This window comes from Podarcis tiliguerta, assembly GCF_965153285.1.
Source record: "Podarcis tiliguerta genome assembly, chromosome: 9".
NCBI lineage: Eukaryota > Metazoa > Chordata > Lepidosauria > Squamata > Lacertidae > Podarcis > Podarcis tiliguerta.
Window position 1 is genome coordinate 63,398,149 of NC_139542.1, and position 144,179 is coordinate 63,542,327.

At 43.9% G+C, this 144,179-nt stretch overlaps 1 long non-coding RNA gene across 1 annotated transcript; it reads right to left on the reverse strand.

The window, feature by feature from the left end:
* Window positions 1-10,656: 10,656 nt before the first annotated feature.
* On the reverse strand, window positions 10,657-94,153 carry LOC310657413. Its single transcript, XR_014501760.1, has 3 exons — window positions 94,062-94,153; window positions 61,049-61,522; window positions 10,657-10,678 (listed from the first exon to the last, which is right to left on the reverse strand). It is a non-coding gene; the product is annotated as an uncharacterized lncRNA (long non-coding RNA).
* Window positions 94,154-144,179: the final 50,026 nt, after the last annotated feature.

Here is a 144,179-nt window from a genome sequence, read left to right on the forward strand (position 1 = left end):
AGAAAGCAATGAACCTAAACAGTTTTCTTCTTCTTCTTTTTCTTCTTCTTCTTCTTCTTCTTCTTCTTCTTCTTCTTCTTCTTCTTCTTCTTCTCCGGTAATCACTCGTAGCTGAGTAAGATTGTCTTCCATAAACACGGTTTAAACAGTGTGTTTGTAAGTGACTGTGGAGGCCAATTCTGGATCCACACATCCTTCCACAGTGGGACATAGGTTTCTGGGTGCGAGTTGATCATGGTAAGGGTGTGCCAAGCATGCCTTATCTTGCTTCTCTATTTCATCCTGAGTTCAGGCATCTTCAAGCCCATGACACCTTTGGTAATGGCTGTTCTCCAACTGGAGCGCTCGCAGGCCAGTGTTTCCCAGTTGTTGGTGTTTATACTACATTTTTGAAGATTTGCCTTGAGAGAGTCTTTAAACCTCTTTTGTTGACCACCAGCATTACGCTTTCCATTTTTAAGTTCGGAATGGAGTAGTTGCTTTGGAAGATGATAATCAGGCATCTGCACAACATGACCAGTCCAACAAAGTTCATGTTGAAGAATCATTGCTTCGATACTGATGGTCTTTGCTTCTTCCAGTATACTGGCATTAGTTTGCCTGTCTTCCCAAGTGATGTGTAAAAATTGACACATCCAAAACAGGAAGGTGGAGCCAGGACCAATGCCAGGCAAAGCAACCCTTTCTGGTTTTGTGCCCATCTGCTGTATTTTACAAGGGCATTCTACAGGGGCAACAATGAGACCAAGGAAAAGGATGGTGGTAGGTAGTGCCATCACACCCTGAACAGGTTGAAAGAAGGAAGGGAGACAGGTGGGGGCTGGATGAGGGGCAGAGCAAGGTCTGTGGGGCAGTGACCCACTTGACCTAATGGAATAGCCTCCAGTGATCCTAGGAACACTTACTGACTTCTGTGCATGCAAAGAATTAATGCATAAAATAGCCCTGAATATTTTAGGAATGGGTTATAAACTTATATTTATGGATCTTTCTCTGTTTTGTTTCTTGGTTTGAGTAACACTGATGACATTCATATCACCTATGATTCTCCTTTATACAAAATCAGAGTAATTCTGATTCTAGGGCCTCTTCAATGCCCTGGAAGATGACATTCCAACCTACCTTTTCTGATATTCCAGTTCCACAGAGCTGCCAGATTACACACGGAAAGTTTGTGCTCTTGAGACAAAGTTATGGCTTCAGAGGGTAGAAATTTCTGATATTTTCAGGAAAGAGCATATATTCTCTAATTGATTAACCTTAAATAAAGCATAAAAATAACATTTTGATTTGCAAAAAGTTAAACATTTCAATATTTCTAACACTCATTTAGGGTTTTTTGAAAATGTCCTTGACCTTCAATGTAATGAAAAGCTTTTTCTGCCCCTTTATTTTTGGATTGCTTTGTTTGATTACCAAATTCTGTGAATTGACTTATGCTAAATATGATTTTGACTTTTTAAAAATTAAAAAGTATGTTGCAAGGTGAGCTCCTTTTTTAAAAAAAGTTTTATTTAAATTTGAAAGACCTTTAAAAATGTAATAACAGAAATGTTTTCATTAACTTTTCCCTGAAATACGTTGCCAGTTCACTGTTGCATTCCTCATAAATCAAATTATGTGTTTCTTTCCTTCTGTCCATTAACACCACTGGATGTGCCACGAGATCAACTCTTCCACCATTTTTTTAAATGCAAAATTAAAGTCAAGTCTACACTTCTCAGACGGGTTAAAAATCAACCCCTCTTCCCAAGGGGCTCTGGGAATTGTAGCTTTTTGAGGGGACTAGGGGGTCTCCTAATAACTCTCAGCACCTTTAAAAAACTATGCTTCCCAGAATTCTTGGGGGGCAGCCATTACTGCTTAAAGTGCTACAGTACTGCATGAAATGTATGGTACGGACAGGGCCTCAGAGAAGTATAGATTAGGGAAACACGTTGTTATTTTCCATTGTTATTGTCTTTATGAAGAAGTGCCTAAAGAGTATTTTCTGTAGATCATTATGACCTCAGACTTTTCACTGGAGAATTAGCACCAAATCCAAACAAATTAATATATTTCAGTCAGTCATGCACTGTGTTGATATCTAAGGAGCCATTGCTATTTCTGTTAATAACAGAATGTGATAAATGCAATTTTTATTACTGCACTGTCCATGCAACTGGCACTAAAGTCGAAACTTTTTAATTAAAACTCTCTCAAAAAATGCCATATCTGATTAGACAGAATGAACACTAAGGAATAACCACCTTCAATCAAGAATCTACAGAATTTATCCTGCTTTCACCTGAACCTAAAATAGTGGCTGTCCCATACTCAAGAAATAAGAAAGCAATTGTTTTGCAGAAAGAAAATTCAAAGGACGTGTTCAGGCTTAAAAGAAATATTCAAATTAACAATCATTCATTCATAGATAGATAGATAGATTAGATAATTTAAATTCCAAAGGAATCTCACTCAAAGTGAGATAGTTTCCAGATACAAACTATCTGGAAAACCTATAGACAACCAGCACTAAAGTGAAACAACTAAAAATGCCATCCCAGATCAAAATATATTCACCTGGTGAAAAAATAGTCTGAGGTATGGCTTTAGATGGGAAATTCTACAAGGTGGGTTCCATTACTGAAAAAATCCACCTCCCTCAGTAGATTGAACAATAGAGAAAGACAGAATATGGAACAAAGAGGCATCAGAAGACCCAGTTGTCATGGGCTGGCCAATTAATATAAGTTTCACAGTTCTCAGTCCATGCAGAATCCTTCTTTTGGGGAGTCAGCTAAAGTAGGAAATCTATTTCAGTTCTCTCTTCAAAGTTCTGTCTTTCTCCTGGGCAGCTGGCTGTTTTGCTTTCTCCAAATTTTCTAAGAATACCAGTGATACAAAGCAGCCTGTATTTTAGTATGGAATAGAAAAGCCAGATTTAAAGACGGATAGAAGTGAGAAATAAATAATAGAAATGTCCTCCACATTCTTATCAGAGTTTTATTGAAAGCACTGGAGGAAACGACCAACAGGATAAGGAAACTTTTCAGTCACCTATTTGTTTTATGCAGAAAGATTTACTCTATAAAGATTAGTTATAGCTCTGAAAACAAAATGCTTGTGCACAGCTGCTGATTATCAGCATACTGCCTGGGAACATTGGTTTTCCTCAGATACTTATCCTAAGTAGGACGTAGAACCTCACAAAAACTTGTCAGCAACTTGAAAGTGTGCCCCCACTGATTTCAAGACTCATTAAATTATTTATACCTATCGTGAAATTTATATCTAGCATAACATGCGGACAGGCTCAGGCTGGTGGGGCAAGTGCCCCATTTATCCTAATGGACCAGCCTCTACAAAGTTTCCGTAGAGTTATTTATAAAGATCTACTCTAAGGACCTGCCCCATAGATTTTTACATCATACCAGATTTGACATCTTTCACTTTGGTGCAGACAAACCCAGAGAAAAATTATCAAAGGAGCCAAGTGATTGTTAAAAGAATAATTTTGACTCTCAGGTTGTTAAAGAGTGTTGGGGGCCATTACCTCTCAATTTACAAAGCAACCAAGTTGTCTTAGCTGTAAGCGGGGGAATTACTTTTCTTAGATGAATTTTCTCTACTAAGCAGGACACGGCATCCTAGAACACAGATAAATTCTAAAAGGGTTCCACCTCTCTCATAGTTCTGCTGCAGACTGCAACACAGTTAGGTGACTGGTTAGATAATTCCACCCATATCAGCTTATACCGGTGTAAAGGAAATAGAAATACTGGACAAAGCAGGCATCTCAAACAATTCCTTTTATGCAGATTAACTGTGCCAGTCAAACTGAGTGTATTGCGTGTTGAGTCCCAAAGCCACCCACCAAAAAGTCACACATCACACGTCAATTTTTGTTTAGGTTTTTGGCATGATTTTGGCCACAACTTTATTCAAAATACAAAAAATGTGAGTGGTTGCGTAGGCATTGGTTATGACTATCTGTCCTTGCCCAGGGACAGAACTGACTACCGTACTCCAACGGAAGCCAGCGTTGGAGACAAGTATTGGGTGAGGAAATGAAGCTGGGCCACAGTCCCTCACTCCTCACCCTCATGTTCCTGTGGGGCTTGCACGGCCCAACATCCGCTGCCAGGGACAGGACGAAAAGAATGGCAAGCCCCTGGATTCCTTTAACGGAATTCCCATTCCGCACCACCATTGGAGGGGTAGGCACTTACCCCTCCACCACCAATTTAACCAATGCCTAACCGCCAACCTTACAAGTTGTGACGATTTGCTACGCGGTAGGCAAAAACCAAATGGCACCAGCCAATCAGCCAGATGGCAAAATTCCTACCGAGCCCCTGCTCCAAGGCAGACGACCCCATGACAGGCAATAGCAAGGTCAAGTGATCAGAACCCCCCCCCCCCTATTAAAGGGAGGGTGGGTGGGTGATCCGGTGCAAAACAGCCAAGAGGACGCCCAGTGCTGGGCCACCTGTATTTAAAAACTCTGGCTCCTCCTTCAAAATTGGCAACAAGCAAAAATCCCCAGCAACACCATTAACCACTTAATGGCTTGGGTTTATCCAAAATCTGCCCAGCAAAAACAGGGTGGCTTGTTTTCCCCAACAGCAACACGTGCTCTCTGTTAGGGAGAACACGCTTTATGAGCATTACAGAAACCACCACCTAAAAAAATAATAATTTGGGGTGGGGCTGGCACCGCAGTGCCAGGATTCATGAGGTCTGGAACTCTCCCTCTCCATAGCCCCTGATGACAAGGAGCTGCCATTCTGTGCAGCTATGATTATCTCTGCAAATCCACAAGTTACGTGCTTTGATGCATCTCAGTGACAGGCTCAGTGAATGTCTTGCAGGGGCTATTTAGTAGATGTGTGCTTTTTCCCCATGCATAGCTATGAACTGTGAACCTAAATTTGGGAACTAAGCATACCGGCCTCAGGCGTGTGCCTGAAACGTGTCACACAGGATCAATGTGTCCCTTCCTATAAGTAGTGCCAATTCTCCTCTCTTCCTGAAGCAATTACAGATTACATGAGCCAATTCATTCATTAGGAGTCTGCTTGTGTGGAGAGAGGACTGGAGATTTATATTGTAAATTGATTTGGAGTAGCATGTTGCTGGGACGCAGGTGGCGCTGTGGTCTAAACCACAGAGCCTAGGGCTTGCCAATCAGAAGGTCGGCAGTTCGAATCCCCACGATGGGGTGAGCTCCCGTTGCTCGGTCCCTGCTCCTGCCAACCTAGCAGTTTGAAAGCAAGTTAAATAGGTACCACTCTGGTGGGAAGGTAAGCAGCGTTTCCGTGTACTGCTCTGGTTCGCCAGAAGCAGCTTAGTCATGCTGGCCACATGACCCGGAAGCTGTCTGAGGACAAATGCCAGCACCCTCAGCCACTAAAGTGATATGAGCACCGCAACCCCAGAGTAGTCCACAACTGGACTTAATGGTCAGGGGTCCCTTTACCTTTACCTTAGCATGTTGCTTATAAAAAATACAGATTTAGCAAAGGGAAACAGATGAGTTCTAGAGAGTTTTGGATTCCCCCAGAGTTGCAGCATCTCCTTGTAGCTTCCCCCAAATCTGCTTCATGCCAGCAAGCAGGAAAATTCAGCCTTCTCTTTCTGTCCAAATTCAAACTGGAAAAACGGTTCCTTGTTCGTTTCTGTGGCAACCAGTCACCTTTACTCTTTAGTCATGCAAAGAGAGACTAAACAGACATGGCTAGAGTCATCAGCTTAAAAAAATAAAGAAAGTCTAGTTTGACCACTTACCCATCTCTTTCTCCAGAATATCATCTTACAGATATCACACCACAGGCTTGGAGCTCAAAGATGACATCCTCAACCCCATCACAGTACCTTTAAATGCAACCCACCAGCCATTTATAATGACACTCCAAGGGCTCTGTAAATCTTCCGGGTTTTTGTTGCTGTTGTTGCTTGCCTGGGATTGCTAAAGGGGGAAGGACTGTCAAGCACTTGACAGACCATAATAGATGGCTGGTGGGCTGCACTCAACTCCACAGGTCACAAGTTGTGGAGGTCTGATTAAATAAAACGAATCACAAAGTTTTACCCTGTCAGTCCATAAAATCACTTACTGAAGTTTTTTAAAAAAATAACAAAAACACATATTCAAAGGGAATAAATATATTTGACCCTCTGCCTGCCTGCCTGCCTTAGAAGGAAACTATAAAAGACAGATTTATTTCCAAAGTTGTAGTCTTTTATAATGCAGTTCAGACTCTTTAAAAATATTTTAAAATAAGCATAAGCTGTTTAGAGAGCCTCAAAGAGACATATGCCTCTAAAGACTGAAGCGAAGTTCTTGCAAACAGTGGGAAATTCTTGAGACATTCTCCTTGCATACACTAAATGTGTGGATAAGGGAGGATTGGGACAAATGGGACCATCTTAAAAGATGGTCCTGGTTGTGGGAAGGCCCTCAAACCACCCCCCCACCTGGCGTGGGTGGAGTAATACCTTCACACCAGGGTGGCACCATGTTCACCCAGGCCTTTTGGCCAATCACTTTTGTGTGGGGTGACCGTGGGGGTATAAAAGCAGCAGCACGGCACGTCAGGCACCTGCTTCGCACTGCCAAACACCCGCCCTTTAATTTAGGTGTCCTCTGGCCTGGCTTTGGACTTTGGTTGGTTGCCTGTCTTGGGACGGGGGACAGGTAGGAATTTTTCCATTTGTCGGGATCTCCGCTCGGCCAAGCTGATAAAGCTCATTTTCCTCCGGCCGAGTCCTTCAGAATCGCCTCCCGATGTGATTAATGACTTGAGCCTTTGATCAGGCCTCAGGCACATTCCCATCCGGCAGAGTTTCCAGCACAGGGAAGTGATGAGATTTATGGCTACATCGCTATGCTTTATTTCTTACTACGCAGACAGCAAAGAAATATACATCCTCTCTCTATGAAAGCAGAGAGCAACTGAACAACAAAGGAACAGGAAACCAGTACGTCACATCCGTCTCCCGTCTCCCGTGAGACTTCCAACAGTATCGAATGTGTGGAATGTAAACAGAGTCTTGTGACTCCAAAGCACTGCACAGTGGCAAACAGAAACTAACAGATTGGCACTGGCCACTTGGTTTTCGCCTACCTCTTAGCACAACTTTGTAAGGTTTGGCAGTTAGGCATGGCTTATTGATGAGTGGGGGAGGGGAGGTCGGCCATCGCCTGCCCCTCCATGGACCAAGGGGCCAAGTCCGCTTGAGGGGCTAGGGCCATGCCATGCCTCTGGGGACACCGAGGAGAGCTACAGGTGGGTTCTCCCAATGTGGCTTCCACTGTGGGTGGTTTACCCTTACCAACTTCCTGCAAAGGGGGCAGGAGTCCAGTATAGTCTTTTGCCAATGCCTAAGCCAATACCGCTCACATTTGCTGTAATCAAGAAAGTTGTGGCCTAAATTTTTGCCCATTAACCTTAAACCAAAATTCTGTGTCAGTGTCAATTTTTATGCTAACGGGGTGGCTTGGGGGCCTTGACACGCAACGCTGTGTTCAGCCTTGATGTGCATACATTTGTTCAGTGCAATGGCACCTATGCATGATGTACAGCTATATGCGTGAAGGTACTCCATAGAATCTGAGCGCCATCACCCAATGTACCACTTCAAATTGTGGGTGAGAGAGAGGAGGTCACATCAGCAAATGCATCTGCATACCAAACAAACAAATAAAATAAATCCACATAGAAAATGGGTAGCTAAAGCACCCGGGGACACGGGTGGTGCTGTGGGTTAAACCACAGAGCTAGGACTTGCTGATCAGAAGGTCGGTGGTTTGAATCCCCGCGATGGGGTGAGCTCCCGTTGCTCGGTCCCTACTCCTGCCAACCTAGCAATTCGAAAACATGTAAAAGTGCAAGTAGATAAATAGGTACCGATGGCAGCAGGAGGCCCCATTAGCTAAAGTGGTGCTTCAGGTTAAGAACAGTTTCAGGTTAAGAATGGACCTCCGGAACGAATTATGTACCACTGTATATCCAAAATGGGGATCAAACCTGTGACCTGGGTGTTATCAGTACCATGCACTAAACAATTATAAAATGATAGATTTGGGTGCCCACAAACAGAGCAAAATAAAGGTGGCAATGCCCCAAATAGGCTGCCACACTGTGCATATTTGCCAGGGAGTAAGTCCGACCGAGTTGACTTCTGCGTCGACATGTCTAGGATTCCACTGTAATTCCCTAATCTCACATTAGTTTTTACGTAATTTAAGTCAAACATTTTCCCTGCTCATCCTTTCCCCCCTCCTAAATCTCCAAACGAGGCTCCCCCCCCAAAAAAAAATGCTTTGTATCTGAGGAATATTTTTATAATGAGGAAAAGAACAAAGGAGATTATTATTTTTTCTGCTGTCTCCACTGCAATGGCAAAACAAACAAACAACAAAGCCCTCCCCCACACACACACCCAAAAAAGCAAGGCTCGAGCAAAATCTGCTAAAAACAACAGAATCATAAATGAATTCAAGCTCTCTAAATTATTGTATAACACAGCAGTGTGCTTCTGAAGCCGTGTTCACAGAAAGTCTGTGTCAGCATTCCCACAGCAAACCTATGCTTTGCTTTGGGCTGCATTCTGGCATTCACACAGCCTCATTCCTGGTGTGAGGGATGGGTAGGAGAGCAACACAAATCCCTTTGACCTTTTCTTGAGTCACACACACACAGAAATATAGACCATTTGTTGAGTCACAAGTTACACATGCATTTACACATTGCTTTTCTTCTTCACTGGCATAATTTAGAAAGGAAAGTCATTCCTCTTTCTTTCATTTTTCTTTCATTTTTTTAAAAAAGGAGATTTAGAATGAGATTTAGCATCAATCCATGCTTGGATGTGTCCTAATTATTTTTTATGAAAAGGAAGTCAAGGAGATCAACAGAAATGTGGTTCAGCTATAGATAGATAGATAGATAGATAGATAGATAGATAGATGATAGATAGATAGATAGATAGATGATAGATAGATAGATAGATAGATAGATAGATAGATAGATAGATAGACCTACACTGTGGAATTAGCAGTCTGTGAAACCACAACTGGACTTCATGTCCTTGCTCGGACAGAAAACCTCTCATGTGCAGTGCCACCTAGTGGTTATTCTATTAGATGATTTTAGCACAGGGGTCTGCAAACTTTTTGAGCGGGGGGCCAGTCCACTGTCCCTCAGACCTTGTGGGGGGCCAGACTGTATTTTGAAAAAAAAAAATAATGAACGAATTCCTATGCCCCACAAATAACCCAGAGATGCATTTTAAATAAAAGGACACATTCTACTCATGTAAAAACACACTGATTCCTGGACCGTCCACGGCCCGGATTTTGAAGGCGATTGGGCCGGATTCGGCCCCCATGCCTTAGTTTGCATATCCATGTTTTATCACTTTCAGAGAGACAGGAAAATAAGATTTTTAGAAGCGCCATGGCTGGTAGGCTGAGTTCAGCTGTGTGGGGCCATTCTTTTGCAGAACTAATTAAACACAATCAAATCCACACAATTCTCTTATTATGCTATACTTTCTAAGCTATGAACCAAGGACTCCTGTTTTAATTCTCACCTGCCATAAATTCCTAACATTAGTATCTTAGGGCTCATGCAGGCTTCCTGTTGTGCCATGTTTCTAGGAACAGGGCTGTGCTTTAAAGTTCCATGTACTGTACGAGTGTTCTTGTTGTTGTTGTTGCTGCTGCTGCTATTGTTTTGCCCCCAGTGGTGTAGCATGGGTTGTCAGTGCCCGGGGCCATGCGGAGGGGTGGGTGGGAAGTGGACAGAGTGCCCATGCAATTGCCTAACAGCATCTCCATCACCCAAAAGATCCCGCAGACATAAAAAAAGAATGGTTGTTCTGTTGTCTGAGAAGTCACTTCCTGGTTCACATGGAGAAGCCGTTTTCAACAGAGCCCAGAGACAGAAATGCACAACAGTATTGAGGCAGCACCAAGTGTTGAAATTTTGCATCCCTAACAATTTTGTGCCCCGGGGCAACCGTCCACACTATGCCACTCCCCCCCCCCCCCCGCTCATTCCCTATGAAAGCCAGCTCTTTACCGCTGAATCAGAGAAGTTGGAAACCACAAGAAACCTGAATTGCCATTTGTTCTGATTCAACATGTTTCTGAGCACAATTCAAAAGGTTGGTGCTGACCTTTAAAGCCCTAAATGGCTTCGGCCCAGGATATCTGAAGCAGCATCTCCACCCCCCCATTGTCTAGCCCAGACAGTGAGATCCAGCTCCGAGGGCCTTCTGGTGGTTCCCTCATTGTGAAAATTGAGTTTACAGGGAACCAGGCAGAGGGCCTTTTCAGTAGTTGCGCCTGCCTTGTGGAATGCCTTCCCAGCAGATGTCAAAAAAAGATAAAACAGCTGTGTGGTTTTTAAAAGACATCTGAAGGCAGCCCAGTTCAGGGAAGTTTTGAGTGTGTGATGTTATATTGTGCTTTTATTATTTTTGGCCGGGAGCCACCCAGAGTGGCTGGGGAACCCAGTCAGATGGGCAGAATATAAATAATAAATGATTATTATATTATTAGAAGGGTGGCTTTTCCTGGGGAAAGCAGCAGAGCAACAACAACAACAACAAAACCTGCTCAGAAACGAAATTTTAAAGCCCAGTATTGTGCCGAGAAAGCAAGGGGCAAAAGTTAAGTGTGGATAATCTAGGCAACCATTTTTCCAGCACCAAAACTGGTTATACAGTTCCCTGTGGAACTGTTTTAAGCATTAAAGAAATAATATACGAGAGGCACTTTTGAACCCTTGATATGATCCTATATCAATACAAGTTTAGACTCTCTAAAATTTAATGGATACATTATGGTGTCATACAGTACAGTGGTGCCCCGCAAGACGAATGCCTCGGAAGACGAAAAACTTGCAAGACGAAAGAGTTTTTCATTTTCTGAGTTGCTTCGCAAGACGGATTTCCCTATGGGCTTGCTTCGCAAGACGAAACGTCTTGCACCTTTTTTAAAAAAACCGCCAATGCATTCCTATGGGAAACCGTCAATACACATTGGTGCTTCGCAAGATGAAAAAACTCGTAGAACGAAAAAACTCGCAGAACGAATTAATTTCGTCTTGCGAGGCACCACTGTACATTATTACCTGTTGCTGTTCTCTTTGCCTGCTATGCATCATCTTAACAACTACATAGAGCTGTAGGATCTGACTTACAGAAGGCATAGGAAGTAGCTTCTGTATCCCCGGTGACGATGATGGTCTTTCTCCTTCCTCACCCACGGGCCATAGCCTAAGCTTTTCATAGGTGCTGCAGAAGCCCATGTTGAGCAAATGAACCAAAGGTGCTTGGGAACATAAGGTGTGTTGAGAATGACAGTGCAAAAAGAAGGCTTCAAGCAGCTTCACCAAGGGCAAAGATTTTAATGGAAATAAGTCTTCCCGTTCAAAAATGTTGCACCTTCAAGTAGGCAGGATTTTCCATCAAATGAGCTGCCTACTTTTCTGGAAATTCCAGGGTGAAATTCAGATGGAAAAAATGCATAAGCACGCCTTACGAATAGGAATTATGCCATATGTCTGCTGTAACCAAACATCAGCATGTGATCTGGGAAGGAACATGGGTCAGTGTCAGCCATGAATCTTAGTTTTATCTTCGCAGAGGATCTGCTGAATGTAAAAGACTTTCAGTCTGGCGCAAGGCTACTGATCTTACTTCAGCTTTTCATAATGCATACTTGTGATTTGTTTTTAAAAAATCTATTGTTGGAAAGTGTTGCTCCTCTCCAATTTGTGTCCCATAAAGCTTTCTATCCTCTCCTAACTGCATTTGAATGATAGGACTCATGTTTCCATAATCTGCCTCTTGATTTTGAGACTGTGGATTCTCCCTCTACAGCACTCCTCGAAAAAGTAAAGAATGGCAGCAATGCAAATTGGCAAGAAGGTGGGATTTTTCTTCCAAGAAATAGAAACCGCACGGAGCGGGAGAACATAATTAAATGTCACCCTCAGGGCAGAATGTTCAAAAACTTCATTTGGTACCATTACTGGCGCATTCATTTTCTAATTTGGGACTCCAAAACATAAGATGGAGAGGGTTATGTGATTGCTAGCATATGATGGGAATGAAGTATGAAACTTCTGCTTCCCCCCACCCACCCCAAATCAAGACAACAGCTCCGCCAAAACCTAAGACTATAAAACAGTTACTTCCCTTGGCTGCTACAGCTGCAGACTGATTAAAACTCAGCAGGAACAGCTATAATAAACAAATACCACCTGCTGCAAGAACAGGTGTCTGCATCTTCATTTAGAAACCAAATGAAATGAGAAGATGCAAAGGGACAGGCACAGATCACTGCCTAGGCTGACATAATTTGTCACCACTCGTCCTTGAACTCAACGGCGTGTTTGTTATTACCTTGCCAAGACGGCCCCGCCAAAACATCAGACATGTGCTTAACCAACGAAGCTGCAAGAGTGGCGTGTGCAAAAGTTCTTCAGCACCAAAGAGAGGCAAGGCAGATAGAAACACAGAATTGTAGACTTGGAAGGGACCCCGAGGGTCATCTAGTCCAACCCCACACAATGCAGGAATCTCAGCTAAAGCCGTCCAACCTCTACTTAGAAACCTCCAGAGGGAGACTGTTCCACTGTTGACCATTTCTTATACTGTCAGAAAGTTCTTCCTGATGTTTTGTTGGGATCCACCTTAAGGAACAGGCATGAGATTCTTGTGTGTCACATGTCTGTTTACATTCCAGCACAGTATACTGGGAACTTCCATTTGTGTATAGCTTTTGCTGTTGTCTCTGAGACGACATGAGAGAGAGAGAGAAGACATGTTTCTTTGTCCTGATTTATGTTTAATAAATCTGTAGCATGACTTCACAAGCCTCATGCCTATTCTGTGTGCTCGGTAAACTCTGCTAACAGTGTGCCCTGGCTTTTGAAGCTTGGGTCGCTGATGTACATCGGAGCATGGGCCGATGGAAGGAGATGGCACAGCTGGGGCTTATCAGCTGGCCTCCCAGCCCTCTGCATGTCAACACTTTCTTGTGACTTTGTTTGAGTCCTATGCCCCAGAACATGATATTAGGACACCCATTTGGGAAAACGTTAGGGGTGATTACAGATTTTATTTTTAACTGATCCCCCCCCCCCGAGTTTCCCTCACAGACGGTGCTTCCCGCCCACCCATACTCTGATATGTTCCTTAAACTCTCTTGAATTGTGAAGGAGCATGAATGCTATTGCTGCATATTCTCTGTATTCCCCAACCAGAAGCCCTGAAGCAAAATCAGCACTCGTTTCATGCAGCCTCTGAGGCCTCTAAGCTGACCAATTCATTGACCTCCTACCTGTTCATGTCCTCCTTATTTTCCCTGGTTTTTAAAAGCATCTCTTCCTCCTTAGCTTCAGAACAATTGGAAGAGGCAGTATCGTATTTGATAAAAACAATATTTTTAAAAACTCGTTTTTCAACATTGAATGGCTTGGAGGCAATATTTCCACCCCAGCCACCCACCATCTGTTTGAGAACAAATTGACTGGCTTGAGCCATATATGCGCAGTGGTACATTTTGAAGTGCAGGAACTCGTCATGACAGTTCAAAAATATAGGCAATTGTGTTGATCTGGAAAGCTCCCAGATACATTGCATAATAGCCAGTTTAGCCAGGTCCTATGACAGTCATAGAATAGTGAGCTGGCAAATACCGTATTTTTCACTCTATAAGACGCACCAGACCACAAGTTTTTGGAGGAGGAAAACAAGAAAAAAAAATATTCTGAATCTCAGAAGCCAGAACAGCAAGAGGGATCGCGGCGCAGTGAAAGCAGCAATCCTTCTTGCTGTTCTGGCTTCTGGGATAGCTGCACAGCCTGCATTCGCTCCATAAGAGATACACACATTTCCCCTTACTTTTTAGAAGGGAAAAAGTGAGTCTTATAGAGCAAAAAATACGGTAGTTGTATGGTGCAAAGTATGCTGGACTTGGGCTGGGGAGTTTCATATCCCTGAAAAACAGAGGGGTTTTTTAGGATGGCACAACTGCTGCAGCCTTACTGGGCTCTGTGCAACAGAGAGTGCTACAACAATGCTATAGAAAGGAGCGAGAGAGGCAGGGGGCACCAAATATTAGTGTCTCACAAAGCGCCATGGAAATTAGAGAGCCCAAAGTTTGCCACTGCTGTGAAGTTCCCTGGGCAGTGCCATATTTATGTATAGGCTAAGTAAGCTGAGGTTGGGACGCGGGTGGCGCCGTGGGTTAAACCACAGAGCCTAGGGCTTGCCGATCGGAAGGTCAGCGGTTCGAATCCCCACAACAGGGTGAACTCCTGTTGCTCGGTCCCTGCTCCTGCCAACCTAGCAGTTCGAAAGCACGTCAAAGTGCAAGTAGATAAATAGGTACCGCTCCAGCGGGAAGGTAAACAGCGTTTCCGTGCACTGCTCTGGTTCGCCAGAAGTGGCTTAGTCATGCTGGCCACATGACCCGGAAGCTGTACGCCGGCTCCCTTGGCCAATAAAGCGAGATGAGTGCTGCAACCCCAGAGTCAGCCAAGACTGGACCTAATGGTCAGGGGTCCCTTTACCTTTACCTTTAAGTAGGCGGAAGCCTAGGGCCTCTAAGTCAGGGGTCCTCACCAGCCTGCCTTCTCCCTAGTGCCGCAGTCTCCCCTCTCCCCAAACTGTAAACCCAAGACTTCATGCAAGGGCAGGGCAACTAAGGCCCAGCAACTATTAGACTCAGGGCTAGCCAGTGGGGCCCAATTTGAAGCAGTGGGGTGCAACTTGATTTTTTTTTTTTTTTTTTGTAGGACCCCAGATCTCAGCCAAAGTCTGCAAAATCTTATAGATATAAATAAAATCCATCTAGATTGCCCTGGTGCAGGGCCCCCCTTAGGAGTGGCCCGTGGGGCCCAATTTGGCCCAGTTGCTCCAATTGTCTTAAGGTCAACCCTGATGAGACTGTGCAGGGGTTGGGTTGGACAGACAAGCCCTGCTCCTTCTAGGTCCCTGGTGTCACCATTCAGAGTACAGACTCAAGGACTTGCTTTCCAGAACAGTAGTTTTAACAGCAGACCAAAACCAACCATACAATAAAAAAAAGCTGTACATGTGAGAGTAACCCCGTCAAACCCAGTGGGGCTTACTTCTGAGTAAACCTGCAGAGGATTGAGATTTTAATGCTGAAATAGCAACTCATGTTTCCTGGCAAGTGGGATCCAAAGGTATGCTGCCTCTGCTATGGGAAGTATAATCTTTATGATGAGTGTAGTCTTTGACCACCTAAACATCCATTACTTTGTTTAAGGTAAGCACATTCCAGAGTTTGCTGATTTGGATTAGTAGCAAACTATGGTTTGTCTTGGTGACAGCATCCATGAAATTAAAAGACGCCTGCTTCTTGGGAGAAAAGCAATGACAAACCTAGACAGCATCTTAAAAAGTAGAGACATCACCTTGCCAACAAAGGTCCGTATAGTAAAAGCTATGGTTTTCCCAGTAGTGATGTATGGAAGTGAGAGCTGGTCCATAAAGAAGGCTGATCGCTGAATAACTGATGCTTTTGAATTATGGTGCTGGAGGAGACTCTTGAGAGTCCCATGGACTGCAAGAAGATCAAACCTCTCCATTCTTAAGGAAATCAGCCCTGAGTGCTCACTGGAAGGACAGATCGTGAAGCTGAGGCTCCAATACTCTGGCCACCTCATGAGAAGAGAAGACTCCCTGGAAAAGACCCTGATGTTGGGAAAGATGGAGGGCACAAGGAGAAGGGGACAACAGAGGACGAGATGGTTGGATAGTGTTCTCGAAGCTACCAGCATGAGTTTGACCAAACTGCGGGAGGCAGTGGAAGACAGAAGTGCCTGGCGTGCTCTGGTCCATGGGGTCACGAAGAGTCAGACACGACTAAACGACCAAACAACAACAAATGGTTTGTCTTGTTGCAAATCTGGGAGGGGAAATGTTAAGTGGAATATGCAAGGGGAAAGAGAATATGAGGATTTTTCCTGTGATGAGAAACCTTGGTTTGCCTGTGGATCTGTACTGACTCTAAGAATGCACATCTAACTCTTGGGGTCTGCCTTCCAAGTAATTCTGGGGCTTCCGAACCAAACCTAAAAGCAGGCTGGAAAAGGGTACCCTGTGGAGCATTGTGAAAATACCTGGCTATTGCTGCCTTGGAAAGCATCGGTTTCTCAGTTCTGTAGAAGATGCAGAGGCTGATTAAATATTAAAATAATATTCTTATGGTACAACTTATCATCATGGAATATCAGCCCCATTGGGCTTCAGCTAGATTGCTGTATATAGCTGCACAGACATCATTAGTGTGACTATGTAGAACAGTGGCTCATTTGCAGCTCAGAGTTTTTCTCCTCTAGGCTGCAAATCAATGCAGGATGTGTATCTAAAATTGTTCCGAGCAGCTATTAACTTAAGGCATTCTGGGCACCTTGCTTTGCAGAGATGTCCTTTCATAAAGGCTACACCTGTATATTATCTGTATTAAATGAAGGAAGGAAACTCTATGACCACTATCAATATTCAAGGTGAAATCATGGATTATACTATTTTTAAAAACTCATATTGCTTTTGGATGTTACGAAGCTTTCCGGGCTGGCTTAACCTCTGATTTCCCCAGAGAATAGTGTCACCTCTAGACTTGAAGGATTCTAACAGGTATCTTAAATCTCAGTAAGAGGTTCAGGGGCATCTTAACATACAAATGTTAAATGGTTCGTTCTACCCTTGTGTTACAATTTTGAGCGCTAGCCGGACAGGGAGCCATGGTCAATTTGCGGATTATGTATAATTACTTTTCTTACTGGTTTTTGAACATTTTAGTAAATGTGGTTTTGTTCTGCTAGTCTTTTAATTGCTAATTTGTAAATTATTTATCGAGTCTTTTGAACTTGTTCTTAACATGTAGGCTGCCAGAACAATTTCCTAGGGCTGTTTCACACATGACCTCCACCTTATTAAATACAGTAATCGTAGCTAAAGCTTGATTCCTATGCACTCCTACCTGAAAGTAGGCTTCACTGAAGGCACAGTAAACATGCATAAGGGGTGTGTGATAAGGACACAACAACCATGCACTGTGCTATCTGCCTGCCTGTGCAGGAGGGAGCCCACACCAGCGCTCCACCTTGGCCTGTTGTTGCTCTCCATGAGCCTTGGTTCCTCTGAAGCTGAGACAGGAGTGCCAGGCTGGGCTGGGGATGCCTGCATGGGGGGCCTGCTTCACGCCCCTTAAAAAATCCACACCCAGTGACATGGCCCCTTCGGCACCCCCCAAGCTACATCTTCAAATATCTAAAGGGCTGTCCCATGGAAGGTGGAGCAAACTTGTTTTCTTGACATCATCATCAAACCTTTTATTGGCACCACATACAAACATCCAAAACAAATCAATACTGAATTACCACTTCACCAGTGGCACAAAACATTTGCTAAAAGGAAGGAGGCAGAGCAGTCTGTCGTCACATCTCTAGGTCTCCAGGGAGATCAGACGTCGGCAGTGTATTTCGACGACAAAAAACCAAATAGAGATATTTAGCCACTAACTTGGTGAGTTCCTGATTATTCCCCAGTAAGAGAAAATGAATGACCTCCATCTCTGGTTTCCATTTGGGGATACAGAGTTGATCTAGAAATTGCTGATGGAGATCAGCATATGTTGTTTAGTTGTTTAGTCGTGTCCGACTCTTTGTGACCCCATGGACCAGAGCACTCCAGGCACTCCTATCTTCCACTGCCTCCTGCAGTTTGGACAAACTCATGCTGGTAGCTTCAAGAACACTGTCCAACCATCTCGTCCTCTGCTGTCCCCTTCTCCATGTGCCCTCAATCTTTCCCAGCATCAGGGTCTTATAGCCTTGGCAGATGTAGGAACTTTGACCGCAAACGTTCCACTGACAGCCTGAGTTGCTGTTTTCTCATGCTCCGGAAGGTAGGACTGGAACCCATGGCTTTAAGTTAGAAGAAAGGAGATTCCCATTAAACATCAGGAAGAACTTTCTGATGGTAAGAGGTGTCTGAGAGCAGAACAATCTCTGTCAGGAGGTTGTGGACTCTCCTTCCTTGGAGGTTTCTAAGCAGAAGTTGGGTGGCCATCTGTCATGGATGCTTTAGCTGAGTTTCCTGCATTAGAGGGGTGTTGGACCCTTACAGCTCTCACGGTCCCTTACAACTCCGATTCTATCCCTGCCCAAGCCAAGTTTTTGTTTTTTGTTTTGTGTGTAAAGTTTCTGTTTTAGTTCTAGGTTTTGTTTGTAAAGTTTTAGTTTAACAACAAATGAACCATTGTTGTACTATATATATTTTTCTTTTTTCTCACGAAAAGTTAATTGTATTTGTATATGTAACATATGAGTATTTCTATTTCTATTTTTATCCTCTCTCCCCTCTTCTTTCTCTTTTTGGCTATCTCTTTTCTGATATGTTTTCACTATGACTTTTTTAGTTTTTTTCTAATCTTTATAAGTCTGTAAGTTTTTATTTGTATGTATCTGCAATATAATTCAATTAAAAATAAATAAATAAATAAATCTCACCCAGCCCAATAATTATCATTTCCACCATTTTTCAGTGTGGAGATTTTCTTCTTCTTTGATTCTTATCCTTAAATACAGTAACAGAAGCATCTTTTCCCTCCTGACTGACTCCTACTACAACAACTGAAGCTGGTGAACAGTCTTTTGAGCTGGGATATTGTTTAGGGGGTTGTTTGGGGTGGGAAGTTGCTTTTATTGACATTAATCTTTGTATATTAATTTTAGATCTTATTATGATTTATGTGAAAATTGTCCAATTTGGTTCAATTGGACATTTCATTGGTTTATGAACTTTCGTTATGTTCGTAAATGTGTGGGTTGTTGTTTTTTTCATGTTGTAAGCCGCCTTCAGCATGGTTTTAACTATGGAAAGGCAGTGCAGAAATAAAATGGTGTGTGGGAAATGGCCCCAGTTTCAATTCCTGTCCAAATTATCAGTGTTAAAATATCTGGTGGAATGTCCCTCCAACTGCCGTCTGACCCAATGAGCTTACCATAACTGCTTGTTGTTTTTAGGCACTCTGTAAGGTAAAGGTAAAGGGACCCCTGAGCATTAGGTCCAGTCGTGACCGACTCTGGGGTTGCGGCGCTCATCTCGCTTTATTGGCCGAGGGAGCTGGCGTACAGCTTCCGGGTCATGTGGCCAGCATGACTAAGCCGCTTCTGGTGAACCAGAGCAGCACACGGAAACACCATTTACCTTCCCTCCGGAGCGGTACCTATTTATGTGCTTGCACTTTGACGTGCTTTCGAACTGCTAGGTTGGCAGTAGCTGGGATCGAGCAATGGGAGCTCACCCCATCACGGGGATTCGAACCGCCGACCTTCTGATCGGCAAGCCCTAGGCTCTGTGGTTTAACCCACAGCGTGTCTCTGTACAGATAAATAAATAACCCAACAAAACCCCAAAGTTTAGTGCTGCTCATGAAAACGGCCTCGGGCATCCTGTACTGGCAGGAGAAAATGGATCTTTCCCCACTTAGATGTGGCAAGATGTCGATAAATTTAAGAACTGCTCAGCGTTCTTTACATCGGAGACTCGGTGAATCACATTTAGTTTATTCGCTTAACAACTGCACATTGCTAATGAAATCTAACAACTCTGGAAGACCGGTATTCTTTTCCCTCAGATATGTAGAAGATGTACAGTTTGGTATTATATTTTCGTTATCTGACTCCCCCCTCCTTCATTTTTTTAAAAACAGTTAACTACAGACTCTTACTGAAGAGTCTCTGCAAAAAAATAATAATTGGGGGTCCTACAGAGCTATGGTAATGACCGAAGGAGCAAGGAAGATCAAAGGATGGGTAAATATCTTGCATAGATGCATATTCTCACACTCTGTGTTTCACAGCAACAGACATAGTAATGAGATGATAAATAATTGAATGTTGCTGCCGGATGGGGGGAGTGAAAGAAATCCCTGCATAGAAAAGAATTTTTTAAAAAATAATGGTCTTAGCTGAGATTTCCAAGAAGATGAGGTGATAAATACAGCAATGATCGTCAAAGGGCGTTCAGGGAAGTTCTGTGGCACAACGGTAGAAGTGGGTAGATTTCATTATGAGTCTTGCATGTGCCTAGTACGAATAAATTGCAAGTGGGAGAGGGAACAAGGGGGAACAGAGGTGTAAAAGTAATATTTTTGAAAGCTGATGTGATGGGTTTGTGTTGTGCACTGCGATACACTTAAGTATTCTTGCGCCGAGCAACAAAAACCACACACACACACATCAGATATTGTGATCTGTCTCCAAATAGCTGCTGAGCTCTCTGGTGTGTGCACTGAGGAGACAAAAAGATGACAGTGAGAGATGCCACCTCCCTCAAGAGCAGAAAATAACTACCTTAATTTGCATGAGGCCAATGTGCCTTTATTTATTCAGTTTTAAAGCAGAGGCTTCTGAGGACGCAGGAAGCCATTACACTGCTAACAGCCAGATCTTCTGCCTTTGGAACCTCCATATTTTGTCGCACCCTATCTGAGGCAATTCAGAAATTCCAAAGCTGGTCCAGAATGTGGCATTAAGCTGTTGGTTAGGGTAAGTCCCAGGAAAACTATTTATCCAATATTAAGAAGCTTCACTGATTAACATTTGGTTTCTGGGCTGAATTGAATGGTCATGTTCTAATTTTAAAATATTTGGGGTTCATGGTGTTCTTCCAAGCATTCCCCTTGAGCAGAAAATTTCAAATACAATCCAATGAGCATCATTTTGAATTACCTTTTCCTGGTCCAGACTTTTGCTCTTTAGTTTTGTTTTTGTTTGCTTTAATTGCTTTGCAGCATGCTTATCTGATCTAATATAAGGCTTTAATGTATTTTTAAAAAAATCCCCATTAGAAGTTTCCCTTTTCAGTCTTGAAAAACTCCAAGAAATGGAAGAGGTTCATGACTGCCAATGACCGCTCCCCACATTAACTGGGGGGTGGGTGGCTTTTGTGTGGTCGTGCACAGCCCCCCGGACAACAAGACTCCCAGCAAGTTAGCTGGCTTCGCTGCCACCCCCCCTCCCCCAGAGCCAGATACCTGGAGGTTCACACCTAGCCTCGCCAATTAGCCAATCCTGGCTGGGGGGAGGGCGTTGCCAAGGGAGTCGGCCAGGTAGAGTTAGGACCACCCCACACTCACAAGAGAAGGTGTAACTTACCTGTTAGTCCTCAGTTGGCTCCAGAACTTTTCCCACCCTGCTTTCCCTCAGTTTATGCCTTCTTTTGCAGTTTAAACTTCCTCTTTACAGCTATGGGGACGCTGCTGTGGCCTTAGATGGTTGCCGTTGAGGGACTGGGAAGGAATTTCCCTGCATTGGCAGGTTTTGCCTTCCCCGTGGCAAAACGTCACAACTTTGGCAATTTTTAGGCCTTGGGCGGAATCCTTTAGTCTATCTTCCCTCAATGGGGGGGGGGGCGTGAAGCGGAGACTCACACACACCCCACAGCAGCCATCCCAGAGTTCCCTGTTAAAGGGGTATTTTGAGGGGAGGCATTGGCCATACACCAATGGGTTGTCAATACTCTCCCCTACGACACGATGAAATGGGGGGCAGGCTCTCTGCTTGAACCGATGTTCTCCAGAGTCAGCCCAGTCCCCACACATTTTGGATAACCCTGATTTTCCCCAGATCCCCGGCCAGGGACTGGGAGGGTTAAATGCCCAATGCCTAAGCCAAGGTCTTCCTACATCTGAAAGCTTAATAAAGTTGTGGCCAATTTTAATCCCATAACACGTTGTCCAGTGTCATTTTTCTACCTGGGGGTCGACTGGGGTTGGGGGGGGGTCTCCACCTGTCTGTGCAAAAGGACAATCAGTCCTGTGCAAAAAAAAGGGGGAGATTTAATTGTATCCATATAATTAACATCCACACAGGTCACTTCTCTTATGCACTGGAAAGTCTTGGCGATTCAAATGGAGTTACATGCATTTAGAATTTGGTACCGTATCCTATAGTCATATACAGGGTTGACCACCCATGAGGCAAGGTGAAGCGACCATCTCAGGTGACAGAATCCACAGGGACAGCAGATTCCATTGAAGATATTTATTTCCCCCTTGTTCCTGATGCAAATCTTCACTCACCTTCCATTGTGGGAAGAGGGAGCCATTTTGTGGTTTGCTTCATGTGCCAAAATATCTTGGGCCAGCCCTGGTTATAAGTGAAGTGCTTGCAGAAACAGAAGTGTTTCTTGGTCCTACCAACAAAATGTCTTAACTAGTTTCCTAAGAATCTGGCTGTGCTGGTCCCATGGGTTACCCAAGAGGCAAGGTCCATGGTCAAAGGTGCAACGTGGAGGCAGTCCGTAATAGCTGAAGCTGGGTGCAGGGAAGGGAGTTGGGTGAAGTCAGGAACAGGCATGCAAGCAGGGAGCCAGGGCGCATCAGGAGCTCAGGCAGGAAAGCAGGACAGGGTTCAGGCAGGAACAAGCAACCAACAATGTTGCTCCCACAACTTGGGACTGGGGCTGGCTGGCTTTTATCTGCCCCGAGGCGTAGGGCAGCCCTGATCGTCAGGTGACTCACCTCTCCTAGCCTGGAGGCGAGCACTCTTCCTGTGGGAACTTAGTTCCCTCCGCCTCTCTGCCCTGAGCCTCTGCAGCTCAGGAGAGGGTGGAGGGTTACCGGATCCAGAAGCAACCTCAGCTTCCTCTGACAGGGCTGAGAGTGGAGCATCTGAAGGCAATGGGTCCTCCATCACCTCAGGAGCCAGAGCAGCTGATGCCTGCACCTGAGGACCCAGCACAAGTGAGGACCATTCAGGCTCATGCCCCAGCCCCAGCTCAGCTGGTTCTGGAGGCAGGGAATCCTGTGCAGGCTGGGATCCCTCAGGTTCAGCATCCAAGTCTGAATCCCAGGCCATCACACTGGCCATAGTTTTTGAATATTCTTTCAATCAGTTTGTTGCTGGTTAGGGTTAGAGTTTTGTGGCCCTGTGTTAGTCTCTTGTTTTGGATTAGGTTGGCCTGATATTTGACACATAGCATCTGCGCAAAGAAGAAAGCCCTTTTCTTTCTAAAATGTTGCACTCACCATGAGTATAAAAAGTCCATTAAGATCAAATATCAACTCTCACCAAAGCGAAGTTATATATAAAAAGGTATTCTAGTGAGAAAAAGAGTGGATATAAAGGGAATGGATGAAAGGAAGCAAGAAGAAACGACCTAAATTTGCTGACTAACAGCAGTTCCAGGACTAAAAGGCCAGAAAATACATTTCAAAATAAACAAAGGGAAATGACAGCAATGCCTTTCAAAGAAATAGACAAAGCTCTGAAGAATTCTCTTCTGTCTTCTAGCTAAAGATGACATTGTAAGTTGTTGGACATGGGTTGATTAAGCTCCTGTCAATGTTTATGGCTCTAGAAATTCATTACCATGGAGGTGGAGAAAATATTGTAAAGCCAGGCAGAAACTCATGAAAAAAAGTATGCAGTAAATTTTATTAGCATATTTTCTACAAAGGGAAGAGAGAGGGGGAAAATTCAGGTGGAATAAATCTAAGGACACTATTAGTATAAGTAACCTTTCTGCTACAATCCCCCAAGAGAAACTGAGGAAAGACTGGTGGAAACTTTAGTTCTCCTAGATCCATAACCTTGTTGTTTTTGTTGTTTAGTCGTTTAGTCATGTCCGACTCTTCATGACCCCATGGACTAGAGCACGCCAGGCACTTCTGTCTTCCACTGCCTCCTGCAGTTTGGTCAAACTCACGCTGGTAGCTTCGAGAACACTGTCCAACCATCTCATCCTCTGCCGTCCCCTTCTCCTTGTGCTCTCCATCTTTCCCAACATCAGGGTCTTTTCCAGGGAGTCTTCTCTTCTCTTCTCATGAGGTGGCCAAAGTATTGGAGCCTCAGCTTCAGGATCTGTCCTTCCAGTGAGCACTCAGGGTTGATTTCCTTAACAATGGAGACGTTTGATCTTCTTGCAGTCCCTGGGACTCTCAAGAATCTCATCCAGCACCATAATTCAAAAGCATCAATTCTTCGGCGATCAGCCTTCTTTATGGTCCAGCTCTCACTTCCATACATCACTACTGGGAAAACCATAGCTTTTACTATACGGACCTTTGTTGGCAAAGTGATGGCTCTACTTTTTAAGATGCTGTCTAGGTTTGTCATTCCTTAACCTTAAGCTAGAATATTTTGCAAGCCTTATTAAAAACTGAGGGCTCTTTTTATAAGATCAATGAGTTGCTGAAAGAAAACCCACTAGGCAAATATTTTGAGTACAAGTACAAGTCATAGTTGTTGCTGTTGCTTAAAAAAGCTAACCTTCCCACTTAGAAACAAATATTGAAACCAGGCCTTCAGCTCATGTTCCACGACTGAGCAGTGCAAATAACACATCACAAGAACCACTTTCCATAGAGAAGTAAGTTGTGTTTGGCCTAGACCGGTTTGTGTCTGGCCTAGACCGGTTCAAACTGGTTCAAACCAGCCTGGACCGGTTCAAACTGGCTTAGACCAGTATAAACCGGCCTAGACCGGTTCAAACCGGGTTGGACCTGCACAAACTGGCCTAGGCCGGTTCAAACAGATTCAAACCGGCCTGGACCGGTTCAGACTGGCTTACACCAGCACAAACCGGCCTAGACTGGTTCAAACCAGATTGGACTGGTTCACACCAACCTAGACCGGTACAAACCGGTTCAAACTGGCTTAGACCTGCACAAACCAGCCTACACTGGTTCAAACCGGCTTGGACTGGGTAAAACCAGGCTAAACACGTTCAAACCGACTTGGAATGGTTTAAACCGGCCTAGACCGGTTCACACCGGCATGGACCGGTTCAAACTGGCTTGGACCAGTACAAACTGGCCTAGACCGGTTCAAACCGGTTTGGGCCCTCACACACTGGCCTAGACCAGTTCAAACTGGCTTAGACCAGCAGAAACCGGCCTAGACCAGTTCAAACCAGTTTGGACGGGTTCAAACCGGCCTAGACCAGTTCAATCTGGTTCAAACCGGCCTAGAACGGTTCAATGTGGTTCAAACAGGCCTAGACCGGTTCAAACCAGTTCAAACTGGCTTGGACCGCTTCAAACTGGCTTGGACTGGTTCAAACTGGCCAAGACCGGTTCAAACCGGTTCAAAACGGCCTAGACTGGTTCAAACCGTTTCCAACTGGCTTGGACCACTTCAAACAGGTTTGGACCCACACAAACTGGCCTAGGCCGGTTTAAACTGGTTCAAACTGGCCTGGACCGGTTCAAACTGGCTTAGTCCAGCAGAAACCGGCCTAGACCAGTTCAAACCAGTTTGGACTGGTTTAAACCGGCCTAGACAGTTTCAAACCGGTTTCAACCGGCTTGGACCGGTTCAAACTGGCGTAGACCGGTTCAAACCGGTTCAAACTGGCCTAGACCAGTTCAATCTGGTTCAAACCGGCCTACACCGATTCAAACCGGTTCAAACAGGCTTGGACCACTTCAAACCGGTTTGGACTGCTTCAAAATGGCCTAGAACGGTTCTATCCGGTTCAAATTGGCCTGGACCGGTTCAAACTGGCTTAGACCACCAAAACCTGGCCTAGACTAGTTCAAACCAGTTTGGACAGGTTCAAACCGCCCTAGACCAGTTCAATCTGGTTCAAACCGGCCTAGACCTGTTCAAACCGGTTCAAACTGGATTGGACCGGTTCAAACCGGTTTCGACTGGTTCAAACTGGAATAGACCGGCACAAACCGGTTCAAACTGGCCTGGACCGGTTCAAACTGGCTTAGACCAGCAGAAACCGGCCTAGACCAGTTCAATCCGGATCAAACCGGCTTGGACCGGTTCAAACTGGCCTAGACCGGTTCAATCTGGTTCAAACCGGCCTAGAACGGTTCAAACCGGTTCAAACTGGCTTGGACCTGTTCAAACCGGTTTGGAATGGTTCAAACCGGCCTAGACTGGTTCAAACCAGTTCAAACTGGCCTGTACCGGTTCAAACTGGCGTAGACCAGGAGAAACCGACCTAGACCGGTTCAAACCGGACTAGACTGGTTCAAACTGGCCTAGACCAGTTCAAAGCAGTTTGGACAGGTTCAAACCGCCCTCGACCAGTTCAATCTGGTTCAAACCAGCCTAGACCGGCCTCAAACCGGTTCAAAGCGGCTTGGACCACTTCAAACTTGCCTAGACCTGTTTGAACCGGTTCAAACAGGCCTAGACCAGTTCAATCTGGTTCAAACCAGCCTAGACCGGTACAAACCGGTTCAAACAGGCTTGGACCGGTTCAAACCGGTTTGGACTGGTTCAAACTGGCCTAGACCGGTTCAAACCAGTTCAAACTGGCCTGGACCGGTTCAAACTGGCTTAGACCAGCAGGAACCGGTCTAGACCAGTTCAAACCACTTTGGACTGGTTCAAACCGGCCTAGACTGGTTCAATCCAGTTCAAACCAGCTTGGACCAGTTCAAACTGGCCTAGACCCGTTCAAACCGGTTCGAACCAGTTCAAACCGGCCTAGACCGCTTCAATCTGGTTCAAACCGGTTCAAACTGACTTGGACCGCTTCAAACCGGTTTGGACTGGTTCAAACCGGCCAAGACCAGTTCAAACCGGTTCAAACTGGCTTAGACCAGCAGAAACCGGTCTACACCAGTTCAAACCAGTTTAGACTGGTTCAAACTGGCCTAGACCGGTTCAATCTGGTTGAAACTGGCTTGGACTGGTTCAAACTGGCCTAGACCGGTTCAAACCGGCCTAGACCGGTTCAAACTGGCCTGGACCAGTTCCTATTGGCTTAGACCAGCAGAAACCAGCCTAGACCAATTCAAACCAATTTGGACTGGTTCAAAATGGCCTAGACCGGTTCAATCTGGTTCAAACCGGCCTAGACCGGTTCAAACTGGCTTGGACCGGTTTAAACCGGTTTGGAGTGGTGCAAACTGAAATAGACCGGTTCAAACCGGTTCAAATTGGCCTGGACCGCTTCAAACTGGCTTAGACCAGCAGAAACTGGCCTAGACCAGTTCAAACTGGCTTGGACCGGTTCAAACCGGTTTCAAATGGTTCAAACTGGAAAAGATCGGTTCAAACCAGTTCAAACTGGCCTGGACCGGTTCATACTGGCGTAGACCAGCAGAAAACGGCCTAGACGAGTTCAAACCAGTTTGGACTGGTTCAAACTGGCCTAGACCGGTTCCAACCGGTTCCAACCGGCCTAGTCCGGTTCATACTGGCGTAGACCAGCAGAATCCGACCTAGACTACTTCAAACCGGCTTGGACCGATTCAAACTGGCCTAGACCGGTTCAAACCGGTTCAAACTGGCCTGGACCCTTTCAAACTGGCTTAGACCAGCAGAAAACGGCCTAGACCAGTTCAAACCAGTTTGGACTGGTTCAAACCGGCCTAGACCGGTTCAAACCGGTTCCAACCGGCCTGGATGGGTTCAAACCGGTTTGGACCCACACAAACTGGCCTAGACCGGTTCAAACCGGTTCAAACTGGCCTGGACCAGTTCAAACTGGCTTAGACCAGCAGAAACCGGCCTAGACCAGTTCAAACCAGTTTGGAGTGGTTCAAACTGGCCTAGAAAGGTTCAATCCGCTTCAAACCCCGGTTCAAATTGGCCTGGACCTGTTCAAACTGGCTTAGACCAGCAGGAACCGGCCTAGACCAGTTCAAACCAGTTTGGACTGGTTCAAACCGGCCTAGACCAGTTCAATCCAGTTCAAACCGGCTTGGACCGGTTCAAACTGGCCTAGACTGGTTCAAACCGGTTCAAACCGGCCTAGACCGGTTCAATCTGGTTCAAACCGGCCTAGACCGGTTCAAACCGGTTCAAACTGGCTTGGACCGGTTCAAACCAGTTCAAACTGGCCTGGACCGGTTCAAACTGGCATAGACCAGCAGAAACTGGTCTACATCAGTTCAAACCAGTTTGGACTGGTTCAAACTGGCCTAGACCGGTTCAATCTGGTTCAAACCGGCTTGGACTGGTTCAAACTGGCCTAGACCGCTTCAAACCGGCCTAGACCGGTTCAAACTGGCCTGGACCGGTTCATAGTGGCTTAGACCAGCAGAAACCGGCCTAGACCTTTTCAAACCAATTTGGACTGGTTCAAAATGGCCTAGACTGGTTCAATCCTGTTCAAACCGGCCTAGACCGGTTCAAACCGGTTCAAACTGGCTTGGACCGGTTTAAACCGGTTTGGACTGGTGCAAACTGGAATAGACCGGTTCAAACCAGTTCAATTTGGCCTGGTCCACTTGAAACTGGCTGAGACCTGCAGAAACTGGCCTAGACCAGTTTGAACCAGTTTGGACAGATTCAAACCGCCCTAGACCAGTTCAATCTGGTTCAAACCGGCCTAGACCTGTTCAAACCGGTTCAAACTGGCTTGAACCGGTTCAAACCGGTTTCGACTGGTTCAAACTGGAATAGATTGGTTCAAACCAGTTCAAACTGGCCTGGACCAGTTCAAACTGGCTTAGACCAGCAGAAACCGGCATAGACCAGTTAAAACCAGTTTGGACTGGTTCAAACCGGCCTAGACCGGTTCAAACCGGTTCCAACCGGCCTAGACCTGTTCAAACCGGTTCCAACCGGCCTGGATGGGTTCAAACCGGTTTGGACCCACACAAACTGGCCTAGACCGGTTCAAACCGGTTCAAACTGGCCTGGACCGGTTCAAACTGGCTTAGACCAGCAGAAACCGGCCTAGACCAGTTCAAACCAGTTTGGAGTGGTTCAAACCGGCCTAGAAAGGTTCAATCCGGTTCAAACCCCGGTTCAAATTGACCTGGACCTGTTCAAACTGGCTTAGACCAGCAGGAACCGGCCTAGACCAGTTCAAACCAGTTTGGACTGGTTCAAACCGGCCTAGACTAGTTCAATCCAGTTCAAACCGGCTTGGACCGGTTCAAACTGGCCTAGACTGGTTCAAACCGGTTCAAACCGGCCTAGACCGGTTCAATCTGGTTCAAACCGGCCTAGACCGGTTCAAACCGGTTCAAACTGGCTTGGACCGGTTCAAACCAGTTCAAACTGGCCTGGACCGGTTCAAACTGGCATAGACCAGCAGAAACTGGTCTACATCAGTTCAAACCAGTTTGGACTGGTTCAAACTGGCCTAGACCGGTTCAATCTGGTTCAAACCAGCTTGGACTGGTTCAAACTGGCCTAGACCGCTTCAAACCGGCCTAGACCGGTTCAAACTGGCCTGGACCGGTTCATAGTGGTTTAGACCAGCAGAAACCAGCCTAGACCTTTTCAAACCAATTTGGACTGGTTCAAAATGGCCTAGACTGGTTCAATCCTGTTCAAACCGGCCTAGACCGGTTCAAACCGGTTCAAACTGGCTTGGACCGGTTTAAACCGGTTTGGACTGGTGCAAACTGGAATAGACCGGTTCAAACCAGTTCAAATTGGCCTGGACCGCTTGAAACTGGCTGAGACCAGCAGAAACTGGCCTAGACCAGTTCGAACCAGTTTGGACAGGTTCAAACCGCCCTAGACCAGTTCAATCTGGTTCAAACCGGCCTAGACCTGTTCAAACCGGTTCAAACTGGCTTGAACCGGTTCAAACCGGTTTCGACTGGTTCAAACTGGAATAGATTGGTTCAAACCAGTTCAAACTGGCCTGGACCAGTTCAAACTGGCTTAGACCAGCAGAAACCAGCATAGACCAGTTAAAACCAGTTTGGACTGGTTCAAACCGGCCTAGACCGGTTCAAACTGGCCTAGACCGGTTCAAACCGGTTCAAACCGGTCTAGACCAGTTCAATCTGGTTCAAACCGGCCTAGACCGGTTCAAACCGGTTCAAACTGGCTTGGACCCATTCAAACCGGCCTAGACCGGTTCAAACTGGCGTAGACCAGCAGAAACTGACCTAGACCAGTTCAAACCAGCTTGGACTGATTCAAACTGGCCAAGACCGGTTCAAACCGGTTCAAACTGGCCTGGACCGGTTCAAACTGGCTTGGACCGGTTGAAACTGGCCTAGACCAGTTCAAACCGGCCTAGACCGGTTCAAACCGGTTCAAACTGGCTTGGAACGCTTCAAACCGGCTTGGACTGGTTCAAACTGGCTTAGACCAGCAGAAACTGGCCTACACCAGTTGAAACCAGTTTGGACTGGTTCAAAATGGCCTAGTCCGGTTCAATCCACTTCAAACCGGCCTAGACCAGTTCAAACCGTTTCTAACCGGCCTAGACCGGTTCAAACCAGTTCAAACCGGTTTGGACCCACACAAACTGGCCTAGACCGGTTCAAACCAGTTCAAACCGGCCTGGACCGGTACAAACTGGTTTAGACCAGCAGAAACCGGCCTAGACCAGTTCAAACTAGTTTGGACTGGTTCAAACCGGCCTAGACCGGTTCAAACCGGCTTGGACCGGTTCAAACTGGCCTAGATCGGTTCAAACCGGATCAAACCGGCCTAGACAGGTGTAAACCGGTTCAAACTGTCTTGGACCGGTTCAAACCAGTTTGGACTGGTTCAAACTTGAATAGACCGGTTCAAACTGGTTCAAACTGGCCTGGACCGGTTCAAACTGGCTTAGACCAGCAGAAACCGGCCTAGACTGGTTCAAACCGGCTTGGACCAGCACAAACCGGCCTAGACTGGTTCAAATCAGCCTAGACTGGTTCAAAACGGCCTAGACCTATTCAAACCCACCTGGACCGGCACAAACCTGCCTAGACCGGTTCAAACTGGATTGGACTTGTTCAAACCAGCCCAGACCAGTTGGGAAATTCCAGGCAGGTTTCACTTGACCAGACCAGTTTGAACTGGCCCAAACTGGTTGAAACTGGCTCAAACTGGTTGGAATAGGTCTAGGCTGGTGTGAATGGGTCCAAGCCGGTTGGAACCGGTCCAAGCCGTTTGGAAATGTTTCAGACCAGTTGGAACCGTTCTAGGCTAGTTTGTGCCGATCCAATCCAATTTAAACAGGTCTAGGCTGGTTTGAACCGGTCTAGGCCGGTTTGTGCCGATCTAGGTGGGTTTGAAGCAGTATAGGCTGGTTTGTGATAGTCCAATCCGGTTTGAACAAGTCTAGACCGGTTTGTGCCAGTCCAGGCCAGTTTGAACCGGTCTGGGCTGGTTTGTGCTGATCCAACTGGTTTGAACCAGTCCAGGCTGGTTTGTGCCGGTCCGAGCCAGTTTCCACAGGTCTATGTCGCTTGGAATCAGCCCAGACCAGTTGGAAAAATTCCCGGTGGGTTTCAACTTGCCCAGACCGGTTTGAACTAGCCCAGCCTGGTTGGAACTCCCTCAAACTGGTTGGAACAGGTCTAGGCTGGTGTGAATGGGTCCAAGCCAGTTGGAACCGGTCCAAGCCGGTTGGAACAATTCTAGGCCAGTTTGTGCCAGTCCAATCTGGTGTAAACAGGTCTAGGCTGGTTTGAACCGGTCTAGGTCGGCTTGTGCCAGCTGCATTTTTCAGCAACAACCGTGCTGCAGGATAAATGCTTGAACTAGACCTAACAGATTTTCATATTTGCTATTACTTTCTTTGCAAATCTATGTTCTTTCCAGATTTGTGCCAAATATTGTTTCCAATTGGATTTCTGAGGAAATATCATAATTTTAGAAGATGGGGCTAGAAATATTACCTGGAAAATTCCTGACAATTGATAGTGAGACTCTTTACTGCCATTGTTTGTTTTATCTACTGAAACGTCAACTCTACCCTGCCACTATACACTTAGTTATTTCTTTCTTCTTCTTTAATTAGTCACACTAGTGATTTCAGACAAAGAAGACTCATGCACCTTGGAATGACATCACTACACTGCATTATTTGTCAGATGTGGATGTAATAAAATCATTAAAGACCAAAAAAAACTCAGAGAGAGAACGAGAGAGAGAGAGAGCATGAGGGCAATGCAAATCAGTATAACATTTCCACAGGCATTGCCAAAAAAAGTAATAATAATTGGATGGGTGGAGGCTTTTTCAAACACCGCTGGAACTGTTCCCAATAAACAGTGGGCATATTCAGCCTACTTATTCATCTTTAAAAATGGGATTTATAAAGAGCGAGTAAAGATGATGATAGCACTTCAGTTATTGACTTGAATTGCATTATTATAAGGAAGGTGTAAACCAGTTAGAAGTGAACAAATCGGCACTTTGTACCCATTACATTTATTTAACGTTTTCACTTGAATCAACGTGCTTCTTTTGTTCCGAGCCAAAGCTGAAGACATGAAAAAGGTAGAACTTGGGGGAAGGAACTAGTTAGAATTCAGCGTGCAGGGTAAATGAATTTGCAACTTGCAAATATTATTGAAGCGTTTCAGTCATATCCAGTCTTCCACTATTATCGCACTGTGTAGCCCATCTGGGCCAGCTCCAGGGATGGAATAAGACTCGGGATGCCAATATTTGGGCTGAAATGGGCCACCACTTTAAGAAGAAGAAGAGTTTATGTTGGGTTGAAATAAACGACAGACGAGTGACAAGTGTCATACGGGAGGCATCTCTCGAGCATGTCTCAGAGAGTCCCTTTTATTGAATATTACAGCATTGCCACGTATGTGCTTGTTGCTGATTGGTTAACACAAAGACAATGCAAGGGTTGCATATAAGCATTAATTAAAGGTTGGGAAAGGAACACAGAGTTGGACAGATCCCTATTAAACTGTTACTAATGATTGATATAGCAAGACTTAACATAACTATCACATTCCATAGATGTGGTCAACCATGCATTAAGAACATGAACTGAATTGATATCTCGCTTTATCACTACCTGAAGGAGTCTCAAAGCGGCTAACATTCTCCGTTCCCTTCCTCCCCCACAACAAACACGTGGTAGTTTACAGTTGCACACATGCATCACTGTGCGCTGGTTCATACTGTTTTATAACAGGTGATAGCACAGATGTGAATGGGCCTCACAGCTCTAACATGCTGGACAAAACTTTCATTATCATCCAGTGCCTTTTCAGGTGGAATCAAACCACGCAATAATACTACAATTGCACATTCACAGCACCATCCTATGAATGGCTACTCCCACCAAGTTCTAAGGTGAAATTGCTTAGGGTAAAAAAGTAAATAAGGATAGAATTTCAGCTCTAGTCATTCTAAGATCAGTTTCTTTCCACGATTTGTAAATGGCCATGTGCGCATCACTAACACGGATGGCAGAATAGATGCAAATGAACAGACTCAACTGAAAGCGGTAGTAAACTGCACATGCTTCGAATTTGGAATGAATGTTATGAATTCTTCCAGAAGGAAGCGCAGAGCAAGCCTGAGCAGAACAGCTTCTCTGAAATAGGAAACTGTAAATGAACTACTCAACAGAAAGGATATTCAAATCTATAAATTTCAGTTTCTCTTAAATTGCTCTTTTTTGCCATCTTTACTTCATTTCCACTTCAGTTTTGTGTTGTTGTTGTTTTTTTTAAAAAAGGTTTGTTTGTTTTTACTAAAATTCAGAAGAATTTTAGTGCAAATTTCTCCTAACATACACATTTTATGTGCAATTTGGTCAATCCAGCCAGATGGGTGGGGTATAAATAAAGCTGCTGCTGCTGCTGCTGCTGCTTCTTCTTCTTCTTCTTCTTCTTCTTCTCCTTCTTCTTCTTCTTCTTCTTCTTCTCCTCCTCCTCCTCCTCCTCCTCCTCCTCCTTCTTATTGTTTGTTGTTGTTGTTTATTTTTATTATTATACGAACATTTTTGCAAAGCAGTTTCCCCGAATATAATGCATTTTTATGATACTTTCACAGTATATACATTTGTATCACACTTCACACTAGTAAATATATTTATGCACAAATCATTTGGTTGGAGAACTGCACTGCAGAATAGCAAATATCAACACTAGGGATCAGACCCTAGAATAAAGGCAGATGCTGACTCTGACACTGGATCTACTCACTATGACATGACCTGATAATGTCAAGGGTTCAGTCATCTGCTTGTCTCCCTATGTGGCATAGGCTGTCATCTGCCAGCAATGCCTTTCTGCATTCAACAGAGGAAGGGACCCTGTAATGATTTTGCATACATTTAAGATGTCACCTCATTATCATTGCCTGTGTGACAGAGTGGGTTCTTTGTGATGTCCCAAGGAAGACAGACACAGCTGCAAGGTTTAATCTGGTTCCTTTACGTAAGATGATAAGCCTCTGCATGTTACAAACCACAGCAAGCAAGGAACGGAAATCTGAATTCATAACTCTCAAGCCACTCAACTCTTCGCTACCAGGCATATTTGCCTTTTTCTTCTTCTTGGATTGGCCCAAGATATTTTGGCACCTGAGGCAGACCCCAGAATGGCATTTCCCCTTCCCTGTCATGGAGGAAGGTGGTCAAGGAAGATCTACACCAAGAACAAGAGTAGAGGGGAGAGAAAAAGATCAACATTGGGATCTGCTGCCCTGGCTAGACTCTATCCTGCCACCTGAGGTGGTTGCCTCACCTTGCCTCATGGGTGTGCCGGCCCTGGCAGAATTAAATAAAGGTTGTTGCCTATTCCAACAGTTTGTACATCTGGCATTTCATTTCTCACTAGCCTCACTGCTCATGGCTTTCCAACCCTGTGTACATTTGTGTGTTCAGACCCAGAGACCTCCCCAAATAAATACACACATGACTCAAATTTTAGTTTTGGTTTCTGGCGGAATTTAGGCCACAACTTTATTGATTACAGAAAAGTGAGTGGTTGCATAGGCTCTGGTTTGACTAGCTCTCTACACCATTGCAAGTAGCGCTGACCCAGAGCTCTATCATAGGTTAGTCAAGGGTGAACACCTAAGGTAGGGGGAAAGCCTGGGAACAGACTATGTCCGCTCCCCAGATGCTCCCCTGGACTCAGGCACAGGAACAACCCCCTCTCAGGGCTTGACCAAACCAAGCTGAGTTCCTGGAATACCGTTCACATAGGGATGGCGAGAGCATTCTCCCATCCCTATCACCTGAACCAGTGCCTATCTACAACCTTACAAGTTGTGATGATTTGCTACATGGCAGGTGAAACCCAAATGGCAACAGCCAATCAGCCAACTGGGGAAAATTCCTGCCGTGCCCCTGTCCCAACAACAGATGACACACAACGGCATAGCAAGGTCAATACCCTAAATATAGGGAGAGGTGGGCAGTGTCCCGTTTGCACGAGTCGAAAGAGAATCTCTGGGCCTCATGCAAGGGATTAAATAGGTCCCTTGGTCCGTAAAGACTGCACCCCATTGACCAGCTTACACCCAGCAATGAGGGACCCACCAATCGGGCATTGTGGCTATCCAATAGACCAACCCACAACCAGGAGGTCAGTATCCAGGTCTCACCACAACACATGCCCTCTTTGAGGGAGGACACGATTTACCTGACAACTTTGGATAGCATGCATTTGATGAAGTATGTTCTGGTCAATGAAAGCTTGTGCCCTGCTAAATAGTGTGTAAGCATTTGTTTTCCTGCAAGAGTCTCGGGCTACAATTCTATAAATACTTATCAGGCGTGCTTTGGACTGCAATATAACACAGCTACACTGCTGGAAGATTATAAGTATTATTTTTGCTGTGGCATTAAGTAGCAGCAGCACCAAACCTATGGCAAGCTGGTCTCATATATCCTGAGAGCCATTGAGCTAGTTAAGGAAAAAAGTGGAAAGGCTGCTTATTCGAATAAGGATTTTAATAGTATAGAACTGCGTCTTCTGTTTCAAATCAGTATTTTATGGTGACTGTAGATGCTATTGGAATTCCAACTCTCTGATTTTTTTATTGGGTTTTTATGGTTTTTACTTTTTATGTTTTAGGTCAATTGTAAGTCATTTTGAGCAAACTGGATGGAGGCAGGGTATACATTTATTAAAACTGTATAAAGTATTACGACAGTAGAATGCTAGGCTGCATGTGTAGGTGAAGACTTAAGAACAAAATATAAGCAGGACTTCAAAGAGTGGAGATCAAGTAGAATGGGCAAAGATTTAGGATCTACACAGGAGCTCTACATAGCAAACGTGTGGGTTGGGTGGATGAGAACAGAAAAAAGCTCCATCATCAGAATGTTGGGGACTACCAGGGTAGACAGGGACAAGGGTGGCGCTGTGGTCTAAACCACTGAGCCTCTTGGGCTTGCCAATCAGAAGGTCGCCAGTTCGAATCCCCGCAACAGGGTGAGTTCCCTTTGCTTGGTCCCAGCACCTGCCAACCTAGCAGTTTGAAAGCACACCAGTGCAAATAGATAAATAGGTACTGCTTAGGCGGGAAGGTAAACGGTGTTTCCATGCGCTGCTCTGGTTTCGGTGTTCCATTGCGTCAGATGCAGCTTAGTCATGCTGCCAACCTGCTAACCTAGCAGTTTGAAAGCACACCAGTGCAAGTAGATAAATAGGTACTGCTTAGGCGGGAAGGTAAACGGTGTTTCCGTGCGCTGCTCTGGTTTCGGTGTTCCATTGAGTCAGATGCAGCTTAGTCATGCTGGCCACATGACCTGGAAAACCTGTCTGTGGACAAACGCTGGCTCCCTCGGCCTGTACAGTGAGATGAGCGCCACAACCCCAGTGTCATCTGCGAGGGGATTTAACTGTCAGGGGTCCTTTACCTTTCTTTACCTTTTAGCAGGGTAGACACATCCCATAGACTCCAGGGAAAGCCCCATGAGTTTCTCTTGCATGGCTTCCAGCATAATACACACTTGTTGAGCAGGAGTATTTGTGAGGAGAGGGTGCAGTCAGCTTGGTGAGCCCCTCACCTGCCTCTTCGTCTTCACCATTTGCCCGATGTCGCAGAACTTGACCGTATTAGATCTGACAAAGATCATATGAGATCAGATGAAGTAAATATATGTCTGTATCGTAACAAAATTAAATGGGTTGCTCTTATTTATTATTTTATTTACTGAATTTATATACCCGCGGGGGGGGGGGGGTCTCAGGGAGGTTCACAGAATAAAATCAAGCTATAAAACCACAAAATACATAATAAAAATGAAAACAACAACCCAATAACACCCCCCCCAAAAAACCCCACATTTTAAAAGGGCATAGGATGTCAATCAGGTCAACCAAAGGCCTGGTTAAAAAGGAACGTTTTTGCCTGGCTCCTAAAGGTGTATAATGAAGGTGCCAGGTGAACTTCCCTGGGGTGAGAATTTCACAGACAGGGAGCCACTGCAGAGAAGGCCCAGTCTCGTGTTGCCACCCTCCTGAACTCTCGAGGAGGAGGCACACGAAGGAGGGCCTCAGAAGATGATCTTGGGGTCCAGATAGGTTCATATGGAAAGAGGCAGTCCTTGAGGTATTGTGGTCCTGAGCTCTTAAGCTCTGTACTATGCAAAAACAATTACAATGCTCGTCCTACTCAAAGTAGATCCATTGAAACAGATGGGCACAGTTAACTCAGGCACCTCAGTTACACTTCTGTAATGTGCTGTACACTAATGTACATGGAGACTTCAGCTTGTTAAACTTCTGCCAATCTGGTTGAGGGCACAAGTCCCACTGCTGGTGGATAGCTTCTGAATGGCTGAAGACCCAGATACCTAAGAACCACCTACCTCACATGACTATGCCAATATCTTGGATTCACCAAAGGTCCTCCTTTGGTTTCCATCAGTATGATACAGTATTAGGCAGTAGAGGGCTTTTTCAGCAACAGTATCCCATATGTGTAATGTTATCCCCAGGGAAATTCACCTGGCACTGAATCCCATGTCTTTTATTTGCCCACACCTACCAGCATGTTAGCATAGTTGGTTTTAAATAATTGTTGTACTGATTGTATCTACCCTGCTGTGCATTGCTAGTTCATATGCTTTCATTATATCTGTTGCTCTTTTTCTACCATTCTATGTGAGCTGCTCCAGAATTTATTTATTTTCTCCGTAAACCAAAGGATGGCATATAATTGTTTTAAATAAATAAACAAGTACATCCAGGCAGCAGATACAGTTTAGTGTGTGGTGTTTAAAAAGTTCTTTCTTCTTATAGATAAGTAAATTGATGGCATTGGAAAGATAACACAAAACAGCCATCAAAAGCATAATACCTCGGAGAAGCTGAAAAAGCAACATAAATGCAATGCACTCTGTGACATTTACACCCAATTTTCTCTCTGTGAACTGAATCTAGTCAATAGAGGATACTAATATAGGCAAATAATTGCACATTTCAAGTGAAAAGAGAAAAATCGGGTTGAAAATAAACACCTTTGCCATTGAAGATTTATGACACTGAAAAAGATTTTTTTTAAATGTGCCTTTTTACTTGCAGGGCATATCAATAATTATCTACCAGGGCCAAGAAAATAGACCTGCTGTTGAGTCAATTATTATTACTAAATTAAAATAATGCATGGATATAATGTTCAACCATTTCTTTTAATAAATGCAAACATATCTGTTACAGCTTACATTCTCTCTTTAAGTTAGGTCTAGCAATTTTCAGCATAGAAAGGACGCGGGTGGCGCTGTGGGTTAAAACACAGAGCCTAGGACTTGCTGATCAGAAGGTCGGCGGTTCGAATCCCCATGACGGGGTGAGCTCCCATTGCTCGGTCCCTGCTCCTGCCAACCTAGCAGTTCAAAAGCATGTCAAAGTGCAAGTAGATAAATAGGTACCGCTCCAGCGGGAAGGTAAATGGCGTTTCCGTGTGCTGCTTCTGGTTCTTCAGAAGCGGCTTAGTCATGCTGGCCACCTGACCCGGAAGCTGTACGCCGCCTCCCTTGGCCAATAAAGTGAGATGAGCACCGCAACCCCAGAGTTGGCCATGACTGGACCTAATGGTCAGGGGTCCCCTTACCTTTTAGCAACTTTCAGCAGCCTAGGTTTCTCAGGATCCTGGGCATAAGATTGCTCAACAAGAGTTCTTCAACCATGGTCCCTGAGACCTGTTACTGGGGCTGAGGTTTTTGATCTAGATATCTAGGCACTGTTGACCAGGCAAGGGCAGAAGACCAAATACCGTAGTAGCCCATCCAGTCCTGGGCCTTCATGCTGCTAGACAATTCCAGGAAATGATGCTAGAAGGCTCAGAAGTATGGGAAAACTAGCTCACCAGGTTTGTTATTCATGAGCTGTTTGGTTTAAGTCTAACAGTCCATAGTAGCTTCTCTTTAAAGAGCTTATTGATGCCCAATAAACCCATGAACCTGAAATATATGTATCCATATAAAATTAAGCAAAGACATGCAATTATTATTTATTATTATTATTTATACCCCGCCCATCTGGCTGGGTTTCCCCAGCCACTCTGGGTGGCTCCCAACAGAATATTAAAAACACAATAAAACATCAAACATTAAAAACTTCCCTAAACAGGGCTGCCTTCAGATGTCTTCTAAAAGTCAGATAGTTCTTTATTTCCTTGACATCTGATGGGAGGGCGTTCCACGGGGTGGGCACCACTACCAAGAAGGCCCTCTGCCTGGTTCCCTGTAACCTCACTTCTCACAGTGAGGGAACTTCCAGAAGGCCCTCGGAGCTGGATCTCAGTGTCTGGGCAGAACGATTTGAGTGAAGACACTCCTTCAGGTATACTGGGCCGAGGCCGTTTAGGGCTTTAAAGGTCAACACCAACCCTTTGAATTGTGCTCGGAAACGTACTGGGAGCCAATGTAGGTCTTTCAGGACTAGTGTTAGGTGGTTTTGGTGGCCACTCCCAGCCATCTGTCTAGCTGCCACATTCTGGATTAGTTGTAGTTTCCAGGTCACCTTCAAAGGTAGCCCCATGTAGAGCACATTGCAGTAGTCCAAGCAGGAGATAACCAGAGCATACACCACTCTGGCAAGACAGTCTGCGTGCAGGTAGGGTCTCAGTTTGCATACCAGATGGAGCTGGTAGACAGCTGTCCTGGATGCAGAATTGACCTGTAACTCAGAGGTGAAGTGGTGCCAACTTGGGCCCCACACTGTGGGTGCCCAGGAGTGTGCAGGCCATGCCATGCTGTCACGATGCCAGGATGCACTGCGAGCATGCTCTCCTGGGCCTCTGCCTCCGCTCTGTACCCCCTTCGCAGGGCTGGGGCCTTGGCCTCCACTGCGGGGCTTCTGTTGGGGCCTGTCATGGCCACAAACATAGCCCAGAAGCACATCCACAGCCACAGTGGGCCGCAACAGAGTCCCTGTGGTGGAGATGGAGGCCCTGGCCCAGTTACCACGGTGGTGCCAGAGAGTCAGATGTAAGACAGCGGGTGGCAGAGGCGGGCACCCACAATGAAATTTTTGTGGGTGCCGAGGCCCCCCTAGAGTTGGCACCAGTGCAGAGTTGTAAGAAGCACTGACACAACAGCCGTTGGTTATGTTGGTGAAGATGCACCTTTTTGGTCAGAGTGAAAACTATAATGAGTCACTCAGTTCGAAGTTATTTGTTGTTTGCTGATGTGGTATATTTTAAAGAGGTTTTACAATGTTTTAATAGTATGCATAGATAGATAATAGATAGATATAGATAGAAAGTTGATAGATAGATAATAACTAGCTGGCATAGAAATGAAAGAATGAGTTCTTCCACTCAGTAAAATTTGTTTTTCCTCATTTGCTCAGTTCTACAACCCTTATAGTAAACAAACAGAAAATCCTGAGGTAATTGGAAGGCAGTGTTGCTGTCAGAAAAAGGAGCAATGGTACAGGTGACTGTGGTGATTATACTGTGCTCGCCAGCCCTAGTCCTTTATACAAGTAGGAAATAATTAGCCTGGAGTACCTCTTGTTTTTGTTGTGCAAGGTGGGTTTTCATGACATGCTATAACTCTCCTCAAAGGATGTCAGTGCACTTTTATTAAGTACATTTGGAAACGGAAGTCTAAGGAAATTTTGGGAGATGAGAAAATAGGGCATCAGTTCTTGACTCAAATCATATCTCCTTGGAACATTTGAATATACAGCTGAAAAGAACCGATATCACTGGGACCATGGTAACCTGGCTGGAGGGATCCTAGAGGGCAAATAAAGAGCTTGACATATTTTTGCACAAATGGCCCACATTTCAAACCTCCAGTGCCAGACACTCACTCTCTTTCAATATGACTTATGCTGCTAGCATGAATAATCAGGACAGGAGGCAGCTTGGAGCAATGATTTGAGGCATAAATTCGGTCAGAAGGGTTTCTTTCTGTGTATGCTTCAGCATCATGGGGGATGGAGTTTATGCGGCAACGCTGGGTAAAGTTTCATGGTTGTAGTGAAAAGATTGATTGAAAAAGAATGATTCTTTGGCCACCACTGACATTGTGAATGCCACAAGGAAGTTCTTTTAGTGGGACAAAGTCGATGGCAGATGGTGGGGATTTGGCAAATACCCCTCTTGTGAATGAGTTGTAAAAAGTATAACATGAGGCACAGCCTCAATATGGACTCTGCTCTAAGGCCGTTGTGTTGACTGTCATTCTCATATTAAAACAATATCATATGACTGCACCATTGCATTTTGTCCTAGTTCAAGCTACTCCATTTTTAGCCCTCATCCCATGAAGCTAGGGTTTTCCCTTCCCAGTTCCTGCCACTTCCATAACCCTGCAGGAAAGGGCCTAGTGGTAGATAGGAAAACCCTGCGGTCAAGCAACACATTTTGCTGAATGCTCAATGTCCTACTATGCCTCTTGTGTTTTTAGAACTAATTATAGCCATGACGGGGGTTTATATCTGGATCAGTATCACCTACATTACCTGCCTCCATCCACCTGCTCACTTGCCTGCCTGCTTAGTCAAACCAAATATGCCTCTCCTGACAGCTTGGCCAAAGCATGGCCCAGATGAGCCACAGAGAATCAGGTACAACAAGCTGGGCTAGACCCCCAGTGACTGTCCTGTTCTGGTGTCTCTTCCCTCGTCCTCTGCCGCTGAGCCCAAAACATTGGTTAGTTGTGCAGCAACAGCACAGCAGAATGGTTTCTTGAGAGCTTCCCATAATCTGTTCATCAGTGGATGGCCTGAGCAACCTGTGCTACTTGCCTGGAGCGTCTGCTTGCTCACTTGTTCACTTGCATGGGCTTCTTGCATGCTGTTCTGATGTCATGCAGGTGCATTTCAGCAGTCACACAAACTGTAGTGTGACAACATCCTTACAATCTTATTATATAGCATACTAAAAACATTGTACACTGGAGCCTGAGTTTGTTATACACATTATACAACATGGGGAGGGGTGTAAGCTGAGTGGTTAGTGTTCAACCAGCCATTTATGCACATTTGCTAGGCCTCATGGCAAATATGTGCATAATTCATCGATGAAGACGAATCACATTTTTTTTTTTCCTGGTCAATACACATAAATTCCAACAGGCTTGGGAAATTAAATCCATTTTCTAGTAGGAACTTACCACCTTTCTTCATGAAATCTGATTCTGGGCAAAGCTTGGTGGAAACTATAAACCCACTCTGAGGGCCAAACTTCAAATCACTTTTTCAAAAGTGTACAGAAACGGCCCACCTTTATTTTGAAGACAAAGCAGTCATGAGAATTCAATCTGAAACATGCTTCCAATTACAACTGGAGCACTCTACCAGTTTTCTTTCTTTTTTTAAATTCTTTTTATTAGGTTCTTTTTTAAGACTAAACCGTACAAAATAAAAAAAAACAAGAACACACAAACAAACAATAAATACAAAGAGAAAAAAGAGAAAGTGAGAAGAAAGAGAAAACAACATATCACAAACAAACCAAGATCAATTCATAGGCACACATTGATTGACTTCCCTTCATCTCAGTTTCGGCTATATAACCACACTACCTTTCTGCGGTATCGTATTTCACCCTCTATCTATACATTGCAAGTTTTATGTTACACCTACTGTGATTTTGATATTTCCTAAATTTGTTTCTATATATGTTATGAATTTATTCCAATCGTTAATAAATTTTTCACTTTTTTGATGCCTGATTTTTTGTGTCATCTTTGCTAATTCAATATACTCGAATAATTTGATTTGCCATTCTCTAACCGTTGGGATATTAGAGGTTTTCCAGTTTTGCACTAGCAATATCCTGGCTGCTACTGTTGAGTATTGGAACATTATTTGGTCTTCTTTTTTGATCTCCTCTCCGACCATTCCCAGCAAAAAGGTTTCGGGGTTTTTGGGAAAAGTATATTTCAATTTTTTTTTTTAATTCATCATAAATAAGTCCCCAAAACCTTTTCACTTTTTCACAGGTCCACCACATGCGGTAGACAGTCTACCAGTTTTCTGACAAAAATTCACCACACCTTGCTTTCTAAAGTGCAATTTGTTGCAAAAATCTTCAAATGAAAAGCAAAAATCAGGCAGGGGAGGTGACTTACCAGCAGGAAATGGCTGTGATTCCAATTCAGGTTAGAATTCCAATTCAGCTACCCTTTCTTCAAAATAAGTGTTGTCAGTTTAAACATACTCCCCATCCCACCCCCAGAAAAGGTGTGTTTATTAAAATGTGTAAGGGACCCGGGTGGCGCTGTGGGTTAAACCACAAAGCCTAGGACTTGCCAATAAGAAGGTCGGCGGTTCAAATCCCTGCGACGGGGTGAGCTCCCGTTGCTCGGTCCCTGCTCCTGCCAACCTAGCAGTTCAAAAGCATGTCAAAGTGCAAGTAGATAAATAGGTGCCGTTCCGGCGGGAAGGTAAACAGCGTTTCCGTGCGCTGCTCTGGTTCTTCAGAAGCGGCTTAGTCATGCTGGCCACATGACCCGGAAGCTGTACGCCGGCTCCCTCGGCCAATAGAGCGAGATGAGCGCCGCAACCCCAGAGTCGGTCACGACTGGACCTAATGGTCAGGGGTCCTTTTACCTTTTTATTATAATGTGTAGTTTGCCCATGAAAAACAATGGCTGACAAAACCAAGCAAGTAATAATTTACTGAGATTTACTTTTCACATGGGAAAACCCACCACTGCCCACCACTGAGACAGGATGAAACACACTCACAAAAGTGTAAGAGGAGCTAATTAATTAAATAGGTTTGAATAGAACAGCGTGAAATGGTAAAGTAGTCTATTTCCTCCCCCCCCCTCCCCAATACTTTTTGTACTGTGGTGACTAATGTTTATTGATTCCCCCTTGTGAGATATTGAAGGATTCTTCCACAAGATGCCATGCTGTTTTAAAAGCTCATGGTAAAGTCAGCTCCTGCTGATGTACATTAAAGGGCACCAAATGATATCCACTGATAATAGCACCATTAAGACGTCACCTACTGTGTATATTTGTGAATAGGGATGTTTCCTTGTTAATAGAATGGAGGTATTATTATTTTTTCCTTCCACATGGCAAGAGCCCAAGCAGTTTGACACCATTTATTTAATCAAGGGGGAGTAACCAGAGTCTGGTTTGGAATTGGAACTCTCCAGTGGAAAATGCATTTTTAATGAAATCCGGGAAAGTGTGACTCTGCCTTTTTTCTTCGTTTTTAAAAATACAGTGCTGTATTCAAAGATGTCACCAAGAATAGCTAAAACAGCAGTAGCCTTACATCGAGTCATCAAACAAATAGGAAATCTACACACCACAATTATTTCAAAACACCTGTGTGCATACATGCAGAAATAATTTGCTTCATAGCAAATAATCTAGGGTTTGATCCAGCTATGCTTTACTTAGAGTAGACCCATTAAATTAATGGACATGATTAAATTAAAACCTAGTTGACTATAACCCATTGAACACAATATACCGTATATGCTTTCTATGCTACTTTTATTTAAACTCTTTGGACTTCCCTCAAAATTCCTTTTGAGAGGAAGTTTAAGCAGGAGCTTCCAGCCCACCCCATTATTGATCTATTTCTTGACTATCACTATTCCCAATTTGGCATTTTACACGGGTAAGGCAACCCTGTGAATTTGCTACACTGATACTGTTCCCGCCTTTCTTTTTGTTGCTGTTCCTTTCTTCTCATATTTGCCCCCATGGAAATGTACCCTGGAAGTAACTGTGAGAAAGTTTGCCTAGAGAAACAGAAATAGGCGATATTTGTCCATAACAAACTTATCCCTTCACTCACCCACTCATTATCCATTGATCATAGAATCATAGAATCGTAGAGTTGGAAGAGACCACAGGGGCCATCGAGTCCAACCCCCTGCCAAGCAGGAACCACCATCAGAGCACTCCTGACATATGGTTGTCAAGCCTCTGCTTAAAGACCTCCAAAGAAGGAGACTCCACCACACTCCTTGGCAGCAAATTCCACTGTCAAACAGCTCTTACTGTCATGAAGTTCTTCCTAATGTTTAGGTGGAATCTTCTTTCTTGTAGTTTGGATCCATTGCTCTGTGTCCGCTTCTCTGGAGCAGCAGAAAACAACCTTTCTCCCTCCTCTATGTGACATCCTTTTATATATTTGAACATGGCTATCATATCACCCCTTAACCTCCTCTTCTCCAGGCTAAACATGCCCAGCTCCCTTAGCCGTTCCTCATAAGGCATCGTTTCCAGGCCTTTGACCATTTTGGTTGCCCTCCTCAGGACACGTTCCAGTTTGTCAGTGTCCTTCTTGAACTGTGGTGCCCAGAACTGGACACAGTACTCCAGGTGAGGTCTGACCAGAGCAGAATACAGTGGCACTATTACTTCCCTTGATCTAGATGCTATACTCCTATTGATCCACTGCACAAGATTTCCACAGCCCTTTGAGACGGCCTGACCCAACATTTGTAAATCAATTCTTTAAATTCAAGAATAATAAATGACTGTATAATCACATACCAGCCAAACAAGAAGAACATAAAAGCAGCAACTTCAAAACACTCCACTGACGTTTTTTTACATAACATTTGCTCCACTTTGAAAAGGAGCTTGTGCTATGACTCAGAATTTGCATAGGAACGTGACAATACAGTCAGAGCATTACAAATAAACATGTATTGTGTCTTCTCATGTATGACGCCAAACATAGATGCTGCTGGGTTTGTAAATATATCAAAGCTTGCCTACTACTTTCTAGCTATGGCCATAACAGATTGAATTGGTGGCCATCACTGCTGGCCTTCAAGAATGATTTCCTTTTTGTTTTTCAGAGATCAACAAATGTTTGCTTTTAGGAGCCCTACTGGCCACAAATAAATTAATTTTACACAGCACAACAAGGGCCGCCAGCAATGTTTGCACAGCTGCCAGCAAAGTAAAACATGTAACACAAAAGGGACCAGCATGATTGAGTGTTCTGCTGACAGCTATACTGAGTCTCCCTTTCTTCCTTTCCAAATCCCTCCCAACATTTGCCAATATTTCACGTCTGTGCTGAGTTATGTGACTGTGCTGAGTGAGTGTTATATATGCCAAGTGGCATGGGCGCATGGGTGCTGTGGAGGAGGGGGAATAATGTACTATGTTGGGTCCACTGGAGGCCCTAGATATGAGACAAAAGATAAAAATCCTTAGCTAAGAACGTTGTTATTGTTTTTATATTATTCAGTTGTAAGGATCATAAGGTGGATATTCAAGGCAGGGCAGCTATGACAATGGCTTGCCTCTCCAAAAGAGTATGGGAGAATGTGATGCTAATGACCAATACTAAGATGAAGGTCTACCAGGCTTGTATGTTGTGCACAATGCCTTATGGAAGTGAGTTGTGGGCAACTTACACCCATCTTATGTGCTACGTCAGGAAGATTTTGGGCATCACATGACACAACAGTCTCCAACAAAGATGTGTTCTCCCAAGCCCACATTCCCAGCAAGATTGCCTCCTGTCTCAGTGATGTCTATACTGGCTTGGTCATGTCCAAGAATGGAAGATGGCAGGATTCCCAAGGTCATGCTCCATGGGAGCTAGCTTCAGGTACCAGGCCTGTTGGCAGCCCAAGCTGGTGTTACAAAGATGTTTGGAAACATGACATGAAGGCTGGCAACATCAGCCATGCTATATGGGAATCCCTTGCAGATGACCACAAACTTGACATGAGCCAACAGTGTGACGCGGCAGCTAAAAAAGCCAATGCAATTCTGGGCTGCATCAATAGGAGTATAGCATCTAGATCAAGGGAAGTAATAGTGCCACTGTATTCTGCTCTGGTCAGACCTCACCTGGAGTACTGTGTCCAGTTCTGGGCACCACAGTTCAAGAAGGACACTGACAAACTGGAACGTGTCCAGAGGAGGGCAACCAAAATGGTCAAAGGCCTGGAAACGATGCCTTATGAGGAATGGCTAAGGGAGCTGGGCATGTTTAGCCTGGAGAAGAGGAGGTTAAGGGGTGATATGATAGCCATGTTCAAATATATAAAAGGATGTCACATAGAGGAGGGAGAAAGGTTGTTTTCTGCTGCTCCAGACAAGCGGACACGGAGCAATGGATCCAAACTACAAGAAAGATGATTCAAACTACAAGAAAGAAGGCTGTTTTAGCCAATAGCCAATAGGTGGCGTGATCCCAGGAGCCTTAAAAGCAGCAGTGTGATGCAAGTGGGGCACTTACATTTGCACAGCTGACCTCCAGGAATTGGGTATTCCGTTAAAAGAATCTGGGGGTCCTGGATCTCGTCCGAAGTCCGCTTGAGGGGCTGGGGCCATGCCAGGACCACAAGAACCCCGGGGTGAGCTTAGGTTGGTCCTCATCAACCTTGCTCTCTCGTTTGGTTTACCCCATTGAACGATCACCCTGAGAGGTGGAATCAGTTATAGTGGGGAGTCAATGCCTAAGCCAATACCGCTCACGTGATTGTATTTCAATAAAGTTGTGGCCCAAATTTGCCCCAAAACTTAAACTAAGATAAGTGTCTGTGTGTATTTATTTTGAGGGTGGGTCTTGGGGCCTCAAGACGCAAGAGTTCAGGAGTTTCACAGCTGAATTTTCTAAATTGTTCTTCATAGTACAAGCCCACCCCCCAGGTACTAGTTTTTGAAGGACATGGGAAGCATGATTTAGTTTAAAAAGGGGGTGGGGGTGGGACAGGATTTGTTCATTTAAGCATTGGATCTGCTGAGAAAAGTGGAGAATGAGGGACAGATTACTACGTTGCTACCAGTCTGAGACAAATTTCCCTGCTTCAGCCAGGTAAGTTTGGCATATGGTGACACATAGACACCCTCTTTTGCTGTCATTGCTATTTAATGTCAGAAGCTAGGCCAAAAACTAGGTATTCTCCCTATAGGGAATGGACCCACGACTTCCCACGGGCAGCGAGATTTTCCATCATCAAGTCAAAAGGGGGATTTTGTGACGGCCACATTGGTGGCATTTGAGGTCAGAATCTAAAGATGCCAGTCCAAGTGAGGGAAGAGGCAATAGCTGAAAGAACAGGGAAACGTAACTTTAAATGTAAGTGAAGCATTAGGACTATTAATTTCATTGCTGTGCTAACTTGTTAAGATATACAGTTTATTAAATTTAACGTACAACAGGAGAGGAGACGATATCTCTTTGATTTGCAAAAGGGGTGTATCTATTCCAAGCTTGCCATTTCCTGCCGCAGGAAAACAATGACTTTCAAAGTGATAAAGGGTGTCCCATTTGCATTTGAATTACCATTGACACAACGCATTAAAGTGACAAAAAAAGCAATGGTACACTTTCGAATTTAAAGTGATATGGTGTATTTCAAGGTGCAAGCACTGCGGAGCCAGGAGCACTGTTTTATGGAGCTGTTCCTGAAAGAGGAATAAATACAGCAAACAGTTATTTACCACATGGCTGAGTCTGATTTGTGAATCAAGGCAGTTTACCATTCTGGTAGAAGAGTGAGTTATTCAGTATAGGGCACACTTCGCAAATAATTTTCCCTGCACAGTTAATAGGCACTTTGAAACAACGTGGGTTTGAGCTAAATTTAGAAGTGTGTGTTGGGGGTACCTGGAGAGTTTGGAGGAAAGCTAGAAAGATTTGTTTGACAATTAGGAAAAAAAAATATTGGCTATATGTTAATGTGTAGGGGAGCAAATCCCTACATTGCTACCAGTTCAAGACAATCTGAATGTTTCTGCTTGGGGAAAACTTAAGAGAACCAGAATCAAGAGGTGATCAGGCCCATTGCTGTCACAGAAACAAGCCTGGCACAGGATCCAGCCCAAAGCTACTGCTGGCAGTAGCTTCTATCTGGCATTTGTCAGGCACATTGGAGCGCTCATGGCTAGCAGCATTGTGGATATCTGGACTGCTCTGTATATGCTTAACTTTATGGATCCAAGCTGAAGAAGAAGAAGAGGAGGAGGAGGAGAAGAGGAGGAGGAGGAGTTTGAACTTGATATCTTGCCTTTCAGTCCCCTTAAGAAGTCTCAAAGCAGCTAACAATCTCCTTTCCCTTCCTCCCCCACAACAAACACTCTGTGAGGTGAGTGAGGCTGGGAGACTTCAGAGAAGAGTGACTAGCCCAAGGTCACCCAGCAGCTGCATGTGGAGGAGCAGAGACGCGAACCCGGTTCCCCAGATTACAAGTCCACCGCTCTTAACCACTACACCACACTGGCAAAATACACACACACCCCCCCCCCCACGTGCAAAAAACCCACATTGAAGGCACTTTTGTGGCATTTTATTTGGCTTAGAAGAAACTTTGCTCCGTTCTGCGATCTTCTGTGTCACATCAAGTTAAGTTTCGCTAACCTCATTTCTAAGCAACTGCAGCACTATTCGTAGCTAATTGCCACCAGGCAACCTACTGAGAGGCCATTCGCTCTGGAACCCTGCGCATGAAAATATCATGGTAACCAAATTTACTAACTGGAAGCCTAGCGAATGCTTCCGTTCCAAGAGCCACTGCATGCCCACCTCTTTCAAACAATAAATTCTTTGAAATGGAAGCCATGCAAGGAAGTTCTAAACAATCTGGCACTCCCCACCCCCCTTTGATCCAGCTCTGAAAGTTTCAAGTTACAGAGTACCTCCGGTCTGTCATTTGCCTGCTGGGAAGCAACCTCAAAAGGTAAGGCTGTTCAAAGCCTTGGTTTTCTAGGACACCTCTTAATAGCTCGACCTAGCCTATTACACTTAACGCCTGCGGTGCAAGCCTGCTAAGTGTCAGACATTAGTCTTCTAATTGCCCTTAAGTGCAGTCCCTCTTTTAATGCTTTGACATTAGGGCTTTATTTGTCATCGCCCACCACTACTCGGATGCTTTCATATGGATGGAAATGTTCAGTGGAGAGGAACTAGCAGTACTGGGACTTCTTCTACTCTTCCACTTTATGGCACTCCTGGAAGAGAATATTTGCATTTGCAGAGATGGATCTTTTCCTCCTGTCTTACTGTAGGAATATCCAGCTTTCGCATGCTATTTCTGCACGCCACCAGTTAAAGCTAGTTTGGGAACCGTGCATTTTGGTTGCCCCAGAAATGTCTTCGACATTACCACATTAAGTTATAGATATACAGATTAAGTTATAGATATACAGATATAGAAATGTAGCCTTTTAAATTATTCCACATACAATCACCAAGTAAGGCAAGCAAGTATTATCGATCACATGTCTCAGATGGGGAAAGCCACCGAGTGAGTCATCACGACAGAAGCAACCATCACAGCAACTGTAGTTCAGGCTCATAGCCACTAAACTACACAGGTAGATTTAGAATGTTGTGCATTAGCTGGTAATTCACAGCTCATCTGATACTGGCAGTTCTAGCAAAACAATTTGGCTGCACCAATGCAAGTTGGAACGATTGCTAAAATTCTGCCTTTGAGAATCCCAATAGGATCTGATTCCAGGATGAATGTGTGAATCAGAATGCAGTTATCTTTAGATTTTGTACTCTGTTGTTGTTGTTGTTGTTGTTGTTTTTGCACAACTCTCAACCCCCAAAATATCAAAATGTGTTTTGAGTAAAATATGTTAAGAAATTTACATTAAGAAATGTGTACTTGGAAATGAATTTTCATGCAGAATTCATTTTTTTTTTTAAATGCAGACTAATTTGGAAATGGAACAGGATGAACTTATGAAAGAATTCATGATAAGCTTCCAAATAAAAGGAAATCAGCATAATGAAGGGGGGAGGGGGAGCATAGTGAATAGAATAGAATAGAATAGAATAGAATAGAATAGAATAGAATAGAATAGAATTTCTAGAGTTTGAAGGGGCCACTAGGGTAACCTAGTCACTGAACCCATGATCCTGGGATTAAGAATCTCATGCTCTACCAACTGAGCTATAGCAATATATTTGAAGATCACATTACTCCCATTTCAGCCTCCTACATTGCTGGTAGTTATAGTATCTAAAGGAGAATTTCAATGATTATGCTTTTAGCATGCATGAGTTTGTTTCTTCTGAATAAACAGGATAGTCAGAACTGTCAGTTAGTGAAAGCTGTTCACCAAAAATGTAATAATGGGTTTTGTGTTCGATGAAATACAAAGAGGACGCAGAGCAGTTACCTGAATATCCATACAGAATTCTTCCAGGTAACAAAAAAACAACAACACATTTTTCGTGGATAGTCATCATGCCATGTTAAATTAATTGTGATTTCATTGTAGGGTGGTTACTGAGGTGTCCTGGTTATGGCTCATTATGTATCCCATTAAGGATGCAAAGGTTGGCATTTATTTTGTTGGTCAATGGGTGACATTGGTCATTCAGTAGTCTTCAGTGCTTGGCAGAATATGTGCATCTGTGGTCTCTCATTCTTCTTGTTGTTTTTAAATGAAAGCCTAATAAATTCTTAGAGACTAAAATGTATTTTGCTGCACAAACAGATCCCATCACACTATAAAGATAGAGCAATCTAACAATTAGGATTTCAGAGTTAATGAACATGTTCAAAGGGCATTCCTTAAAATGTTTTTTTTTAAAAAAAATAATAATAATCACAGGCTATAACATTAAAATAAGAACTACTCAAAGGTATAAAATTTCTACCAGTTAGATCTTGAAAACTTTTATTATTGTTATTATTCTCTTCTCAATTGAAAACAGACATTTTGTTCTTTTCTTACCTGTACATATCCATTCTTCATGAGAAGCAGGCAGCAGAAAATGAGAGGAGATGGGATCAAAGTTGATGACTTCCTCCCAGCTTCACAATGCCATTACATAGAAATGACAGAAAACTGAATGAAAACATGAACTTCTGAAAACAGCATTAAGGAACTATCAACACAAAAAAGAACAGTTTGAAAGAAGACTGGAAGGAGTTAGATAGTTGTCAACACATCCCTGTGAGATTTTCCCACATGCCATGGCTGGGAGAAATATAGACAAACATTTTACCACAAATTTGCTGATAACTTAGAAGGGCACTTTGGGCGAGATGAAACTCTTGTGGAAGCTGCCAGCTTATCATTCCTGTTCTCAAAAATCAAGGCCTGGGGGAAATTGTCCGTTGGATGAAACCCATGTGGTAGTAGTGAGTAGTAGTGTGGGGATTTGCAGTCAAAATAACTGCATGTTTTGCTAAATAAGCATATGAAAAAATGAAGACTCTCAGGTTTCCTGTTTACTAGAGAGGGCACTGTGTTATGTCACTTCCCTTGAGTTCTCTGGTGCGGAAAAGACAAAAGGGTTTAATTCTTTCTACTTGCCCATTCTTCAAAACTCAGCCTTTCTTTCCACCATGCTTCTGAGGCAAAATGGACATCTATCTGGTCTCTGCTGCAAGCGGAGATTTCATTTTGAACTCAAATATGTACAGTGGTTACGTACTTAATTCGTTCCGGAGGTCTGTTTTTACCTGAAACTGTTCTTAACCTGAAGCACCGCTTTAGCTAATGGGGCCTCCCACTGCTGCTGCGCCGCTACCGCATGATTTCTGTTCTCATCCTGAAGCAAAGTTCTTAACCTGAGGTGCTATTTCTGGGTTAGCGGAGTCTGTAACCTGAAGCGTATGTAACCTGAAGCGTATGTAACCCAAGGTACCACAGTATTTCGTAAAATCTAGAAGTAGAATTTCCCACCTCATTTTTGTTACTGTTACAGCAGGAATCAAGTGCAACATTTTACATATGTAAACACTATCTTCATGCTTAAACTGTGATTCTTTTAATTAAGTGGGGAAAAGGGGAAATCCTGTCTGTTACTGGATAAATTGCAATAAAGTTACAAAGCCTAGTTCCAAAGTTTCCACTTTACTGCTGCAAAGAATGGTCTTATAAACCCTGCTAATTGTTTTAAGTTTAAACTTTCTGCTCACACACGTGAGTAATATGGAGGATAAATGGTAAAATATATCCTATCTTGCCTATAAAATCAATCCAAGAAACTGTACTGTAGGACGCGGGTGGCCCTGTGATCTAAACCACCGAGCCTCTTGGGCTTGCCAATTTGAAGGTCAGCAGTTCTAATCCCTGTGACAGGGTGAGCTCCCGTTGCTCTATCCCAACTCCTGCCAACCTAGCAATTTGAAAGCATGCCAGTGCAAGTAGATCAATAGGTACCACTGCAGCAGGAAGGTAAACGGTGTTTCTGTGCACTCTGGTTTCCGTCACGAAGTCCCGTTGTGCCAGAAGCGGTTTAGTCTGTTGGGATACTGCCAGGGAGACAAAGGCCAGATGCGAGATGAGCGCTGCAATCCCAGAATCGTTTGCGACTGGACTTAACTGTCAGGGATCCTTTACCTTTACCTTTTTATGTGTATTAGGTCTAGGGCAAAGTCTCTAATTCATTTCATTGTATATGGGTGGATGTTAGTTACAGCAGCTCAGGATAGACTTGAGGGATAGATCCCCTGTGCTCCACCCCATTTTGAAATTAAAAGATTTGTATAATCTCATGAGTAAATTAAAAAAATCTGGTTCCCAACCTTTTGGAATTTGCTACCAAAGTGTATCTCCATCCTGACCACTTTAAAGGGAATGAACCTATAGATTAATATATGTGAACAATGAACATGAGAAGCTACCATTGTCAGACCATTCTGGTTCCAACTAGCAGAAAGTCTCCTTGGTCTTCAGTAGAAGCCTTTCCCAAGCTTGCTAGCTGAGATCCTTTAAACAGGTCTGCTAAACCCAGAACCTTCTGTATGCAAAGTTCCAAAGGCCAGCATCACAAATTGTTCTATGGGATGAAGGAATGAATTTGAAATGGTGACCATAATGTGTGATTGTATGGAAACCAAGAGAAGCCTAATTTGAGTCCAGGGAGCCAAAGAGATCATGGGCTATATAGATCTTTCAAATAAGCCCAGTAACCTTCAAGATCTTTCTGGAATTGTTTTGATAGGCTTGTTCAAACAGTTGTTGTCAGCCAAATACCTCTGTATGACTCATAGTGAACCAAGATATTTTTAAGTCAACTGTGTACTGCCCCCTGATTACGGAGGTTCTACTTTGGGATGACACTTACTTTTCCAGAACTTCTTTACCAAATGAATACGAAGATAAGATGAAGAAAAACAATCTACTAACCAATTTTTTTCTCCTTTCATTTCTGTGGCATTTCCAGTGTTGGGTATTACTGGCCTGATGAATGGTCTGGCTACATTTCATCAGGCATCTAATGATCTATCTTGTTTGGTGTTGAGACATGAGCACCTCCTCACATACTAAGTTGACAGTAGCATTATTGTTTTTTTTTCCCCTGTAAAAGCACACCATGTGAAATAAAGAGTTTTTGTGTTTTTAAAGAGCTTGCTTGAAGGGGCAGACTTCAGTGCTTTTGAATATAGTCTTGAGCCGTGCTCTGTTCACACTGCAATAGAGAGGAGCTCCATTTCCCCAAAGACTGGGTTTGTCAGGGACTGGGCAGATGAAGAGGAGTGGTGGAGACCAGACCACCTCCCCAGGAGACTCCCAGAGAGGAGGAAGGGGCAAATAGTATAGATCTGCAGGACTGGTTTGAAACAGGGCACACCCCAGAGGGACGTGGGTGGCGCTGTGGGTAAGACCACAGAGCCTAGGACTTGCCGATCAGAAGGTTGGCGGTTCAAATCCCCGCAACGGGGTGAGCTCCCGTTGCTCAGTTCCTGCTCCTGCCAACCTAGCAGTTCGAAAGCACGTCAAAGTGCAAGTAGATAAATAGGTACCACTCTGGCGGGAAGGTAAACGGCATTTCCGTGCGCTGCTCTGGTTAGCCAGAGGCAGCCTAGTCATACTGGCCACATGACCCGGAAGCTGTACGCCGGCTCCCTTGGCCAATAAAGTGAGATGAGCGCCGCAACCCCAGAGTCAGTCACGACTGGATCTAATGGTCAGGGGTCCCTTTACCTTTACACGCCAGAGGAAAAAGAAGATGAAAGAACTTGAGATATAATGGGAGATGAGGAGCTAGGTAGTACTGAGCAGGCAGGGTCCAAGCAGCAGCTGACTGATGCTGTCACTGGAGACAGTCTCCCAGAACCGTCTCCCCTCCCCCAAAACCAGGCGTTCACTGAGAATAGCAGGGCAAAGGGCTCAAAGGCAGGGGACCCTTAATAGCAACCATAGAAGAGGGGAAGAGTCAGATGAATAGGGAAGTACGGAGAAGGGGGAGTGTAGAGCTTCACTTGGAGCAATGTTAGATACTGAAAGGTCCTTGGTTTCCTTGCCTTGGCATCTGGAATAATAATAAAAAGGACTAAAAAAACCTGTGTTTTCTTTGTCTCTCTGCTTTCCTGGGCAATCAGCCAGGAGCCGTCGATAGCACCGTGACAGGGTCGGTCAAGGATTCAATGAATGTAGTGGCATGGCTTAGGGTAAAGGTCCAGTCATGGCCGACTCTGGGGTTGTGACGCTCATCTCGCTTTATTGGCCAAGGGAGCCGGCATACAGCTTCCGGGTCATGTGGCCAGCATGACTAAGCCGCTTCTGGGGAACCAGAGCAGTGCATGGAAATGCCGTTTACCTTCCCGCTGGAGCGGTACCTATTTATCTACTTGCACTTGTACCTATTTATCTACTTGCACTTGAACTGCTAGGTTGGCAGGAGCTGGGACTGAACAACGGGAGCTCACTCCATCACGGGGATTCGAACCGCCGACCTTCTGATCAGCAAGCTCTGTGGTTTAACTCACAGCGCCACCCGCATCCCCCATAGCTTAGGGTACTGGTCTTCAATGGGTGAATCAGGATCGACAGTTTAGCATTCATGAGCAGTAGTTGGACCACTCCAAACAAAAACACCCCTGTCCACAGAAACTGAACCCTGATCTTCCATGAGTGTCATTTTCTGCCATTAATTTCCTCATACAAGAACACTATTTGTGTAAGTACATATATGCAAGAGAAAGGCAGTAAAGGCAAAACATAATTAGCTCTTAGATTCCCATGTGTCAGCCACTTTGCTGCTGCCATTAACATTCCCACGATGGACTAGTGGAAATACTTAGATGTCACCTGAATAATCATAATGCATCTAAGCCATTGCAAGCAGAGCACAAAATTGGGGATTTGAGATCTGTGCCTTCTGCAAGAGTTAAGCTCTCCCCTTCAAAATCATATGCCAGCAAGACAACAAAGTTTCTCACCTGTTCCTTTGGTCCATGGCCCAAGCAAAGTGTAGGGTTGATTCTTGAGATAGTTAAGGAGCAAAGAATTGGTCCTGTTGGAGCTGTGAGCTAACTGATTATTGAAAACCAGGGTTTTATGTAAAGTTCTATGTAGAAGGGAGGGGACTTTCTCTGGAAGTGGGTAACATAACACTAAATCCTTTAAACTGTGTTTGTTCCTTCTAGTGTACTATTGTGTTTTGTGAGATGGGTTTGAATTGAAGAGGACATAACCTTAATTTGGGAAGACCACATATTTATCTCTGTAATTCCTGAACCATAAATGTACCTTAAAAGAGAACCTTATTTTCTGTAGGTGATAGGACAGATGGTTTTTAAGGGGTACCTATTGTTACACTACTACAACTGTAACATCTTTTGTGGTATATCACACATGCCAGAAATGACCAGGCAATTGATTTGAATGATTTTTGACATTCTCAGAGCCGCTGATTCACCCATGTTTATCTGGAACAAAATGCTGACTTGCATTCTAACACAAAGCCTCTGTATCTGTCCCTTATTTAGTGGTCTAATGCTTTTTTCTTAATGCAAACAGAGAGATGTCTGGCTAGTATATCTCTTGCATGTAATCCTGTTATTGTAATGATAATCCATATTGACTGTTTGATTGCCACTGAAAATTATCTGTGTAGGACTGTTTCTTTATGCTCCACTAATGGGATTTTGCAGATTACACTGAGTGCTACACGCACACACTCACACCAGAAATTCATGGAGGAAAACAGACAGAACTGCTCTACTTATATTTCTGTTCTCTAAAGTAGTGGGTGCATCCCAGGTGATCCCAGGGCACCTTTGAAGCCCATATATGCCCACCTGCTCCTGATGATAGCAGACCACCTTCTTTGAAAAACCTACCACTTGGCTACCACCACTTACATCCCCTTGCATTGTACAGCTTCGGGGGAGTGTGTGGGGTGTTTCAGATCAAGCAAGGTAACAGGGAAGCTAAGCAAGTCTGGTTGTGCTCCCCAGAAGTTGCCTCAGAACCCTCTCCAGAACATATGGGATCCTTTGCTGATGGGGTGACATGAAATAGAATGACTGAAAACCACTGCTTTAAGCATACATACAGGGTAATTGGAGCCATAAGAATGGCAAGATATTTTGCTTGTTCTTTTGCTGCCCTTGAAAATCCTTGGATGTTTTGCCGTGGCAAAAATACAAAGCACTGCTTTACAATATCACTTTAGACCAAATTCAGTGGCAACTCTAGGTTTCATGTTGGACAAGGAAAGAATGTGCAAATGCAATGGTCTCTGACTGTAAGTTATGGGGTCCTATCATTGTACTGTCTGACTCTCCAGTTATAAAGCTTTGCGTCAGAATATTTGTTCTGACACTGCATCACTTCAGCAGGAGCAAAATGTCCTAAGGGTTTTAATTATTTTTGACTAGGAATGCAAGAAGCTTAAGCAAGATCTTACGTACCGTATTTTCTGCTCTATAAGACGCACCAGACCACAAGACGCACCTAGTTTTTGGAGAAGGAAAACAAGAAAAAAAATATTCTGAATCTCAGAAGCCAGAACAGCAAGAGGGATCTCTGTGCAGTGAAAGCAGCAATCCCTCTTGCTGTTCTGGCTTCTGGGATAGCTGTGCAGCCTGCATTCGCTCCATAAGACGCACATACATTTCCCCTTACTTTTTAGGAGGGAAAAAGTGAGTCTTATAGAGCAAAAAATACAGTATATTTTACTGCTTGTATGAAATATTTCTGACAAATTCTACTAGTTCTTTTTTGGTGTTGCTGTTTTTTTTAAAAAATTGAACTCTGTTGGAAAATTCCTTAGATGTTTAGCACCAGTAGGAATTCATCTCAAATTCCACTTCAGCTAAAATTAGATAGCAAATTAGGGTCGTACATAAGAAGAGACTTGATAGATCAGAACACTAGTTCACCAGCCTTCCAGAAACCCCACAAGTGGGGCTTTAAAGAAATAATAGTCCTACCCTGCTGTTTTCTACCAGGGCAGCAATCAAAATGTATGGTTCTTGTGACAATGGAGGGATGAAGACAGAGAAATTGGGGGGGGGGGAATGCTATTCTTTAAGAAACTCTTTGATCACCCCTCAAAATTTAAATTCCTGAGTGAGAGCTTCCCAAAGTATCATTAGACATGTTTGGCATTCTCTCTACACTTGCAAACTTAAAAGCATGGGTTCCTGAATGCCAGCTTTTTATGGCTTGGACTACTGCAATGCACCCTATGTGGGCCTACCTTTGAAGGTGACCCGGAAACTGCAATTAATCCAGAATGCAGCAGCTAGACTGGTGACTGGGAGTGGCCGCCGGGACCACATGAGAGATCTGCATTGGCTCCCAGTACGTTTCCAAGCACAATTCAAAGTGTTGGTGCTGACCTTTAAAGCCCTAAATGGCCTCGGCCCAGGATACCTGAAGGAGCATCTCCACACCCCCATCGTTCAGCCCGGACACTAAGGTCCAGCGCCGAGGGCCTTCTGGCAGTTCCCTCATTGCGAGAAGTGAGGTTACAGGGAACCAGATAGAGGGCCTTCTCGGTAGTGGCGTCCGCCCTGTGGAACGCCCTCCCTTCAGATGTGAAGGAAATAAGCAGCTATCTTCTTTTTAAAAGACATCTGAAGGCAGCCCTGTTTAGGGAAGTTTTTAATATTTAATGCTGTATTGTTTTTAACACTTGATTGGAAGCTGCCCTGAGTGGCTGGGGAAACTCAGCCAGATGGGCGGGGTATAAATAAATTATTATTATTGTTGTTATTATTATTATTATTATTATTATTATTATTATTATTATTATTATCATGGATGGTTTTACCTTACCCTATGATGTCTTTTTCATTACAATTTACTACTTCATTTTGCCATGGGGGGAAAAATCCACATAAGTCAAGGCAACAATCCATTGATGGCTTCCCATTTTAATCTACCATACAGTAACTCACCAGAAGCCAATATACGTATGTACTAATAAAAGAAAACTCAATTGTCATGTGTTAGAGAAGGAGAAAGCTTCCTCGCAAATGAACTTGCATGATTTACTAACATCAAATGTAATTCATTTTCATGAAATATATGTTTGTTATTGCAATCAGTGTATTTTCCAGCCCATAACTTAAAACATGTGTGTCAATATAAAGTGACCAGACCAACATAATTTAAATGCAAAACAGCTTCACTCACAAGAAACCAGTATGATTTATTCTTGCCGATAAACACCATTGCCATCCGTCTGATTCACTATCAATCAGGCCAAGATACTATATACAACAATCAATACGAAACAGCACTTTGTTTATCCTGTCACATGGAAACCAATCTTTGACTCTCATCTTTATGAGATAGATCCAGGCTATATTACTCACACTTAGTTTATATTGAAATCAGTGGGGGTTTAAAGGTTAAACATGACTAACTTCTGATTTCAATAAGACCAAAGTGTGATTAACTTAGTATAGACCCAATCCATAGTAATAGTTTTGGTCATTGGATAGGTTCTAGATGTTTTTGAGACTTGACCTCTGTATGTTCATGCATAGGCAATGATAAAGTGCTCTATAGTAAATAATATTATTAATAATAATATTAGGTAAGGTAAAAGTAAAGGACCCTGGATGGTTAAGCCCAGTCAATGGCAACTATGGGGTTGTGGCACTCATCTTGCTTTCAGGCCTAGGGAGCCAACGTTTGTCCACAGACAGCTTTCCGGATCAAGTGGCAGCATGACTAAACCGCTTCTGGCACAACAGGACACCATGATGGAAACCAGAGCACACAGAAATGCCATTTACCTTCCTGCCACAGCGGTACCTGTTTATCTACAGGTAGCAAATCGTCACAACTTGTAAGGTTGCGGTTAGGCATTGGTTAATTTTTGGTTGGTGGAGGGGATGTGGTTGGCAGTGCCTGCCCCTCCAATGCTGCTGATGCAAGGGAATTCCGTTAAAGGAATCCAGGAGCTTGCCATGCTTTCATCTGAATCCCTGGTCTGGGGCTTGGGCCATGCAGGCCCCTGGGAGCATGTGGGGAGAGGTGAGGGTCTGGTGTCTGGCTCCCATGCTCTCCATGCTCTCTCGCCGTTTACCTTCCCACCGGAGCGGTACCTATTTATCTACTTGCACTTTGACGTGCTTTTGAACTGCTAGGTTGGCAGGAGCAGGGACCAAGCAACGGGAGCTCACCCCGTCGCAGGGATTCGAACCACCAACCTTCTGATCGGCAAGTCCTAGGCTCTGTGGTTTAACCCACAGTGCCACCCGTGTCCCTTTTGTAAAAAAAGACCATAAAAACGCCAACGGGTGTGAAGTGGTGATTACAGTGATGAGAGAAACGTATCTCCCTGACATTGACTCTCCCAGCATTCTCCCATATTGGTAACTCCATTCATGAGGCTAATTCTGGGACATCCAGTTTATAAGGGGTACGTGAAGGATAGAACAGTGGGTGCTGAGCTGAAATAGCTTCAACCTTTTCTGTAGGTTGGGTTTTATCAGTGACCGATATCCACTGTTCTGTTTTTGAGATTTGCATGGATGTTAGTGGCTACTCCTCCCCCCCCCACACACACACTTCTTGCTCTGGGAGTTCAGATTCTGGACAGTGGCAGGTCTAAATATTTACTAGTGATGTGTATGAGTATGTATGCATATGAAAAAGATTGAAAATCTTCTGACTTCCCCTGAAATGCTTGTCTAGAGGAAAATCGAATTCTCTTTGATTTTCCATTTAGACATAATTCAGAGGTAACCTATGGATGATCACCTCCCCAATACATGCATGACTGTGATTGCAAACATCTGAAAATTATATATATGGTGTAATAGGAATTTTATACTCTTAAGTATATGGTAATGTTCATAAGTGTACCAACCAAGCACATACATAGATCAGCACAGGAAGGCCAACCTGGAACCATTTTGATTCCTAAACTGAGCAAATGTTTCCTCTGCAAGGTCAAACTGGAAAAGCCTCCCCATTGTCTTTTCCTTCACAAATGCTGTCTTAAGGGTATGTCTCGTGTTTGAATAGGGTGTGAGCCTGTGACCTGGCCCAGGAACTAAGTACTTATCATTACAAAAGACTGGCCAGGCTACCCAGGCAATGCAATCAAGTAACCTGCAAGACAGGAGATAAACAAAAACAGGAGAAAAACAATATTAAAATTTCTATTTTGGACCGCCTTTTCTGTGATGTAGGTGTGATGTATCTGAGGGGTGGTCTTAGGTTACCCCCCTTCTGTGATGTATATATGATGTTTCTGGGGGTGGTCTTGATCTACAGGGTGGCAATTTCAAAAGTCTTTATAAGGCGTTGCACACCATTTTCTGGGTCCTTCCTCTTTCCTGCAAGTGGGGGGAGCACCCTGTTGCAACAGATCAATAAAGGCCAAGCCTACAGGCTGCTGTTTTGCTCCAAGTTATCCTGGCTGGTGTCTTTGTTTTTGACCTAGGGAGCCCTCTGATTTTTCCATTAACAATGGGTTCCCATGATATTTTCTCTTTGTTTTGCATAAAGAGAGACCCCCATATTAACTTCCTTTGAGAAGTGATGGCAACTGTAAAAAACAACAACCCAAATTTAGTAAGAAAAGGATGAGCTGGAAAAAATGAGCAAAAAGATTTTGTGTATGTGCAGATTTTTGTGGGGAACTGCTTATCAAATGCATTTGATTAGAAAACCTCTGGGTACTTTCTTGACTTTTTTATCCAACACATTTTCTCTCTCTTCTCTCTCTGCTTCACTCATAAGTAAATTAGTTGCCTCTAATGAAAGGCCACTGGCAGTATAAGGCCATACTCTGACATGCTCATTTTCATAGGATCATGACATATTTTCCCCTCACTAGCATTTCATCGAGGCCCTAGGACTGCATCCTTGTAGGCTGAGCTTTTCATTAAAATGAAAAACAGGGGAGAAAAAACAGGAGACTAATCCAATTGTCTTTGCTAAAATGCAGAGACAGGAGCATAATCTAATTGCACTGTGTTGTACCTGAAAGTGCAGCCTTGAGATTTAATTTCTTCAGCAGACTGTGAGAGAGAAAGAAGAAACATGCAATCTGCTCTTGTGCACCATCTGAGGCACAGACATGTTCGGAGGGTACCAGCTATTCAAGAGAACGACTTCAGTTGCTAATGGTTTAGCTCTCTCAAGACAAAACCATGAGCAGCAGCCAAGGTTTGCTCTGTGTTCTAAAGCTCATGGTTTGTCTGAGAGAGCTATGCCATGATCCCTGATTCGGGCAACGTATTAAGTCAAACCACAGCTTAGCTCGGAACTGCACCAAAACCAATGGGAAGCTGCAAAACTACACCATTCTTTTCTCCAGGAGCTCACACTTCTGCTCCTTTGAGCTAAACTTGCTTAATATAAGTGCCATTTTGGACCAGAATCCCTTAGAGGTCAGATCATTCTTCTTTCCTTTTGTAACAGCCCTCATAGATACTAATTCTAGAAGGCTACTGGGGTGGGGGGCGGATTTCGCTAAAATAGGAGGCGGGAATCAAGGGGTGGTTGGGGGATTTATCCCATGGTTTGGGCACTAGACAAAGGCCCAGTTTATCCAGCAGACATAGTTAGACTCCCTGAAACCAGCAGGCACTAAAGGTCCGGTCAGTGGTATTCCTACCCCTGATGTGGAGATTGCCTTGCCTTTATAAATTTCTGCCCTCATTTTCGCACCAACGATATTCATATTCAGCTGGGGCATCAGAGTTGAGAGAAAGCCATAGAACTCCAGTGGCAAGCATTTCACACCAGAGCTATACATAAAATGCTCTTTTTCATCTATTCATTGAGGGGGAGGGGCATAATCCATCTGAAAGATCACAAGTGGGTTACTGTTTACCTTAGGTAAAGGTAAAGGGACCCCTGACCATTAGGTCCAGTCGTGGCCGACTCTGGGGTTGCGGTGCTCATCTCGCTTTATTGGCCGAGGGAGCCGGCGTACAACTTCCGGGTCATGTGACCAGCATGACTAAGCCACTTCTGGCAAACCAGAGCAGTGCATAGAAACACCGTTTACCTTCCCGCCAGAGTGGTACCTATTTATCTACTTGCAGTTTGATGTGCTTTCGAACTGTTAGGTTGGCAGGAGCAGGGACCGAGCAACGGGTGCTCACCCCGTCACGGGGATTCAAACTGCTGACCTTCTGATTGGAAAGTCCTAGGCTCTGTGGTTTAACCCACAGTGCCACCCATGTCCCTACTGTTTATCTTACAAGGTAGCTAATGGTTTTCCTACCTTCCTAATAATGCCACATCAGGACTCATTGCACTGCTCTCAAGGCATTATGGGAAATATGGGTGGTGGGAAGCAGTGTGAGGCTCTCTCCACAGCTTCACAATTGCATTACCTGACAAGATCCTGTAAGGTAAGCCACAACCTCTAACCTCCCCCCCCCCCAAATTGGGTAAATTTCTTTCTCCCTTCCCCCAAAACACCTGCAAAAAATCATCCCCCATTTTTGCAGAGGAGAAATGTTTTCAGGAAATAAATGGAGGGGGAGGATAGCAGCCCAGCCTTACTTCACATCAAATAATTGAATCTTCCAGCAATATAAAATATACACCAGAAATCACATTTTTGGAATCCAACTTTTTTCTTTGTTTGCTCAGTTTGTGTCTCTAGGTTGGAGCAAATTCCATTGATTTCAGAAACAGGCATCTAATGTGTTAAAGAGAAATGTACTGGCCTTTCGCAGAAAGGAACAGAAAATAGCCAGGACATAAAATGAACGATGGTCTCCTATCTCTATAACGTGTGTAGATTATATTGTGCTAACTGAAGCAAAATAATATTGAGTATTAGAGCCAAGCATCTGAACAGCATTAACTTCACAGAAACTCAAATGAGAGTATATAGCATTTGAGGGAAAATGGTGCCGTGCAACAATTCTGAATAAAATGCAATTTGTTTGCTGAAAATGACTCTTGTCTCGGCCTTTCCTTTATAATCTTTCCTGACGGCAGATATTCTTATCTGCAGTTTAATCTGCCAGGCTTCCCTAACATAATATACATCTTGCGATTCCCAGTTTTGCCACAAAAATAAACTTCCTTTATTCCCTCCAAATGACATGAGGGCGAGCAGACCAGACTCAGTTCTTCGTATTCCTCTAGAGATTTATCATGCCAGGGAACACAATTTTGTACTGTAACTGGCTGCAAGAATGTGAAATGGGCAGCAAGACTGAAGGATTTGCCATCACATTCCCAGGCATCCCAAATGTAATCCAAGGGAAAGGTGCAGCTATTGACAAGCAACCAAGAGACAGGTCCCTTCAAAATCCCAATAAGGGTGTCTCACTCTATGTCTTATTCTTATGTAGTGGCAGTGTTTGTCATGGGGTGGCGCGGTTTCTGAATCAGGGTCCACGGTGTGTGTGTGTGTCGAAAATGCAACTTAGGACTTGGGGTCAAGAACTGGGTTCTGTAGTGCAGCAAATTGTGTCTTCCCTCAAAGAGGGCACGTGTTGTGATGCGACCTTGGCAGCCAAACCCTGTGTTGTGGGTGGGTACGATTGGATAGCCACAACACCCTATTGGTAGGTCCCTTGATGCTGGGTTTAATCAGGCCAATGGGATGCTAGCCAAATGGATCGAGGGACCTATATATTCCCATGCAGGTGACCCTGAGCTTCCTCTTTGGGCCAGTGCATAGGAACACCCGCCCACTTCTCCCTATATTTAGGGCTTGCGCTTGACCTTGCTATGCCATCGTGTGTCGTCTGTCATTGGGACGTGGCATGGCAGGGATTTTCCCCACTTGGCTGATTGGCTGGTGCCATTTGGGTCTCACCTGCCACGTAGCAAATCGTCACAACTTGTAAGGTTGCAGATAGGCTCTGGTTCAGGTGATAGGTGTGGGAGAGCGGTCTCGCCATCCCTATGTGAAGGATATTCCGTTAAAGGAATCCAGGGACTCAACGGTTTGGTCAACCCCTGCTCTAACTGGTACCTGGGAATCTCACACTCCCTCTCTTTAGGCTGTGCTTCACAAGTGTTCCTGGCTGGAGATAATTAAGATAATGCTTCTTTGTGGTTCGAGGACCCGACCCCCGCCCCGTGGAAATGAACACACAAGGACACGTGATATATGGTTTATGGGCATGAAAAGGCCACAACTTTATTGGTTACAGCAGTGAAAAAGGTATTGGCTTAGGCATTGGATGTCCACCACAGGGGTTGAATCACCAGGGGGGCGGAGCCTGTTGATGATAATACAACTATAGGCTCTCCCCTGACGTCACCAGGGGTCGTGCCATGGCCTCCCGCCAAGCAGGCATCGGACGGAATACACGACCCCCAGATTCCTTTAACGGAATACCCAAAATTGAAGGCTTAGGCCGATGGCCACACCTAGCCTTCCCACACACCATAACGCAATAATCCAATGCCTAACCTACCCACCAATACCACAAAAGTTGTGACGATTGCTACGAGGTAGGCGAAAAAACCTCATGGCCTACTGCCATGCGGAAAAACTCCTACCAGGCCCCCTGACTAACCAGGGCGACCAACCTAAGGTCCATAGCAAGGCCAATACCCTAAGCTAAAGGGAGTGGAGGGTGGGTGACTCTCGGCGAGACGGAGTGAAAAGAGGCTGAGGAGAGGGCTGGCGCTGCAATTTGAACTTGGCTGACCACACCCCCCAGCGGCACCCGATTGGGTGCCGGTTGGTGGGAGGAGCGCCAGCCAGGGAACAGAAAGGCAGGGGGCTGAGCCCCCTGCTGTGGGCGGTGCTCAGGCTCCCGTCCACAACCACTCCCCTCTCTTTCAGGGAGGAGAGTCTTTGTGGTTCGAGGACCCGACCCCCGCCCCGTGGAAATGAACACACAAGGACACGTGATATATGGTTTATGGGCATGAAAAGGCCACAACTTTATTGGTTACAGCAGTGAAAAAGGTATTGGCTTAGGCATTGGATGTCCACCACAGGGGTTGAATCACCAGGGGGGCGGAGCCTGTTGATGATAATACAACTATAGGCTCTCCCCTGACGTCACCAGGGGTCGTGCCATGGCCTCCCACCAAGCAGGCATCGGACGGAATACACGACCCCCAGATTCCTTTAACGGAATACCCAAAATTGAAGGCTTAGGCCGATGGCCACACCTAGCCTTCCCACACACCATAACGCAATAATCCAATGCCTAACCGCCACCCGAGCCAAAGGCTCGCCGCCAATACCCTCACAGCTGCAACCAATCCCTGACGCTACTGATGATGCTGTCAAGCCACAGGTCATTCCCCAGGTCTGAGAGATGAACCCCGTCATCTCCATACAAGTCCATGTTGCCAATCCGAATACGATCATGCACAATAACTTGGCCATTCCGACAGCGCACCCAACGGGACACGGCCCGGTTCAAAGTCTTTCTGATTTTCTCCACGGCCATACAACACTTCGCCCCTCGCCACACAATTCTCTTCAGGAGGGAGGACCAAAAAACGGTAGTCCCGGGACACAAGACAGCAATCTCGCCCAAATCAGTTCTTATACTCCATGACAAGTCCGCCGTACTCCTGGTAACGAGGTCATTCTCGCCTAGCTGGACAATAAGGATGTCGGGGGGGCCGAACAAGGCCACTTTCTCCCGCAACATAGGCATAAGCTCCTGCCAACGCATGCCCCATTTCATGAACCAGAAACAGCGGACTCCCGGATGTAGGCCAAGATTAACAGTGAGGCCGGAACTACACGCCCTTGCACGGGCCCAATGGACGATACTGTGGCCGCAAATCCACACGATCTTTTTGGCAGCAGCTGAGGATGAAAAGAAGAAAGCGACAGGTAAGTGGGGGGGTTAATGTAATGTAATCTAGCGGATATAGGCTTTATATGCATCAGATTTCCACCGGCCCATCTCCTTAATCCTATCCACCGGCAAGCCCAAATGAGCGGCTGTTGTTGCAGCGCCGATCCGAAAGGAGTGCGCTGCGTAGTCTTGGGCAGGTAACCCACAGGAATCAATGGCTCTGCGGAGCACCCTCGTGAATTGATGCCTTAGAAGCGGGGAACCGTCTAGGTGGACCAGAAGAGGACCTGGGCCGGGAGGCCGGAGGTAGAGAAATCGTCTGGTGTCCTTTACCGGACATGGACCCGACTCCGCAGAAGCTACCAGCTTCACAAACACCCCCCTGCCGGCCTGATCTGTTTTTGACTGGCGTATCCTGAGTGTCATGGACACCTCTGATAGCTGCACATCGTCCAATAAGAGGCCGTGCGTTGAGCCGTTTGCGCCAGCCTCGGCTACAACCTCGCCCACCCGTAGGGCGCCGAAAAACGCAATCGAATAGGCGGCGGAAAACATGCGGGCCTCATACTTGGACCAGCAGATGGATTTTAACTTTGTGCGGATTTTGGACAATAGCGCATAAGAGATCGGCTTACGGCCCCCAGCCCGTGAAGGTTGAAGCCTGCTCCAGCCCTCGATAGCCCTGCGGACTAAGAAGTCATTGCACGGGTCAGAGGAGAATGTAGCTTTGGAGAAGAAACTAATGGCAGCTACATGAATCTTTAAGGTTTTGGGAGCTCGGCCCAGGTCGTCTAGGTGAGAAAGATATCTTAAGACGTCGGAGGAGGACGGTGGCACGCTAGGAGCAAGCCCCGATGACCCGGACCTGAAACCCAGGAAATCGCACCAGGCCTTCTTATAAGACCTGAGGGTGGATGGTGCGACGGACGCTAATACTCCCTGTATCACTTTGCATCTCCAACGTTCCACAGGTGCTCCGGAAAGGGTTCGGGCAACAGTTGCGCTCCAGGTGCCCGCGACCGGAAGCGAGACATCTGAAAGCGAGACAAGGCATCCGCAATGTTATTATTGATTCCTGGTACAAATTTGGCAGAGCAGAAAAGATTATATTATACTCAAGGCACCGGAGGACGAATGACCGCAGAAGGGCCGCTACCCTTGAAGATCGAGAAGACTGCCTTTCCAAAATCTTTACCACCGCCTGGTTGTCGGTTTTGAAGCACACCCGACGGCTTTGGAATTCCTGCGTCCAGATGTGCACCGCGACCACTATCGGAAAAAACTCGAGAAAAGTCAGGTCTCGCGTGATAGCATCACCCTGCCATCCTGCTGGCCACCGCTGAGCACACCATCACCCCCTAAAGTACACACCTAAACCTAGCGACCCTGCCGCATCCGATTGGACCTGAAAATCTGAAGTTAAGTTAAGAATATCCTGCCATAGCGAGACTCCACTATAATTATCTAAGAAGGTCCCCCAAACCTCCAGGTCTTCCTTGACCGATTTCGGGAGTCTAACCCTGTGGTGCGGATGATTGAGGCCTACTGACAGCCTGGCCAAGCGGGTGCCGAAGGGGCGTCCCGGGGAGATCACCCTGCAAGCGAGGTTAAACTGACCTTATAGGGACTGGATCTGCCGAAGGGTAATCTTTTTTAGCAGAAGGGTGGGCCGGATTATTTCCCTAAGGCTGTCAATTTTTTCCCTACGTAAGCGGGAGGATTGAGCTAACTCGATGCCCAGATACGTGATGCAAGTAGTGGGTCCCTCTGTTTTCTCCGCTGCAAAAGGAACACCCAAGTCCTGCTCCAAGGCCGCAAAGGCCTCCAGCAGTGAGGCACATTCCCCGGAGCCGGACCTCCCCATGAAGAGAAAGTCATCCAAATAATGCGTAACCCCAATGGAATTTGTTTTAAATCTTAAGGCCCAATCCAAAAAGGTGCTAAATGTTTCGAAAGCCGAACAGGCTACAGAGCAGCCCATTGGCATGGCCTTATCCACATAATATTTACCTTGAAATATGCACCGGCAAAAGGCGGAAAGCCGATTCAATATCACACTTCGCCAAAAGCGCCCCTTGACCAAAACTCCTGATCAATTTAACCGCGTGATCGAAGGTGGCATACTTCACCGAGCATAACTCTGGTGGAATGGCGTCATTTACCAAGCCGCCCTTCGGATAGGATAAATTGTGAATGAGCCGAAATTCCCCGGGATTCTTCTTCGGCACGATGCCCAAGGGCGATATATGCAGGTTTGGGAAGGGTTTTTGTTGTTGTTGCTGCTGTTGTTTTTGTTTGTTTTGTTTTTTGTGTGGTTTGTGTGTGTGTGTGTGTGTGTGTGTGTGTGTTTTGATACTGTAAATGTCAGGTTTCAGTTTCACTCTAGCTAGAAATAACTGCTACATATGCAACATGTTCTAGAAGATTGCCAAAGGTGAGCTCTTAGCCAAAGCGTTATCCACTTCCCTAATATGGTTAACGGACTGAAATTATGCGATTCCGACTGTTGGGCTTAAGGCTTACTAGATTCTAGGACGGAGGACAAAATCATTATTGTACTTCTTTGCAATTTTGCCCACAGCTGCCCTGCTCATTGGGAGAACAGGGAATGGATCTGGAACACTTCAAAGCTCCCATGTGTCTTCCTGTTTGGGCTGTCATTTTGTGAAAGCTGTGGTCTTGCTCTTGTAGTTGATCTGGGAGAAAAGGCAGGCTCCCCCGGAAAAAATAATTCCTGTATGAGGTGTTATGGAATGATACATTTGGTTGCCTAATAATCTCAAAAGGGGGGGTGGGTCTGGGAAGGGGTGCCTCTGTCTGGAGACCAAGCAGGGGCTAAGTGGCAGCCCTGTTGGGTTCATCCCATAGTGTATGCCATAGTGTGACTCCAGAGGCAGAGCTAGCTGCTCTGGCACCCAGAGTGGCACACATGGTGGGGTGGGGCTAGCTACCCATGGGGCGGGGCGAGCATCCTTTCCCTTACTGACTTCTGATTAGTAGAGTCCTTCGCGGTTAAGGAGCCAACTACTAGGATTCTAAAACCCTCTGAGAAACCCTTCCAAAGATAGGATGCTGCACTTCCATCCGGATGGATGGACAAGTGGTTGAGGAGAGGAGAAAGCTGAATTTGAGAAAATGCTAGACCCAGAAGGACTTTATCGATGGTTCCCTGCTGCGGGGGTTCGTCTGGAACTAGAGTGGTGAAAGCCCCGACCTCCCCGAAAAGAGCCGCTTCCCTTTGTAACACACTGTGGCTGGGTGAGCCCCTGCACATCTCTCACACTCGTGCGGGTACTTACAAGACTGCCGTTGGCATTGCCCTTTATTGAATTACCCGCACACCTTACGTTTAAATCCTTCTAAGGTCCAGCTTTCCAGTGCGATACACCTCTGATGGCTTCTTCTCGCCATAAAGGGCGTAAGCCATTCTGACTCGTCATCACCGGCTGATGAGGTGCCTGATTCTGGAAGCTAGACCCTGGGCTGCTTATTCTGCAAAGAAGAACTGGAAGCCACCGGATTATTGATACGGGCCGGCAGCCTCCACGCAGGCGCCCCGATGCGGTTCTGAAAGTCAGTCGTCACCGAGCAAGGCCGAGACCTAGTTTGCACAGTCGCCGTTCCTGACTGAGGGCTTGGGCCTGCACCTGGGTTGCTTAAAGGCTGGCCGCTGGTTTGCGAAACAAGGAAGTAAGAAACACAAGGCAAATAGAACTAAAGAATAGCTAAGAGAAAGCGCTGCTCATAGTCAGCCATGAATGATCTGAAGGCATTGAGGAAATGCGCAATGGGTTTGGGTTCATTATTATGACGGTCGCCAGCTGCAGTGTGTGCTGGTGCTGCACCCGTGCGCTTCCTCTTGGGCGCCATGAGCTGCTCTGTGCACTAGTAAAATGCGCCTACTATTTATTTTGTCACTAATTATTTTTTTTTTTTTTTATGGTTTATGCTTTATTTTATTTTAAATTTAATTTTCATTCATTTATTTATTTATTTAATATTATTAATTATTATTATTATTATATTTATAATTAATTATTATTATTATTATCATCGTATTTATAATTATTTATTATTATTATATTTATAATTATTTATTATTATTATTATTTATTTTTCAAATTTATTTTATTTATTATTTTATTTTATTATTGTTGTTGTTTTTAATTAGTATTAATATCACCAATCAATTAATAACTTGACTGTAAATAAATGTTAGTAAACAATTATTGTGCATCAATAAAGTTCAGAGCACAGTTGATGAATTAACTATTAATCAATAGTATCTCAATTAATAGCCAATGGATTTATAGCTATGAGTAGGAATTACTATTATCAATTGCTCCGCGTAAATGCTGACAAAATGAACAATAACCAGCAACCTTGGCATTATCAGCATTATGCTCCAACCAGTTGAGCTATCCAAGCTCTTAAGTTGCCCCTTTTAAATGATAGGCAAATCTAGGTGCAAAGCAATGCCAAGTAATCAAACAGAATTGAAAATAACTGCTTACAAGGAGATGCTCAGAAGCTGCAGCCGAAATAAGAGAAAAGGAAATCAATCAGATTCCACACCAGCGGCCCTGCTGGAGAAACTTTATCAAACAAAGGAAACTTTGCCAAACAAAGAAAAGTAAATCTTTGCCCACAAGGTCGGCTCAAGACCAGTTGAGGGAAATAAGGGTGCTTAAACAGACAAAAGACTGTAATTGGTCAAACTGCTGGTTAGTTAAACTGACAATGCAACTAGAGCTGCTGAACTGCCAGGTGCATAAAGACAATGCCTCCCAAAATGCTGGTCACTCAGAGAGCAATCAAGCCTGCCCCAGGAGTTGAAAAACCCGTCTGGCAACTGTGATTACTCAAAGGAAACTCCAAAGACCAATGTATCTCCTGAAAGGGGAGGGGTGGGGGGAGGGAGGAGGGGGGGAGGGAAAATGAACATGCCGGGTAAGGAAAAATCTTTTGAAGAAAAGGAAAAATAGATGTCCTTACAGTGAGCCGAAATGAAGTGGAAATATAAACCTGGACTTTTCATTAAGGTACCATAAGCCGTAACCTTGTTGTTGTTGTTGTTGTTGTTGTTTAAAAGTGGTTTTCTTTAGGGAGCCTGTACTGGCAAGTGAAGCCAATGACAAGAACCAGGCAAAGGCACACCTTCAAAGGTTCTAAACGTATAAACGTGCCGTGCTGAGGAATGGTTCCCTGATCAGAAACCCTGAATTGTCCACCCCAAGCCCTGCCTTATTTCTATCCTCCAAACATCAAGCGAAAGGGGGGGGGGGTGGCTTAGAGAAACCAAGAGGGGTGAGGTTTAAGCGTACAGTCTTTCCCAAGCCCCGGCAGCCTTTAAAATTTACATGGGGCTCCCGATTTAAGTGGTACCAATGGAAGGGATGGCAAGGTAAATTAAACCCACGCTAGAAGAGTAATAAATCAATAAACGGCAGGCACAAACACACGCTGCAAGCACACACACACACACAACTTAAAATTAGAAAGGAACAGGAAAAGGAACCCTGAGGATCATCTAGTCCAACCCAGGCAATGCAGAAATATTCAGCTGTCCCATACAGGGATCAAACTTGCAACCTTGGCATTATCAGCACCATGCAGTCACCCAGACCAGCCACACAATTGGACAGGCAAGGGCAATAGAGGGGAAATGTACAATCACCCTGGCAAAAAATTAAAATAAAACGCACAGCTACCAAGCAGAGGCAGGGAAGACAAGCAAGGAGACAAGGGAGAAAGAAAGATGGAGCCACACTCACACTCAGACCTCACCGGGGGCATGTGCTGGGCAAGGGAACAAGCTGCAGCTTAAGAAAGGTAATTCACACTTAGACCACACAAACAAATCAAGAACCAGGAGGGGGGGGGGGAAATGGAAGGTTAAATGTAGGTTTTTACATGGGAAAAAGAGGACACAGCAAGGCAAACCTGGATTTTTAAAAGCAGTAAAGCAATGAGCGCACGCAAGCCTCCTAAAGTTAAAAGGCAAGCCTCCACACACACAGACCCCCCAACTCCAAACCTTGTGGCTCTTCCCTGTGATGACTGTGATGACTCCTAGCTGACTCTCGGCGAGACGGAGTGAAAAGAGGCTGAGGAGAGGGCTGGCGCTGCAATTTGAACTTGGCTGACCACACCCCCCAGCGGCACCCGATTGGGTGCCGGTTGGTGGGAGGAGCGCCAGCCAGGGAACAGAAAGGCAGGGGGCTGAGCCCCCTGCTGTGGGCGGTGCTCAGGCTCCCGTCCACAACCACTCCCCTCTCTTTCAGGGAGGAGAGTCTTTGCTTGCTTGACTATGGAGAGAGGTGCCTGAGAGTGTCGGATTTTGGCTCACTGTCAAAAGTAAGGTATCTATGGCCCCAACCACCACTGAGAAATGCATGTCAGTTTGCATTTTTAGTACAGAAAGTATTGATCCGATGTGTAGCAATCTTCCCTGTTCTAATAAATTCAAGAGGGTTCTGGAAGCTTCTCTGTGTGAAAGAAACAAGCAGAAGGTTCCTGATGTTTGGGTTATTCCTTCAGGGAAGCTGAGTACAAGTGGCTTAAACTGGTTCTCTTATCTCTTCTGTCAAGGTCATGCTGACTATAAAAGTAAGGCCAGAAGGAGCCTGGGTTTCACACTTTCTATCTCTTTTCCTTCTGGTGTGGTGTTCTGTATAGAGTGTTAAGGTTTAGACTTATTATAAGTTATTGCAAGATTAAGTTAAGTCTGCTGCAAATTGATTTCTTATGGACAGTGCCAATCCTGAATGTATTGGATTTGTGACCATTATGCTCATTTGCCTTCAGTAGCAGTAAAACTTTACTGGATGAAATATTAATTGCCCCTGGTCTATTTTGGGGGAGGGATCCTGCAATGTGTTTAAGTTGTTACTCTGCTAACTATACATTGGAATCTGCTCTGGATCAATATTGAGTAGAATTCCATGACAGTGTAGTCCCCAGAAAGTACCCCTCACATATTCTCATCAAAGAAGGGAAGAAAAGAGATTAAACCTTCTCATGGGGATAGGTAAATAAATGTTCCCATTCTCTTGCATTTCATGCATGAATTCAGAGCAATGAACAGATCAGCAAATGTAGTTTTCATTTGGGTTACTGAGATTTGTTATGCACGTGGAAAGATACAGATGGCATGCAATTATTCACGCTGCCTCAGAAAGCTGCTATGACGACACTATTAAAGTATGAGAGTTGATTAGTGTGCTCATCAGGATTTCTGGGGGGAAATAAGCACTTGAAATAAAATCCCCAGTGATTTTTCAGATGCTCAGTGGTGCTTTCAGCTACAAGGTTAACAAGTCACTGTAATTAACTGTAGGGATCAGATGACCTAGACGTGTCTTTTTTTTTTCCCCCATCCAAAAGCTCAGCTACTATAATCCATTGCCTCCATTTCATTAGAGTTAGCCGATGAGTTTTGCAAAAGTCCTCACATGGCCTGTCAAAATTCAATATATTTCTTTGCATTGTGCAAAGCTGTTTCAAGGCACAGAAATGAAGAGAGAGAGGCTTCTTCTTCTTCTTCTTCTTCTTCTTCTTCTTCTTCTTCTTCTTCTTCTATAAATAAACTAGATCAGTTTTGCTTTTGAATTATGGTGCTGGAGGAGACTCTTGAGAGTCCCATGGACTGCAAGAAGATCAAACCTATCCATTCTGAAGGAAATCAGCCCTGAGTGCTCACTGGAAGGACAGATCCTGAAGCTGAGGCTCCAATACTTTGGCCACCTCCTGAGAAGAGAAGACTCCCTGGAAAAGACCCTGATGTTGGGAAAGATGGAGGGCACAAGGAGAAGGGGACGACAGAGGACGAGATGGTTGGATAGTGTTCTCAAAGCTACCAGCATGGGTTTGACCAAACTGTGGGAGGCAGTGGAAGACAGGAGTGCCGGGCGTGCTCTGGTCCATGGGGGTCACGAAGAGTCAGACACGACTAAACCACTAAACAACAACAACAAGATCTGTTTAGCTAAAGTTCCAACTACAGCAGCAAACATTTTGGACTTTGAGTAGAGGATGGGAGGCAGCTTCATTAGGGTGAATGGGCCTCTTCTCCACCAACCCTGGTATGTCCTCCATGTGCTACCACCTGCTTGCCTACCTACTTACAACCAATCCAGGGGGCGAAACTCCAGCTCAGTTTCCTCTTCCTCTTGATTCTCAGAGTTGCCCTTGTAGAACTCAGTGGGGAGCAGGAAGGGGACAAAACCAGAATTAGTTGACTCTTCCTGGTTCTAGCTCCACCTACTGTTGGACTCCTTGCCTTCTGTTTAGCCAGTCTCAGCAGGCAGCAGCCCCACCTGCAATGGTGCAAAATGGAGATGCTACCTATTCTGTCTATTATGTACCATATTTTACGCTCTATAAGACGCACCAGACCACAAGACACACCTAGTTTTTGGAGGAGGAAAACAAGAAAAAAATATATTCTGAATCTCAGAAGCCAGAACAGCAAGGGGGATCGCTGCGCAGTGAAAGCAGCAATCCCTCTTGCTGTTCTGGCTTCTGGGATAGCTGCACAGCCTGCATTCGCTCCATAAGACGCACACACATTTCCCCTTACTTTTTAGGAGGGAAAAGGTGAGTCTTATAGAGCAAAAAATACTGTAATCTCATAACTTGAAATAATTTCTCCTGCCTCTGTTACTCCTTTGGCATTCTGTTCTCAGGGTGATCATCTGCAATTCACCTAGAAGAACCATAAAGACCATCACATCATTGGTGAAATGGTAAGGGTTACAGGTATTCTAATGTCTTGAGAACACCAAGCTTAAAAGCAAGATGTATTCACAGTTATCCTGCTTTCACTTAAAAGCTTCTCACTCTTGTTCCACTTTTCCCTCCCATTTCCATCCCTTTTTTTTATTATCCCACTTTTTCTAGATGAATTGATCTTCAATAGAACACATTTGTGTCTGAAAGGTTTCGGCAGATGGCTTTCCTTTATCCTCATTATTCCATTATCATTTCTATTCATCATTGGAAATTGCATAACTGTCAGGTTCTCAAGGTACAATAGGAGTAATTCATCGCTGAAATATTAAGTTGCTCAAGTGGGGGCACTGTGATGAACTTAAACAGGAGTTACTTAAAAATAATAATAATAACTGGAGGAGGACTTAAAAACTATTCGTCTCTCTTTGCTGCATGGAAGGAAAGCGGACATTGTACAACATTCTGTCCTTTCTCAGACGTAAACACCTTTGTTGGCAATGAATTGACCTTGCCCCTTTCTTGCAACTTTTACTGAGGAATCCATTCACATAACTGCATATTTTACTAAGGAATCCTTTCATCTGAAACCAGTTATCCAATTTTGGGCCACACTAAATGGGCCATTAAATGTATCTTTGCATTTAACCTTCACGTTATGCAGAGACCAGCAATTGTGGGTGGGTGGAGTTCATTATTATTAAGATCACAGCTGGGGGATGGGGTGGCAAGATTTAGACCCTTTTCTCCCTGACACTGCTATTTGCATTAGCTTTTCTGCCTTCCTGAGTCTGCAAAAATGGGGCAGGGTCCATGTATTGTGGAATCCTTTCAAAATAATGCCATTATTATTTACAGGGTACCTCGAGATACAAATGCCTCAGGTTACAAACTCTGCTAACCTGGAAGAGTTACCTTGAGTTGAGAACTTTGCCCCAGGATGAGAACGGAAATTATCTGCCGGCAGCGCAGCGGCAGCAAAAGGCCCCATTAGCGAAAGCACGCCTCTAGTTAAGAACAGTTTCAGGTTAAGAACGGACCTCTGGAATGAATTAGGTTCATAACTAGAGGTACCACTGTACTAGCAAATGATTCATCATTATGACAGGTGTGTGAGAGAGACAGGGAGAGAGAGATGTCATGTATTTTTGAATTTGTGTATAGGTTACTCCTCAAAGTGTCATGGCTGAAGGACAATGTTGCCTTCACACAAACAACATTTCTCCCAACCTCAGACCTTTACTTTTTGACTGGGAGATGTTAAAATATGGGGAAATTGAAAATGATGACACAGATGGGAGAATGGGCTGAACTTGTCCCTAACCTACCCTCACCTGGATGAGGACAGATTTAGCCACCTCTCAACATGATCCCAGATTTCAACTCAGTTACCTTGTCCCATAGAAATCGATGGGAGCCTTCTCCCATCAGATTAACACTGCCTCTTCAAAGGCAATTATTGATAGTATTAGTGCCAGAATGTGATACAAAGTGGCATCAAAAACTATACAGCGCCACCTCGGTTCTCAAACGAAATTCATTCCGGAAGCCCGTTCAGCTTCCAAAACGTTCGAAAACCAAGGCATGGCTTCCCATTGGTTGCAAGAGCTTCTTGCACTTAGCAGACACCACACTGCATGTTTGGGTTCCGAAAAATGTTCAAAAACGGAAGCATTTAATTCCAGGTTTTCAGCGTTCAAGAAACGAAACGTACGACAATGGAGGTGTTTAGGAACCGAGGTTCCACTGTATTCAAAGACTTTAGTATCACTGCATCTGGATCCTTAGCAGGATTTAATAACTCAGAGAAATCACAGCTAAATTACAAAACAGACTTTCAATTTTGGCAGCCACTTACTTTTATCTAGATAGAATTAAAACAACTGGGCAATTTTTTTACTGAACTATATAGCCCAGAATCTGTAGAATCTCCATAAGGAACATTGTGTTGGGATACTGCCAGGGAGACAAAGTCCATCTTGACCTCCACATCGTCTCCGGACGTCCATTGTTCTCCCGTAGACACGCAGTATCAGCAATTAGCGACACGAGCTCCAGAAATAGCTTCCCACATTCTAGAGCCGATGCACGCTCTTATCAGCAGTGTTCACACAGCGAAAGATGCACACAGGAGAGCATTATATAGAAGTTTATTCAGCTTTGGTCAGAACAAAGAAAAACACGACTGCCTGCTTGAGAGTTCCGGCAGAGAGAAAGAAACGAAAGCAAAGACACAACATAAACATCCTGTGAAACAGGAAATACGCAGGCTGTGACACAAACATCCTGCTCCCTTTTAAGGTGGAACGGAAATATCCTAACACATTGTTCCTACCGAAACTTTTTTTTACTGCCCTTGAAATTCCTTGGACGTTTCTTCTCCTGATTTGAAATCTCCAAAATATTGCCTGAAAAAAATATGACAGCTCAAGATATAGCCAAGGTGAAAGATACATTTTATAATTTAGCGTGCAACTTTTATTTTTCTTAAAAGGCCACATGCCCTGACCATATATATGTCCATAGAAAGCATTACTGCATGCAAGTAGAACCTAAATGGATGAAAACATATGCCCTTCAAGTTATTGGATCACTTGATCTGTGAACCTTTAAAGAATGTGCTTTTCAGTGGCTTTGTGATGAGCTAATTTGCCTTAAATGTCACTTGAATTCTATGTAGTGTATCTCAAATATTTCCCCTTCACTTTGCCTATTTCAACTAAAGATGAAATTAAATTGCCCAGATTATCCTGCATTACTTATTCCATCATATATCTTGAATATTTAATTGAATCTGTAATAGAGAAAAATGTAAACAGTTTTGATTAGGCAGTTCTATTACCTGTCACTCCTATCGCAATTAATCACTGGATTCCTTTCTAGTTTAAATACAACAGCTATTGCCACCTGATGTTCTTCAGTTGAATTTCACTGTGGTGTATGGGCTGATGATAAAAGATGGACTTCATCATTGCAGAATAAAATTCAGAAGCGACTGACAGATAGTCATTACTAGCTATTAATTAATGCCACAGTAAGTTCAGCAGCCTTTTCAGTCATCATTAGATGAGTATTATTTTTATCTTTTTTTTTCTTTCAGTACAGCAATAGAAATGCAATACAATCAAATCAGAGAAAAAATATGTGCATGGTTGAAACCAGCTCTGGGCTTGGCTGGGCGCTGGATTGAGAGCACGGAGGACTGGACACAGCACCAAAAATATATTAAAGATTTTGGAACTGAATAAGAGCCCTGAGCAATATGGGAAAGCCTCTCCTCCTCCCGGAGGGGAGGGATTGCGATCGGGAGCCTTTTCCTGTGCTTTGCAGGGGGCATGCCAGCCCCCTGCATATCATCAACGCTGACGCGCCCCACCCCCGGTCAGGCCTCCAATCGGTGGGAAGCTCGGGGCGGGGTTTAGCTGCCTAAATGCAGCCGCGGCAGCTCTTCCCCACATTGTGCTGCTGGTTTCTTACAGGTCACCCACCCACCCTCCCTTTAGTTCAGTTCCTTGCAATTGACCTTGCTATGGACCTTTGGTTGGTCGCCTTGGTTGTCCGAGGGGCTTGGTAGGAGTTCTTTCCCAATTGGCAAATTGGCACCGGCCTCTTAGTTTTTTCGCCTACCTCGTAGCAACTTGTCACAACTTTCTGGTATTTGGCAGTTAGGCATTGGAATCTGTGTTGGAATATGGAAGGGCAGGGTGTGGCCATTGCCTACCCCTTCCTTATGGGCATTCTGTTAAAGGAATCCGGCGGTCGTGGATCCTGTCCGATGCCCTGCTGTGGCTGGGGGCCATGGCACGACCCCCGGTGACATCAGGAGGGAGCTTACAGTTGCATTTGCATCAACAGGCTCCCCCTACTGGTGGTTAACCCGTTAGACTCGCCCCTCCATGAGGGCGGAGTCGATCGTTGGTGTTCTTCCAATGCCTAAGCCAATACCTCTCACATGCCGTAATCAATAAAGTTGTGGCCTTTTCTAGCCCATTAACCTTTAAATCTGTGTCCGTGTGTCTTTCTTATCCACAAGCATGGGGGGAGGGTCCTTGAATCGCAAACAAAAATGGAAGGAAGTCCTTGTATGAGACAAAGGGAAGAACTGAATGCAGATAGAAGAGGTATTGTTATGGCCAGAGTTCTGAAATACATGGATTCCAAGAAGGAAGGGGGGATGTGGAACAGGGCTCAGCTATGTTATTTTCCTCTCCTTCCACATGCAGGTGGCAATGCCTCCATAGGGACAAATCAACCCTCTTTTTATTGTATATAATTTGAATCTATTCTATTTCCTCCCACTGCCAACCTCCCATCCCAATCCTCTCCTGGGCCAGTTGCTTCATTTCATTGCAATGCAGAGGTTAACTAAAATCATTCCTGTCTGAACAGGGAATTTCAATGAACCATGTCTTCCCAAAAATTTCAGTCATGAAGGGCCATCAAGATGATATATTGTTCTTTATTTTCCCAGCATGGTACACCAGGCAAAGCAGTCCACTGTCAAACTGTAATGGAGTGTAACATCCAATCATCCATGCCACAATTCATCATAGGACAAATTTGGAAAAATCTGAGGTTGGCTGAAAGGGGAGGGTTAAAATGTTTTGGTTTGTTTCTTTCCACATAGCAAGAAATGTAAGAAGCAAATGGTTAAAAATGTTTGAGATTATCTTTTTATGTTAAAGAGCCCATCTAACAGAGACTAGTCTGCAAATGAAAAATCATTTTTCTGAGCGGAGTCTTATATTCTAAAGGACAGGGATTCCAAATTACAATGGGCACCCTGTCTGAAGCATTACAGTGGTACCTCTGGTTATGTACTTAATTCGTTCCAGAGGTCCGATCTTAACCTGAAACTGTTCTTAACCTGAAGCACCACTTTAGCTAATGGGGCCTCCCGCTGCTGTCATGCCGCAGGCACACGATTTCTGTTCTCATCCTGAAGCAAAGTTCTTAACCCGAGGTACTATTTCTGGGTTAGCGGAGTCTGTAACCTAAAGCGCATGTACCCCGAGGTACCACTGTAGATATTTTTTCTAAACAGGCAACTATTCCATTTACTGGCATTCCCATTCCCTTCCACAACCATTACAATTCAAGATTTTTAACTATTTCATGTTATTCATTAAAAAACCCTTTTATGCCACTTTTCCAAGGAAAGTCCATGAAAACAAGCTTATAATCAACAAAAACTACAAGTATGAACAATCAATATTATTAAAAAGAAAACAGATTCACAAAGTTAAAATTAAACTCAGAACTCCGATAACATACCAACATCCCATCCTAGAGGGTAAAGAAGGTAAAGGACCCCTGGACAGTTAAATCCAGTCAAGGCGACTATATGGGGCGGTGGTGTTCATCTCGCTTCAGGTCAAGGGAGCCAGCATTTGTCCACAGACAGCTTTCCAAGTCATGTGGCTAGCATGACTAAACTGCTTCTGGCGCAACAGAACACGATGACGGAAACCAGAGCTCATGAAAACACCGTTTACATTCCCACCACAACAGTACCTATTTATCTACTAGAACTGCCGTGCTTTCAAACTGCTAGGTTGGCAGGAGCTGGGACAGATCAACGGGAGCTCACCCCATTGCGGGGATTCGAACTGCCGACCTTCCAATCGGCAAGCCCAAGAGGATCAGTGGTTTAGACCACCATTGAGCTACCCATGTTTCCATCCTAGAACCAGCAAGTGGGACAAAAAAGGCACAGCATAATTTGGATGTGACCAGATCATGAATCTCACTATGACTTGGTGTGCCCTCTTCTGAAACAGCCGTAGTTGGCATATGGCAAAAGCCGGAAAAAAGCCACTTCTAGATACTGATGAGACCTGGGCTCCCTCATCCATTCCTTGCCATGTCCATGGGCACTCTAAACCATGGGCTTGCTTTTCAAAAGGACCTGGGTCTTTTCAGGGAAGCATCAGTTGTAATCCTCCTTCAAGAGCCGTGATCTCTCAACACACGTACCTCCATCTTGCCCAGATTTAACCTCTTCCATCCCAGAACTGCCAGTTTGGGGTTTTAACAACCTCCCTGATACCAGAAGATGGGGTGGGGGAAGGCAGAGCTGTGAGTCATCAGCATACCGGTAACATTGCAAATCAAACCTTCAGGTTACATGTATATCAGGTGGGGAACTGGATCCAGATGATAGACTGACCCCTGACCACCCTCCCCTCCCTCAACAGGCCATATTTGATGGGTGGGGCAGCTTACCTGTCCCTCATCTGATGTCACAATAGTGTCATGTGACCCATTTTCCTTTGCCTGGGTGGTTTCAAACTTTCCAAGTGCTGCTCAGCAACTATTGCAAAGGCACAGGGCTGATCAGCTAATCAATGTTGTTTGTATCCCATCTTAAAGTAGCTGAAGTTAGCTACTCTGTGGTCCTGGTAGTGTAGAATTTAGGTAATTGGTGATCCACCTTCATGGTTTGAGGTTCAAACCCTGTGATATGTAGCATCACCTCTAGGACACCCTTCTTCTCATTTTTGATGGTACGGTGCTCAACAGAGTGTCAAGTTAGTGACCCTAAAATGTCGCGTTCGTTAAAAGTTCGGCACCATATTTAGCTATAAAAATGTCATTTATTCAATAATTTAAAGTAGTTGTAATTACTGTGGACATTCTTTAGTCCTCTGTTTACTCCATGCCTACTGTCCCCCCCACCCCCCATTTTTATGTGGTATGGAAATATCTCTACTAGTAGCAATGCAACGTTGACATAATTTAAAGTTCTTCTTAGACAACATTGTTGGAAAATAGAGTAAATTCTAAACCTGAAACATAAACCAATGGATAATCAGTCTGGAAAGTGCAAAAAAAACAACAACACACACACACACACACACACACACACACACACAAATGCTCTTCATAAATTATTAACGTTTCACTATCTGAAATTTGAACTGTCACTGTAAATGAATGGAAACTAAATTGTATTAATATTTAAGTATACCAAAACTAATTATCTGATACTGTTGTTTGCCTAGTAGGTGATTTTGAGTTTTTGATAGCAAAGGACTCCTGTCTGAAACCAAAACTTTTGCATATCCTCTTTTGGCATGTTGAGTCTATATAATTTTATTTTGTTAATAGGTTTGAACACATTGAACCATAGCTGGAAACATATCAGCCAGGCAGACAAAACTTTTTCTCTGGTCAAATTGGTCAAACTCTCATCTTCCTCTAGCTACATTTTTGTTTTGTTTTTTCCAAGTGATTTTTTATTGTTTTCCTTACATATTCTTTTCCAACAAATTGTAATAGCACCATACATTCCCTTTGACTCTGCCGAGTCGCGACCCCCCTCCCTCCCCACAACTGGTATATTTATCCTCTTTCCATCACACACATCATTCTCATATTAGTACTATTATACATTGGAGGTATTATGTCAATCCTGCTAGTGTCTTGACCTCTTTACAATTCTTCTTTAAATATTCAATAAATTTACTCCAGTTATTTTGGTATCTTTGATCTCCCTGGTCCCGGATCCTCCCTGACAGTTTGGCAAGTTCTGCATATTCTGTCAACTTCGCCTGCCACTCCTGTATAGTTGGTATATCTTGTACTTTCCATCTTTGGGCCAGAAGGGTCCTCGCGGCAGCTGTAGCATACATGAACAAATTTTGATCTTCTATTTTAATTTCTGTTCCTATTAAGCCTAATAGACACGCTTCTGGTCTTTTGGGGAATCATTATAAATTGATTCCCAAATTTTTTTTTACCTTATCACAGGTTCACCACATATGGAAATAGTCCCCATCTGCCTTTTTACATTTCCAACATTTTCTTTCTTTTTTCCTATACATTTTAGCTAATTTTACTGGCGTCAAATGCCATCTATACATCATTTTTAGCAAGTTTTCCTTTAAAGCCATGCATCCTGTAAATCTCAAACCCTCCTTCCATAATCTTTTCCACGCATCCAATTCAATGTTATGCCCAATATCAACTGCCCATTTTATCATTCTTCTTCTATCATTCTTCTATCATTTTACTTCTTCGTCTTTTGTATACCATTCTAGCAATAAACTACACATTCTTGATAAAATGTTATCTTTACAGTCTATTAACTACATTTTTGACCAGTGTAATTAAAGCTAGGCTTGGATTTTGTGGTTATATACTGACCAATCTTTCTCAGAGTCCTCTATATGTACAACCCACTGCAGTAGTTTTCAAAACTAGGTTTGTACTTTGTAGATTCTAGGGCACTCTGAAGGGGTTCTTCAATGAGACTGGTAGCTTGTTCATCATCATTATCATCACAATCATCATCATCATATTATTATTATTATTATTATTATTATTATTATTATTATTATTTACACCTCCCTTATCTGGCTGGGTTGCCCCAGCCACTCTGCACAGCTTCCAACATGCATAAAAACATAACAAAACGTCAAACGTTAAAAACTGCCCAATACAGGGCTGCCTTCAGATGTCTTTTAAAAGTCAGGTAGTTGTTTCTTTCCTTGACATCTGATGGAAGTGCATTCAACAAGTAGGGCACCACTGCTGAGAAGGCCCTCTGCCTGGTTCCTTGTAACTTCACCTTTCGCTGTGAGGAAATCACCAGAAGGTCCTCAGAGCTGAGGCTATTTAGGGCTTTAAAGGTCAGCACCAACACTTTGAATTGTGCTTGGAAACAATGTAGATCTTTTAGGACTGGTGTTACATGGTCCCAGTAGACACTTCCAGTCACCAGTCCAGCTGCTGCATTACTAGTTCTAGACAGATAATTTGCCTATCACTGCTAAACCGACTATGTAAAGTGAAGTGACAATAGAGTAATGGATGTCAACTAGGAATTTACACAAACCGGCTCCATACCCAATGCACTCCACAATCTTCCTCAATGCTCCCATCTTCCATCGCAGACATCAATATGTGAAGGATTTGCTGAAGTTGGAAGCCTGAAAACGACTGACCTACTTAACAAAGTTCTTCTCACGATCTAATGTAAATACACTTGGCTCCTTGCCCATGCTTCACTGAAACTCACATCCTGCCCCTTATTAAACACTTCAACAGAAAATCCAAGTCATTTGCCAAAATGATCATGTTGAAATCCCTCCTTCTCGCAGAAGTCTCCAGCGTGATTGGCTAGTGCCTCTCCTGAATGCCTCCTGTCAGCCCCTTCTCTTCTTCATTTCCCTAAAATAAGCGCTTCATTTCCGTGGACGAGTTCTGAGTGTTCCTGCCAGGTGCAACCCCCACCCCCACCCCAGTTTGAATGCTTTTCAAAATTAGAAATTGAATGCCTTTCAATTTGGTGTCATTCAGATTATATCGAAATTCAAATGAGTGCATCTCAACCTATTAAGCAAAAGTTTTCAAAAGACATAGGGATTGTTTGTGCTACATGAGCACAAAAACTTTTTAGCTGGGGTTCTTCACAACAAAAAATTGTCAAGATTTTTGTTTTAAAGAAATGAAGTTTGACACATAATCTGTTTCCAGGATGCAACTTTGTATTAAAAAAAAATTAGCCTGCAGTGAATGTTTAGATCTGAGTTATAAACATCTAGAGGTAAAAAAAACATTATGGTCTGTAAAACTGCTGACAGACCCTTCTCTACATGTACACTAGGGAATATTGCAAAAATTAATACATTATGCACTTCCTTACAAAGGTATGTTTTTTTCTCGCTGTCTGCAGAGTTCAAGGGCTTTTTCCTCTTCAGTCATCACTGCGGTGACAGCGATAAACAAATCAAAACGTATACAATTGCCTCTAAAAAAATTTAAAAACAAAATTAAAAACTAGTCTCTGCTCTCAAATCGGCTGCAAAATTGCCACAAGACTGGATTTGATCCTAGACAAGGGCAGTGGTTAACCAAAGAAAAGAAAGCAGAAGTTTTAGTTAATTCACTGGACATGATTATTGATTATTACTGGTATGTAATGCCCAAGCACTGTACATTGTGGGGGATATAGTAGAAGTGAGAAAAGGGAAGACTTAGGTGATCTAGGGGTGACATCCTGACTTTTCAATGACTGCAAATATTGAACACTCACATTTCATAATATGGGTGCCCTTTGCAGGATTGCCTGCGGGACTACAGTTCCCAGGGAGCCTAGTGGTAAAAGGGGGCTGGTTGCTTATCAGTGTTATTATTCAGAGGCTCACGCCCAGCCTCAGTAATCAAGTTTCTTGCTGGGAGGTGGGGCCAGTCCCATTTATAAATAGGGGGTGGAGCCAACAGTATCCAGGCAGTCGGCTCAGGAGATTCACCCTCCCTACCCTCCCTTAGTTTAATGTTTTTTTGTTTGCAGGTTACCTTTTTCTTCCTGTTTAGCGGGCGCTGCTGCGGTCTTTGACTGGTCGCTGTTGAAGGACCGGGAAGACATTGTCCTGCATTGGCAGGTTTTGTCTTCCCCGTAGCAATTCGTCACAACTTTGGCGGATATGGCCTTGGGTGGAATCCTTTAGTCTTTTCTTCCCTATAATGGGGGTGTGTACTGCTACACAAGTTTTGTTGATAACCGAAGAAATACTGTGAATTAATTTACTTCACTTGCTGTTTCTTTCTCGCCGCTGCTCTCTGACCTCTAAGATTAGCTGCAGCTAATGTATATATGGATTCTAGAATGGCAGCACTGAATAATGTGACCCCAATTTGGCCTTTGGGTTTGATGAGTACTCTCACTTTCTTTCCTTTTCTCAACTAATTTGTTTTCACAAGTGCCCACTCAGCTCTCACCAAACTGGTCAAATGAAGAAAATTGCTTGAATCTCAAGAAAAGAAGTGCATAGCACCTTCAGAGGCTCTTGTTTCTCTGTTTTTAAGTTTGGTTGCAAAATTAAGTTCCCATAGTAAGCTTTTCTTAGATGAAATTAACATTGCGTAGGAATTCTATGGCACTAAGATCTACTGAACTGAAGGCAGGCTTGAGAGCAAACCATTCTCCTATTTCTACCTTTGTACTGAACCAGTAAAAAAAGAAAAATGTTGAATGTGTTTGGGAGGGAAGGCACACAGGAGCCTAGGACTTGCCAATCAGAAGGTCAGCGGTTCGAATCCCCGCAACGGGGTGAGCTCCCATTGCTCGGTCCCTGCTCCTGCCACCCTAGCAGTTTGAAAGCACATCAAAGTGCAAGTAGATAAATAGGCAGGAAGGTAAACGGCGTTTCCGTGCGCTGCTCTGGTTCGTCAGAAGCGGCTTAGTCATGCTGGCCACATGATCCAGAAGCTGTATGCCGGCTCCCTCCGCCAGTAAAGTGAGATGAGTGCTGCAACCCCAGAGTCAGTCATGACTGGACCTAATGGTCAGGGATTCCTTTACCTTTTTAAAGGCATTCTACAATGTATCTTTACTATAGCAGGCAAGTGGTGGTACAGAAACTTTACTTTTCCACCACCATTTTGTGCCCACAGAGTCATAACTTTTCAGATTGATCATGAGGCTGTTGCATCTTGTTCCCTAAGGAGGAGCAACACACTACTTACTGTGACCAATTCGCAAATCTTATCTGTTGCTTCTTAGATGCCATTGTTAGGGCAGTCAGTCAATGGTACCAGCTTGATGCAGCCTGAGGATATGGGCAGCACACACTGGAGAAAAAAGGATGACTATGTTGTATGCTCAGCCTTTGCCTTTCTTGGCTGATAACATTTCCCCAAGATGGTTTGGACAAGTGGGTGTCTGGGTAAATGCTTCATTGTGTGAAGGTATGGTCTCACAGATTTCAAAAGAGGCAGTAGTTGGGTCATTAAATAAAAAAATGTACTGGATAATTGCTACCTAGTCTTGGGCAAGGTGTTCAAGCAAGTGGTGGTCTCCTGACTCCCAATCTTTTAGGGTGATATGGAGGATCAAGATGAGAAGTTCCCAAACTTATTTGGCCTACCACCCTCTTTACAAAAAAAAATTACTCAACGGCCCCTAGAAATCTACCTTCCTTAAGCAAAGAAACAGAAATATGCAGTGACAAATATGTGTTCTTTTATGTATCTATATACAGTGGTACCTCGGTTTACAGACGCTTCAGGTTACAGACGCTTCAGGTTACAGACTCCACTAACCCAGAAATGGTACCTCGGGTTAAGAACTTTGCTTCAGAATGAGAACAGAAAATGGGCGGCGGCGGTGCAGTGGCAGCGGGAGGCCCCATTAGCTAAAGTGGTGTCTCAGGTTAAGAACAGTGTCAGGTTAAGAACGGACCTCCAGAACAAATGAAGTTCTTAACCCGAGGTACCACTGTAAATAGGCAGAGAAGCTGTGATCCACTTCCCAGTGAGGATGAAGCCAAAAAGGGTTCCCCAAGCCCAAGAAAACCCCTCACCACCTGCCAGATCCAGGGAAGGCATCATCATCATCATTTATTGTTTATACCCCTCCCATCCAGCCAGGTTTCCCCAGCCACTCTGGACTTCTCCCAGCAGAATATTAAAAACACGATAAAACTTCAAACATTAAAAACTTCCATAAACAGGGCTGCCTTCAGAAGTCTTCAAAAAGTCAAATAGGTGCTTATTTCTTTGACATCTGATGGGAGGGCATTCCACAGGGCAGGTGCCACTACCATGAAGGCCCTCTGCCTTGTTCCCTGTAACCTCACTTCTCACAGTGAGGGAAACCCCAGAAGGCCCTTGGAGCTGGACCTCAGTGTCTGGGCAGAACAATGGGAGTGGAGACACTCCTTCAGGTATAGTGAAAGGCCAAGGCCATTTAGGGCTTTAAAGGTTAGCACCAACACCTTGAATTGTGCTCAGAAACATGGTGGGAGCCAATGTAGCTCTTTCAGGACCGGTGTTATATGGTCTCGGTGGCCACTCCCAGTCACCAGTCTAGCTGCCGCATTCTGGATTACTTGTAGTTTCTGAGTGACCTTCAAATGTATCCCCAAGTAGAGCTCATTGCAATAGTCCAAGCATTGTCGCCATCACACAGTGGCATCCAACCTGGCAGTAAGCATAATAATAAGAATAATAATTATAATGATAATAATAATAATAATTTATTATTTATACCCCGCCCATCTGGCTGAGTTTCCCCAGCCACTCTGGGCAGCTCCCAATCAAGTGTTAAAAACAGTATAGCATTAAATATTAAAAACTTCCCTGATGGCTGCCTTCAGATGTCTTTTAAAGATAGGATAGCTGCTTATTTCCTTCACATCTGAAGGGAGGGTGTTCCACAGGGTGGGCACCACTACCGAGAAGGCCCTCTGTCTGGTTCCCTGTAACCTCACTTCTTGCAATGAGTGAACCGCCAGAAGGCCCTCGACGCTGGATCTCAGTGCTCGGGCTGAACAATGTGGGTGGAGACACTCCTTCATGTATACTGGGCCGAGGCCATTTAGGGCTTTAAAGGTCAGCACCAACACTTTGAATTCTGCTTGGAAATGTACATTAACAAAATAGCAACTAAAAAAATAAAAATAAACTAAGCCCTGTAAAGTCCATACACTTAGTTGGTAGAGAGTGAGACTCTTAACCTCAGAATCATGGGTTGAAGTCCCACATTGGGAAAACCATTGCAGCGGGTTGGACTAGATGATGTTCACGAACTCTTTCAACTCTGCAGTTCTATGATTCTCTCCACACCCCATGACTCAGAACACATTAAGTAGTAGTTTTGGGAGAGGCATCTCAGAACAAGGTGATAGCACTTACACTGGACTAGACAGCCCAGTAGTCTGACTCTATAAGAATGTGGGTGGCGCTGTGGTCTAAACCGCTGAGCCTCTTGGGCTTGCTGAACAGAAGGTCAGAGGTTCAAATCCCCATGATGGGGTGATATTTTGTTGCTCTGTCCCTGCCAACCTAGCAGTTTGAAAGCACACCAGTGCAAGTAGATAAATAGGTACCGCTGCGGTGGGAAGGTAAACGGCGTTTCCGTGCACTCTGGTTTCCGTCACGGTGTTCCGTTGTGCCAGAAGCGGTTCAGTCATGCTGGCCACATGACCCCAGAAGCTGTTTGTGGACAAATGCCAGTTCCCTCGGCCTGAAAGTGAGATGAGCACCGCAACCCCATAGTCTCCTTTGACTGGACTTAAGTGTCCAGGGGTCCTTTACCTTTACCTTTACATATAAGCAGTGATTTTTTTCTGGGGGTACACGGGGTACGCATACCCCTTAACATTTTGTGAATCTTAGTTTGGCTTCATTGATGGGTAATATTTCAATATGAGTAGGAAAAGGACAGTGCCCCTAAACTTTTTTTAGGAAAAAAGCACTGCCTATATGTAGCATTATATGCCAACTATGGAATCCTGAGCTGCATACTCAGTTACCTCGGCCCAATTCCTTATAATTTCGGCATCAAGCAGTGTAGGTACCTTCTACTGAAAGGTGCTATTGCCTAGAAGAAATGTGTTCCGTATCTCATTTGCTGTATGTGTTATTTAACAGATATTGCTAAGATTAAAGTTCAACAGCAGTAACAGTGACTGGGAGGGGGGAGCTTTGGAGAAATGACATCTTTTTGGCAAAAAATGAAACAGAGCTGAATAGATTAATGTTGAAAGAATGAACACAAAGATGATTTAATTGATGGAATAGGGTGAAATATTTGACAGACTACGGTAAATGTTTTCAAGGGGGGAAACCTGAGAGACTTGATAAAATTCATATTGTTCACAGAAGCAAGAGGAAAACGCGTTTTGTGACAATATCTACTTTGTAGGCAGAACAAAGGCTCTTGCCAAAATTAATTCTGTCCACACGCTATCATATGGAAACTTGAATAGCAGCCTTTAAGATGGACATACTCAGTTGTTTCCCACTCTACAGCTTTTGCAACATAATATGAAACTGAAGATGACTGGAAAATAAGAATAATCCAGGCAGATCCTTGAAACACAGTGCAAACAATATTTACTTGTAGGTTAGCAATGCACAGAAGGACATAATTCTGCACACATGTGACCCTGAGAGCATTGAGGGCTCTTTTAACTTTCAGTTTAACAAACACACTTAGGGATGCTCTTAGCGACATTCCATTGTTCCCAGAACATTTCAAAGAGATGTTTGCTCAACACTCTAGTGCTAACTCAAAACATAACATCCTGACATCTGTGCCCCTCTAGGAAGACAAATAAACCCCCAGCCCACCAGGGTCAGAGAAGTATGGAGTTGCAGTGATTCAGAATTTACACAGTGTAGGGAGAAGGCATGAAGGAGTCACAAAATGCAGGAACACAAAATGCAGAATTAAATTGTTCATTGATACATTGGTGATACATAGTCTTTTATAGAGTAAATGCAGTTACTGTTGGGTAAATCCATACTCGGTGCCAATGTTGGTCTTTCAAGACCGGTGTTATGTGGCCTCGGTGGCCGCTCCCAGTCACCAGTCTAGCTGCCACATTCTGGATTAGTTGTAGTTTCCGAGTCATCTTCAAAGGTAGCCCCAAGTAGAGCGCATTGCAGTAGTCCAAGCGAGAGATAACTAGAACATGCACCACTCTGGCGAGACAGTTCGCCTAATTAGGATTGCAGCCTAAATTAGTCATACTATACCCTTGTTGTAATCAATGGTCCTTAAGTTAATCACTGATTTGTCCCGTTGGGACTAAAGCATGAGTGGCTAACCTAGGAGCCTTCACATATTTTTGGGCTCCAAATCCCACCAGTCCCAGTTAGTACCCCCAATGGTTAGGGATGATGGGAGTTATAGTCCAACAACACATGGCTGTTGGTTCCTGCTTCTTCTGCATCAGGAAAGATCCAATTAATTGTATGGGCATGCATGCACTATACAGTTGCTGTTGGTTTGTTTATTCTTCTGACAATCAATAAAAAAAAATTAAAAAAGAAAAAAAATTAGAAAATGTTGAGGGTTTAGAAGAACATATTCATTTAACTCTATATAATTAAAAGTAGCATATAGCTTTAATGAATTTTATCCCCAAATTTATTTTCAATTATTTATTTTATAGTCTAGACATAAACCTGCTCTTTATATTTATAGTCCCAAAGTCATTTCTATTAAAGATTAATAAACCTTATTCATAAGACACCTTAAAATTGGAAGCATTAAAAAAAAAGTGTTGTGGCTGGGCCCATAACCCTGATGGAATACTTCATCTGAATTCGCCTCAAGAATCCCCAATGGGCAACACAGAAATATTTTACTGCGTCTTACATCATTCCAGCAAAGGAAATTATTCAGCACAACAATGCAGATTAATTTAAAAGTGACATAATTGATTGTGCTAAAGCTAAGGGCAGCATTCAGGACTTCTCCTGTTTAGAAAACAAAACACATGCTTGCAAAATGAAATCATTACGGTGGCCTTTTTATTTTATTGGAGAAATGACATTTTTAAATCTGTGGCTGCAGGATCGTCATAGAAACATCTAGAACAGAGATTTCCACTGGAAATGTCAAACGTGATTCAAAAGAAAGTGTCTCAGATGAAAGGAAGTCACAAAAAGCTGTTCCTGACGGAAAGTTGTCGTGGCCTTAATTCTCCTCTCCCTCCAACAACTGCTATTTACCTTCGGTGGGGGGAGCTGTCATTAATGCAAGTGGCAGTTTTTCTCACAGGGCAAATAGCAGCTGTTGAGGCAGCAGTGGCAGGGTGATTTGGATCAGAATAAACACCAAACTGGGAGGGGTGGCTAACACCCCAGAGGACAGGATCACACTTCAAAACCACCTTGACAGATTAGAGAACTGGGCAAAAACAAACAAGATGAATTTTAACAGGGAGAATTGTAAAGTATTGCACTTGGGCAAAAAAAATGAGAGGCACAAATACAAGATGGGTGACACCTGGCTTGAGAGCAGTACATGTGAAAAGGATCTAGGAGTCTTGGTTGACCACAAACTTGACATGAGCCAACAGTGTGACGCGGCAGCTAAAAAAGCCAATGCAATTCTGGGCTGCATCAATAGGAGTATAGCATCTAGATCAAGGGAAGTAATAGTGCCACTGTATTCTGCTCTGGTCAGACCTCACCTGGAGTACTGTGTCCAGTTCTGGGCACCACAGTGCAAGAAGGACACTGACAAACTGGAACGTGTCCAGAGGAAGGAACCAAAATGGTCAAAGGCCTGGAAACGATGCCTTATGAGGAACGGCTAAGGGAGCTGGGCATGTTTAGCCTGGAGAAGAGGAGGTTAAGGGGTGATATGATAGCCATGTTCAAATATATAAAAGGATGTCACATAGAGGAGGGAGAAAGGTTGTTTTCTGCTGCTCCAGAGAAGTGGACACGGAGCAATGGATCCAAACTACAAGAAAGAAGATTCCACCTAAACATTAGGAAGAACTTCCTGACAGTAAGAGCTGTTCGACAGTGGAATTTGCTGCCAAGGAGTGTGATGGAGTCACCTTCTTTGGAGGTCTTTAAGCAGAGGCTTGACAACCATATGTCAGAAGTGCTCTGATGGTGTTTCCTGCTTGGCAGGGGGTTGGACTCGATGGCCCTTGTGGTCTCTTCCAACTCTATGATTCTATGACTCTATGATTCTAAATTCCTTCCTCCTCCATGCCATGGTACCAGTCTGAATCCCCTTTCTCCCCTGCTGATATTTGCCACACAAGAGCCAAGAACGCAAAGCAGAATCAAGACCTTAGGGTCGTGCATAGATTGGCCCTTGGTCGTTGTTTTGCTCATTCAAACTTATAACCCTTCCAAGCTCCGTTCAGCCTTATGTTTTAAAAACACTGTAAATGCAGCCACTTAATTTAAAGCACTTTTAAGGACCATTCACACAGCAGGAAATAAATGAGGTCAAAAACTGCTTTATAAATAGCCACGCAGCCATTTCCAATTGTCTATGGGGCCATCAGGCATGCTGTTTCGACCGGCCCTCACCTCCGAGGAGGCCCAATTACAATGATTTAAGCATTCATGCTGTGCTTAGAGCTTTTTATGTTAAAGGACTTTATTCTATGAGAAGAGGCAGTAAAGGGAGCATTTAGTGTGTTAACATACTTCAGGGCTGCTAAACTCCTTTATGCGGTTTAATGCGAACGCACCCTCTAATGTTCACGGGGGCATGCACGGAGCAATTCCGTGCAGAAAAAGCCACAAAAATGGTCATTGGTGCAGAATTCAGCATCCCGAGAATCCAACTTTTTACTTGTGCAGTTTCAATCTGCAGGGCCAATGTGCGGTGAAAGGGGTGTACTATATTTCTAAGATACCTTTCCTGAAACAGTTCGAAGCCAGTACGAAACAATTTTAAAACACATAATATCATACAATTACACAATATAATTGTAATTAAAAGCACCGATCATTAAAACAGACCCTCCAAGTGTCCCTATTTTACAGGGACATCTCTGATTTAGAAAAGCTGTCCTAGTTCCTGATTTGATCCCATAATGTCTCACTTTTCCTTAAAGGTAAAGGGACCCCTGACCTTTAGGTCCAGTCGCGGACGACTCTGGGGTTGCGACGCTCATCTCGCTTTATTGGCCGAGGGAGCCAGTGTACAGCTTCCGGGTCATGTGGCCAGCATGATTAAGGCTCTTCTGGCAAACCAGAGCAGTGCACAGAAACGCTGTTTACCTTTCCGCTGGAGCGGTACCTATTCATCTACTTGCACTTTCCTTGGAGAAGTGTTGGAGGGTATGGAGTTATCCAACCCCCAAGCCATCTGAAGGCAATTCTGTACAGGGAAGGCCTTTTTTTAATGTTTACTGTTTTATTATGTTTATATATTTACTGGAAGCTGCCCAGAGTGGCTGGATGTGTAGGGTATAAATAGTAAAATTAACATTATGGAATGGTCTGTCCCTATTTTCATCAGAGAAATGTTGGAGGGTATGTTAAAAGCAGCAGTGCCAGGTAGATTGCCAGCAAACATGCCAGGACAAAAAGAGGCAACAAAGTTGTGCTAAGCCACAAGGGATTTGATATGTCAGTGCTCTGTTCACAATGGTACTAGATTGTGACCTATGTAAACTAAGGGAATACATGCAAATCTGCAAAATTCACAGAATTCAGGCTTCTTGGTGCAGGATTTATTTGACAGAGAAATTTGGTTATTTTTTGCACATGGCACACTGACATATGCTTATAATATCCCAGAGCACCATGGTTACAGAATTAATCATATAAGGCCTCTCCTCCTTCCGGAGGGGAGGTTTTGTGAGCAGGAGACGATTCCCGCGTCACGCAGGGGGCAATCTGCCCCCTGCCCCATTCACATGGCTGGTGCGCCACGCCCCCGGTTGAGCACCCAACCGGGGGGCTTGGTGGGGGCGTGGTTTGCTGCTCAAATACAGCTGCGCCAGCCATTCCGCCCATTTCCTCACCTTTTCGCATCGAGTCACCCACCCACCACTCCCTTTAGGGCTTAGCTTTTCTCATGAGCTTGCTATGGACCTATGGTTGGTCACCCAGGTTGCCCAGGGGGCCTGGTAGGAATTTTTTTCCAACTGGCAAATTGGCACTGGCCTTTTGGGTATTTTCGCCTACCTCGTAGCAATCGTCACAACTTTTTTGGTATTTGGTGGTTAGGCATTGGAATGTCTTGTTGGTGTGTGGAAGGGCAAGGTGTGGTTGGTTGGTTGGTGGGTATGGTTTGCCAATTGGTGCCAAAGAAAGACAGAATTTTTTTTATGGATGCAACAACAGCAGCAAGAATACTCATCGCAAAGTATTGGAAGACACAAGAACTACCCACTTTGGAAGAATGGCAGATGAAGGTGATGGAATTAGCAGAAATGACTGGCAGAATCCGAGACCAGGGAGAAGAGCAGGTGGAAGAAATTTAAAGATTATTTACAGAAACAATGTAAAATTAATGTATGATGGAATGATGTTGGATTGAAGTTAAGGGGTTTATAGTAACAAGGTTTGAGGTACTATGGAAAAATGGAATGTTAAAGAGAGGGAAAGGTAAAGTTAAAATATTAAGATAGAAATTGAGATAAAAGTAAAGAGGGAAAGGATTTGCTGAACAAACAATAGCATTGGAATACAAAGGAGGGAGGTGTGGGGAAGTCCAAGAAACAAGCTAAAGCAATAATTGTTCTGAAAGATGAAATTGTTTCTTAAATGTTGTTATTTTTGTGTTTGTTTTTGTTTTTGTTTGGTATTGTTCTTTTTTATTTTCTTTTTTCTGTTTGTATTACATTGTGAAAATCTTAATAAATATTCTTTTAAAAAAAGAAAGGTGTGGCCATCGCCTACCCCTTCAAATTTGGGTATTCCGTTAAAGGAATCCGGTGGTCGTGGATCCTGTCCGATGCCTGTGTGGCAGGGGGCCATGGCACGACCCTCGGTGACATCAGGGGAGAGCTTATACTTGTATTAGCATCAACAGGCTCCCCCTACAGGGGGTTAACCCCTCTTCAGACTCACCCCTCTCCGAATGGGTGGAGTCAAATCTTCCGTGGTCCAATGCCTAAGCCAATACCTTCTCACATGCTGTGAACAATAAAGTTGTGGCCTTTTCTTGCCCATTAACCTTATACACTGTGTCCACGTGTCTTTATTTCTCCAAGCAGAGATCGGGTCCTCGAAGCACAACTCACATATTTTGGAACACAGAGAGTTAACTACCAAGCACTGTCTTGACTTCTTACCTGAAGGGAAACTTCATTGAAAACATCTTACGTTTGCACAGCTTCAAACAGGGACCAATTGATGTGGTCACTTGTATTGATTTGTGCAGGCATTTGATTTAGCTGATAATTATTTTCGTTTGCGGGAGATAAAATAAAAACACGCATGGCTTTCTTCGAGCAAATCTGATAAACCTTTTTATATCTGTGTAACAGAAAGGCAGTTAATCATTGACAATCAAGGAATTAGATTGAACCAGTGTGAAGTGGCATACACACAAAAAAAGGAGGTTCTATGCTGCAATCCTAAACACATACATCTATGAAGTGAGTCACACTGAAGCCAGCAAGAAACTTCTGAATAATGTCCTTAGGATTCTGCTGCAAGTCAATATTATATTTGACGTTCTGAAACTGAAATTGACCCCTCTGCCCATCAATTCAATCTGACCTGGTTCAGCTGCAAGTTCCTCAGGGAGAATTCACAGGCGCACTCATGAACAGGTTCATGTGGGAAGAGACAGTACTTTAAGTATTTAGGCATCAAATGGTTTGGGGCCTTTGAAACTATCACAAGCATCTCACCTTTAGCCTGGTAGCCTATACAACTCCATTGGTATTACAGGGTTCCAATAAACTGATCTGCTCAGCAGCCAATTTTGCCCAAGCTGCAGCTTCTACACTATATTCAAGTGCAGGCACAATTGTTATACGGTGCCCAATTAGGCCCCTTCGCCAACTGCACTCCAGTAGAATTGGTGCAATCTAAATTCCTAAGATATGTTCTACAAGTACAGTGGTACCTCGGGTTACATATGCTTCAGGTTACATACGCTTCAGGTTACAGACTCTGCTGACCCAGAAGTAGTACCTCGAGTTAAGAACTTTGCTTCAGGATGAGAACAGAAATCGTGCTCCGGCAGTGCGGCGACAACAGGAGGCCCCATTATCTAAAGTGGTGCTTCAGGTTAAGAACAGTTTCAGGTTAAGAACGGACCTCCGGAACAAATTAAGTACTTAACCCGAGGTACCACTGTACCTAAATATGTCTCCAACACAACCATACGCCTCAAAACTAGATACATAAAAATCGAGGCCAGAGTGTGGCTTGCCACTCTTAATTACTGGCTGAGACTAGCCTTCCTTCCAAGTGGCCTTGCTTCCCTATTATAGACAAATTTCAGTCCACATGGAAACGAGCAGTGGAAAATATAATAACAACTTTAGGATTCAATCCACAGATCCTACTCAACATGGAGCATGAACAAGCAAAAAACAACATTAAACAGTGTGTGGTAGATATAGAATAACAGATAGACCTAGCCAGCATGGGGCTGGTCCACTGTCCCTCAGACCTTATGGGGGGATGGACTATATATATATGATTAGTGGGCGGGTGGGTGAATATATATTGGGGGGGGGATTGAACAAATTCCTATGCCCCACAAATAACCAAGAGATGCATTTTAAATATAAGGACACACTTTACTCATGTAAAAACATGTTGGTTCCCAGACCGTCCACAGGCTGGATTTAGAAGGCTATTGGGCCAAATCCAGCCCCCGGGCCTTAGTTTGCCTACCCATGCTCAAGAAGCAAGATAAGAAATAAACGTTGAATCTAGCCCTGGACTCATGGCCAAGGGAACAAAAAAGACAGATGCAGAATGAGGACTGTGAATTTGACTGTCTTTCTGACTGAAGAACAAGGCCAATAAATGGGGCACATCCATTTTAGGTTTTGAAGACGGTTGGGAGAAACCCACCTAAAAGAAAAAGAAAAGTTATGTATCCTATGGGCATCTTGTGGTACCAGATCAGGACTGTGGGCAACTGGACTCAACTCCAGACTTTTGGAACGTGTTCTGACCTCAGTGACCCTGTGGTTAGTGGAGGGAGTTAGCCGTTTGATTTAGTTTAGAATTTCTTTGCACTGCTCCCAGATTGCTATTGAAATAGGACAGCCAAATTAAGGAGCATCTCTCACAGTTCTTCCCTCCAATAGTTGTCCAAGTTTCTTATTTTTTTTCCCTTCAGCCTCTGGCTTTCTTCCTTCACTTTATTACAGAATCTGCCAACCTTTAAATCTCAGGAAAGCACGAAATGCATCACATGGATATAATTTTCACATATTTTCAGACAATTCTTAATAGGTATAAATACTGCATGACTCAGAAGCAAGTCAAACTAAGTTTTAATTTGTAGAAACTGACATGCCCCATTTTATTCCTTTCATTAAAAAGTAAGGGGATTAATATTTAATTTTCAACTGTCAGCAAATCCATTATAATTTCAGAATTTGACTTGCTTGTTAATTCTAATACTCACGTGCTGCTAATGTTCTCCTGACCAAATCTGGTCCATCTGGTATAGGCAAGCATTCAATGACCAGAGATACCACCTAAGTTGTTTTTATACATCATTGTATTGAAAGCCAATGTTCTTATTTTCTTGATCATTACAGGCCTGAGATGTTTTTCTCCATTACGGCCACCGTATAGCAGGATCAACATATATTTTATGTGTTGGGTTGTTGTTTTTAAGACTCAAAAAGTACTTTGCCACTTCAGCATACAGTCGAAAGTTAACCCCATGTCTTTTCATTCTTCGGGTTTGATTGGAGTAATGTATGTGCCATGAGGATACCCTGTTCAGAAGTTTCAGCTGATGAAGAAACTTCCAGAGAAAAAATAATACCATGTTACTGCTTATAAAAAGATAAATTGTTCAGAAATTGTCCTTTCTCCAGACCTGACTGAGATCTGCTTAGCTCTCATATGCCCTCATATGCCCTTAGACCAGATCAGCCAAAAGAACTCAACTATACCTCTTGTATAAAGGCAATATCACAAAGATATTTTTAAAAGGGTATTATTAGGTCTTTCTTCTATACGACTTTCTTCAATACAACTCAATGTGCCTGAATCTGAACATTTTCTATAGCAACTTGGCTCATCTAGCTACACGACAAAAGTTGCACCTTTTCTTATGTATGTATGTATGTATTTATACCCCATCTTTTCCCCTGACAGGCACTCAAGGCAGCTTACAGATAAAAACATCTAGTTTGGTCCTCAAACACCCATAAATCTTGCAGTTTGATACAGGGCATGAATGAAAGTTTGCAATGTGGTGTAGTGGTTAAGAGCGGTAGACTCGTAATCTGGGGAACCGGGTTCGTGTCTCTGCTCCTCCACATGCAGCTGCTGGGTGACATTGGGCTAGTCACACTACTCTGAAGTCTCTCAACCCCACACACCTCACAGAGTGTTTGTTGTGGAGGAGGAAGGGAAAAGGAGATTTTGAGCCACTTTGAGACTCCTTCAGGTAGTGATAAAGCGGGATATCAAATCCAAACTCTTCTTCTATTTCTTCACATGAAACCCACACTGCTTTCGTGACAAAAAGAATTCAAATCAGAATATAACAGCCTGTTGAGCTTTACAACCATCATAACTGGAAAAATGTATTGGCAAACTTAAAGCTTATCCAGACAACATTAAGGAGTACATAGAGCCAATAACATAGACATAAACCCTGTAAATGAAAGCCATTCTGCAAATAACGATCTCAGCATGTTTATAAAGTAAGAATTCATCAGGTGTGGAGGGGAGACACTGATTAATAAGACTATTATTTTTATCGATCCAAATAATTTCAGTCAATTAATGAGCTTGATTAACACCGCAGCCCTGACAACAATGAATAACTGCTTTTAATCCAACAAAATCTGGAGGCTCAAAGCTTTCCCACACCTGTTGCAGGCAAGGGGAATGTTTAATGCAACACATGTTGCCAGCAATACAGACCTTATTATCAGCCTAAGCTGGAGAGTCAGGAGCCCTTTGAATCTTTAGAAGTTTCCCAGGCTCTAAAATGCTGAGGAAATGTCCAGTGATACAGATTACTGTATCTGATGACAGAACACCTTGAAGAGAGGCAGTATCTTTATCCACAGTTATTCAGACTAGACCCATACACATTGTAGGGCCACCTCACATCCTGCAATTGATGGCCACAGCAGCAGGCAAATTTAGAGAAGCTTATTTAATTTATCCACTCAGACCTCCCCCAAACGCACAACATGAATGGGGTTCCCAATCTGTATTCTGTTCAGTCTAGGTGGAGAAAGGAGGAGAAGGAATGGCAGTTTTGGCCTCAGTATCATGATAAAGTATCCCTCCTCCTCTACAAATGAGATCCAGATTCCTTGTCACTCTTGTTAAATCACCCTGCTATTCTTTTAAACTCTCACCAACCGTCTCTTGTGTTATATTACACAACAAAATTGAGTATGCTACGCTTTTTATGAAACTAATCCTAAAGAGAACAGAAGATATACGGCTTGGCTCCAAACAGTTGCTGAGCAAGATTCTTCTTCTGATGATTCCACTTTATAATGTTCTCTTAATCCCATCAGAGAACATTAAGTCCTTGGTGTTACACTGTCGTCTGATTTATCTACGGATAAAACAAAAACAAAGCCCAAAGAACACACACACATTTAGTTCCTTGCAAGAGCTCTTTTTTATTATTACTTTAGAAATATTGCCAGCCTGAGACCTTTGGCTCAATGTGAATGAGGGAATGATCAGGGAAAAAGTGGTAAACATCTTTGTTATTTCAAGGATAGATTAGTATAATTCCCGGTGACATTCAGGGAACCCATGCTCCATGAAGATGATCAAATGCTTACTAGTGATAAGGGAAGAACACCAGTGATTATTTTTCCTCTCCTTAGGCTGCAGCCCTGAACAAATTTGCTAGGGAGTAAATTCCACCAGACTCACAATGGGCAATTGAGATGCTGAGTAAATGTACAGGATTGCACGATAGACTTTTGGTCCAGTTTACATTTAAGGGCTATGAAAATGGATGTAGTCATCCCCAGACATGCAACCCAACCACACTAGCAACGCAGAAGCACCATCTCAAAAGCATATACTTTATCATTTGCCTATCTGAGAATGAATACAGCAAAAATAACAATCACAACCTCACAGGGATCTTGGAAACATACAGGCTATCTGATCTTGCCCTAATTTGGGGATTTAATAAACACACATGAAGTAACCGGCTGTACATTTGAATAAATAAGATATACTGTCCGTATAGTTAAAGCTATGGTTTTCTCAGTAGTGATGTATGGAAGTGAGAGCTGGACCATAAAGAAGGCTGATCGCCGGAGAATTGATGCTTTTGAATTATGGTGCTGGAGGAGACACTTGAGAGTCCCATGGACTGCAAGAAGATCAAACCTATCCATTCTGAAGGAAATCAGGCCTGAGTGCTCACTGGAAGGACAGATCCTGAAGCTGAGGCTCCAGTACTTTGGCCACCTCATGAGAAGAGAAGACTCCTGAAAAAGACCCTGATGTTGGGTAAGATGGAGGGCACAAGGGGACGACAGAGGATGAGATGGTTGGACAGTGTTCTCGAAGCTACCAGCGTGAGTTTGACCAAACTGCGGGAGGCAGTGGAAGACAGGCGTGCCTGGCGTGCTCTGGTCCATGGGGTCATGAAGAGTCAGACACGACTAAACAACAACAACAGCAATTCATTGTATTGAATTGTAGATTTCAACAGAAGTAGCTCATTAAGTTCAATGAAAAAAGTAGAAGACCCAGTGGATCAGTTCATTCTCTAATCAGTTTATGCATAAGGTCCATATATGTGAAAGTGTCTATTCCACCTGGCTGTTCATAGAGTCCAACAATCCACACGAAAGGTTGTTACAGTTCCATAGAATCCTTTCACAGAGTTTAAGACAAGGATTTCTGGAATATTAGTCTTGTTTCGCCGTCCTAGGCTTCATCAGTAGTACAAACTCATATATGATATCACAGGACAGTGAATCATATAGCATAGTAGTAGCTGGGGATTGCCAACCCAACACATGTGGGTGACAAGACACCCATTAAGACATTTATTGTGCCCATAGGCAAGGCCCCCAGACCCTGAGTTTTATTTTTTTAAGTCTCTAGCCCTCTTAGAAAGAATTCCATTTGGCATTCAATGCAGGCAGGACTGGAAGCCATTTGTGACTGGAACCCTCAGCGCTGTCAAAATTCAAAATGTGCTCATGTGTCCCTGTAAATTAGCGACTCCTGCCCTAATACATACTTCATGATATAATCCAATCAATAAGGAGTTTGCTACCAATGAATTTTAGGTGAGGAAATATTCTCCCAGACAATAACTGATTTTATTTTTCTCAGAAAGGAGAAATTGTTTAGGCTGAACTACAGATTATTGGAAACCGGGAGTCTCTTGGGAGCTTTGGGAAGAACTGCCCGAGTCCAAATTTGGACTAAGAAGGATGCTTACAAAATCTCCCCCACCCAAATAGTTTCCTGGTGGGGTTCCAAATTGCCTGTTGTTGCATTAACCATTTGCCATTTCTCCATTTTCCCTTTTTCCAGATCCACTGCATCTGCTGCTTATTCTGGCAGATTGTGCCACAGGATTAGCCCCTAAATCTTAGAAGAACTTCAATTTCAATTAGAAAACCTTCATTTTTTATATATTTTTTTACATACACAGAGCTGTGAGATGAACAAATAAAATCCAGGTTCTGCACCAAGGTAACATAGATTTTGTAATAAGGAAAGCTTGATTCTACCCTTGTATACTTTCCGTAAACATACATGATTTTCCCTGCTGTGTATAATTAACTGGGCATTTTTATTATTACCCCATTTCTACTGGTTATAGGGAGGACTAATGAATTAAGGCATGGCTCTCTGTCCAAAAACCTTTCCAGGAGCATAACCACTTCCTGAGATTTCACCAGATGTTGCCCACACACTTTCAATAATCTTTCCGAAACAATGAGAGCTTAGAAATCTTTGGAAAAAATCAAAATGAAAAAATAGGGTGCCAACTTTATTACATGTACAGACAGTTGCAGCATGAACACACAGCCTTGCTCAGTGGCAAAGCTACCTGTTCCAGCGCCAAAAGCGGCGTACATCCAGGGGCGTGGCTGGCGCATGTCCCAGGGGATGTGGTGTGCATCCCAGGGGGCATGGCATGCGTGGGGGTGCGCGGCAAGCGGCGTGCATCCTGGGGTGTGTGGGGCGAGCGGCGAGCGGCCCGGGGATGTACGGCAAGTGGCGAGCGTCCCGGGTAGCGGGGGCTGTCGTGATGTCACCCCCCTCCTGGACGGCACTGGGGACGAACCGCCTCCCCGCCCCCTTCATCTGCCAGTGGCCTTGTTTCTATACACATAGATTGGTCGTGCAATAAGTTAATGACATGGCACACCCAGCACCATTTAAAAGAACTGTATGGGCTTTTTCAACCAAGGCAGAGACAACTTTGCTATTCCTCCCAGAGCGAAAACATCATTGTATAAGCTCAATGGCATATTCAATGTGCATTATTTAGTATTTGCATTCTCAGTGTTCCTTTTCTGAACAGCAATGCAAAGTTAATTAAAAACATTCCCCGTAGAGAAAACTTCAGTTTCATCTACAATTTCAAACAATTAATTAACTTTTGCATGCTCTCAGGTAAGTCATGCCTCTTGCTGTGCAGATCATTTTGCAGAGATGAACACTCTTATTGGTGCCCCGGGAACATGTCCCAAAGGCAGTGAAGTGGGAAATATGCAAAGTATACAATGAAAAAGAAACAATGGCCTTTTATGGTGCTAATGCAGAGGTGGGGAACTGGTAACCCTCTGAACATTGTTGAAAATTCCAAATTCCTCCCCAAACATTGTCTCTGGTGCCTGGGGTTGATGGTAGGTGGAGTACAAGAACATCTGGGGGGGTCTCCCAGATGCCCACCCCTACTCTACAGCAATGTTGTTCCTTCTGTTTCCTATAGCCTTTGGACACGAGTGTTGCTGTGGTCTAAACCACTGAGCCTCTTGGGCTTGCCGATCAGAAGGTTGGTGGTTTGAATCCCCCCAATGGAGTGAGCTCCCGTTGCCCTGTCCCATCTCCTGCCAACCTAGCAGTTTGAAAGCATACTGATGCAAGTAGATAAATAGGTACCACTGCAGTGGGAAGGTAAATGGCGTTTCCATGGAATTAGCTGCTCAGCCCATTCCTACCTACAGCCTCTCCAAAATATGCAGACAATTTTGAATATGAATATGAACCACCTCCCTTATGTTTTCTGCAGCACTAGTGCACGTTTGCATTTTCTCTTATATTTACTGATATGCTGCTTGCATTCCCATGTAGGACTATTTATTAATGTTCATATTAGGGAGAGAAAATATAGCCCACTAGCTGACCAGAAATCTAATACCGCTGAAAAGAAAGGAAAAACTCTTTTGAAGAATGACTCTCACAGGGGACATTAAAAGCAAAGGAGAAATTGGTTTATATTTTGATGGGATCTGTTGTGCTCTGCAAAGCTCCATTTGTAAGTTTATGCTTTCTCTTGGGAGGTCATAACACTCGTTGTTAAGTACATTTGTACTCTATAAAATAATCTTCAGATCAGATTCAATCAATCAGTCAATTTGTAGAGAAGCACCGTAATACAGGGAGACATTTTCTAAGATTTGCTTTGCAGTGTTTATTGCAAGTTCACAGTAATAGTCCTACTGTGACTGGTCAAAGCCCACAGAGCAAAGCATGAAACCACCAAGAGACAAACAGAAGGCCAGCTCAAAGTAGTACAGGATCTGGGAACGACTGTGACTGCGAACGACTCTCAGATTGACAATGAATGCTACAAACAGCTTGGGGCCAGAATACTGAAAAGGTCATTTCATCCCCTGAATACCCACCCAATCACTGTGTTCTGCGGGAGAGGGCACCCTGCAGGTGTCATCTGATCAGGTAGGAGGTCCATTTCACTCAATATCAGAATCAGACACTTCTTGAGTTTGCTGTACACCACTTAGACACTATTGCAATTGACCAGTATAGAAGCTTTTGGAATAAATAAATGTAAACTATGGATATTTATTTGGTGCGGGCTGTAGCCATGGACATGCTATGTGATCTGATGGTGAATTTGGGTGACCCAATGCAAAAATCCTGAGGATCCATGTGGATCCATGCTTTCTAACCACATTTTTGTGCCATTGCGGCCCCACGTAACAGTGGGTATGTGATTTTTTTGGTGCAGGCTACAGCCATGGACATGCTATGTGATCTGATAGTTAATCTGTGGTGACCCAATGCAAAAATCCTGAGGATCCATGTGGATCCGTGCTTTGTAACCACATTTTTGCACCACTGCAGCCCCAGGAAACAGTGGGTGCTTGATTTTTTTTGGGTGCAGGCTGTAGCCATGGACATGCTATGTGATCTGATGGTGAATTTGGGGTGACAAAATGTAAAAATCTTGAGGATCCATGGGCTTTTATCTCCCCCCTCCCAGGCAGCCTCCTTTATCACTAGCATCTCTTATCTCTCTCCCAATCCCACTGGTCAGCTGCTTCCTTTCAATACTCCCTTCCCTCTTTCAAAAAAAGAAAAGAAAAGAAAAGAAAAGAAGAAGCATTATCTGCTTTTTGCCCCTGGGCAATTCGGCTCAAGGGACCATGCATTCTCTCCATAAGATGCACAGACATTTCCCCTTGCTTTTAAGGAAGAAAAAGGTGCGTCTTATGGAGCGAAAAATACGGTACATGTTATCTTCCGCCTGTTCTGCTGTTGAGGACTTCTTGGATCATTCTTTGTCTAGCTCTTTCCCTTTGTCCTTACCTCCTTGGGTGACCCTGCTGGGAGTACGAGACTCCCGACGGCTTTGCTCACAAGAATCATAGGAACGTGGAAGCCCACTCACCATGACAAGCTGATGATCCAGCGAGTGAGTAACCTGACTAGTATGGCGAGGCAAATACCCAGATCAGCCAGATGACAGCCAGATTCAGAGGAGGATGATTGTGGCTGCTTCTCCTGCCCTTTGTAACAGGTACCAACAGGGACCGCCGGTAGTCAGGGCATCTCTAAGTGCACAACGATAAGAATGTTAGACACAGTCATATAAAAAATTTACAGGTGCTGGAATGAAACCCTTTTGTTTGGCATGTCACTTTTTATTAAACATGTCACTCCCCCCCTCCACTATCTCACTTTTACTTTTTTTTCTGAGTGAAAGCAGTATAAGGAGAAGCATGGTACTTGTCAGCTTGCATTTATACCCAAGCATTTACTCCGTCCTGTCTAATAACAGACTTTCTGATTGATTTTTTTTAGCCACAGTAAAATCATGCCATCACAATACTGTACTGAAACACTGAGGCTGCAATCCTGAACACATTTACTTGGAAGGAACACATTACACTTGAAGTAAGTGTATGTCTGAGTAAACCAGTGGACTGCAAAAATAGTAAGGCATGGCAAGGAAGTTGATGTGTTTCCTGAACAGGTGAACAAATCCTCCTCTATTTCCCCCCCCCCCTATTAAAATTATATGATCTTCAGCATGAAACCATGAGATTTACAGGAAGTGGAAAAACAAATAACGTTGATATGATTCTTAACTGTTAACTCCAGGTATTGTTTATGTGCGTTTGTGTGTGTGTGTGTTGTCACATAAAATCTCTTTGTTAATCACAGAAAGACTGCATATTGCTAGAATACCCAGTTGATTCACAGTGGATTTCTTCAAGTAGAAACTGGCCCAGCTAGTATCCATGGCAAAGGGCAGTTTCTGCACTCAGTGCAAACAATATTCTGGCAAAGGGCAGTTTCTGCACTCAGTGCAAACAATATATACTGTTCTGTTATCCCCATAAGAGTGAATAGCAACAATTCATTTACATCAGAGAAATTCTAGGGCTACATTAAGTGGCTTAACAGGGATGGGAATCAGCCTTCCCCTCGACTTCCTAATGCCCGTCATCAAACCCCAACGTACTTGCTTACCCTTGCTTCTTTATCTCTGAAAACCAGGCCTGCGCAGTTTGTGACCCACCAAGCTGAACACAATTCATTAGCTATGAAGCATGTTCTGTTCAGGGTTCAGTAAAGCAGTCACCCTGGCACTGCAAAAGCAAGGGATTATCAAGTATCTGGCAAACCACAGTACACGGGTGGTAATAGGAATGGGGAGAAATTAATTTGTTTTTCATGTGAACTTATCTGATTTGCACTTCCTGATAACAAGACACAAACACAGCTTTCCTTTGAAATTTTGCAGTTGAAAAATGTGTACAGAAATTCACGTATTACGGAAACATGCACACCGGCACGTATACATTGGTAAAAATAATGCTTGAAAATGGATTATATTAGGGGAAATTACTTGAAAGAATGTGTATTTTATGCAATTTTCTCTAGGTCTCTAAAAATGAGCAATGTAGATGACGCAAATAGTGGAAAGTTTATAACCCTAACATAAGATGTTCCTTCGTATTCGCCATTCACGTAATCCTTGGAAAACAGATAATGGGAACATTAAGTGCATTAATTTGAAAACCAGAAACTCAGGCCCATTCAAAAATGATGCATAGTTCACATAATGTTGCATTATGAATTCCATGAGCTGCAGAAGTGTAAACCTCTGTCTCCAATTAGAATCAGAACCAGAAGATATGTAATTTCAAGTCTATCTTGCCCACCCAGCTTCTTGGGACAACATATTAGAATGCACTGGTGATATTTAACAAGCTCTATGGAATGGAATAAAGAGAATAATAGAGTAGCAGCCGGTGATAACAATGGTGTCATCCTGTCATAGGATCCTGGTGGTATAAATCATTAGCACTTTGTTTTGCAAGGTAGCTTGTTTGTTTGTTACTTTAAAATATCTGGATTTTTAAAATCTACATCTAAAATTCAAAAAGCAAGACACACACACATAAAAATAGATATTTTGGGATTCTCTGATCCTAGCCTACCTGAGCTCTCCCTTTCAAGTTCCCAAAGCAGAAGCAATATTGTTTGTTTTTCACGGTTCTTTGCAAAACCATTTTTGCCCCGACGGAGAGAAGGCATGCAGTTTTTACAGAATTAGATGAGCACATAGCCAGCAAGCTTTGGTTAGCAGGACCTCCCCCATGAGTTATAATTTTAATTGGCTAAGGAAACAAAGGCACTTGACAAGAAGCCAGCCTATTGAGGGCCCTGTTCCGTAATTATCTTTTTCTGGAGTGTCATTTTGAGAAGCCAAGTGAGGAGGTGGGCCAGCCACTCCATCTTAAAGTGGTCACCACCAGCACTACAAATTATACGTTTTCCACATGTCTAGATGAAAGCTTGGCAACTGGGCACAGAACGAGGCAAGACTTATCTAGGTGATGGAAAATAGATTAAAGGTATGGATCTTCAGTCATGGATTCTTGACAACAACTATATACCCAGGGGACACTAACTTATTTCGCCTGTGGGCACATGTGCAAACTGGTGAAACCTATTAGCAACACACTACAATAGATGGTGACTATAAATTCAGTGGGGACCCCACAATTGCCAAGGAAGGCATGTGTGGGCCTATGAGTGTCCACGGGTGTCATGTCGATGACCCCTGCATACATTTACCTGGAAGTAACTCCCACTGTTCTCAGAGGTTCTTACATCTGAGTAGACTGGTGCAGAATTAAGCTACTACTAAAGCGCTGTGGGTTAAACCACAGAGCCTAGGATTTGCCGATCAGAAGGTCGGCGGTTTGAATCCCTGTGACGGGGTGAGCTCCCATTGCTCAGTCCCAGCTCCTGCCAACCTAGCAGTTCGAAAGCATGTCAAAGTGCAAGTAGATAAATAGGTACCACTCCAGCGGGAAGGTAAACGCCGTTTCCGTGTGCTGCTCTGGTTTGCCAGAAGCGGCTTAGTCATGCTGGCCACATGACCTGGAAGCTGTATGCCGGCTCCCTCGGCCAATAAAGCGAGATGAGTGCTGCAACCCCAGAGTCGGTCACGACTGGACCTAATGGTCAGGGGTCCCTTTATTTCTACCTAAAGATCCACAGCAGGAGCAAACCAAGCTGCGAAATGAGGACAGGTTCAAACATTGTTTATGTAATGGTTCGAGCTAATGAGGTGAGTGGTGTAGCCCCTGTGGTGGGAGCAAAACCGGCCTCTCACCATACGCCTGCATAGCCCAATCTGCACTGAGAAGCATCTCACAAGGTGTATATGAAGATGATTGCTGGTGGATATCTTACTGTCATTCCCCTAAGACTAATTAATGCTAAGTATCTACTTGCTTGGAGGGATACGGTGGTGCTCTGTGGTCTAAACCATGGGGTTTCTTGGGCTTGCTGATCAGAAGGTCAGTAGTTCGAATCCCCGCAACAGGGTGAGCTCCCGTTGCTCGGTCCCAGCTCCTGCCAACCTAGCAGTTCAAAAGCACGTCAGTGCAAGTAAATAAATAGGTACCACTGTGGTGGGAAGGTAAACAGCGTTTCTGTGTGCTCTGGTTTCCGTCATGGTGTCTCGTTGTGCCAGAAGTGGTCATGCTGGCCATATGACCCAGAAAGCAGTCTGTGGACAAACGCCAGCTCCCTTGGCCTGAAAGCGAGATGAGTGCCCGAACCCCATAGTCGCCTTTGACTGGACCTTTACCTTTAGCTACTTGCATTAAACATAGCAGAGGTTTTGAGGATCAGTTAGGCATCTAGGGATGTGGGTGGCGCTGTGGTCTAACCTACTGAGCCTCTTGGGCTTGCTGATCAGAAGGTTGGCAGTTCAAATCCCCACGACAGGGTGAGCTCCTGTTGCTCTATCTCATCTCATGCCAACCTAGCAGTTCAAAAGTGCAAGTAGATAAATAGGCACCGCTCCAGCGGGAAGGTAAATGGCATTTCCGTGTGCTACTCTGGTTTCGGTGTTCCGTTGTGCCAGAAGTGGCTCAGTCATGCTGGCCACATGACGCAAAAAAACTGTCTGTGGACAAACGCTGGCTCCCTCGGCCTGTGACTGGACCTAACTGTCTGGGGTCCTTTACCTTTACCATTTTTTAGGCTTCTACTTACATGATCCATTATGCATATTAGTTATTGCAGATAAATTCCACTGTAGCAGCTATTATGGTGAGGCAGAAACCACTAGAGTTGATGTGAGTATGATTCCTTTGGGTCCATGCTCATTGCTCAGAACAAAGCCAGAATCAGCACCTAGTCTCAGGGTATGTTCAGAATTCCAGTTGAATCAAGTCTCTCAGCAACATCAGTTTTGAGCAGTAGAACTGAGCAGAATACTATGTATGGACAAGCAAGTGTTTGAAACACTAGTATTTCAGATATGTCTCATTTGATTTGAAGAGAAAACTTCAAATATCTCCTCTGCTGTACCTATGCAATCCATTTCAGTGCAGTTTACTGACAATTTACCAGCTGGGAACATGAAGTACCCAAGTGAACTCTACAGGTTTAATGATCAAAATGCTGCATAAATGCCTCTGTAACTGCTTTATGGATGTAATGATTGGAAAATGCACCTGAGCATCAAACCAGAACAAGGTCTTCATTCTGCTTTCTTTGCCAAGGTGCTGATCCTCTAAAAGGCATGCTCAACTTCATTGGAATATAGTGAAAACTGAAGGGCTCTGGACCACACCGGCAGTCACGACATCTTGCAGCATAAGGCCCTCGGGCTAATGGGGAGTAGGGGACATGCACGTAGCTCGCATTATCTATCATTCTTGTCGTTCATATAGTTAAATCGATCTGGGCTGCATTTGGGTCATATTTGCAGTTAAATTACAAGAAGTTTCATCAAGACCTATTATCAAAATAATTCTTTAAGGGAAAGGGTGACTTAAGGCCTTCCACATGTCGTTGGATTCCACCTGTCATCAGTGCCAGCCACGATATGCAGGAGTGATGAAAGTTGTGGTCTATCAACATCTGGAGGGCCACAGATTAGCCATCCCTCTTTTACAGCGTGCAAGGGTAAAAATTATCCATCACAGGAAGGAGCAATCTTCTATGTTTCCATGGGAATCGTGGTTCAGCAGTTTCATAGGCTCCTTGATGAGACTGTTATGTACCTCCTGGTGACCATTAGCAGGCCTGGACTGCCAGGAAGGGCAAAGAGCTATTAAACACAGAAACAAATGTATAGTTCCATTTTCAGATCCTCTGTGAAATGCTCAGAGATCAAAAAAGTATAGCCAGTGCAAGCAGGGCCAAAGTGTGTTGTCTTCTTCTCTCCTCCATTCCCTTGCTCTTTCTCCCTCTCCCAGCACACCCCACTGTTTTCAGACAGGTGGTCAGGAGGAGGAAACCTCTGTTGGTCATGCAAGCATAAATAAAATTGGACCTCTTTGAGTGACACATCAGACACTGAACCCTACCCCTTGAGGTGTTTCAAGTCTTTCTTGACTTGTAAACCCCTAACTACAAGATTTCTGCCAAGAGCTTTGCACACAATTAACTTGTATTAAAGTTGAAGTGAATTGTATTAAAGTTGAAATGACAAACCTAGATAGCATCTTAAAAAGCAGAGACATCACCTTGCCAACAAAGGTCCGTATAGTAAAAGCTATGGTTTTCCCAGTAGTGATGTACGGAAGTGAGAGCTGGACCATCAAGAAGGCTGATCGCCGAAGAATTGATGCTTTTGAATTATGGTGCCGGAGGAGACTCTTGAGAGTCCCATGGACTGCAAGAAGATCAAACCTATCCATTCTGAAGGAAATCAGCCCTGAGTGCTCACTGGAAGGACAGATCCTGAAGCTGAGTCTCCAATACTGTGGCCACCTCATGAGAAGAGAAGACTCTCTGGAAAAGACCCTAATGTTGGGAAGGATGGAGGGCACAAGGAGAAGGGGATGACAGAGGATGAGATGGTTGGATAGTGTTCTTGAAGCTACCAACATGTGTCTGACCAAACTGCAGGAGGCAGTGGAAGACGGAAGTGCCTGGTGTACTTTGGTCCATGGGGTCATGAAGTGTCGGACACGACTAAACGACTAAACAACAACAAAAGTTGAAGTAGAGGCACCAGCTTGGTTGCATGAGTTGTTGGAAGGAGGAGTACAAGCTGCCATCCAACCATCTTATGGAGACCACCCCTGATTTGTGCAGGGTTTTCTCCTTAGCCTTTTCTTCTCCTGAAGATGTCCCGCATGGCAATGGGAATCTTACTGATCAGCTAGTTAGCATGGAAGAAGGACTGGATTTGGTGAGGAGAGGAGGGCACTTGAAAGCACAAAACTGAGACTGAAGTCTCCCAGCATCTTTTACCAGAGTATGGGCACTGCCTTTGGAGAGGTGGGACCGCAAAAGTTAGTGGATTACAGCCTTCTCCTCATGTCATTCATGCCTATTGTTGATTCTCTTATAAATAGCATTGATTAATGGTTCCCTAAGAAATGCCTTCATTGCTTGCAAATTTATGCAAATCCACAATTAGGTATGAGCCGATTATATTTGTCAAATCAATCAGACATTATGTCTATTTAAAGCGACGATGGAGCCATGCTTTAATAATGAATAATTAAAGATTAACAAAGCCTATTAATAAATGATCAGGCATTTTTGTGGGCAACTTTTAAAAGAGAAATTTACACATTGCATGCGTTATCTGTGTGTAACTTGTTAACATGCTATAAAAATGGGTTTCTTGTTCTCTTTGTGTGTTTGTGGATTAGTTTTGCAGGTGAGTCAGAGTGGCTTCGTGCGATCTGGAGGATATAATGCGTGATGGCAAACAGTGTGTGATGGCCTGGGATTCAGACTCAGAGGCTGAACCTGAGGAATCCCAGCCTGCACAGGAGTCCCCGCCTCCAGAACCAGCTGAGCCAGGTCTGGGGCCTGAGCCTGAAGGGTCCTCACCTGTGCTGGATCCTCAGATGCAGGCACCAGCTGAGTCTGCTCTGGCTCCTGAGGTGATGGAGGACCCATTGCCTGCAGGTGCTCCACTCTCAGCCCCGCCATAGGAAGAGGAGGTTGCCTCTGGGTCCGGTAACCCTCCAGCCTCTCCTGAGATACAGAGGCTCAGGGCAGAGAGGCGGAGGGAACTAAGTTCCCGCAGGAGGAGTGCTCGCCTCCAGGCCAGGAGAGGCGAGTCACCTGTGGACCGGGGCCGCCCTATGCCTCGGGGCAGATAAAAGCCAGTCAGCCCCAGTCCCAGGTTGCGGGAGCAACATTGTTGGTAGCCTGTTCCTGCCTGCAACCTGTCCTGCTCTTCTGCCAGAGTTCCTGATCACACCTGACTCCTTGTCTTGGACCCTGCTTCAGCCTTGATGGACAGCCTCCATACCACACCATCGACCTCGGACTGAACTCGGACCTCGCCTCTCGGTAGCCCCCAGGACCAGCACACAGTGCCTGATTTACGTATAAGCTAAAGAAGCTATAGCTTAGGGCCCCAGTCTTGCCCCCCCCAAGACTTCTTCTTAATTGTATTTCACTATTAATATACTTCTTTTTAATTGTATTTCACTTCAGCGATTCCTTCGATAAAATACATATTTTGTTATGTGCAAATGGTTTTAGATACCTATCAGGTCCATAAATTACCATATAGCATATATTCAACACAAAAAACAGTGACAAATTTTTGTTGACAAAGGACAACTGGACCTTCAGTAGCTTAGGGCCTCATCAAACCTAAATCCGGCCCTGATGGCAAACATCCCTGGATATAGCTGTAACTTGCCAGTGGTGAATAAAAGTTGCACCACAGTCATAGAAATTACTAGTAAAGGTGGAAAACGGGAGAGTTGGATTATGAATCTCCTTAGTTCATTTCAGACAGGAATAATGGAAACTTAAGTTGATGCTCTGGCTCTCAACAGTCTTCTTTGCCTCTTTATTTCAACCCCATCTGTTTTGAAAAGTGGCAAGGGTGTCAGGGCAGATACCACCAGCAGCAGAAAAAGTAACCTCTGTTTTGATTCAAGACAATGAGACATAAAAACTAATGGCTACAAACTGCATGAATAATTTAAGGAAGGAAAGGGAAAAGGACACAAAAACGATAAGGAAACAAGTGCCCAAACGAGAAGTATGGTATTTGGGGAGAGGAGATAAACACAAAAATGGACAAAAGACAAGGTTTCACCTCAGTTTGGGGGATGGGTTTGGGTTTTTTTTAAAAAAGTAATGTCCTCCTTGGAAGAATATTTCACAAGAAAGAACCTAACCTCTCTTCCTGAGGAATGTTTCTTTATCAAGAGACCAATCCATTTGATACCCTAGTTAAAAGCCCCGAAATTCTATTTGCTTCCTTTAAAGATCTTGTCCTAAATAGTATTTTAGACACGCTGTTCAATTTTTGTTCACCTATAGCAGACAACAGAATCAACAGATAACAGTAGAGAAACAAGGTTGTGCATGTTTCGCTGGAGAAATTGAATTTTCTTCTTTGCCGTCCATCCTTTTTATATCCACTTATCTCTCCATCTATTGCTTCCCTGTGTTTCCTTGTCTCTCTTTTAATACAGGAAACAGATTTCTTCGCTTGATGAACGAGCACTGCCAAAGCTCATATACTTTGATGCCTGAACACCTTTTGCAGTAATAATGAAAACTGCCACTTCCTAACAGGTGTACTGTTAACTCAAGTGAAAAGAAAAATCCCAACAGTAAATTTATGGACTGCTGAGGCATAGTATCAAGACAGGGGGTTTGTTTGTTTGCATATGAAAGGCATTAATAATATTATGAATTGACTAAAGAAGGGTGAATCCGTCTGTTTCTCATGTGTCAGATTCGCATGTGTGCATTCCTAAGTCTGTCCCCTTTTCACATTTCATTGCATATTTTTTTTTTAAAAAAAGAGTCTGCACAAAAATGTGAATGGGCTCCATGTACTTATACATACATATGTACATATACATACAATTGCACATGTATATCCACAACTGGAAACATTGGTGTGCCCAATTCACTACCTCCATGCATTCAGCAAAAAGCAAGAAAGTGCTCAGAAAGTACTGTATTATTAATAATAATAATAATAACAACAACAATAATAATAATAATAATAATAATTCATTTCATTTTCATATCATCATATATATCATTACAGTGGTACCTCGGTTTAAGAACAGCCCTGTTTATGAACTATTCGGTTTACGAACTCTGCAAAACCAGAAGTAGTGTCCTGGTTTGTGAACTTTACCTCAGTCTAAGAACGGAAGCCGAATGGTGGAAGGGCACCGGCAGCGGAAGGCCTCATTAGGGAAAGCTTGTCTCGGTTTAAGAACAGTTTCGGTTTAAGAACGGACTTCTGGAACGGATTAAGTTCATAAACCCAGGTACCACTGTATATGATGAAATGAAATGAAAATTATGTATTGATGGTATCTAACACTGAGTAAGTTGGCAAAAATGTATAAATCTAAATCAAATAAGTGTTGGCAATGTAAAGAGAAAGAAGGTTATTTTTATCATATGTGATGGTCTTGTAGTAAGGTTAAAGCTAACTCGGAAATGATATATAATGAAATGAAAAGTATGTTAAAAATAGCCTTTGTTTTAAAAAAAAACACCAGAAGCTTTTCCTTTGGGAATTATAGGGACAGAACTACCTAAAATGTATTCATTTCCATGTATGCTACTATAACGGCAAGAATATTACTTGCCCCAAAATGGAAAGAAGCAGAAGTTCCAGAAAAAGAAGAATGGATACCAAAACTTATGGGATATGCAGAAATTGCAAAACTTACCAGAAGAATAAGAAGTCAAGATAACAATTTTTTTACAAAAGAATGGAAATGGTTTATTGAATATTTACAGATAAATTATAAACAGATAAAAACATTGGCAGGATTATTGTAATAACCTGCAGTTTTATAAGAATATATATTTAAAGAAGATGAATAAATGAGTAAATTAAGTTAATTTGGATATGCAGGAGATATTAAAAACAAATTTAAGGAACCGCAGAAAGAGGGAGAAGGAGGTCAAGTTTTGAAATGTCAAAATGATTGTAAAATTAATGAAATGTATAAAATTAAGGAAATGTATAAATTTGAAAAGTGTGAATAAAATAAAAAGTAAAAATATTATTAATTAAATTAATATACCGCCCTTCATCATAAGATCTCAGGGTGGCTCACGGAATAAAATACAGGATAAAACAAGTAAATAAGTAAAACAGACCAGCAAAGCAATAGCCCCCCCCCCTTCTTCCCACAGACACATTTAAGAGACTGTAGACTGTTAAAGACTGTTGAAGAGGAATGTTTTCATCTGGCACCTAAAATACAGTGGTACCTCTGGTTACAAACTTAATTCGTTCCGGACGTCCATTCTTAAGCCAAAACCATTCTTAACATGAGGCACACTTTTGCTAATTGTGACTCCCGTCGCTGCTGCGCCACCGGGGCACGACTTCCGCTCGCATCCCAGGGCAAAGTCTGCAACCGGGAGCATCTATTTCCGGGTTAGCGGAGCTCGTAACCCGAAGCATTCGTAAGGAGGGCGGTACGTAACCCGAGGTTCCACTGTATAAATAATGAAGGAAAATCTCCCTTGAGAGAGAATTCCGCAAATGTGGATCGACTCCAGAAAAGGCCCAGAACCCTCCTGAACTCACGTACAAATCTGACATTCGTACAGTTTCATGTGCACAGAGCCTGTTTTCATCTTCCATGAAATGTGGAATGGGTGGTGCTAGCTGGAAAAGTTAAACTGCTTCTCCAATATGGTCCGTCAAAGTGTGGGAAGGACATTGGACATTATGTGGAACGTGCTGAGATATGAGACTAAGGAGGAGAAAGTTGATAGCCAGGACTACCCTCTGGGATGGTTTTAAACATGAAGGTTTAACTGAGGGCAGACTAAGGTTGGTGGAGTTCTGGTTTTGCCTCTTCTTTACCTACTGTGGTTGCAAAGCGTGTTCTCCTTCATGGAGAGCAGGTGTTGCGGTGGGGGCCGCCAGGACACTCCAAAGTTGGGGGCGGGCTAATTGTTCGTTGGCCACTGATGCGATTGGGGCTTCCCTTGTTGTTGGGAAGAAGTTAATGTTGCCATTTGTTGATTGACAGCCAGAAATACTAAAACTCCTTGCACGAGGCTAAGACTTCCTCTTTTCGCCCGTGCATCGGATTGCCCGTCCCTCCTGTCCCTAGAATTAGGGTTGTTCGCTTTGACCTTGCTATACCTGTCATGGGGTCGTCTGCTCTTGGGGCAGGGGCCTGGTAGGAATTTTGTCCACCTGGCTGATTGGCTGGGGCCATTTGGTTTTTGCCTACTGCGTAGCAAATCGTCACAACTTGTAAGGTTGTGGTTAGGCATTGGTTTATGGTTTGGTTGGTTGAGGGGCATGGATTGGCTGTGCCTGCCCCTCTAATGCTGCTGCTGCAAGGGATTGTCCACTCTGTCAAGGGGGCTCGGGCCATAGCAATGAGCTCCTGGTTGCATTTGGGGAGGGCTGAGGGCAGGTTCCCTGCTCTGTTGCTACCCCCAAGTGTATTCCCCTTTTCTGACTTTCACATCGTGCAGAATGTCAGTCTGTCCCCCATGGTGGGGGCAGATAGTCGTAACTAATGCCTAAGAAACCACTCACATGTTTGTATTTTAATAAAGTTGTGGCCAAAATTATGCCAAAAACCTTAAACAAAAAATTCTGTGTGGTGTGTGAGTTATTGGGGTGGCCCTGGGGACCTCGACACGCGACATATTTTGCTGCTGTTGTTTCTGAACAGATATCATTCAGGGTTTCCTCTCCAGCAAATACTTGCCATGGTGAGATGAAATTCCTGGAAATGATGGAGGAAATTGCAACCCTACAACATACTCTGAAGGAGCAATAGCTATTAAAGAATAGGACTTGGACGAGGGGAAGAGCTTTAACATTATATAAAGGTACATAGATATAAGCATACAAAGTTAGACAAGATGTAGCCTATATGTTTTAAAGATGTGGGGCATTATAAATGGCATTATAGCTTAGCAGGGTATAAATTGCAAGATGATTTCCTCTTCTTTTTATCTAGCCGAAGCTAGAAACTGACAATGTCTCATTTGCAATAAAAGATTTATAGTTATGGAAATTAACTCGACTATATCAAGATGTTTGAAGAGATTGAATTTCTCTTTTTATAACAAGATTAATAAAATAAGAAATTGAATTAGTCATGACATGTGCTGCTTTTGAATATCTGCTGCAGAATTAAAAAAGTAAAAAGTAAATGTTTTATAATGGAGTGTTAATAGTTTCCTCTTTCAAGGCAAGAACAACAAATGTGTGCCATTCTTATTAAGTGTTATTAAGTGAATGCAACACAAATACTTAATGCACTGTAGAACAATGTGGGAGAGGAAAAGTAGGGAGCCATTACCAGATGTCAGGGACTGTGCTGAGGAGGGTTGCGTTGAGTAGGAATGGTCCCCCTGCTCCTGATCTGGATCCTGAATCTTCCCAGGAGCAGGAGGACAGTAGGACAGTACAGATTTGGAACAGTGCTTTGCAGAGGGACATAGTTCAGAAGGCAGAAGCTGGGAAGTACTGAATGGGGAACAGCTAGGAGAAGAAACACTGGGTGAGAGAGGGTTAACAGATTCACTGTCTCTGGAGAGCATTCCTCCAATCTCCCCAAGGTCAAGAAGAAAGTAGCAGAACAGAAAACTCACAAAGCAAAGAGGGGACGAACTCAGATTACAAGATGTCTTCTTCTTCTTTGAAGATCACTCATAGTTGAGTAAGATTGACTTCCATAAACACGGTTTTAACAATGAGTACGTAAGTGACAAGGGATGCAGGTGGTGCTGTGGGTTAAACCACAGAGCCTAGGGCTTGCTGATCAGAAGGTTGGTGGTTCGAATCCCCGCGATGGGGTGAGCTCCCGTTGCTTGGTCCCTGCTCCTGGCAACCTAGCATTTCGAAAGCACCTCAAAGTTCAAGTAGATAAATAGCTATTCCTCAGAAGGATTGATGGACCGCCTGCCTTTATCTTTGTATCCATTAGAAGGATAATAGAGAACAGTGCATGTGGTTGGTTTTCCATCTCTCTGGGGTCACTCCAGCCTGAGAACAAGATCTACCCAAAGTTAATGAGTTTTAAGTTTGGCTGCTGTCAATGAGAGAGAGTGAAACACATGCTCAGTGTTCGGGTAGCTAGGGTGCCTGCTGATTCCAACCACCAGAACATGTTCTCTTTCTAAGGATGCTAGCCAATCTTGCACATAGTAAAATAAATAAATAAATGCTATTTTCTTATGCATATCACATCAGAAAAACAGGCCACCTGTGTTTCTGTATAGTGAAAACTCTCATGGAATGGCACTCAAAGGCTATTCCTCTCTTTTAATTAATTCTTCTGGAAATATTGGCTTCCCGTTAACCAAAGGCCAGAATGGCAGAGTGCATTTTGCTCCCTTCCAAATTACACAAGAAGGGAAGATGGAGTGCAGCACCACAGTAGTTAAAAATGTGATTTCCTCCGAGTTCATCTTACCTTGGAGCTAAACTGTGGTTTGATGTCTCCTGGTCAACTCATGTACTGGGAACTGTTAATTAAAAAGAGTTGCCCTACTCTATTAAAGCTCCCCATAGACTAATTATTAAAGTGCTGTGGACCATCACAAACCTACAAGCAATTGAAAGTCACAAAAGGACTTGCTTATATTATGAACCCTCAGTACCCAGAAGAGCTTTCTTCTGCACTACAGAACATGCACAATGGGAAGTAGATTGCCTTCTCTATTGCTATTATGCCACTGAAGGGAAGGGAAGAAGAGCGAGAAATTGCTAGAAATAAACATACATATTCATTAATGTTTTCAACATCATTCTAGTGAGTCAAATTCCCTACAGGTACAAAAAGTCATCTTGTTAAGTTGCTGTGGTGGGTGGGATTCTCCCCCCCCCCCTTTGCATTTATTCAGCTTGGTTCTATGTTGCTGAGATGGAAATCTTAACCTTAACACACAGAGAAACTAGGCAGAATTGGTTGGGAAAGTTTTGTTAAAACATCTACTTAGGAATGATTGTAATGATAGAATTTTGTGTCCCGTCCCCCCTGCCTGCCATGTTACAACACAGTTTCTAGGGTCAAAAGAAAATGAATACCTAGATCAGGGTTATGAGATCTCCTGCTAGTCAGCAGCTGTGCCGTAGTAACACCAGCAGCTATGTAAAAAGCACTTAAACCAGATACACAGTGAAAACAAGAGAGCAGTAATAAATATTTGCAGTTCCCAGCTGCAGCGAGTCCATGAACGTCAGGGTTGTGTTATGTATTCAGTGGTCTGTGTTTGTCTGAGTTTGAGTCTGGAATAAGGATTCTAAGCCCCTGTTTTCTGATTCGATCCATGATATAATAATAATAATAATAATAATAATAATAATAATAATAATAATAATAATTTATTATTTGTACCCTGCCCATCTGGCTGGGTTTCCCCAGCCACTCTGGGCGGCTTCCAACAAAGATGAAAAATACACTAAAATGTCACATATTAAAAACTTCCCTGAACAGGGCTGCCTTAAGATGTCTTCTGAATCTCAGGTAGTTGTTTATTGCTTTGACATCTGAAGGGAGGGCGTTCCACAGGGCGGGCACCACTACCGAGAAGGCCCTCTGCCTGGTTCCCTGTAACTTGGCCTCTCGCAGTGAGGGAACCGCCAGAAGACCCTCGGAGCTGGACCTCAGTGTCCGGGCAGAACGATGGGGGTGGAGATGCTCCTTCAGATATACTGGACCAAGGCCGTTTAGGGCTTTAAAGGTCACAGATATCCAATCACAGAACATTTTAGTTCAGCTGAGGCGACAGTTCCCCAGCAGTGATTTCAGCTTGTGGAAGCTAGAAAGGGCTGCATGCCTAGCCTAGCCTAGCCACCTTCGTCGCCAGTGAAGTGTAGGTGGGTTCCCATTGTGGGAATGTTCAGGGATGCAGGAGAGGATATATTGTCTGATTATATCCTTATCCAACTTGTGTTAACAAGTTCCACAATTTCAGCAGAGTAACATTCCCCTTAATTTTAAGCTTTGCAACGGATGCGTTTGCGCAGGCTCACTAAAGCCTCTATAATACCTCTTCTGGTATTTCCCCCTTATTCCCTCTTAAAATATAAGAGACGACACAGTCTTCAACAAAAGTATAAAAAGAGTTTACTCACATTCTGTTCACAATCAGATCCCAGAAGGCAGACTTAGCTTAATGAAGTAACATGCATTTGGAATCTATCTCTTAAGAAGACAGTCCCTTTGTCCTCTCTTGCCAAGAGTGCATCTTTCACTCAGTAGATGTTGCTTCTTCGATGCATGTGGTGAAAAAGAGAGAGATGGCTGCCCTGCCCTGTGCTTTTGTCATTACCTGCACAGGTGAGGCCACACCCACCTCTAGTCACATGCAGAGGAAGTCTGCCCCAGCCAGAAGGAAACAGGAAGTTTACCTGCTGGCTGGACAAACATTCCTCCCCATGTGCAAACATGTTCACTCTAGGAATGTTGTACTTGACTGCTCTTGTGTTTCACATCCCACACCCATGAGGCAAAACACAGTGATAACAGCAAGAATTGGACAACAGGGGCAAAGCAACTGCTTATATACATTTCTGAAGGCCTGAGCCACTCCCACTCCCAACGTGATTGGCTGTCTAAACTTCCAAGCTGCGAATTATAACTCAGAGTTTAAGGGCCAATAGCAGAGGCCCAAATCATGAAATGTTCCGTGATTGGATATCATGTATTGAATCAGGACACAGGGGCTCAGAATCCTTAGTCAAGGCAAACACAGACCACTGAATACATAACAGGTTGAACCATAAAAAGAAGTAATAAAGGCAGGATGAGACAATGAGGATCAAATAGGCCACCAATTTATTGATTACAGATGTCAGGTCTTGGCACAGGCATTGCGTTTGTACCCGGAATCAACCAACCCAATCTGTTCACTGATTTTTCCATCAGGGTTAAGGAACACCTTATGGAATTCATCAAATTTGGGTGTGTCTGTGTGTCCCTGCAACACATTGTTTGGGTAGGGTTCCTGTGCCCTCTCAACCCCTGTATGGGTGTTCAGACAGAGCCCCCACAGACCCCTTTACCAGGGTGCTCTAATTCTTTGGAGTGGAGAGAGAGTGTCAGGAGCTCGTCCTACACTCGAGTAAGACCCTGGCAGAGACACATGCCCAACTGGCATATTCTCTCTCTCCTGGTCGATCATTCAGGAGCTTCAAAAGCTTTATTCAGCCCAAACATCACAGCGACCAATGCCAACAGACATCGGCACACTTAGGGATCCGCAGAGTCTTCGCAGTTCGCGTGACAGACCTCAGCAACTCAACATTTTGGATAATCTACTTTATTTACATATAAACACACACGGAGCAGTGCAACACCCCGGCCAGCACCTCTTTAATCTCCTACCCTCGGGCAGGAGATATAGAAGTATAGTCAGTCGTACCAACAGGCTAAAAAACTGTTTCTATCCGTGGGCTGTTAGGCTGCTGAACGGGAAATAATATAGCACAACTGACTTTTGGGGTTGGTGTGTTGTGTGACAAACACACAGAGTGCAATGAGATTGAGTGTTTGGGGAGGGAGATGCTCATTTAATTTCATTGTACACAGGTTGTACACTGACAATAAAGGTGTTGTTGTTGTTATTCCGTCTGAGACTCAGGAAACACTGTGACAGGAAATGAAGCTGCCATCAGGGGTAGCAACAGAACTGATGATTCACCATGCTAGAGGAGGAGGAGGAGGAGGAGGAGGAGGAGGAGGAGGAGGAGGAGGAGGAGGAGGAGGAGAAGAAGAAGAAGAAGAAGAAGGAGGAGGAGGAGGAGGAGGAGGAGGAGGAGGAGGAGGAGGAGAAATATTACTTTCTTCTCCCATTAGATTCACAAAATGTTTAGGGGTATGCAAACCCCTGCGCCCCAGCCCCCCAGAAAAAAAGCAGTGTGTGTGGGGGGTGGAATTTCTCAGAGGAGTCTTGATAAACATAATATTGACTTTTCCTTGCTCTGCTAATACAGTGGTACCTCAGGTTAAGTACTTAATTCATTCTGGAGGTCCGTTCTTATCCTGAAACTGTTCTTAACCTGAAGCACCACTTTAGCTAATGGGGCCTCCCGCTGCTGCCCCGCCGCCGGAGCACAATTTCTGTTCTCATCCTGAAGCAAAGTTCTTAACCCAAGGTACTATTTCTGGGTTAGCAGAGTATGTAACCTGAAGCATGTGTAACCCAAAGTACCACTGTACATAAGAATCAAAGTATAGGAATGCCCTCAAACCCAATGAAGAATCCCAAATTGCTTCCATTGGGCAGTGATCTATATATCTTATCATTCGAGTGTCTTCAGCAGTGATGATCTGCCAAGTCAAATCATTTCAGGGATCCAAAAAATAACCATATTCTGATCCACTGTCATAAAGATGTCAAATAAAGTGTACTTTGCTTTAGGAGGATTATTTAGCAGGAAATTAGATTTCTATAGCTCTTCCTCAACATTTCTGCAGTTGACAGCCTTACAACACTCGTAATTTCCATAAAAGCCCTCTCTCTATTATCAGCAGAACATCATCTTTATAAGTGAAGAAAAGCGAAGAAAAGAAGATTGCTAAATCATTATGTTTTTCTTCTGTATTTTTAGGTCATTATATACAATAGGTTAAATCCACCGAGCTGTAGTGAAGAGTCAGCTGGGAAGGGGAGCATGGATGCGATCCTGAGCTCTTTAGATGAGAAAGATGAATATGTGAATCTATCATAACTGCTGGTGACTGGGCAGATGGAGGAAATCAGCAATGACTGGCTGCTTAATGCTCAGCTGAAACTGGATATCATGATATGGAAACAGTTTCACTCCCATGAAACACAACTCTTCTTTTTGACACCTGTCTCCCCCCCCCCCCACAAAAAAAAATGGTGGGAAATTTTCACAAGGGCACAGATGCAGGGTGGAAAGGAATAACTTTCCCCCCATTGTTAAGGTAACAAAGTCAATTTGCTCTTGTTTTGGAATGTCCTTCCAAGTGTCCATCCCATTTAAAGTGAAGCAGTGCAACAGAAGAATCTTGACCTACAGATGTACTGTGTGTTGAACATGTAAATGTGCAATCTGATGCAAGGGAAGGTCAACCTGTCTACATCAGCAGTTGAGATTTCCCTATCCCACCGCAGCAAGGCAGAGAGGAGTGAAGTGGCTGCAGATAGGTGGGGGGTGGGAATACGGATAGTGAAAGATGGAGGTAAAGGTAAAGGGACCCCTGACCTTTAGGTCCAGTCGTGGCCGACTCTGGGGTTGCGGCGCTCATCTCGCTTTATTGGCCGAGGGAGCCGGCATACAGCTTCTGGGTCATGTGGCCAGCATGACTAAGCCACTTCTGGTGAACCAGAGCAGTGCACGGAAACGCCGTTTACCTTCCCGCCAGAGCGGTACCTCTTTATCTACTTGCACTTTGACGTGCTTTCAAACTGCTAGGTTGGCAGGAGCAGGGACCGAGCAACGGGAGCTCACTCCGTCACGGGGATTCGAACCACCGAGCTTCTGATCGGCATGTCCTAGGCTCTGTGGTTTAACCCACAGCGCCACCCGCGTCCCTGAAAGATGGAGGTATTACCTAATATTTCAGCACTCCTCACAAAATTGCAAGATTTGCAGCAAAAATTGACTTCTCAAATATTTAGCACAGAGCTCTGCCCACTTGCCAGAGAAACTGCCCTGACTACCAAGTTGAAGAACTTTCGAGAATTGAATGCCGTTTTAATTAACTGCCACTAGACTTTGGCCATTTGGAAAGAACTGGAATAATGTGTATTTCTCGCACATCTAGTGAATTCATCCTGGAGCATTGAGAAGCAGCACCCTAACTTCTGAAGGCACCTGTGATTCCCAATTAACTGCAAGTCATATGGAACATATGAATGCAAATAATAATATCAAATATTGAAGAATTTTAAAATTGATTCACACAGATCAGCTTGTAATTTCCAATATAGCCTCTAAGATCACTGTTGTCCCCATATTCATGGTGATGGTGGTGACTGGGTGAGGTGGGTTTTAGGGGGCTTGTCTAAGGCCACCTAAAGAATTCATGGGAGTGCTGAGCACCAAATGTAGAACTTTCTGAACAGTAACTTGCTCACTACGCTACATTGGCAAGACTGAAACCTGAAACTGTAGGGACTCAAGGCCCTGGTATCGGAAAAAGAAAATCAGTATTGTAAGAGAAAACACAAGACACCTGCAGAATAATGTGAAGCGTTTCAGAGTGTCAATTTACATTAGAAATGCTTTATTTGCATCATTTGAATTATTTATTGCAAGCTACTGTTGAGTCTCTATGGGAAACTGGGGCAATGGTTTGGGAAGAGGAACTCAATTGTAGAGCACATAGGGCAAACTAAGGCCCGGGAGCCGGATCCGGCCCAATTGCCTTCTCAATCCGGGCCGTGGATAGTCCAGGAATCAGCATGTTTTTACATGAGTAGAATGTGTGCTTTTATTTAAAATGCATCTCTGGGTTATTTGTGGGACATAGGAATTCATTCATATTTTCCCCCAAAAATATAGTCTGGCCCCCCACAAGGTCTGAGGGACAGTGGACTGGCCTCCTGCTGAAAAAGTTTGCTGACCCCTAGTTTAGACTCTTGAAATGTGCCCTACAAGGGATTGGTCTTGAAGATGATCCAGAAGCTGCAGCTAATGCAGAAAGCAGTGGCCAGACTGACACTGTGTAACGGGATCGCTACCTGGCCCAGTTTAAGGTGCCAGCATTGGTCTACAGAGTCATATATTTGACTCTTTGAGGCCCATGGATTAGAAAGATCTTTCGCTACCTCCTGACCTGTGCCTTAAGAGCTGCTGGAGTGGCCTTGCTTGTTGTTCCATTAGCAGCTGTCTGTCATGGTGTGACAGCAGGAATTATGGTGCCCCAGATGTGGAATTCTCTCCCTCTGGAGATATGCACGTCTGCCACGTTAAACATTTTCAGACGTCAAGTTAAGGCAGATCATCTCTTTAATGCGTATGTAGATGGCTGGTGTGAGGAGTTATATTTCCTGTTGAAATTCTGTTTTATAATTAGGGTTGGTAATGTGAATTTGTACCATGTTGGTGTGCTTTATTTTAAAGGATCATTGTTACTGTCGTGGGAACCTTTGGGTTGAAGGGCAGGATATAAGACTAAAAAATTAAAATAAAATACTAGCTTGACATGCCTAAAGTGCCCACGGCTCACTCAATCATACAGCAGACTGCTTTAGGCAACAAAATTTGAAGTAAGGGTGAGGAGCCTACTTTCTTTCTCAAATTATTTTTATTAGTTTTCCAAAAACAATTACAAATCAAACTGAATTCCTTAATTTAATACAATTTCTTAAACAAAATCAGGTTTCCCACTCCTGTTGGAAACATATATCCATATTTTTTCTCCTATTGTAGTTGTTGTTTAGTCGTTCAGTCATGTCTGACTCTTCGTGACCCCATGGACCAGAGCACGCCAGGCACTCCTGTCTTCCACTGCCACCCACAGTTTGGTCAGATTCATGTTTGTAGCTTCGAGAACACTGTCTAACCATCTCGTCCTCTGTCGTCCCCTTCTCCTTGTGCCCTCCATCTTTCCCAACATCTGGGTCTTTTCCAGGGAGTCTTCTCTTCTCATGAGGTGGCCAAAGTACTGGAGCCTCAGCTTCATGATCTGTCCTTCCAGTGAGCACTCAGGGCTTTTTCTCCTATAGCTACATCTTTTCTTCATTAATATCCATTTCCTCCTTCACTTGTTGTTGTCCATTCAAACAGCCGTCCATCATTACCTCCTTACAAACAGTGCCTCATTTGTTTCTTAAAAATATAAAATCCATTTCTTGTGTGTGGTCCTTCATAATCATTATCGTCTCAGCCCGGCTGTGCTGGGAGAGTTAATGATTATCTTCCTTCGTTCCTTTGTTCAGCCTTTGCAGTGTTGCTCTGTAAACACTGCAAATGAGCCTAATTTCATGGTAGGCAGGACCAGGGACAAAAGTGGTCCTAGTCCTAAACCTTTATAAAAAGGTAAAGGGATCCCTGACCATTAGGTCCAGTCGTGGCTGACTCTGGGGTTGCGGCGCTCATCTCGCTTTATTGGCCAAGGGATCCGGTGTACAGCTTCCGGGTCATGTGGCCAGCATGAGTAAGCTGCTTCTGGCAAACCAGAGCAGCGCACGGAAACGCCGTTTACCTTCCCGTCGGAGCGGTACCTATTTATCTGCTTGCACTTTGACGTGCTTTCGAACTGCTAGGTTGGCAGGAGCAGGGACCGAGCAACAGGAGCTCACCCTGTCGCGGGGATTCGAACCGCTGACCTTCTGATCGGCAAGTCCTAGGCTCTGTGGTTTAACCCACAGCGCCACCCGCGTCCCTCCTAAACCTTTATGCTGTAGGTTAATTTTCACACAAACACATCTCTATCCTCTCTCCAGGCCAGCAAGAGGTGTCATGATACATCCCAATCAAGCAGAAACACTCAAGGAGGTGAGGCTCAAGGCTGCTGAAGGGGAGTGGTCTAGGGGAGAGGGTGTGGTCAGGGAGGAAGCTCATCCTGAGGAGAAACGCCTGGGGTGGGGTTGCTTTCAGCTCTAGGTCTAGAATTCTCCACCTTGCATTTAGAGAGATAAAGGAAGAACTAAGACTTGAATGGTTCAGTGGGGCCCTTAGAATTAGCATTGGGGTGGGAGAACCACTTGGATCTCTCCAAGGATCTCCATCAACATAGTTCAGAGAGACTTCTATCAAGGAGTGCAGGGACCAATCAGTATCCATAGCCCTGTGTTTCATGGGCCAGTAATTGTGACCCAATGCAATGTCTGTTTGCATTTCTTAGTGCAGAAAGTATTGATCTGATGTGTAGAGATCTTTCCTATTCTAATTAATTCAAGAGGGTTCTGGAAGCTCCTCTGTGTGAAATAAACAAGCAGAAGATCCATGATGTTTGAGTTATACCTTCAGAGAAGCTGAGTACAGTTGGCTTAAACTGGTTCTCTTATCTCTTTTCTGTCAAGGTGATACTGAGTATAAAAGTAGGACAAGAAGGAGCCCGGGTTTCACTTTCTCTTTCTACCTCTCTTCCTTCTGGTGTGCTGTTCTGTACACAGTATGCTTAGTGTTAAGGTTTAGACTTATTATAAGTTATTGTAAGTTTAAGTTAAGTCTGCTGCAACTGGATTTCTTATGGACAGTGCCAATCCTGAATGTATGGGATCTGTGACCATTATGCTCATTTGCCTTCAGTAGCAGTAAAGCTCTGCTGGATGAAATATAATTGCCTCTGGTCTATTTTTTGGGGAATCCTGCAACGTATTTTAAGTTTTTACTATGCTAACCATATGTCTGAGTTCTGCTCTGGATCAATCCCATGACATGCAAAGCCTTTCTTTTACAGTGGTACCTCAATTTACAAACTTCATCCATTCTGGAAGTCTGTTCTTAAACCGAAATCATTCTTAAACCAAGGCGCGCTTTCCCTAATGAGGCCTCCTGGCCCCGTGCCCTTCCACTGTTCGGATTCTGTTCTTAGACCAAGGTAAAGTTTGCAAACTGGGACACTACTTCTGGTTTTGTGGAGTTCATAAACCAAATCATAAACAGGACTGTTCTTCAACCGAGGTACCACTGTTTATGCATAGATAGGCAGACGGACAGTTGACTAGGACTGCAATCCTATGCACAGTTGCCTGGGAGTAAGTCCCATTGAACTCAGTGGGACTTGCTTCTGAGTCAACAGACATTGGATTGCAGCGCAGGTTCATCTCTTGGCTGCCAGGGAAACCTATGAAACTGGCTTTAAAGTCTCCTGGCATGACAATCAGATGAAACAACATGAATGGGGAAGGTCAACAGGAGGTGGGTGGGAATACTACTTGAGCTTGTGCATATGAAAATGTCTCACTTTTATACCATAAGCTATGTTGGGAGTAAGTCAATGAGAAATGTATACTTAAGTGTTTTCAGAAACAGATCTGATTAGTCCACACGCCGTGTTTCAGCAGTAAAAACAGCGTGCCTTCAAACACAGAGAGTGCTATACCAGGATCATTACACTGAGGGGGATGAGTCAATGAGGACTTGCCATGGAGTAGTTCCAATGAAACAGCAGGATAAAGGGTCACTAAACGACTCAATTAAAGCCACAATTTTCAAAGAACTAGAAGTGAGATACAAGGAATTAGTTGCCTCCACACACATCCTTACATATTTTCAATGGACGTAGCAATTAATTTAAGTCTTCGCTTCCACTAAGATAGTAAATCTGTGTCTGGGCTGCACCACTTGAGACTCGGCAAGGAGTCACATGACTGAATGTTCCTATGTACAAAAATAATAAGAGGATGAACTCGGAAGTGCCACTGCCTATATATAGTGTTTATCAGCCATATGCTGAATGGCCTAATGGGCGACACACATTTCTACCCACTCCATTCTTCGGGAAGGAGTTTCTCAAGTTTTACAAGGTGGGGCAAATACATCCCTGTCAGAAGGAGGGAAATGGCATTTTCTGGACATGTCAGGCAACTCACAACGTATGCACATGTAACTTGTGTGCATTCAGTTTTATGCAGCTGGCAAAAAAAAGGGGGGACAAAAGGGGGGCAGGCATCCCACCTACCATTGTTCCCAATGAACTTTGACTATACAGTGGTACCTTGGGTTACAGATGCTTCAGGTTACAGACGCTTCAGGTTACAGATTCTGCTAACTCGGGTTAAGACCTTTGCTTCAGGATGAGAACAGAAATTGTGTGGTGGCGGCACGGCGGCAGCGGGAGACCCCATTAGCTAAAGTGGTACCTTAGGTTAAGAATAGTTTCAGGTTAAGAACGGACCTCCGGAACGAATTAAGTATGTAACCAGAGGTACCACTGTATGTGATTTTGGCTTTATGTACTATCCCCATAATATAAGCTTAGAGTTGCCTGTATATAATTGTTTTGCAAGAAGCCTAGAGTAGCAGGTGACATCTTCCCCTACTTAATTTCCCTCTTCTGTACGACTATTAAAGGTGAAAGAGCCCTGCCCCCTTTCTTAGTCGGCTACCCTCGGGAGCTCCCATCTTCGTGGCTATAATAGTATAGCTCAGAGGGAGATGTTCCCCTTCTGGGAGAGCTAAGTTTTTGCACAGTGTCTTTCAAACGTTATATGGTTCAAGTAACAGCAATACAGCCTTTATGATTGATATACAAGTTTCAGTCACAAAATTCACTTTGGAGATGTATTGGTGGCTGGTGACCATTGGCACACATAGGGTGGAAGCCAGAGAGATGAAGAGTAGGTGCAGACAGAGCCAATGAAAAAGTGGCATGTGGTCAATGGACTAGGGGGACTAGGCTAACCCCCTAAATGTTTCCCTGGCACTCCCTTCCCAAACCTCGGGAAGCTTCTGCCCAGCTTAGAGAGGGAGGTGCAATGCTCTGATGGGTCCAAGAGCCCTCCCACCACCTTCCCACAGCACGTCCAGTTTTGGGAGGGAGGCAAGTGGGCTCCAGCATCCTGTCAGAGCCCTGGCATCTCCTTCTCAAAGCCCAGGAAGTTTCTGCCTAACATAGGAAGATGTGATGCTCATTGACACATCCCCCCTCAATTGCTCTCACAAGCTGGCACCTCTGGATGTAACTGTTCCTCTATGAAAAAATTTCACCGCACGCCACTGCAATGAGAGGCAGAGCCAACTAATCCTAGCTTTGTCCATCATCCTGCTCCTCTCTGCTGAGTTCTACAAGGATGATGCTGAGACCAAGGATGATGCTGAAAGCCAAGCACACCCAGGACTGTAAGTAAGCAGGTGGGAACTGGTTGAAGGCAAGCTGAGGCTGGTGGGGCGGAGCCCCACTTGCCATAATGAACCATCCTCCTTTGGCTATATGTAGAATTTCTTTTCTTTAAGTTTGAATATTCATCCTATTCAAATACTATGATGCCACAACTTTATTTCTGGCCCTACCTTCCTCGACTCTAGTAGTGGAGGTACTCAGATGAAAGCTTCTCAGAAAGGTCATAATATCTAAAGAGCTTCATTCAAGAAACGGAAATCCTTTAATGACATGGATTGGAGACCTGGGTGATCCCAGCCAATCAGGAATGTGCAGAGAGCAAGATTGTGTCGCTTCATTATATAGGCAATCAGATTTAACTGTGCGATGAAGTCCCTGTAGGAAAATGAGGTCAATTTTTCAACATGTCAAAAATACCTAGGTCCCCACAAAGCAGTTTCAGCTCAGCTCTTAGATGTGAATATGCACAGTTCCAAATCAACAGAACGTCACAAGAAGTTTCAGGAGAGTTTCCTTCTCTTCAATGCAGCCTCAAGACCCATTTGCTTCGGGAAATGTGCCAAGAACTTACCACTCAGTGTCTGTTATTAAAGTCTGGAAGAACTCTGGGGAATCTTCCTTTGCTTTGCGGTTACTTCTATTTGTGGGCAATTTCAGCCTGTTATTAGGCCCCTAAGAGAATTGGGGAAGTTATATATATTTCCAATTAATCTTTTGGAACTTGCGGGCACTAAAAATTCTTTCTGAAGTGAGATAGATCAGGCTATAAGTTTCTAATGGCAACATCAGAGCTAGCGTTTAGATCCCTAAATAAGCTGGTTCCTTGCCTTCTGCCACTTAACTGTAGTTGGCAGAGTAAATGGAGGCCATGGCTTTAACTTCCCTGTTTTTGTATTATTGGTTTACAGCATCCCCCTTTAACTCTGAGAGATCAGAACGAAATCCCTTATTCATGTTCAGGGCACCATTCTACGTTTGAAGTTCAAATACTAGCTCAACCCTCATAACCATGTTACTAGGATGGAAGAAACATGCAAAATGTTTCTTCTTGGGTTATTGGAATGAAAATTGGTATAGCAATTATATCCCAATTCTAAAAGTATTTACATAGAAATAAATACCTTTGATTGTAGGAGAACCCATTTCTACATAAGCATGTTTAGTATTGAGCTGGGAACTACCAGATCTGAAGAGCACCCACAGTGGCTTCTACCATCCAAGGAGAAGGCTGAATCAGAGCGGGCAGACCATCTAGTCATTTTATTTAGCCCCTAGTTCAGCCAAACCAACCCGTCAAATGCTATACAGTGGTACCTTGGGTTACAGATGCTTCAGGTTACAGATGCTTCAGGTTACAGACTCCGCTAACCCAGAAATAGTACCCCGGGTTAAGAACTTTGCTTCAGGATGAGAACAGAAATCGTGCTCTGGCAGCGTGGCGGCAGCGGGAGGCCCCATTAGCTAAAGTGGTGCTTCAGGTTAAGAACAGTTTCAGGTTAAGAACGGACCTCCAGAACGAATTAAGTTCTTAACCCGAGGTACCACTGTACAGGTAAGTCACATCTTACAATAATTTCGCTTGGATGATCTCCGCTTTGTGCTGGTGTGTGGGGAAAATAAATAAATAAATAAATGGAGAGTAGAGGAAACCCACTCCCCAAAGCTGTGATTGTGGGTTTACTTGGCTTTGGGAAGGCAGTGGGGGGGGGCCTCTTGCAGGGTCCAAGAGCCCTCTTGCATTCTTCCCCAAGCCAGGCAAACACTTACTGCCATATGTCCTCAAAAACCAGGACATTTAGCTGATTTCAGAAAAATCTTCCAGGATGCCATTTTTGAAGTCCAAATCTAGGACATGTCCTGGTTTTCCAGGATGTATGGCAGCCCTAATTACCATGAAATTAAAAAACAACAACACCCTATTTATTCTTAATTAAAAGGTAGTTGAACTGCTGCGTTCAGTGCAATAAAAATACTAGTAAAAAGCTTCTTTTGAGCTCAGTTTGGAGAATTACAATGTTAAAGTAAAGCTTACTTGTTTCCTCTCTTTTGCCATTGTAAGTCAAGATCAGTTGCAAAAGCTCTATTGGAGAGTAGCTTTATTTACTGAGTTACAATAAACAACCACCTGGTACTTTGCATAAACTACATGGTAAATCACAGCAACTCTACCGTGTTATTTCACAATAACACAGTAAATAACCAGCATCATCACCATAAATCAGACTCTCTCCAGTGACAGGGATATCAGTAATAACGTCTCAGAGATTGGAGGGGGGGAGTCCTTTTCTGGTTTCAACCATGAAACTATTGTCGAGCATTCCAGCTTGCTTGTTGAGTGACAGTATTTCCATTCTCTCATTGAAAATGAGTTTGAACAGCGACAGGGAGAAGAGCAGGTAAAACATATGATGGTTGTTTGAATCAAAGAATACCTTGGGTTTTCTCAGTATACAAAATTCAAAACATTAAAAGACAGGAGTTAGCATAATGAACATTGACTTTGAGTGCTGAGGTGGGCAGCAAGGGTTGACCATTGAATAAGTACAATGAATAAGGATCATTTGTGGTTCGAGGACTCGATCCCCGCTTGGTGGAATAAAGACACGCGGACACAGAATATAAGGTTAATGGGCAAGAAAAGCCCACAACTTTATTGATTACAGCAAGTGAGAAGGTATTGGCTTAGGCATTGGACCACGGAAGATTTGACTCCACCCACTCGAAGAGGGGTGAGCCTGAAGAGGGGTTAACCACCAGTAGGGGGAGCCTGTTGATGCTAATACAACGATAAGCTCTCCCCTGATGTCACCGAGGGTCGTGCCATGGCCCCCCGCCACACAGGCATTGGACAGGATTCACGACCGCCAGATTCCTTTAATGGAATACCCAAATTTGAAGGGGTAGGCGATGGCCACACCTTGCCCTTCCACACACCAACAACACATTCCAATGCCTAACCGCCAAATACCAAGAAAGTTGTGACAATTGCTACGAGGTAGGCGAAAAAACCAAAAGGCCTAATGCCAGTTGTAAAAATTCCTACCAGGCCCCCTGGGCAACCTGGGTGACCAACCATAGGTCCATAGCAAGGTCAAGCGAAAAGCTAAGCCCTAAGCCCTAAGGGAGTGGAGGGTGGGTGACTCACGATGAGAAGGTGAGCAAATGGGCTGAATGGCTGGCGCAGCTGCGTCTTGAGCAGCAAACCACGCCCCTACCAAGCCGCCCGATTGGGTGCTCAACCGGGGGCGTGGCGCACCAGCCATGTGGATGGGGCAGGGGCGTAACACCCCCTGCATGATGCGGGAATCGTTTCCCGCCCACAACACCTCCCCTCCGGAAGGAGGAGATGCCTTGCTGTTGTTTGAGACTTAAGTGGTGTCAGTGACCCAGAGTGTCTTCCATCAACTTCAGCTGGTGGCTCAGCTGTGCTCTATCTGGTCAAGGACAGCCTAACTAGTGTTGTCTATGCTCTAGTAACCTGTAGGCTAGATTACTGCAATGTGCTATATGTAAGACTGTAACCACTGACGGTGGTTTGGAAACTTAAGCTAGTGCAGAATTCAGCAGCCAGGTTGCTCACTGGGGCAAGACAGTTTGAGCACCTTACACTGGCTGTCGAGTCCAATTCAAAGCACTGTTTCTGACCTGTAAAGATTTAAGCGGCTCAGGACTGCAATGCCTCAAGGACCACCTCTCCCCATATGAACTGACCCGGACCCTGAGATCACCATGTGAGGCCCTCCTTTGTGTGTCTCCACCACAAGAGGTCCAGAGGGTGGCAGCACGAGAATGGGCCTTTTCTGCAGTGTTTCCCCATTTGTGGAATGCTCTCTCCAGGTTGGCTCCAAGCACCTTCATTATGCACCTTTAGGTGTCACCCAAAAATGTCCCTCTTCAACCAGACCTTTGGTTGATTAACATCTTATACCCCTGTTACAAAGGTCTGTATAGTTAAAGCTATGGTTTTCCCAGAAGTGATGTATGGAAGTGAGAGCTGGACCATAAAGAAGGCTGATCGCCGAAGAATTGATGCTTTTGAATTCTGGTGCTGGAGGAGACTCTTGAGAGTCCCATGGACTGCAAGAAGATCAAACGCATCCATTCTGAAGGAAATCAGCCCTGAGTGCTCACTGGAAGGACAGATCCTGAAGCTGAGGCTCCAATACTTTGGCCACCTCATGAGAAGAGAAGACTCCCTGGAAAAGACCCTGATGTTGGGAAAGATTGAGGGCACAAGGAGAAGGGAACCAGAGGTTTACTTCAACAGGCTTTGATTTACTTTCTGCATCTCATTTTGGCATAAGCCTTTTGAGGATGTTTGGAGATAGCGCCATCTTGTAAATGAGCATGCTCACCCATTACTCAGTGGTAAACTATAGTTTGCATTTTGAGTGCACTCTTTTATGGAGCCACAGTCAATTTCCCAAAAGGGTATATATGCCACACTTCATATTTTCAACTTTGCAGTTAAAACACTGTAGCTTTGCAGTTTACATTTGGTCAGTCGTGGCACTTTTCAGCTAGGCATCACTGTGGCTTGCAAAAAACCCTTGCAGACATAAACTGGGACAACTGTAAAGCAAATAGAAGGTGGGTGTGAAGCCTCCTCTTTTCTTCTATTGGACATTCCTATGATGATGACTTTATCCGCAATCATCATGCAGTCCAGCAAATCATAAGACTTTCGAAAAATGCTGCACAACTAGATTGGTTATGTTTATTCGGATGGATGAATGTTGGCCATGCTTTTAACAAAAGAAGATAATTCTCTGAACCACCCCCTTTCAGTTTTGCAAACCTCTGCCAAATTCTTTTTTATGGGCTCATCAATACTGGTCTGATTGTCAGGGGTGATACAGCCAAGAAAAAGACCTGGCACACTGACTAATCTCTAGAAACTCCAAGAATATAATGACTGCAGTAAGCAGCCACAAAATGCACTGATTGCAAAAATAAAAAATAAAATAAAAAAGTTGCTGAATAATGCAGAGCCTATAGATGCTGCAGTTTTGTTGGTGGAGTCTAATTGGAAAAGCATGGTCATAATCTTTCTACCCAGCTATGAAGCAGTGTTATTTTGTTTGAATTTGTTTTTTAAACCTCACAACACAGCAAATAGATTCAGGATGAACCCAGGACTCCCTTCTTCATACATAGGTGTATTAGTCTAATTCTGTTTTCATCTCTATCAATATCACAGCTTCCCTCTCTAAGGGCTTATCCACACTTAAATTTTACCCTGTGCTTTCTAGGCATAGGTTCCTGCTGAAAGCTCCATGTCTGAATATGAGTAGGTTTTCGCAGAGAAAGCACTGGGGCAAAAAAAAAGGACATGGACACAGGGCTTTAAAGTTGTGCTTAGAAGCACAACACAAAAGGAAGCCTGGATGAGCACAGAGTGTCAATCAAAGCTGTAATCTTCCTAAGTACAATGCAAGGTATGAGAAGGCTCATTTCTCACTAAATGACTGTAAGGTAAAGGTAAAGGATCCCTTGACGGTTAAGTCCAGACTATGGGGTTGCGGCGCTCATCTCACTTTCGGGCTGAGGGAGCCGGCTTTTGTCCACAGACAGCCTTCCGGGTCATGTGACCAGCATGACTAAACCGCTTCTGGTGCAACAGAACACTGTGATAGAAACCAGAGCACACGGAAATGCTGTTTACTTTCCCGCCACAGCGGTACCTATTTATCCACTTGCACTAGCATGCTTTCGAACTGCTAAGTTGGCAGGAGCTGGGACAGAGCAACGGGAGCTCACCCAGTCCCAGGGATTCAAACCACTGACCTTCGAATTGGCAAGCCCAAGAGGCTCAGTGGTTTAGACCACAGCGTCACCCGCATCTGATTGTGCAGAGTCCTTCCTGCACATTTTGCCTCATGCCTTCAGTCCTTTAAGGATGAAAGGTGAGGATATTGTTATGAGCTAGAAATCTATTTCTGTGCACAATTTTTAGGACCAGAACTGCTTTGCAAAATGCAAGGAAGTGCATAATCTGACAGAGAAGTTGTGTTTTGATCTGCAGGCAAGTTTGGTGAAATCACATTGGGTTGGTTCACTGTGAAAACATAACAAACAAATTGTGCCCTGATCCCTGAGATCTAACCATCCAAATGGCTCCTAATACTGTCACCCATGTCTTGCTCATCATTAAACATACATAGAGTCACCTGATGCAAATTAACATAGTTCAATTGCTTCTCTGTCAATTTCCACCTCTTTGCGACAAATTAGAATTTAGGCCATAATCCCCCTAGGTGTAAACCCTGCCAAATTCAACGGGACTTCCTTCTCAGTAGTCATGATGCGGAGAATTACACTCACTATTAGATTTCCATATTTATTGACTTGGAGGAAAGGCCTGTAACTTGAAGAGATGTTGCAAACTGCAGCTTGTAAAACAGGGAAAGTTTCCTCACCCAAGTCCTAATGCTTTCTTTTAAGGTACAAATTCATGGAGATGCTTCCCTCTATTTTTTTTGCAAGGGTTTATGCTTTTTTGGGGGGGGGGTCATTGTTGTGAGTGGCTACATGCTTCAGCTGAGCTGGATCAGTGTTAACAATGCAAAGAAAATCTTCCGGAGCCTTAAAATAGATGTGTACTGGTAGGCCTCTTTGGTAATGGCTGGAGACTTAATTAAAATTCATTACAATTAAAATTGATTAGTTAATTGAATTAATGTTTAAATAGGAGTTCTTACAGCATTTAGGGGAAGACAGTGGCAATGTAATCTCCCTACTGTAGCTGCCCTGCCTGGGAATTTACACCATTTCTCATTGGGCAAGTCTTTGTCTCAAGCACAGATTAATGAAGTGACATTTCCCGTTCTGTTTTATTTTAAGCGAGCACGAGACAATGGGATTTAACACCTAATATATTCTGATGGCTCCCTGTGCTGCTTTGATAATGTTTTGTATTCTGCATCAACTATCCATTTGTCTTTATTTGCGTTGAGCTCCCAGAAACTTTCAAGAGAGCTGAACAAATACAATGTTCCAATGTCATTTCACAAGCTCAGGAAAAGGAACATAAAACCACACACACATCTCCGACTTAAGTTGACCAAAACTTCACATCATTCCTACAACATTATTTTTAAAATCTCTACTGCATTCTTATTACATTTGCTTTTATTTATTATTTATTCTTGCATTTGTATCCCACCTTTTTTCTCCAGGGAGCTCAATGTGGCCTCCTCATTGATCCCTCACGACAACCCTGTGAGGTAGGGTAGGTTGAGAGGCAGTAAGTAAGGTCACCCAGTGAGTTTCCTGGCTGAGTGGGGATTAGAACCCTGCTCTTCCAGGTCTTAGTCCAATACTCTAACTGCTACACGGGTGTCAGGCTTCGGGGAATCGAAAGAAACGTCTTACCAGTTAGATTATTTAATAATCACAGTGAGAGACAAAAGAACAAGTCTCCCTAGAATGGCGCTGCTCCCAATTAAGGCTCACCCCCCCATCCCTATTAATCTATGTCACTCCTACATCTTGTAGTTTGTAACCTCTGCACTTTCTGTTCTAACACACTCTGAGCTCTCTGTGTCTTTGGGGATGGGGGTTGAATGCTGTCCAGAGACAGTGAATCTGTTAATCCTCTCTCTCCCAGTGTTTCTTTTGCTAGCTGTTCCCCATCCAGTACAGTGGTACCTCAGGTTAAGTACTTAATTCGTTCCGGAGGTCCGTTCTTAACCTGAAGCTGTTCTTAACCTGAAACACCACTTTAGCTAATGGGGCCTCCCACTGCTGCTGCGCCACTGGAGAACAATTTCTGTTCTCATGCTGAAGCAAAGCTCTTAACCCGAGGTACTATTTCTGGGTTAGCGGAATCTGTAACCTGAAGTGTATGTAACCTGAAGTGTATGTAACCTGAGGTACAACTGTATTTCCCAGCTTCTGCCTTCTGAACTATGCACCTCTGCAAACCACTGTTTGAAATCTATACTGTCCTCCTGCTCCTGGAAAGATTCAGGATCTGTATCCGTATTGGGGGAGGCTCCTACCATTTGTCCTCAGTGCAGCCCTCCTCAGCACAGTCTCTGACACCAGGTAAATCTTGGTGTTAGGGCAGTGGCTGGTGCTGTTCTCCAGTTGGGGGTATTATTACTTTGTCAAAATTAAAAATGAAAATAAAAAATAGGGGGGGAAACAATGAAGTCTAGTTTGTGTGTGTGTGTGGAGTCAGAGAGAGAAAGAGAGAGAGGGGGGGAGAGGGAGAGGTTTATTTCAGACCTGCAAAGTATATCTGCAGTCAACAGCCATCATTTAGACAACACATTTAAGGGGCTCCTTGCAGAGACTTATTAACTCTCTATCTGTGTGAATATTTCACCTGCATTATGTCTCAATAAGCAATCAATACTCTTGGTTAAGTAATTGGCTCAAAGCTGCAAATTTAATGGTTATTATCATAGACAGCCACCATGGGCAACTTCCCAGACAATAAATGCTAAAGCATAGCGAGTTTCCTAAAACTGCAACACCCACTTATTTTCACAGTCTTCATTAAACTTTATGTATAGTCAACAGCCATACAGTGACAGCTTTTCTTTCTTTTTAAAAGAAAGTTATTAATATTTATGTACTTTCATTACTGCTGAAAAGCATACATCTTCTCAGTGGTCAGATGAGGTTGTTTGCAAACTCCAGGAGATGCAACATGGGCTCATTTATTATTAATTTAACTCATAAATTCTCCTACCATCCAAAATAGCCTTAAACAATATCCACTAAGCATATTCTCAATTCTTGTTCCTTGGTTCTAAAAAAAAAGTTATGGACAACAGCTAGGTGTCATCAATTTTGATGGGAAGATGCCTCCTCCTTAACCTCCCTCGTTTCTCTCAGCAAATGATAAGAGTTTTATAGCCTAAAGCTACCTAGAAATATTATAATGCAACCATCTCAAAAAAATACATACGAGGGGAATGAAGAGGAAAAGTAATGAGGGATATTATATATATATATAGTGATATAATATTTTTAAATAATAAATGTTTTGAAAGTTAGTTATTTCACAGTCTTTGTACTGCTTAGCAATAGTTTATATATATATATATATTATAGAGCTGGACCATAAAGAAGGCTGATCGCCGAAGAATTGACGCTTTTGAATTATGGTGCTGGAGGAGACTCTTGAGAGTCCCATGGACTGCAAGAAGATCAAATGCATCCATTCTTAAGGAAATCAGCCCTGAGTGCTCACTGGAAGGACAGATCGTGAAGCTGAGGCTCCAATACTTTGGCCACCTCATGAGAAGAGAAGACTCCCTGGAAAAGACCCTGATGTTGGGAAAGATGGAGGGCACAAGGAGAAGGGGACGACAGAGGGCGAGATGGTTAGACAGTGTTCTCGAAGCTACAAACATGAATCTGACCAAACTGCGGGTGGCAGTGGAAGACAGGAGTGCCTGGCGTGCTCTGGTCCATGGGGTCACGAAGAGTCGGACACGACTGAACGACTAAACAACAACAACAACAACAATATATATTATTTAGCAGTGAGATGATATAAACCTTATTGGTGGTGAATCAGGCAGCTATTGGCAGAGCTGTCCAACTTTAAGCTGTTGGACAGCTCAACAATTTCAACAGGACCCATTTGCCAGACAAATCCTAGAATTGGATAGTTGGAAGGGACCACAAGAGTCATCTAGTCCAACCCCTGGAAATGCAGGAATCTTTAGCATGTGACTCGAACCCACAACCTTGAGATTAAGAGGCTGGTGCTCTAATCACTGAGCTACCCAGGATGAATCCCACCCTTACACCAAGGAGCAAAGAACAGTGCTATTTCACCCTTTTGACAACAGCAACCCTGCAGAGTAAGTTAGGCTGACTTGTCCATGGCTGCTTGGTGAGTTTCATGGCCAAATAGGGACCATTGGGTCCATATGACTCAGTATTACCTACACTGACTGCCAGTGACGCTCCGGGATTTCAGACAGGAAACATTCCCAGTCCTGCACATTGAGCCTGGAACCTTCTACCCAGTGGCGTAGCGTGGGTTGTCAGCACCCGGCGCAAGGCAAGTAATTTGCGCCCCCTAACCCGGGGCAAGGCAAGTAATTTGCTCCCCCCCCCGCTGCACTGTCTCTCCCCCAGATAGTCCTTCGCTTTCTCTCCGCACCGCACTGCACCGCACCGCACCGCACGCCTGGCACCCCCTCCCTCCACAGTGGGCGGCGACCTGGCGGCTCGGATCGGATTCGCACAGCCAGCACTGCAGTGAGAGAGAGTGAGTGAGCCAGGTAGGGGCAGAGAGCTGCGAGTGTGAGCGCCCCCCCCCGATGTTGCGCCCGGTGCGGCCGGCCCCCCCTGCACCCCTCACGCTACACCACTGCTTCTACCAATCCCTCCCATAAACAGAAAGGTGTCTGATAACAAGACTGACCAAAGGTCCAGCAATCCAGGCAAGGTTAGATGACTGCTTCAGATGGCAGGATCCACAGGGGCAGCAGATGTCAATGCAGATCTCTAGTTCAGCATTGTCTAGATCAGGGATCAGCAAACTTTTTCAGCAGGGGGTCGGTCCACTGTCCCTCAGACCTTGTGGGGGGCCAGACTATATTTTGAAAAAAAAAAAATATGAACGAATTCCTTTGCCCCACAAATAACCCAGAGATGCATTTTAAATAAAAGGACACATTTTGTACTCATGTAAAAACACGCTGATTCCTGGACTGTCTGTGGACCAGATTTAGAAGGTGATTGGGCCAGATCCGGCCTCTGGGCCTTAGTTTGCCTACCCATGGTCTACTTGGGTCTCCAGCTCTTTTTGGACTACAACTCCCATCATCCCTAGCTAGCAGGACCACTGGTCAGGAATGATGGGAAATGTAGTCCTAAAACAGATAGGGACCCAGGTTTGGGAAACCTTCATCAAGAGTGACTATTTCAGACAGGAGTATCTGAACATGAATCTATTAGGACCATCTATATTATTATTATTAATAATAATAATAATAATAATAATAATAATAATAATAATAATTTATTATTTATACCCTGCCCATCTGGCTGGGTTTCCCCACCCACTCTGGGCAGCATCCAACAGAATATTAATATACAATAACCTATTAAACATTAAAAGCTTCCCTAAAACACATCAACCCCATTATTGCACCAAATTTATTATTATTATTTTAGAAAGGAAATTATTGGGCAGGGCAGGGCTAGTCCTGCCTTTAGGCAGAATGAGATGGCCACCTCAGCTGGAAGATGTGAAGAGGGCCAGCACCTTGTTGAAGGTGGAAACACAAACCTGAGTGTCCCATGAAGCCTTTTTGGCACATTTAATTGAGCCTGCTGCTTTCAAGTGCAAAGAGGGACATAGCCATCCATCAGTTTTGAAGTAAAATTCATTTACTTCCCTTAAGTATCTGGGTTGGTTACTGTGAGGATGTTGGACTAGATCGGCCACTGGTCTGATCTAGCATGTTTTTCTTATGCTTTTTTTATGCTATCAATCCAGTTGGTTTCTTTACATAGAATTGGGAGGGAGAGCCATCTTGTCCTTTGTCTCAGGTAGCAAAATGCATTGGGCCAGCCTTGGGAAATAGCTAAATGCATAAATGAACTAGGACAAAATTAAACAACACTGTAGACCAAATGTGGTGTGGAGATAGGCCAAAGTTGTGCCATTATGCAGCTCATTGAAGCGGTCAAAGCACTTTGAATGCATTATTCTTATATCACATTCATCATGACAACATTGCAAGGCTTATTATATTGTAAATGAAGGTGTCAAAGCTGAGATATAGCTGAGTCAGAATGAGGACTTCCCAGCTCTTGCCCAAAGCATATGATCATGATGGGAGCAGCTACTCTGAACTATTTCACATTTTATGCAGAGGCACACACAGGCTTGGCATTATGCAGAGGCAAATGCAGATGTACACTCAAGAGAGAGTTGCATCTAAAGTTCTGCATAATACATATTTGGAAACATGTCACATCCACATTTTAAAATTTAAGGTCTATCTATCTATCTATCTATCTATCTATCTATCTTTCTGTCTGTCTGTCTATCTATCATCTGTCTGTCTGTCTGTCTGTCTGTCTATCCTTGCTTGCACTCCAAGGACAAATATTATTATTATTTTGCTTTACTTCAGCCAATTAGTTATTGGCTTGTCTGTTTTTTCACTCTGTAACTAGCTGACCTGCTGATATTTATATATTTCTAGCATCATTAGGGACTGGAAATTAGCAGAGGCATAGTTTGCCAGCCATTGTGTACTCCGTACTCGGGATTTGTCGATTCATTATTTCTCATTTGCCTTGATTCGATCATTTCCTTCTGAATTACCTATTTTGCTTACACACACTTCAGCGCTCAAAGTTAGAAGTGGAGGGATGGCAGCTGCATCATTATAAACAAGCAAAGATGGATCTAGAGTGGGGAAAAAGCCTTCTGAGCAAAAAATATAGGCTAAAAATTAGCTTTTCTTTTTCCGCTACAGGTACATCTGAATCTGACAGAAAGCAAAGTACAAGAGCAGAATGACCTCTGCCTTCATAGTTAATAATAATAATAATAATAATAATAATAATAATAATAATAAAGAATATGTTGAAATTGAAAGGCGCCGTACCGCGCAATTGGAAAGAGTAGGATTTAACTGAAACAGCAGTGTCAACTTGTATTCGAAGGCACTTGCTACACTACAGAACAGGAAACACACCTACCTGACAAGACTTATAATTTATTCCTTAAATTATAGTAGAAGCAGTCATATGAAATTGTGAACCAGTCACGTAACCGAGCAGCCAATTGAAGTCATTATGTCTTAGGGATGGTTTTCCCATTATTGTGGGTTCATACACACAGAGAGAGACTAAACTTACCGGTCTATAGTAAGTAACTACCTGGGCAGTTCAGAAGATAAAAATAAAACAAAATAAAAATAACTGAGCTTTAATAAGGTTAGCATGTACTGTTTGCTCAACAGCAGATGCCCCTGTTTCCAATGAGAAGCAGCTGGTTTGCTGCTGCATACCCACTGCCTGCCTTTAATTGAAGTTAAACATAGAGCCTGAAGGTGGCTTTTCTTGTTACTTGAACTTCCAAAATATCACCTTCTGAATGCAAGCAACATATCCTAAATTTTGTTTACTGTACCTGTATAACCGATGAACTTCAGAGACAGGGCTGTAAAAACCAGAGCTTTAATGTGATCTTTAATCTCTCTGACTTTGCAAAAGAACATTATCCTTTTTTAATGAAACATGGTAGTGACTCTACATGACTTCTGCCTTCCCCCACTTACTGAACCATAGTGAGCATTATGACCTATATTTACAAGCCATAAAACAGCATATTTTTAAATAACCTTTCATATCAACCATCAAACACAAACAGAACAAACCAGT